This window comes from Choloepus didactylus, chromosome 10, assembly GCF_015220235.1.
Source record: "Choloepus didactylus isolate mChoDid1 chromosome 10, mChoDid1.pri, whole genome shotgun sequence".
Classification (NCBI taxonomy): Eukaryota; Metazoa; Chordata; class Mammalia; order Pilosa; family Megalonychidae; genus Choloepus; species Choloepus didactylus.
Window position 1 is genome coordinate 84,961,700 of NC_051316.1, and position 140,842 is coordinate 85,102,541.

The window sequence follows — 140,842 nt, forward strand, 5'->3', positions numbered from 1 at the left end:
CCCCCGCCCCCACTTATACATTATTTTTATTTGGTGTGCTTTATTGCTAGGGGAGAGAGGAGAGGAGAAATGCACTGTCACGGATGCCAACAATTCTTCCTCAAATCCTCCAAGCAGTCCTTCCCTTGGGGAGTTGTACCATAAAATTCTCATCATTACAGTTGTGCAATATCAAAATAACTTATATATGCATCAACAACAGTACACGTGCCCACGCCCAGTGAACCCAGGGTCATTGTTTCCACCTGATATCATCAGCATTTAAGTGCTAGGTGATGCGGTGACTGGATGAACTCTTAGAGGAAATGAGTATGGAAAGAAGAATGCAGAAAGCTGAGGACAAAAGCTTCAGGAAGAAGCCCACAGTTCAGAGGAGGAAGAGGAAGAAGATGCTGAGATGTATGGGTGACGAGGAGAATGAGCTGTCGCTGAGGCCGTGGTAAGAAGGAGGAGCTTAGTGCAATTTATCAACTGGAAACTTCACTGTGTTCCTCTTCATCTAACTCATTTATACAAATTTTACACTAGAGTATTCAATTCTATTCAAGTATTTATTGAGCTGCATACTAACTGTGGAGAGGGTCTAAAGGAAGTATGGAGTGGTGTTTAAATAATGTCTTAAACAAACATACAGGTATTTAAACATATCTCTATTATTACTGGAATGTTGTTAAATGGAAACAACAGACCATTTCTTTTGGCATTATTTTAGCCCTGTGATACCTTTTAAAAATAAAACTCATGTATTTTTTTCTTATTACAAAAGTAGTACATAATTATTGAAAATAGTTATCTAAAAAATGTCTAACCCATACCATCCCCAAGAAATAGCCATTCTTAAAATTTTGGTTTATACCATTCCGGGTTTGTACTATGTATATGTATGTGTTTATATTTTAAATGGAAGTGGGCTCATTTGATTCATTTTTCAACTGTCTGTTTTCATTTAATGATGTATGTTAAACAAGCTGGGATATCATAAATTTCTGAAACAATATTTAATAGGCTGTTTGGATTTTAATGTATGGGTAACAGAATTTAATTATCTAATGCCCAAATATTAGAAATGTAAATCTTCCCTAATTTTTCATTATTATAAGCAGTACTGTGATGACTATATTTGACTAAATCTATGATGACAATATTTGACTAAATCTATGATTGTTTTTAGCTAAATTCTGGAAGTGGAATTGCTATGTTAATTGCAAAAGTATTTTAAAAGCTTTTGATATTGAATACCACATTGCTCTCTGATATTGTACTGATTGCATTCCCACCAGCAATATATGAGAGTTCATTCCCTGCAAATTTGCTAGCATCAGGTATTATTATTTCTAAAATCATTTTTTATGGGTGAATAAATAGTCTGTCATTATTATTTCAATTTTAAACTCACTTTTAAAACTGTACATTTATTGGTGGCAAATACTTTTCTTTGAAGAAAAATTTATTTTTTTAAGGCAGCCAAAATTATTCTAAATTGGTTGAATGAAATGATCAAGCTGCATAATATTGTTTAAAATTTTTTTTAACTTTTTATTTTGAAATAGTTTCAAACTTACCGGACAATTACAAAAATAATTCAAACCCCATAGAGAGAACTCCCTACCTCCCTTCCCAGATACCCAGATCCACCAATTTTAATATTTTGCCACACTTGCGATATCATTCTATCTATCTATCTTTATCTATCTATCTATCTATCTATCTATCTATCTATCTATCTATCTTTACATCTATCTATCTATTATCTGTCTCTGTCTGTCTGTCGGTCTATCTGTCTATCTGTCTATCCATCTGTTTATCTATCCATTTTATGAACTCTTGGGTATAGATTGTATACAAAATATTCCTTGAACACTCAATACTGCCATGTACATTTTATAAAAACAAGGGTATTCACTATGTAACCATCTTAAAAGGAGTTATCGAGTTCAAGAAATTTACCATAGATATAAAGCTTACAGTCTGTCTATATTCCAAATTTTCATATGTCCCAATAATATCCCTTTGAGCCTTTTCTCCTCCCTTGCTAGATCCCATCCAAGATCTTGTATAGCTTTTAACTATCACTATCTCCTTAGTTGCTCTTTCTTTTTTTTAATTGTAGGAACATATATACAATGTAAACATTCCCATCTCAACTGCTTCCCAGCATACTATTCAATGGGTTTAATCACACTCATAATACTGAAGTACCTTCACCATCTTCTGTCACTAATACTTTCCTATCTCCACAAGCAGAATCCCTATACTATTATGCAATTATGCATTAACTTCCCATTCCCCCTGCCTCCCTTCCCTGGCAACCAGTACTCTAATTTCTTTCCCTATGAACTTGCATATTATCTGATATTTTCTTTATAGTTACCATGGGTCTTAAATTTAACATCCTAAATCTATAATAATTTCATTTGCTTTGATACCAACTTAACTTCAATAGTATATACAAACTATGTTCCTATGCCCCTCCATCCCCCCACCTTTATGTGGTTCTTGTCACAAAATACATGTTCATACATCATGAGTCTAAAACCATTGATTTATCATTACATTTTATTCATTGCCTTTAAAATCCTGTAGGAAGGGAAAAAATGGGGTTACCACCCAAAAATAAAATAGTTCTGGCATTTATATATGCCCATGTTATTATCTTCACTGGAGATCTTTATTTCTCCATGCAGCTTCAATCTATTGTCTATTGTCCTTTCCTTTCAACATGCAGAACTCTCTTTAACATCTCTTGTTGGGTCAGTCTAGTAGTGACAAACTCCCTCAGCTTTGTTTATCTGGGAATGTCTTGATCTCACCCTCATTTTTTTTTTTTTTTTTTACTTTTTTTTTGTTGTTAAATATAACATAAATACAGAACAGTGATAACTTTCAAAGTATGATTTAACAAGTAGTTAGCAAATTTCAAAGAATGTTGTGGGTGACAGTTCCACCATCTCCATTATTTCCTTCTAGCTATTCTAATACCCTTAATACCCTAACATCTATCTATCTATCTATCTATCTATCTATCTATCTATCTATCTTTACATAAAGATTCAGTATTTGTGATCCTTTGTTAAATCCTATCTTTTCTGTTGCTACCCTTTTCTCATTTAATCACTTTTTTGATCTTCAGGGATGTCTAGTGATGTCTAGGGATATCAGTGACCACTCTAACTTGTTCATATTGAAAAGGGGTGTCGACTTTATGGGGAAGGGGGATGCATCTGGTCAATGTTCTTGGAGAGGCTGTTGCCTCTGGGTTTTGGTACTTATCAGGCATAGGAACACTGGGGGATTTAAGTTTCTGAAAAGTAAACTTAGTGAGTGAAACTTTTATAGAATCTCAGATAGGGACCTAGGTATTTCAGGACTGCTGTTGATTAGGGCTTGGCATACTGTAGCCATTTGTCACCCTCATTTTTGAAAGATAGTTTGCCAGATATGGAATTCTTGGTTGACATTTTTTTGCTTTCAGTACTTTAAATATTTCATCCCACTGCCTTCTTGCCTCCACGGTTTCTGATGAGAATTTGGCACTTAATCTTATTGAGACTCTCCTGTATGTGACATGTTGCTTCTCTTTTCTGGCTTTCAGAATTCTCTCTTTATCTTTGGCATTTAGTGGTTTGATTATAACATGGTGTGGTGTAGGTCTATTTGGGTTCATCTTGTTTGGAGTTTGTTGAGCATCTTGGATATGTATAGTCATGTCTTTCATTATATGTGAGAAGTTTTAAGGCATTTATTTCTTGTATATTCTCTCTGCCCCTTTCTCTCTTTCTTCTCCTTCTGAGACTTCCACAATGTATATATTAATATGCTTGATGGTGTCCCCACAGGTTCCTTAGGCTCTGTTCACTTTTCTTCAGTTTTTCTTCATTCTGCCTCTCAGACTGAATGATTTCAATTGTTTTATCTTCAAGTTCTCTGATTATTTCTTCTGCTAGCTCCAACATGCTGTTGAACCCCTCTAGGGAACTGTGGTCTTCTGCTCTGTTTGGTCCCCTTTCATAATTTCTACTCTCTATTGAAATTCTCTTTGTGTTCACCTATCATTTTCCCAATTTCCTTTAGTTCTTTGAGCTTTGTTCATGTTTTCCTTCAGCTCTTTGAGCATATTTAGGACAATATTTTAAAAGTCTTGGTCTGGTGAGGGGGGCAAGATGGCGGCATAGAGAGGAGTGGAATTTAGTTAGTCCCCTGGAGCAACTAATAAACAAACAGGAACAACTAGTAAATAATCTGGAATAACTGCTAGGGGACAACCATGACTGTCCATACATCGTACACCAACCTGGATTGAGAGGAATGCCTGAGATTGCATCATAAAATCTGTAAGTAAAAACTGTGGAACTGCACTGGGAGCCCTCTTCCTCCATGGCAAGCTGGGCTGTAAAACCTTGCTGTAATAGAAAGCAGCACTCTCTGAGCAAGTAAATATAGCTCAGCCCAGCTCCAACTGGGGTTTTAATTAAAAAATGTGGACTGCTGAATACAAGCTACAACCCCCTAACAAGCAGACAGAGGCTTTTAGTGATGACTGACCTTAAAGAACCAGAAGACTCCTCTGTCCCAGGAGGAGGAGCCCAGAAGACCAGGTGTTACCTTTGGCTGATGGGTGAAACTGGGGGGCCATGGACTGGCTCTGAAAGGGGGCTTTCTATCCCTTTTTCTCTCTCTCAACCTGAGAAGCTCAGTGGAGAAAGCCTCAGCCATTTTCAGTTTGCAGTGCTCTGACACAGACAGGGGTGGAGATAGCAGAGTAAGAGAGACAAAGGAGCAATTCAAATGCAGATGATAACTCCCTAAGGGTGTATCTTCCCTAAGAGGAAGGAGGGGCAGCCCAGTCTTCCCTTCAGAACCAGACCCCAGAGCCTGGGGGAAAATAGCCAAAACAGAAACTAAAGGGACCATACCTCCTTAAACCAGTGGGGAGTGACATGCTGACAGGCACCACCTGCTGGGCAGGTTAGGAAAAGCACAGTGGCTAGAGACCTTACAGGAAAGACTATCAATCTCTAAGACACACCTGCAGGGAACCTTGAAACTGAATTTAACCCCATTCTGAGATCTGAACCTGTTCTGGTCTGGGAAAACCTGATTGGGGTAACCAATGTAACCAGATGCCTAGACAATGGAAAAGTACAATCAACACTAGAAAAACAAAGATATGGCCCAAAGGAACAAACTTACACCTCAATCAAGATACAGTTGAGATATTATTTCACTTTAATAAAGCAATCTATTAAAGACTTTCAAAGAAATATGCTAAATCAAATAAAAAACCAAATCAATGAGTTCAGGGGAGATATGGCAAAAGAGATGAAGGATATAAAGAACACAGTGGGCGAACATATGGTAGAAATCAAAAGTTTGAAAACAACCAGCAGAATCTATGGAAATGAAAGGCACAACACAAGAGATGAAAGGCACAATGGAGACATACAACAGCAGATTTCAGAGGCAGAAGAAAACACTCAGGAACTGGAGAACAAGACACCTGAAATCCTACACACAAAAGAACAGATAGGGAAAAGAATGGAAAAATATGAGCAACATCTCAGGGAATTGAATGACAACACGAAGCACATGAATGTACATATCACAGGTGTCCCAGAAGGAGAAGGGAAGGGAAAAGGGGAAGAAGCAATAATAGAGGAAATAATCAATGAGAATTTCCCATCTCTTATGAAAGACATAAAATTACAGATCCAAGAATCCCAGTGTACCCCAAACAGAATAGATCTGAATAGACCCACTCCAAGACACTTAATAATCAGATTATCAAATGTCAAAGACAAAGAGAGAATCCTGAAAGCAGCAAGGGAAAAGTGATCCATCACATACAAAGGAAGCTAGATAAGACTAGGTAAGGATTTCTCAGTAGATCCCATGGAGGCAAGAAGGAAGTGGTATAATATATTTAAGATACTGAAAGAGAAAAGCCACCAACCAAGAATCCTATATCCAGCAAAATTGTCCTCCAAATATGAAGGAGAGTTTAAAATATTCTCTGACAAACAGACAATGAGAGTGTTTGTGAACAAGATACCTATGCTACAGGAAATACTAAAGGGAGCACTACAGACAGATAGGAAAAGACAGGAGTGAAAGGTTTGGAACAATTTTGGGTGATGGTAGCACAGCAATGTAAATACACTGAACAAAGATGACTGTGAGTATGGTTGAAAGACGAAGATTTAGGAGCATATGGGACAACAGAAGGAAAGAGGAAAGATAAAGACTGGAACTGTATAACTCACTGAACTCTAAAGTGCTCAACTATTGTGATAAAGTGTACAAATATGTTTTTACATGAGGGAGAACAAATGAATGTCATCCTTGCAAGGTGTTAAAAATAGGGTGGTATTGGAGAAAAAAATACAATCAATTGAAACTAAAGACTATAGTTAATGCAACATTGTATTACACTTCCTTTAATGTAACAAAGGCCATATACCAAAGCTAAATGTCAAGAGGGGGATATAAGGGAGCTTTATAGGACTCTTGGCATTGGTGACGTTATCTGACTCTTTTATTCTACTTTAGTTTAATTCTATCTTTCCTTTCATTGCTTTTTAGCTATCATTTTTTTTCTTTCTTTTTCTTTTGTCTCTCTACCTTCTTTGACTCTTCCTTCTTCTTTGTGGAAGAAATGGAGATGTGCTTATATAGATAGTGGTGATGGTGGTGAATACATAAATACATGACTATACAGGGAACCATTGATCGTTTACTTAGGACGGAAAGTATGGTGGGTGAGCAAAACTGTCGTAAAAAAAAACAGGTTGATTAAGAAACCTTGAGAGCTCTATATTGAGTGAAATAAGTCAGACACATAAGGACAAATATTGCATGGTCTCACTGATATGACCTAATTATAATATGTAAATTCACAGACATGAAATACAAGTTACCAGGTTAAAGAGGTTAAAGAATGGGGAGCGGTTGTTTATTATGAGCAGAATGTTCAACTAGGTTGAACTTAAGTATTTGGAAATGGACAGAGGTGATGGTAGCACGTTATTGTGAGAATAACTAACAGTGCTGAATGGTGTGTGAATGTGGTGGAAAGGGGACGCTTAGAATCATGTATGTTACCAGAAGGAAAGTTGGAGGTTAAAAGATGGGAATGTATAAAATAGTGAATCTTGTGGTGAAGAACATCCATGATTAACTGTGTAAATATTAGAAATCTCTTTTATGAACTAGAACAAATGTATGACAGTGTAACTATAAGTTAATAATAAAGGGGTATATAGGGAAAATATACCTATTGCAAACTATGTACTACAGTTAGTAGTATTTTAACATTCTTTAATCAACAGTAACAAACGTACTATACCAATACTATGAGTCAATAATGGAGGGGGGTGGTTAGGGGTATGGGAGGAGTTGAGTTTTCTTTTTTTGTGTTTATTTCTTTTCTGGAGTAATGAAAATGTTCTAAAAATTGAAAAAAAAATTGTGGTGATGGATGCACAGCTGTATGATGGTACAGTGGGCAATTGATTGTACACTTTTGATCTTTGGATAATTGTATGGTATGTGAACAATCTCAATAAAATTAAATTAAAAAAAAAAGTTCTGGTCTGGTATGTCCCAGGTCTGGTCCTCCTGACTGATGGTTTCTAATGCTTTAATCTTCTCCTTTGCCTGGGCCATTGCTTGCTGTTTCTTAGTATGTTTCTTGACCTTTTATTGAAACATGGATTTTTAATGTGTTATCACTGTAATTTAGATGCTGAGGGTTCTGGTCCTTATGCCTGTATCCAGCTAGTGTTATGACAGAGTTTTTCTTGATTGCCAGGAGCTAATAACAACAACAAAACAACAGCAACAAAGAAACAGAAGATAAAAAAGAAAACACCTTTCCCAGTCTTTGCAGATTGACCTGTGGGGTGCTCTCCTTCAGGGCTTATTCATACAGTCATTTAGAGAATAGCTCCAGGTCAAAGTGGAGGGCCCTCTTTGGTTCTTTCTGCAAGTGTGTCTTGTCTTGGGCATGCTCATTTTGCCCTAGGAATTACAGTTCATTTACACAGTTAGGAATGTCCCCTCTTCCCTAGGAAAGAATTTCCTCACTGTCTCAGGCACTGCCTTGTGTGTCCTACAGCCAGCAATCCCTTGCCCCAGACAGTCACTGGACTGCTCTCCCGTAGCATTCTGTATCAGAGTTCTCTAAGCTGCCTTCTACATGCAGGGCAAGTTCTGGGACAGCAAGTCCTTCAGGCCACCACCAGACATTAGACCAGAAACACATTTTCCCAGTATGTGCAAGACGGTTACTCTGCTCCCTCCAGAATTGGGATCAGGGATCTACACTGGGAGTGTGGGCCTGCTCCATGCTGAGCCAGTGAGGGGTTGAGGACCGGTGAGCCAGGGTGCCAGGAGATCCTACTGCTTTTAAATAGCTTTTTTTTTTTTTTTTTTTTTTTTTTTTGGCATTTGCCCTGTTATTGCAATCTTTTAACTACTTTCTAGAACTTTGAGAAAAATGTTTCTGCCAGTTCTTGCTGGTTGTTCAAAGCTTCTGTGGGGGGACGGAGTCCTGAAGCGTCCCACTTCATCATCTTGAACCTGTAATGCTGTTTTTACTTGAATATAGATCTGATTCTGAAGTGGTCACATCCCAGTTCTGCAGTTCTGTCACTTATTAACTCTCAGGAGAGTTTAAAGCCTAGATTTGCAAGAAAAACATCAGGGTTGTTTTCTTATCCTCTTCTGAACCACAGATGGGTAACCTTCTTTGCACTTTTTGTTAGACAATTGAGTTCCTCTTGGTAGTTGAGGAGAGATGTTCTCAGCTGTCACTTGATGGGAGAGGTTGGCATCTCTTTGCCACCTCATTTTTCTCTCTCAGGGACCTAGCTGGTGTTTGAAGACAATGATTGGCTCATCTCACATGGAGTCTTTGCAATCATGTATATCACGCTTGTTGTTTTTATTTTTTATTTTCTATTTATTATTAGTTAAGTTCAGTTTTATTGAAATATATTCACATACCATACAATCATCCATGGTATACAATCAACTGTTCACAGTATGATCATATAGTTATGTGTTCATCACCACAATCTATTTCTGAACATTTTCCTTACATCAGAAAGAATTAGAACAAGAATAAAAAATAAAAGTGAAAAAAGAACACCCAAACCATCCCCCCATCCCACCCTATTTGTCATTTAGTTTTTATCCCCATTTTTCTACTCATCCGTCCATACACTAGATAAAGGGGGTGTGATCCACAAGGTTTTCACAATCACACTGTCACCCTTTGTAATCTACATTATTATACAATCATTTTCAGGAGTCCAGACTACTGGGTTGGAGTTTGGTAGTTTCAGGTATTTACTTCTAGCTATTCCAATACATTAAAACCTAAGAGGTGTTATCTATATAGTGCATAAGAATGTCCACCAGAGTGACCTCTCAACACCATTTGAAATCTCTCAGCCACTGAAACTATTTCGTCTCATTTTGCATCCCCCTTTTGGTCAAGAAGATACTCTCAGTCTCACGATGCCAGGTCCAGATTCATCCCCGGGAGTCATATCCTGCATTGCCAGGGAGATTTACACCCCTGGAAGTCGGGTCCCATGTAGGGGGGAGGGCCGTGAGTTCACCTGTCGAGGTGGCTCAGTTAGAGAGAGAGAGGGCCACATCTGAGCAACAAAGAGGTACTCAGGGGGAGACTCTTAGGCACCATTACATGCAAGTTTAGCCTCTCCTTTGCAGTGACGAGCTTCATAAGGGCAAGTCCCATGATCAAGGGCTCAGCACATCAGACTGCCAGTCCCAATGTTTGTGACAACATCAACACCAGTACAGGTGAGAAAGTCCAACACTTCTGCACCTTCCCCCAGCTCCTCAGGTCTGGGCAGGGAGGCTGTAAATATATTCTTTATTATCTGCCCAAATTACTTTGGGATGTGTCACTATTTCACTCTAGCCTATACTAACCTACCATATCTCACTTCCTATTCAAAGTTCCATATAATTGTGGTGTTTGAACAAACCGACTGTAGAGTTGCACTTTTTAGAAAATATAGATCCTGTACCAAATAGACATCTCTTCCCTTGGTCTCATATGGAAGTTGAAGTTTTAAAACACAGTCAGTTTCGACCTTTACCCTTTGGCCTGGTTTGCCCAGGTCTTAAACAGACCTGCTTCATTCATATCACTAATTGAAGTCTGGGCTCTTTTTCAGCATTTTTTTTAACAGTGGCTGTATGCACTAATACTGACATTCATATCTGCCGAACTCTAGCTCTGAGTTTCAGGTGTCTCAGAGATACGCATTGTTCCAGAGGCCAATCAGGTTATACACTAAGGGATCAGCATCTCAAAGTTTAGAGATAGGCATTACAATTCAGGAATAGAGTTAACTGCTGTAAGAGCTTACAATCTAGGGACTATTACAATAATTATGTCCACATTAGGCTATGTTCTAAGACTCAATTCTGAGTTTACACATTGTAGTTAGCCCATATTGGTGAGGCATTAAAGTGTTTGCTTTTATTTCTTGTGTACTTCACTCAAATACTGTGTACAGGATCCATTCACCTCGTTGTGTGTCTCACAGCTTCACTCCTTCTCATAGTTGCTCAGTGTTCCACTGTATGCATATACCACAGTACACCATTCCGTTCTTCAGTCAATGTACCCTTAGGTCATCTCAACCCTTTGCAAATCATGATTACTGCCTCCATGAACACCAGTTTGCAAATGTCCATTCATACCCCATAATGAGGTTGCAGGACCTTATGGTCCCCATATACTTAACTTTTTGTGGAACAACCACACTGACCTTCAGAAAGGCTACACCATTCTACCTGCTCATCAACAGTAGATAGGTACACCTCTCTCACCATGTTTTCTCCAACACTTTTACTCCTATATATATATTTTCCTACAATTTTATAGAGTTATAGTCACATACCATACATTTATCCACAGTGTACAATCAGTTGTTCATGGTATCATCATAAAGTTGTACATTTATCACCACAATCAGCACTTGAATATATTGATTACTACAAGAAAATTTGTTTTTTTTTTAGCAATAATAAAAAGAAAAATAACATGTCTTACAATACAATATAATAGTAAGGACAGCAAATAACAGCACTACCAAGAATCCCATATTCCTCCCTTATATCCCCCTCTCATATACATTTAGCACTGGCATATTGCCTTTGTTACATTTAATGGAGGTATATTACAATGTTACTGTTGACCATAGACTCCAGTTTGCTTTGATTATGTTTTTTCCCAAATACCATCCCTTTTTCAACTCTCTACATAGTTGACATTCATTTGCTTTCCCACATGCAAAAACATTTTTATATTTGTGTAATTAGTAATAGTCATTGGCCACTCCAGTTTTTGCCAAGTTATACAGTCCCAGTCTTTATCATCTATCTTTACCTCTGGTATCATACATTCTCCTATCCCACCTCTTTCAGCTTTACTCACAGACATCTTTGTTCAGTGTACTTACAATACCATGCTACCATCACACAGTATTATGCTATCTATTTCTGGATCTATACAATCAATCCTAAACATTCTGTAGTCCTTCAGCATCAACTGGCTGGTCTCTGCCCTCTTTCTATCTCCTGGTCACCTGTGTTGTCAGCTTTTAACTCCCAAAGTTTGTTCATTAATGTCTGTTCATATTAGTGAGACCATACAGAATCTGTCCTTTTGTTTCTGGCTAACTTCACTCAACATAATGTCCTCAAGGTTCATCCACATTATTACATGATCCATGTCTTTGTTCTGTCTTACAGCTGCATAATATTCCGTCATGTGTATATACCACAGTTTGTTTATCCACTCATCCATTGTTGGACATTTGGGCTGTTTCCATCTCTTGGCAATTGTGAATAATGCTGCAGTAAACATCAGTTTACAAATGTCTGTTTGTGTTTTAAGTTTCAGTTCCTCTGAGTATATACCTCACAATGGAATAGCTGGGTCATATGGCAAATCTATATTTAGTTTCCTGAGGAACCTCCACACTGTCTTCCAGAGTGGTTGCACCATTCTACATTCCCACCAACAATGAATAAGTGTGCCTCTTTCTCCACATCCTCTCCAGCACTTGTCATTTTCTGTCTTTTGGATAATGGCCATTCTGGTAGGTGTGAGATGATATCTCATCGTGGTTTTGATTTGCATTTCCTTAATAGCCAGTGAAGTTGAGCATTTTTTCATATGTTTTTGAGCCATTTGTATTTCCTCTTCAGAAAAATGTCTGTCCATGTCTTTTGCCCATTTTTTAATTGGATTGTTTGTCTTTCTGTTATTGAGATGCAGGATTCCTTTATATATTCGGGATATTAAACCCTTACCTGATATGTGGTTTCCAAATATCATCTCCCATTGTGTAGTTTGCCTTTTTACTTTTCTGACAAAGTCCTTTGATGTACAAAAGTGTCTAATTTTGAGGAGATACCATTTGTCTATTTGTTCTTTGGTTGCTTGTGCCTTAGGTGTGAGGTCTAAGAAACCACCTATCACAAGATCTTTAAGATATTGCCCTACATTTTCTTCTAAGAGTTTTATGGTCTTGGTGCTAATGTTTAGGTCTTTGATCCATTTTGAGTTAATTTTTGTATAAGATGTGAGATAAGGCATCCTCTTTCATTCTTTTGGAAACGGATATCCAGTTCTCCAAACACCATTTATTGAACAGGCTGATCTTTCCCAGTTGCTTTGGCTTCACTGCCTTGTCAAAGATCAGTTGTCCGTAGATGCGAGGGTCTACTTCTGAACACTCAATTCGATTCCATTGGTCAGTATATCTGTCCTTATGCCAGTACCATGCTGTTTTGAACACTGTAGCTTTGTAATATGCTTCAAAGTCAGGTAGTGTGAGACCTCCCACTTCATTCCTCTTTCTCAAGATATTTTTGGCTATTCGGGGCACCTTACCCTTCCAAATAAATTTAGTTATTGGTTTTTCTATTTCTGTAAAGTAAGTTGTTGGGATTTGAATTGGTATTGCATTGAATCTGTAAATCAGTTTAGGTAAAATTGCCATCTGAACTATATTTAGTCTTCCAATCCATAAGCATGGTATGTTCTTCTATATTTTTAGGTCTTGTTCAATTTCTTTTAGCAGTTTCTTATAGTTTTCTATGTAAAGGTCTTTTGTGTCCTTGGTTAAGTTTATTCCTAAATATTTGATTCTTTTGGTTGCTATTGTAAATGGGATTTTTTTCTTGATTTCCTCCTCTTGTTGCACATTACTTGTGTATAGGAACACTACAGATTTTTGGATGTTGATCTTGTAGCCTGCTACTTTGCTATATTCATTGACTAGTTCTAGTAGCTTTGCTGTAGATTTTTCTGGATTTCCTACATATAGAATCATGTCATCTGCAAATAGTGAAAGTTTTACTTCTTCCTCTCCAGTTTGGATGCCTTTTATTTCTTTTTCTTGCCTATTTGCTCTAGCTAGAACTTCCAGCACAATGTTGAATAACAATGGTGATAGTGGGCATCCCTGTCTTGTTCCTGATCTTAGAGGAAAAGCTTTCAGTCTCTCCCCATTGAGTGTGATGTTAGTCGTGGATTTTTCATATATTGCCTTTATCATATTGAAAAAGTTCCCTTCTATTCCTATCCTTTGAAGTGTTTTCATCAGGAAAGGATGTTGAATTTTGTCAAATGCCTTTTCTGCATCGATCAAGATGATCATGTGGTTCTTCTGCTTTGATTTATTGATGTGGTGTATTACATTAATTGATTTTCTTGTGTTGAACCAGCCTTGCATACCTGGAATAAATCCCACCTGGTCATGGTGTATAATTCTTTTAATGTGTTGCTGGATTCGATTTGTGAGTATTTTGTTGAGGATTTTTGTGTCTATATTCATTAAAGAAATTGGTCTATAATTTTCTTTTTGTGTAGTATGTTTGCCTGGCTTTGGTATTAGGGTGATGTTGGCATCATAGAAAGAGTTAGGTAGCTTTCCCTCTTCTTCAATTTTTTTGATGATTTTGAGCAGGATTGGTACTAATTCATTCTTGAATGCTTGGTAGAATTCACATGTGAAACCTTCTGGTCCTGGGCTTTTCCTTTTTGGCATCTTTTTGATGACTGACTCAATCTCTTTACTTGTGATTGGTTTGTTGAGGTCATCTATTTCTTCTTGAGCTAATGTTGGTTGTTTATGCTTTTCTAGGAAGTTGTACATTTCGTCTAAGTTGTCTAGCTTATTAGCATATAGTTGCTCGTAGTATCTTCTCATTATCTCCTTAATTTCTGCTGGGTTGGTAGTTATATTTCCTTTCCCATTTCTGATTGCATTTATTTGCATCTGCTCTCTCTTTTTTTTGTTAGTCTAGCCAGCAGTCCATCGATTTTATTGATTTTCTCAAAGAACCAACTTCTGGTTTTGTTGATTCTCTCTATTGTTTTCCTGTTCTCAATTGCATTTATTTCTGCTCTAATCTTTGTTATTTCTTCCATTCTGCTTGCTTTGGGGTTAGTTTGCTGTTCTTTCTCTAATTCCTCCAGGTGAACAGTTAACTCTTCAATTTTTGCTCTCTCTTCTCTTTTAATATAGGCATTTAGGGCAATAAATTTCCCTCTCAGCATTGCCTTTGCTGCATCCTATAAGTTTTGATATGTTGTGTTTTCATTGTCATTTGCCTCAAGGTATTTACTAATTTCTCTTGTAATTTCTTCCTTTACCCACTGGTTTTCTAAGAGGGTGTTGTTTAGCCTCCATATGTTTGTGAATTTTATGACTTTCTGCCTTTTATTTATTTCCAACTTCATTCCATTGTGGTCTTAGAAAGTGTTTTGTATAATATCAATATTTTTAAATTTGTTGACCCAACATGTGGTCTATTGTAGAGATTGTTCCATGAGCACTTGAGAAAAAAGTGTATCCTGCTTTGTTGGATGTAGTGTTCTATAAATGTCTGTCAAGTCTAGTTCATTTATCATACAATTCAACATTTCTGTTTCTTTAGTGATCCTCTGTCTAGATGTTCTATCCATTGGTGAGAGTGGTATATTGAAGTCTCCAACTATTATTGTAGAGGTATCTATTTCTCCTTTCAGTGATTGCAGTGTTTGCTTCATGAATTTTGGGGCATTCTGACTTGGTGCATAAATATTTATGATTGTTATGTTTTCTTGATGAATTTACCCTTTTATTAATATATAGTGTCCTTCTTTGTCTCTTTTAATTGTTTTACTTTTAAAGTCTAATTTGTCTGATATTAATATAGCTACTCCCGCTTTTTTCTTGTTGTTGTCTGCATGAAATATCTTTTTCCAACCTTTCACTTTCAGTCGATTTTTGTCCTTGTGTCTAAAGTGAGTTTCTTGTAGACAGCATATAGATGGGTCCTGTTTTTTAATCCATTCTGCCAGTCTGTGTCTTTTTATTGGGGAGTTTAATCCATTAACATTTAGTGTTATTACTGTAAGGGCAGTACTTTCTACTACCTTTTTTTTTTTTTTTTGGAATTTACATGTCATATCTTATTTTTTCCTCTCTCTCCTTTTACCTTTCCTGATAATCTTCATTTCTGCACTCTTCTCCAACTCTCCATCTCCTGTCTTTTCCTATCAGCCTGTAGCACTCCATTTAGTATTTCTTGTAGTGCTGGTCTCTTATTCACAAACTCTCTCAGTGTCTGTTTGTCTGAAAATGTTTTAATCTCTCATTTTTGAAGGAAAGTTTTGCTGGATGTAGAATTCCTGGTTGGCAGTTTTTCTCTTTCAGTATCTTAAATACATCATGTCACTGTCTTCTTGCCTCCATGGTTTCTGCGGAGAAATCTGTACATAGTCTTATCAACCTTCCCTTGTATGTGATGGATTGCTGTTCTCTTGCTGCTTTCAGAATCCTCTCTTTGTCTTTGACATTGGACAATCTGACCAGTAAGTGTCTTGGAGTAGGTCTATTGGGATCTATTCTATTTGGAGTACGTTGTACTTCTTGAATCTCTAATTTTCTATCTTTTATAAGAGTTGGGAAATTTTCAGTGAATATGTCTTCTATTACTCTTTCTGCCCCTTTTTCCCTCCCTTCTCCTTCAGGGATACTCATAACACATATATTTGTGCATTTCATGTTGTCACTCAGCTCCCTAAGACCCTGCTCATATTTTTTCCATTTTTTTCACCATCTGTTCTTTTGTGTGTATGAATTCGAATGACCTGTCTTCCAGTTCACTGATCCTTTCTTCTGCCTGTTCAAATCTACTGTTGTGTCCCTCCATTGTGTTTTTCATCTCCTCCATTGTGGCCTTCATTCTCATGAGTTCTGCCATTTTTTTTTTTAAGTTTATGAATTCTTCTTTATGGTCAGCCAGTGTCTTCTTTATATCCTTCAGCTCTTTTGCTATATCTTCCTTCATTTCATTGAATTTATTTAGCATTAATTGCCTCAACTCCGGTATCTCAGTTGAGCTATTAGTTTGTTCCTTTGGCTGGTCCATGTTTTCATGTTTCCTGGTATGGCTTGTTAACTTAAGTTGTCTAGGCATCTGATTTTCTTGATTAGTTTATTTTGGAGCTTGTTTTCTATCTTTTACCTAGGGGTTTTCTTGTTGGTTGGCTTTGTTCTCTGGCCTCTGTTACTCAGTTCAACTTATTCTAGACCTCTAACTTAGGTTCTATTTAGTTGATCAGAACTTTTCCCCTCTTGTTTTTTCTGTTTCTTGCTCTGCCTCTTTGTAGCCTTTTTGTGAGTGGGTCTCCTCAGATGTGGTCGACCCTAGTCAGATTTTCCCAGTCTAGTGAGGCCCAGGTCTCACTGGGAGGGTATGGAGTTCTCCTGAGAATGAGACCCTCCTATGAGGCCTTTAGAATTGGTGCTTTTCCTTTCCTGTCCAGCAGGTGGCACCTGCCAGCCTGCAGCTCCCCACCAGTGTAAGGAGGTATGGAGACTTTAGTTCTGCTGGTGACTCTGATCCTGTCAGGGGCATGGCTGACTGAAGCTGGAATCTGAATTCCAGCCCCTGGGGTCTGAGTTCCCAAAAGGAGGACTGCCAGTTGAACTGGACCTCCCTCCACTCTCCCAATCCTCAGACTCCAGTTGTCTCTCAGGGGCACTATTCCCTTCTCCCCTCTCCTCTTTGGGGTACCTCCAGCTAGATTCCTTGGTCAGCCTGAGTTGCCAATATAGAAAAGGGCGGAGACCTTCAGAAATTAATCCAGAACTCAAAGACTCTGTGGGTACTCTGTCTCCCCCCAAGGCCAGCCTAGTCCCTCAACCTGGGCCTTCCGATAGAAAATAACCACATGTTACTTTTAGATTAAAGAAAAATAGAAAAGAAAAACAAGAGAAAGAAAAAAAAAAGGAGTCCTGTTTAAAAGTCTTTCCCCAGCCTGGAACTTTTGTCAGTGTCAGAATAGAGCATTTAAAGATAAGCTTTGGGCTATTGTCTGATAATTACTCGCCAGCAGCTTCAGTTCCACCCCTGCCGGGGGCTATTGAAATGCAAAAAGATAAGGGATCTGTAAGAAGTCAGAAGGTACAAAATGTAGGGAAAAAAATGGCTTTTTTGGAGCCTGGGAATGGGTGCCCGCTTTTACGTGCCCCCACTTGTCGGAGCCCAGCCCTTCTTTAGCACCCCCAGCTCCCAAAATTAGTTAATTAATTTGTTAATTAATTCTGCAGTTGAGGCTGGGTTGAGCCCCCCTTCTTGCCCTTAGCAGATTGCTGTTTTTTGCTTTTTTTTTTCCCCTTTCAGGGAGCCAGCAGCAAGACAGTCTGTGAGATCTTGGTGGGGAGGGGCGCCTGGTCCGGGGAACTTATAATGTTCGCTGCGATCTCAGCTTTTCCTCCAATTCCAAACTTGCGTCCGATGTGTGACTGGTTACTGGAGACCCTGAAAACAATGTTTCATATAGTTCTTGGGTAATTGCCAGCTGCTCTACGGGAGAGACGAAATTGTGCACCTTACCACTCCGCCATCTTGCCCCACCCCTCGCTTGTTGTTTTTAGAGCCCTGTTGTCATCCAAATTTTTTGTTTTGTTTTTAAATTATCAGCCTCAGACCTGAAGGAAAAGTCAAAATCAGCCTTACAGTTTATCTTCTCTGGTGTTTTTCAAGATTTGCGTTGTGGAAATCAAAGTAATTGCTTCCATGACTTTATTCTTGGGCCAGAGGTCTACTCCAACCAATCTTAGCTTTGTTTTTGTAAGAAAGGAATAAGTTTAGCTTTCACATAGAGACAGCATGGAATAAGGGAAATGGAGGCAAAACCAGTTTAAACAAGCCCCAGACAAAGAGAAGAAAGAGAGAATCTGCCTGCTCCTTATATGGAAAAGTAACCATAGTTACTGGAATGTAAAGAGATATGAGGTAAAATCAGAGGCAGGAACTCACAGCAAAAAAAATTTTCTGGGATAGGCTGATCAGTTCAAAATCTCAATAATGAGCTAGTTGGCTCTCTTGGATAGTCTGTACAAATTAAAATCTCAAAAGATGAATTAGTTAGTGTTCTCGGATAAGCTGTAACCTCTGTAGTACCCAGTCAATGTGGAAACAGGGGAGGGACTTGTGAATTAGGAGTACGAGATTTAAAGATCGCCATTCTCTTCCTCTGGCGCGCCAGCCTACCACGTGTTTGGCTGGATGCCCTATCTTGCAAGATCGTAAATAAATTCTTTTCTCCTCCAGAACCTAGTGAGCGTTTATTCCCTTACAGGTACCGCTTTATTTCTGACAGTTTTTATGACGTTATACATGGAAATGTCTAAAATCATGTTTTGTTTTATTTATTTATTTATTTTTGTTACATATTTCTTATGAGATGTTCTAATCCTAACTCTTCTTCTTGAGATCTACTAATCTTGGAATCCACTTTCTGTAATACTTCATTATTATCTTTTTGTCCCAAATAACTGGTTTTTGGAAGAGCTCTGTTAGTGCTGATGTCATTCATCATTTTGCCCTCTGATATTTTTAATCTCCCTAGTGCAGCTACTATTGACATGTATTTTAATACTTTCTTGTTTATGATTAATATTATTTTGAAGTAAAATTTTTGAATAGGTGATACTTGCATACATTACAAAAAGTGAAAGTTTGAAGCTGTTTTTTTGTTTTGTTTTGTTTTGTTTTGTTTTATAAATGTGTGTGATTGGCTAGATTTTTTTTGTTGCAGTTTGTTTTGTTTTCTTCTTCACTACCACCATTTGTCCAAGAAATTCTCTTTTCTGTGAAGAACAAAGTGATAATTAAGATGCTTGTACTTAGCTGCTGAAGTTACTATTTTAGGATTCCTTAATAATAACAAACACAATCTCTACATTTAAAGAGGGCTCAAGAACTGTGCAGTGACACCACCAACTTGGAAGGGGGAAAGAGTAGAGTAATGTGCCAGTTTGAACGTATTATGTCTCCCAAATGCCATTATCTTTGATATAATCTTGTGTGGGCAGACCTATCAGTATTAATCAGATTACAAAATTAAAGAAGTGCCAAAAGATATATAATCAAAAAGCTCTCACCTGTCCCTTGGGTACCATCCAGAAAGGCAGTTGATGTTACCAGTTTCTAGTCCACCATCAACATTTTAAGGCATAATCAAATTTCTGTCCTCTTCTCTGAGGTTCATTAATTATTAATCATATTTACTGTGTAGCAGGGCATATCATGACATGATTTGAAGAATAAGTTGAATATACATAAGTGTATAAGCAATCAGAGGGATTGGATTAGAACATAGCATTTGGAAAACTGGTCTCTGGCATGGATTTCTGGGTGAATAACTGTCACTAGATGTCTGACCTATGCATTTGCTTTACCTGCTAATACCCATGCCCGCCTCCCACATTTACAGTGAACTGTCACCTTCCTGTTTGCTTTCTCTAACCCAAAGATTGTTAATTGGGGGTCTTATGGCTCCTTTGAGGGCTTCAGGGGATCTGAATTCCATGTGCCCCTGAAATGATATGCAAAATTTTGTGTATAGTGCATATACGTGCCTTTTTTTGTTTTGTTTTAATGGAGACAAAGCATCCATGGCTTTTATCCAATGTTCTATTCCTAGTCTGTCCCTGTCTTCTTTCTTTCTTCTACCTGGACCCTCATCTCCTGGTTCTTTCTCTCACTTAGAAGATGATCTTGTCTCCCAACTTAGGAATGTAGTTGAGCTCATTTCATATAAACTTCCTTTCACTTTAACCTATTGTAAAAGATGTTGAGCAGACCTTTTCCTTTTGCCCTGGAATTGGTGATTAGGGCCAAAAGTTGGAGACAAAGAAGCACTATGTACCACACATTCTAGAAAGGGTTGCCAATTAATGGAGTCAAACACACTCTCTGGGGCTACAAAGAAGTAGCAGAACTGGCCCTGCTATCTGCAACCATTAACCCAATTCACCACCCCCAGCCCCATTCCCAGCCTGTATAAGATACAGGATGACTCAAGGGAGGAAGTCTTGAGCCTAGTGGGAAGTACTTTCCTCTCCTCCACCCCCCCTCTCCCCCCAAACCAAACAAGATATTATCAAAAAGTATCACTCAAAAATTTTGGTGTGCCTATATGAAGGAGAGATTGATTTCTCTTTTGCTGTTTAGACAGTGGACTTGTTCAGCCCTGTGCCTATTTGAGAAGAAGAAATGCAGTTAGAGAGAGATGGAAGTACAGAGAGAGGGGTTAGCAGCAGAATAGCCTATATTCATTCTGTTTGTCTTAGCAAGGATATGTGAGTTTCCTGTGGTCAAAGCGGCACTGGGGACAATAGCTGATCTTGAGCCATCTTGCTGGTAACCCATGTAAGAGGTTGCCTGCTGGACAGAAGCTGAGAAGGGTTATAATAGATGACTTGAAGCAAGATTGTCTACATTAGAACACAACCTGGTGGTGAGGCCCTCAGGAGCTTCTAAAGAACTCACACAAGTGCCCCCAAAAGAGAGCCAGTATTTTGATGCCAGCCAAACAATGGGCTGGGCTGGCCTGTCATACATAGCCAGTAGAGGTTTGCTATAACTACTTTGCTAAATAAAGAGACAGTTGCTCCTTTCCTCCCTTCCCTCCTCCCTGTTTCCAACCCCTGAAGAGCTAGAACCCCAGAGAGCTAGAAGAAGAGAAAAAGAAGTGATAGAAGGGACCATACTCTCTTCCATTCTTCTGGTTCCTCAAGCAATGGCTCAAGCTTGGGCTGGGAGAGGGGAGATGTGTTCTGCATTGGACCCAGGTAGTTTTAAACCAGATTGGATTGTGTTTTTAAATAACCAAAAGGGAGTAGAGATTATGGAATTTGCCTATGGTGTTGTGAAGAGATGGGAAAGACATTTCTGATGGCACAGTTGAAGATTGAGGTTGCATGGGGAGTTATGTTTATATCCAACTGAGTTCAATACCCAACAGACAGGTTAAATTCATCTATTACTAAATCCATCCCATTGCCCCATCTTTCCTCCAATCTCAGAGGAAATATTGCTTTCCCTTTTAAAGTGAATCCCATCATCAGTACTCTTGTTCTTCGAATAAACAATTCTTTGCAAGGTGCAAAGATTAACAAGATATAAAATCTCTTCCCTCATAGAATACACTTTCTAGTGGGTTAGGTAGAAAGAAATAGCTACTTTAAAACAATGTATTAAGGGTTATGAAAAGTAGCCTGGGAAAGTCTCAGAAAAGAGTAGTTAATCAAAAGGCAAGGGAGGAGAAGACATTTCAGACTAGTGGAAAAGCCATGGGCATGGAATAATTGTGACCTACTTAGAGAACTGCGAGTAGTTCTGTATGTTTAGAAGGCAAAGGTGGTTGCAGAGGAGGCTGGAGAGGAAGAATGAAGCCAGATCCTGATGAGCTGAGGAGCTTATTCTCTAGCCTGTAGGTTAGTGGTTCTTAACAGCAGTGGTACTGCCCCTGAGAGGGCACTTTGGAAATTTGTGGGGGCATTTTAGGTTGCTATAATGATGGGAAATGGTTGCTCCTTGCATTTTAGTATTTGGGGGTTACTGATGTAGACTCTGCTATGTGAGAATGGTTCTACATAATTAAAGATATATTTTGTATTCCACAAGGGAAGGAATTTTATATTATTAATCATATCTCAACACTGGCAATACATTTTTAAAATACAGTTTTATTGAGATATATTCACATACCCTACAATCATCCACAGTGTACAATCAACTATTCACAGTACTATTCACATCATATAGCTGTGCATTCATCACCATAATCAACTTTTGAACATTTTCTTTACTCCGAATAAATAAATAAATAAATAAAAGTAAAGAAGAACACCTAAACATTCCATCCTCCCCATCCCACCCTAATTTTCATTTAGTTTTTGTCCCCATTTTTCTACTCATCTGTCCATACACAGGACAAAGGGAGTGTGAGCCATGAGGTTTTCACAATCACACAGTCACACCTGTAAGCTACATAGTTATGCTGTTGTCATCAAGAATCAAGGCTACCCGGTTGCAGTTCAACAGTTTCAGATATTTCCTTCTAGTTATTCCAATACACTAAAAACTAAAAAAGGATGTCTATATAGCGCATAACAATGCCCTCCAGAGTGACCTCTGGACTCCATTTGAAATCTCTCAGCCACTGAAACTGTTTAATTTCACTTCCCCCTTCTGGTCAAGAAGATTTTCTCTCAATTCTACCATACCATGTCCAGTCTCATCCCCAGGAGTCATGTCCCACGTTGCCAGGGAGATTTATATTCCTGGGAGTCAAGCCCCATGTAGGGGGGAGGGTAGTGAGTTCACCTGCCATGTGGGCTTAGAGAGAGAGAGGCCACGTCTGAGCAACAAAGAGGTTCTCTGGGGGAGACTCTTTGGCACAATTATAAGTAGGCTTAGCCTCTCTTTTGCAGCAACAAGCTTCACAAGGGCAAGCCCCAATATCGAGGGCTCATCCTACCAAACTGTCAGTCCTCAACTTTTTGAGAACACCATTAACAACCCAGGTGGGGAAGTTCAACATTTCTGCATTCTTCCCGAGTTCCCCAGGGGTCCCTGCAAATATATCCTCATTCTCTGCCCAAATTACTTTGGGATGTATTGGAATTTCACACTAACCTATACAAACCTACCAGATCTCACTTCCTATTCAAACTTCCATGTAATTATGGTGTTTGACTAAACTGACCGTACAAGATAAATTATTTAGTGTGCTACAGAAAATATAGATTGTGCACCAAATAAAATCTGTTCCCTTGGTCTCACACAGAAGTTGAATTTTTAAAACATAGTCAATATTGTCTTTTACCCTTTGGCCTGATTTGCCTTAGTCCTAACCAGGTCTGCTTTATTCATAGCTCTAATTGAGGTCTGAACTTTTTTTCAGCTTTTTTTAAATGCAATTTTATTGAGAAATATTCATATAACATACAATCATTCAAAGTGTACAATCAGTTGTTCACAGTATCATCATATAGTTGTGCCTTCATCACCACAATCAATCTTTGAACATTTTCTTTACTCCAAAAATTAAAATTAAAATAAAAAAGAATATCCAAAACATTCCATTCCCCTCCTTCCCCCTTTGTTCATTTACTTTGTTAAAAATACTGTCTTGTTGAGATATATTCACACACCCTGTAGTCATTCACAGTATACAATCAGTTGTTCATAGCACCATCATACGTTTGTGCATTCATCACCAGAATCAATTTTTGGACCTTTTCCTTACAACAAAATAAAAATAAAAGCAAAAAAGAACACCTACATCTTTCCATCCCCTCCATCCTACTCTATTCTTCATTTAATTTTTGGCCCCATTTTTCCACTCATCTGTCCATGCACTGGATAAAGGGAGCATGAGCCACAAGATTTTCACAGTTAAACAGTCACACTGTGCAAGCTACATAGTTATACAATTGTGTTCAAGAATCAGGGTCACTGGGTTGCAGTTCGACAGCTTCAAGTATTTCCCTCTAGCCATTCCAACGCACTAAAAACTAAAATGTGGTATCTATGTAGCACATAAGAATACCCTCCAGAGTGACCTCTCAACTCCATTTGAAATCTCTCAACCACTGGAACCTTATTTTGTTTCATCTCTCTTCCCCCTTTTGGTTAAGAAGATCCTCTCGATCCTACAGTGCTGGGTCCAGGCTCATCCCCTTTTTCAGCTTTTTAAACGGTTGCCATATGAGTTAATACTGATGTTCATAGCTGCCAAGCTCTAGCTCTGAGTTTCAGGTGTCACACAGATACCCAAAGTTCCAGAGACCGATCAGCTTATTCACAAAGAGCTCAGCATCTCAGAGTTTAGAGACAACCTTTACAACTCAGGAACAGATGTCACTGCTGTAAGAGCTTACAGTTTAGGGACCATTACAATAAGCATTCCCCTGATAAGCTGTGCTCTAAGATTCAATTCTGAGTTTACATATTAGTTAGTCCATATTAGTGAGGCATTATTATGTTTGTCTTTTTGTTTCTGGTGTATATCACTCAAAATGCTGTCCTCAAGATCCATTCACCTAGTTGTGTGTCTCACAACTTCATTCCTTCTTGCAGCTGCTCCATATTCTATTGTATACATACACCACAGTTCACCATTCTGTTCATCAGTCAATGTACCCTTGGACCATCTCCCTCCATTGCAAATCATGAGTACTAGCAATACATTTTAGATGTCAAATAAATGTCCTGAATTCTGCATGATTTTTTAATGGTTCACCAAACTTTGTGTAAAATGCCATATATAAATAAATCTGGTCTGTTATTACTTATTCTAACACTGGTGTTTAATCTAGTATCTACCTGCAATTCTATTCTTTTTGTAAGGAATGGATCTTCTTACTACTCATAAATCCTTACTTATTTATTCCTTATAAGTAGGTGCAAGCAGCTGAGTAACTTCCTTACATAGTCATGTGCAACCATTTATATACTGAAATACCTATTATTTTACTATAAGTTCCTGTCTTGTATTTCTCTTTTATATTACAGTTAGGGTATTTTATTGTTTTTTTTTTTTAATTTTGTGTATTGATAGGCTGTATTACCTATGAATTCCATTTTAGGTCAGTAAAAAGGCTGTTACAAAGTAATTATAGGAAAAGGGAGCTGCAGTTCTGAGTTGATTTAGTCTGTGTAGCCACTGATTTTCAAAGCAGTCTTTTGAACCTCAGAGCTCAAACTTTTTTGCTTATGAATTCCCTAAAATAACAATCATCCATTCCCCTCATGCAGTTTTCAGTTGAAATCTAACACTTATTTTCACATCTTTAAGTTTATTTAATAGGTGATTAGAAAACATTAATCATTTTATAAGTTGAAATAAGCTGAAGATTGACTGTAATCACAATATTTCATGATGAGTTGGTGAAACAGATTTTTAACTATCTTATTGAATAAAGCAATGCATCTAAAATGTTTTGGTGATCTGCAAAACTTTCTGGTTACTTTTTTTGTTGTTCTTTAAGTCAGATTATTGAAGTATAATTTATATTTGGTAAAATTCAACCTTTTTAGTGTACTCTAGTTACTTTTAAAACGAAATTGTCACTAATGTATTCTTTGGCTGTTCTGATTATTATAGAGAATCCAAATATGGGCTAAAACACCCCATTTCTAATGCCAAGATTTCCCCTTAACAGAAATGGGTACACAAGGGAGAAAACAGGAAGTCCCATTAAAGACACCTGGATTAATCTTTAAAAGTTTCCCTGGACCAGTATTTTGATTTATACTTTTGCTTGGTATCCTGGAAGTTTTTACATGGAAGAACAATTCGTCATAATCAGATTTGGCATGGGTGCGGAATATCCTCTTTTGTAAAGTGGGAGAAGGACTGTTGTGAGCATGGGCTCATTCTCAGTTTTAGGAAAGAGTACATAGGAAAGTTGAGGGTCTGGAAATGGATTCCTTTAAAACCATCTGTGTATATTCTATACCCCTTGGAAAGTTTTACTATACCCTGTTTGAAGGTTACTGCCCAGAGGGTCCCTGAAGGTGCCTCAGGGGCTCTCTCTGAGCAAAGGGTTGGGGTTTAAAGGCAGGGGTTACTGCTCGTTTCTGGGCCCACCACTGCTGCTTCATCAGGAATTCTTTTTTTCTCTCTGTTTTACTTTTAAAATTTTGTTTGAAGGAGGGCTTTTGCTGCTAAAAATAACAGTTTGAAAAACACAGCTTCCATGGGGAACCATTTAAGGATCTGAAGCAGGGAAGTGACATAATTAGGTTTTCTTTTCAGAAAGGACACTTTGGCATCTGAACACATTGTGGAGCATAGATTGGAGGGAGGTGAGACTGGTTCCTCTGGCCTTGTCACAGAGGCTGTTGAAAGAGTTCAAAGGAAAAATCATAAGACCTGGCAACTCTGGGCCCCATCCCAGAGGGGCAATGTCCACTTTCGATGGAGCTGGGCTTAACGCCCGGCCAGCCCCATGCAACTGCTGCTCACGTTTGCACTTGCCTATTGCAGTCTCTGCCTTTGACCCTTTCCTTTCCAGCCTGTAAATCCAGTCTGCCACCAAGTCATGCTTGGTTCTTCCTTCAAATTATCTCAGGTTTGTTTCTCTCTCCATTATTATTCCATCACCCTAGACTAGGCACTTACCATTTCATGCTTGGATTTCTCCAGGAGCCTCTTAACTGGTGTTCCGGTTTGCAGTCTGTCTGCCAACTACCAGCTACCCTTTCCATGACATTTCAACCATAAAAAAAGCATATAGAGACCAATAAAAAGAACACTGTGTGTTACCTGTCATCCAGTTGTGTCAAATCTTGCTTCAGATTCCTCCTCCTCTTTCTTCCCAATCTTCTCTAGGAAATTCTATGCAAAGCAGAAGATTAAAATAGTGACTAACATTTTCCATTCTATAGAAGCTGTTGTGATCAGGTTTCTTTTGCTTTATTTTTATGTGAGATACTTGTAAGTTTAACATTAAGGACTTAAAAGATAAGGAAACTTATACCATGTTTTCTCAGTGGAGAATTTTGTGAAGAAAGTGGAATTTTAAGTGGAGTGGGGCAGAAAATATAACAGAGAGTATTATGTTTGAGATTTTTTGCTATCCGAAGCTCCCAAGGCGTGGCAGCAAAGTACTGGGGTTGATGATAACGGTGAAAGATGGTAATAGGAACATTAGGAAGCAGAATATGTACCTGGGAAAACAGGCTAAGTGTGCGAGGCCAGTGGAGACCACTGGGACATTCCTGGAATCTTCACTGGGACTTCCTCACAGAGGGCTGGTCCAGGCCTGGATGGAGCAGACGGTTGCAATCTGGATTCCCCTGCAGCTTGGATCATCATGAAGATAAATGCATATGGTTTCTTCTCCTGACAATGCTTAAATTCCTCTCTTAGGAATTGCTGGCTTTCTATGAAGCTTTTTCCACTGACAAATTACTTCTCTGGACTGTCTTTTCACAAAGGCAATACTACTTCTTAGAGGATGATACCAATCCATCTTTTAGTACACATATCTATACAGGTAAGTTGGAATCTGGGATATGATTTTAAAATATTTTAAATTTAAAATAGTTTTAATCTAAAAAAGAAAGATATGTATGAATTGGCTCTTTAAATAATACAAGTAGCTCTTTGAATATTTGGATATTTATGAGAAAGTAAACTGGATCCAAGGTCTAGAACCATACTTCGTCCTGTATGTAAGGGCACGGGGCACCTGAACAGAAACGGTTTGACCTGTTTTCAGGATTCTGTCTCTTCCTTGCTGGGGCTAAAAGAAGTCATGCAGAATTTTAATAGACAATTTGCCTTCTGTGTGTTTCACTACTTTTCTCTTTTTATCCCACCTTCCCCTTACCCCTTATTGAAATGCATCATTTGAAATGGATCGTTTCTGCCTGATTTTTTCTTACTTTCCATGGCTGTTCTCTGCCCTCTGTTGGCAGGTTCTCTTGGACCTGTCTGTCTTGTGTGCAGGAGACAATCATATATACAGGCACACTTCAGAGATATTGCAGGTTTGGTTCCAGACCACTGCAATCAAGTGAATATCGCAATAAAGTAAGTCACATGAATTTTTTTATTTCCCAGTGCATGTAAAAGTTCTGTCTACCCAACACTACTATTAAGTGTGCAATAGCATTATGTCTAAAAAAAGTACATATCTTAATTTAAAATACTTTATTTATTGCTAAAAAATGCTAATCATCAACTGAGCCTTCAGTGAGCGAAATCTTTTGGCTGGTGGAGGGTCTTGCCCCAATATTAGTGGCTGCTATAGTAGAACTTCTTTAAAAATTGGTGTCAGTTCTCTCAAACCCTGCTGCTGTTTTTATCAAGTAAGTTTATGTAATAGTCTAAATCTTTTGCTGTCATTTCAACAGTGTTCACAGCATCTTCACCAGGAGTAGATTCCATTTCAAGAAACCACTTTCTTTGCTCATCTATAAGAAGCATCTCTTCATCCATTCAAATTTTCTCATGAGATTGCAGCAATTCAGTCACATCTTCAGGCTCCACTTCTATTTCTAGTTCTCTTGTATTTCTACCACACATGCAGTGACTTCCTCCACTGAAGTCTGAACCCTCAAAGTCATCCATGAGGGTTGGAATCAATCCAAACTCCAGTTAATGTTGATATTTTGATGTCCTACTATGAATTAGGAATGTTCTTAATGGCATCTAGAATGGTGAATCCCATCCAGCAGGTTTTCCATTGACTTTGCTCAGATTCATCAGTGGAATCACTATCTATGGCAGCTATAGCCTTATAAAATGTATTTATTAAATAATAAGACTTGGAAGTTAAAATGATTCCTTGATCCATGCGCTGTAGAATGGATGTTGTGTTAGCAGGCATGAAAACAACATACATCTCTTACATCTCCATCAGAACTCTTGGGTGACTAGGGGCATTGTCAATGAGCAGTAATATTTTGAAAGGAATCTTTTTTTCTGAGCAGTAGGTCTCAACAATGGGCTTAAAATATTCAGTAAACCATGTTGTAAACAGTTGTGCTGTCATCCAGGCTTTGTTGTCCATTTATAGAGCACAGGCAGAGTAGACTTAGCATAATTCTTAAGGGCCCTAGGATTTTTGGGATGGCAAATGAGCATTGGCTTCCACTTGAAGTCACTAGCAGAACTAGCACTTAATAAGAGAGTCAGCCTGTCCATTGAAGCTTTAAAGCCAGGCATTGACTTCACCTCTCTAGCTATGAAAGTCTTAAATGGCCTCTTCTTCCAATATAGGGCTGTTCCATTACACTGAAAATTTCTTGTTTAGTGTTGCCATCTTCATCAATTATCTTAGCTGGATCTTCTGGATAACTTGCTGCAGCTTCAACATCAACACTGGCTGCTTCACTTTGTACTTTTATGTTATGAAGATGGCTTCTTTCCTTAAACCTCATGAACCAATCTCTGCTAGCTTTAAACTTTTCTTCTGCAGCTTTGTGATGGTTGGGTTCATGTGTCAACTTGGCTAGGTGACCCAGCTGTCTGGTCAAGCGGGCACTGACCTGACGATTGCTGTGAGGATATTTGAGGCCAGTTAATAAACCAACGGGCTGGTTTGTTGGATCATCAGTCAATTGACTGCAGCTGACTGATGACTCATCAAGGGGCGTGCGTGCCTTCCACAATGAGAGAATGCAATTGGCTGGATTTGGTCCGGGTGATCAGTTGAAGGCTTATAAGCCAGACGGTTAGAGAACCTTCACTTCTTCTTCAGCTGCCCAGTGAAGCATTTCCTGGGGAGTTCGTCGAAGTTGCCAGTTCGTTTCCTGAGGAGTTCATCGAGCACATTCGTTGAAAATCCCAGTTCATTTCCTGAGGGGTTCGTCGAAGTTGTCAGTTCGTTTCCCGAGGAGTTCATCGGACATCTTCCTTGGAGTTGACAGTTTGTTACATCTCTCATTGATTCTGTCTCCCTAGAGAACCCTAACTAATACAAGCTTCCTCACCTCTCTCAGCCTTATAGAATTGAAGAGAGTTAGGGCCTTGCTCTGGATTAGGCTTTGGCTTAAAGGAATGTTGTGGCTGACTGGATCCTCTATCCAGACCACTAAAACTTTCTCCATATCAGCAATAAGGCTGTTTCACTTTCTTATCATGCATGTGTTCACTGAAGTAGCGCTTTTAATTTCTTTCAAGAACGCTTCCTTTGCATTCACAACTTGGCTAACTGTTTGGCACAAGAGGCCTAGCTTTTGGCCTATTTCGACTTTCAACATGCCTTCCTAAACTTAATCATTTCTAGTTTTTGATTTAAAATGAGAGATGTGTGACTCTTCCTTTCATTTGAATACTTAGAGGCCACTGTAGGGTTATTAATTGGACTAATTTCAACATTGTTGTGTCTCAGGGAACAGGGAGGCTTGAGAAGAGGGAGAGAGATTGGGGAATGGCCAGTCAGCAGAGCAGTCAGAACACACAAAGTTATCAATTAAGTTCACTGTCTTATATGGGTGCAGTTCATAGTGACCCAAAACAATTACAGTAGTAATATCAAAGATCACTGATCACAAATTACCATAACAGATATAATAATAATGAAAAATTTGAAATATTGTGAGAATCACAAAAATGTGACACAGAGACAAGAAGTGAGCTCATGCTGTTGGGAAAATGGCACCAATAGACTTGCTTGACACAGGGTTGCCACAAACCATTAATTTGCAAAAAAACACAATATACGGGAAGCAGAATAAAGTAGAGCACAATAAATGAGACACTCCTGTGGCCAAAGCCTTTCTCAAGCAGTCAAGCAGTCAAGTCAAGCAGAGAGAAACTGGAAAGCATTTTATTTCTCTGGAATCCTATAGCCTTGGAGGCATGCTCTAGTTTAGAGCAAACTTGAGGATCCAGATTTAGTTGTGAAGTCTTTAGCGCTGAACTGGTGGTTGGTTTTGGGTCACAGGAGCCTAACACGGAGAAGATTAGAAATGGTGGTCTCAGAATTCAGCCAGGGTCTTGAGGTCCCTTTAGCCTGAATGTGACTGGGGTTAGGATTTCTTTCCACTAAGGAACAGAGCAGTTTGGAAACTACAGCAGCTTCTAGAAGCTAGCCAATTTGATGTTCAGCAACTTGGATCTGGACCAGAAATAAGCTGACTCCTTCCCAGGAAAGATTATATAGGGACTGTCTACGGAGTAGGAAGAGGTCAAACCGACCCTACAGAGCGAAGATTGGACCCTGGCTGGGTGCTGCTCAGGCGAGAAAAATACATAGATTTCCAAGGCTTTGTATGGGTTTCAGTGGGGCCACCATATACTGGCAAAATCATGTTGTCTGTATCAACAAGAGCAGTGATAACACTTGGATAATTGGAATATACAGATAATCAAAGATCTCTTTTATCTAATATTTTCAGCCTCCCCACCCCAAATGAAAAAATTGAAAACCTTTCAGTGGATGCTAATAAGAAACTACATTAAGTGATTTCACTTTCCTCTCCCTGACCTTTTTCATTTTCTAGTTTCAGTGGCCAGTTGGAAGAAAGAGGGAACGGGCAAATGCTTGAAAGTTTAGTCATGAACATAATGAAGAGTTGTCCTTAATATTCAAAATAATGACATAACATACACTTGAACTTGTCTGGGACTCTGGATAACAGTGTTGACTGGTCCTCGCTGGGGACTGCAGGTGTTCCGGAAAGCCTTGTCTGGGTCTTAGGTGGCCATTACACTCTAAGCACGGGGCTTTATACTGTAAGTTCCATGAGTCAGAAGAATACCTGTAAAGAGCCCCACCTTAGAGATCAGGAAACCTGGTTCTAGTCTCTGCTCTGCTCTTAAAAGGTCAGGTATTATTTGGTTGACCCTCTGTCTATGTTAGAGCCATGTCTTTTTCAGGTTGTTCCGTCACCCATTTGGCTGTTCCATCCTTCTTTTTCTTGGCCAGATAGGACAAAATCCCTTTTCACTGTCTTACAGCATCAGGAGCCTGGAACTAGAGTTACCATCCCACCATTTTAGAGGGAGCTGTCCTAAGGGTTCCATTTCTACTAGCTTCGGGGACTTGCCTTTGTCTTCTGAGCTCTAGAGATTCTTATGGTATGCTCCTCAAAGGTAAGGGCTGTATCAGTCAGTTTTCTTTGTATTCACCCCTACAGCATGTGCAAGGCAGCCAGTGTTCAATAACTAAATATCCGACCTAAGAATAAAATGGCTTTGTCCTTAATTTCCCCCAGAAGCCACTAGGTGGCACCTTCATCTCAGAGAACCCACACCCCTCCTCTCTCCCGACCTCCCCCCTGCCCCCCCTCCCGACGTACTCAAGCTCTCTTAGCTTCTTGGCACTGTGATTTTGGGAAGTGGCTTGAAGGGGGAGAGAAACTATAGCTCTCTGCAGGGAGAGGAGAGTGGGTTTACGTGCGTCTCCTTTGACAGTTTGAGAAAAACTCCCGGAGGTTCCATAACAATCCCTCCCAATAGCCATAAATAGCATCCCTCACAAGCTGTTCCTCCAGAAATGGGGTAGCTGAGGTGGGCTTTCTAGGTTGGACACTTGGGAGAGGGGCGGAACCCATAGGGAGTGCAGTGGGCTTCCATTGCTGGGGGAACATTCTGCTGGGTCAGTCTATAAGCTTTTGTCAGGTGCTAGCTTGTGCTATGCAGGAAGACAAAAGAAAGAAAAGGCTGATCCTGGGCTCCTGCCCTGGAGCAGATGGTGTGTGAAACCGGGTGGGCTGTGTGGTGGGCCTCTGAGGACCTGGGGAGGGCACAGGAGGGGGTGTGGAGACAGGAAGACGCAGGTTGGAGGGTTGAGACTCAAGGAAGAAGGAGACTCAAGGACTTCATAAGGACTCATGAGAAAAATCTAAAGGCCAAGGGGTCTTTCTTCCAGTGAGGTGCAAGTCTTACCCATAGAGTGGGTGGTTCCCAGCAACTGGAAGGGTGGTATGGCTTACTGGGTGAAAGACTAGTGAAGATACCCAATATTTGGGGATTCCTGACTGTTTTCTGGAGACTGGAGTGTGTGAGGGATTCAGGGGAGTTAAGAGAGGGGACCCTAAGGAGAGCGGGTTAGGCGAGGGGGAAAAGAGAGGCCCTGGGGTCGTCGGAATGTGCCAGATGAGAAGAGAGCGAAGAGAGCGGCGAGGTGGACCAGGGGCTTGGGGGGCTTGGGGGACACAGGGGCAGGCCCTCAGAGTGCGGAGACGCCCTTGTGCCGAGTCGCAGTGTTCTCCCTGGGCGGGGGGCGGATTGAGAGCTGGGAGGTCCCCGGGCGCCGGGGTGGGGGGCGGGGGGGAGACAGCAGGCGCCGGCGGGTGGGGCCGGGAGGGCGAGGAGGAGGGGCCGAGGGGGCGGGGGCGGGCGCGGGCGGCCTGCCCGGGGAGTCACACTCGGCCGCCGCCGCCGGCGCAGCGAGCGGAGACGGTCCGGGCCGAGGCGACCTGACCCGGACGGGCGGCGCGCGCGGGGGCCCCGGCGGGGGGCGGGAGGAAGCGGCGGGCAGCGCCGGCCGCCCGGGCCCTGGAGAAGCGGAGCGGAGAGGAGCTGGGACACGGGCGGGGCCGCCGCAGCTCCGGATGGGACCGGCGCCCGGGGCCCGTTAGTCCAAGCAGGAGCTTCAGGAGAAGCCTTCACGGGGAGACTCACCCCTGCCTTTCCCTCCCCTCCCTCCGGCCCAGGCCTCGCTTCGCTCCCCGCAGGCCCATGGTCCCAGTCCTTCCGCCGCGCGGGCACCCTTCCACCTTACCCCGGTGGTCCTGTTTTTCTCAGCTCCCTGCCCTCTTGCCCCTCCTGTCCCCTTCAGCTGTGAGGCCCCCCAGGCCGTTCCTTTGTGCCAGCCTGCCCCCACCCCCACCCTCTCCCAGTCTCCCCTTTGCCTTCTCAGCTTTAGATTCATGAGGCCACTTCACCTCTCGCTGGTCCCATCCCAGCCGCAGGCCCCCTTGGTCCCTCCCTCCTCCTGCCACCCCACTCTTAGTCCTCAGTCTTTGCCCTAGGCTGCTAGACCCACTCCTTACCCATGCCCAAGGCTCCCTCCCGTCTCTTCCCACTCTCCCCAGTACCCTGCACTTTCTGCATCCCCACTGACTTAGCTTATCCTTACTTCTCTTCCTGGCCCTCTTTCCAGGTTCCAGGCTGGGGGGTGACCGTGCCTCCCCGGTAGGCCTCAGTGGCCCCAGGTTCTGGGGGGCGTGGGGCTGCTGCTTCATCCCCATGGCACTGCCGTCACTCCTGCTGCTGGTGGCAGCCCTGGCAGGTGGGGTGCGTCCTCCCGGGGTGCGGAACCTGACGCTGGCGGTGGTGCTGCCGGAACACAACCTGAGCTATGCCTGGGCCTGGCCCCGTGTGGGTCCTGCTGTGGCACTAGCTGTGGAGACGCTGGGCCAGGCACTGCCTGTGGACCTGCGGTTTGTCAGCTCTGAAATGGATGGTGCCTGCTCTGAGTACCTGGCACCTCTGCGCACTGTGGACCTCAAGCTGTACCATGACCCCGACCTGCTTCTGGGCCCCGGTTGCGTGTACCCCGCTGCCTCGGTGGCCCGCTTTGCCTCACATTGGCATCTTCCCCTGCTGACTGCGGGCGCTGTGGCCTCTGGTTTTGCGGCTAAGAATGAGCATTATCGTACCCTGGTTCGCACTGGCCCCTCTGCTCTCAAGCTGGGTGAGTTTGTAGTGACACTACATGGGCACTTCAATTGGACGGCCCGTGCTGCCTTGCTGTATCTGGATGCTCGCACAGATGACCGGCCTCACTACTTCACCATCGAGGGCGTCTTTGAGGCCCTGCAGGGCAGCAACCTCAGTGTGCAGCACCAGGTGTATGCCCGTGAGCCAGGGGGCCCTGAACAGGCCACCCACTTCATCCGGGCCAACGGGCGCAGTGAGTGTGGCCCGGGCCCTCTGAGGGGCAGGGGAGGGGGTGCCCTGGAGCTTGGCACTGGGAAACTGCATGGAGATGGGCACCGAGGAGCTGAGTATGGTAGTTGGGGTCAAGCAGCACATGTGGACAGAGCCCCTGTGAGAGGGCTCAGGCATTCTGAGGGGTGCTTATGGACTTCGTAGGCAGATGTAAACGAGGAATAAGAGATGAGGGCTGAAGCTTGTATCAGGGGACAATGTGGGATTTGGGAGAGATTGAGTTTGGGGAGTGATGTGAGTGCCCTGGAATAGCGATTGTGGTTAATGGCCCCTTTGATGTGTGTGCCTGTCTGTGAGCAGAGACTTCCCTAGCCTGGGCACCAAGATCCTTGGCAGCATAAAAATTGTGATGATGCCCAAATGGGCTTGGGGGCTGAGCAGATTTGGTTGGGAAAGACAGAGAGAATTCTGAGCAGTCGGGCCTTTGAGCCTAGGGACAGCAGGGAAAGTGGGGGTGGCAGTGGGGAGGGATGGGTGGTGAGCAGCAGGCAAGGCTTGCGGAGGAGGAGGGGCTGGAGGGTGACAGCTCCCTTCCTCTGGGATCTGGAGTCAGGCTCTGACCTTCTGCCAGATGGTCCATATGGCCCCAGGGTACTGAGGACCTAGACCTGCAAGGGGGAGGGATGGGGAGCATCTGCTGGACTGATGGCTGGGGTGCTGCTCCTTTTCCAGCTGAAGATAGAAATGCAGATGATCCGGAGAGGGGGCTGTTTGGGGGACCTGGATACCTTCTCAGGGTTCTCCTCTGTCATGTGCCTGTTCCCAGTTGTGTATATCTGCGGCCCTCTGGAGATGCTGCATGAGATCCTGCTTCAGGCCCAGAGGGAGAACCTGACCAATGGGGATTATGTCTTCTTTTACCTGGATGTCTTTGGGGAGAGTCTCCGCGCAGGCCCCACACGCTCTACAGGCCGGCCCTGGCAGGACAATCGCACCCGGGAGCAGGCCCAGGCCCTCCGAGAGGCCTTTCAGGTATCATTTGAGCCATACCTGACAGAGGAAGGGGATGAGGTGCTTCATTGGTGATTTTCTGTCTCTCACAAGACCCCTACATAAACCCTAGGAAAAGGACAGGAATTCTGAGCTCAGGAGGGAAATGAACAGAGGCTTTCCAAGTCTGGTATCACTCTTCCTTACTTCCCCATCTTCGCAACTCATTCAGTGTATCTGCCAAGACTGACTGGCTATCTCCCAGAATCCCAGAAACTGGATTTCCTAAATGCCGGTAGTAGGTTCTTCTGTGGGAGAGAAAAGTTCAGGAAAAGATGTGGTCCCAGTCCCTGGGAGGGCTTCCACCGTTCTGGAGAGACGAGGCATAATTGCGGCACAGTTAGATGGAAGTACTAGAAAGGATATGATTATGGGCCCTGGAACAGTCACTAAGGACTTGAGTGGTTCGGAGGAGGAAGAGTCAATATGGGCTGGGTTTAGGGAAGGCTTTATAAGGGAAGCAAAACTCTATTGTGACTTTAAAGACAGAGGTCATATTCATAGAGTGGGAGAGGGAATTCAGGCAGCCTGAGCAAAGAGCAAAAGATAGGAATGGATATATCGGAGGGACCAAAAAGATACTTAACCTGACAAAGAAGAAGCGTTCATTTGAAGCAGATGCAGAAAATAATGTTGCAAGGCTATATAATCAGATTAAGGAGAGCTCTGATACTAAAATTAAGGTGCTTGGACTTTGGATTTGGGATCCTTGAAGTTTTTCTGTAAAGGTGAATATAGTGACAGAATTCAGGCTGGATTACATGAGGACGAGACTAGAGGCAGTGAGACCAACTGTAGTAGGTTGGAAAGGAGTGATGTGACAAGGGCTTGAACTAGGGTAATAATGGTAGGAATGGAAAGAAATGGATTTCAGAAAGAATTTGTAGGGAAAATTCACATGACTCTGCTCATGTCACCCGTCTGCTCAAAACATCCAAATTCTTATTTCCTACAGAATAAAGTGCTGACACCTTACCACAAAATTTAAGACCTTCTACAGCCTGGTCCCAATCTACTTTTTCAGTCTTACTTCCTAGTGCCCCTCATCTGAGTACTTCAGCCCACTAGACCTCTCTCATTTCCCTCGGCCCCTAGCTCTTTCCACATGCCTTTGTGCTCTTGTCTCCTGTCTGAATGTGCTGAATTCTCTCACCCCAGGTCTCTACCTTTCAAAATCATACCCATGAGGCTTTCCCTTATTCTCCCACCAATTTTTCACTAGCTTATTTACCTAAGTGTTTCTTATTTATTTATCCATACCCCTCCTTTTTCCAAAAAGGATTTGAGGTGGCTTGTGAGGTGACTTTAAAGTCCTTTCAACCCCGAGATGCTCTCATTCTAATAGATGTAATAAGGGCTGGACTTGGGTGTCCATTCTTCTCCAGTGAGTAAGGTTTTATGTGGCTGTGATTATATAGTTGGTTGTGACTGACTAGTGTGTGTCCGAGTGTGAATGACGTATCTGTTTACGTGCCTGAGTATGAGTCTGTGACTGTCACACTTGAACACAGGCAGTGGCAGGGCAGGTTTTGTTTATGCTATAATTGTTGCGTAAAACAACTTTCTCACCTTTGTCTGCCTGGATTGTGCTTGCATAATCCAGAGGACTCAGACCAGTTATTTTCCCTTCTAGGAAACAATCCCTGAATCCCCAGGTTGGACTGAGTTTCCTACTCTTGTGCTTAACTCTGTCTATCATGGAACTTACCATATTAACCAGTCAATATTTGATCCATTCATTGATTGATTTGGAGATTGACTCATTCACCTTTTATGTCCCAGTTACTGAGCTAGGTCCTGGTATGTAGTAGAGAACAACAAATGTGGTCCTGCCTTTTTGGAACATACATTTAGTGGAACAGACAGATAATATGCAAATAAGCAAATAAATACAAATTTTGGGACAAATTATGGCAAGTGCTACTTAAAAAGAGAGAATAGAAAGGTATGAGAAGAAAATAACGAGGGTATTGTCCTTTAGCTGGTGCAGTTAAGGAAGGTCTCTGTGACTCTCAGGTGGGAGAACTCCACAGCCTTCTAGGTTGTATTCTTTTGGAGGAAGGAACAACTCTCTTTTTTTGTGTGAGAATTCCTGCCAGTCAAGGCTCCCCAGTACTTGGGGTAGGGGAAGTAGGGAGTTAGTTAGCTAACAATCATTTATATCAACTAACCCTCAGTTCTCCCACTCACTTTAGGCATTATTCAGATCGAAAAACAAAGGGAGATTTTGCTACCACACAAGAGATCAAGAAAATGGGAACTAGGAAGGCAAGAATCTGCTGAAGGGAAATCCAAGGGTCTGGGGTGAGGTGAGGGAAAGGGGGTGACAAGGTGTCTTCTGGCAAAAGTACTGTCATTCTTTTCCAACGCTGACTCAGAGCAGGGGTGAGGGAAGTTAGGTGGTCCTCTCTGGCAGAGCCCTTCCCCCAGAGATACCTGTACCTCTGGGGTCTGGGTACCTCCAGGCCATCCTGGAGAAGGTGGCAGTAGGGGTGGGGGGGCCTTGACCAAATGTTTAGAGCTTTTTTGCTCAAGGAAAAGATTCCAGCTCGTGCTGGATACTAGCTTTGGTGGAGAGGGCTCTCAAATTAAGTATGTTGTTATGACTTTTCTCCCCGATTAACCCATAAGCTGCTTGAGGGCGGTGATCATGTTCATCTTTGTAGTCCATGTGCCCAGCACATAGTAGGTATTTCATACATATTTGTTGAATAATTAAGAGGTGTGTTGGGGAGAGGAGGGACAAGACTAAGAATTCGTCTAGACAGTAATAGAGCTGGCAGGCACTGTAAACCAAGATGATCAACCAGGATAGAGAAGAATAAGCAGATGCAGTGGAACTATATCAACAAATGACCAGGCTCTAAGGATTCAGAGCCCAAGCTGGGCGATCGAGGACTAGAGGGTCAGAAACCCAGGCAGAGGTCACAACGGAGGTGACTAGCATGGGACCGGTTACAGTCTGGAAACACCGGCAGCCAGAATTGAAGCTGAGCACTGAACAAGAGCTGTTTAAGGCAGAATCTCTTCGCAGAGATCGTTTTTTGTCAGTTTTGGCCACTGTTGACAGCCCTCCTCGCACTGCGGAGCTGCAGGTCTCAATGGGGGTGGGCCCTCGGTGGTTCCTGCTGGTGCACATGTCCTAGGAGCATGCCTGGCTTCCCGGCTGGCCACCCATGGGGAAACCCATAATTATTGGCAGCTTTTACTTTTTTTTCTTTTTTTTTTTTTTAATTTTCACCTAGGATCCACCCTTGAAAGGGGACACAACTACTTACCTTCACCTTCTTTTCTTTAGCCCCTGAGTAAGCACAGAAACTCTTCGGAGGTTTTTTCTTTTTCTTTTTCTTTTTTTCTTTTTGTTATTTTAGTTGCTAGTAACCACAGCAAAACAGAGTGTAGTATAGCAGTTTTCAAAGTATGGTCTCAGGATCCTGGAGGGGTCCCTGAAATCCCTTTAGGGGGACCACGAGGTCAAAGCTATTTTAAAAATAATACTGAGATGTTATTTGCTTTTGTCACTTGTTCCTCTGTGATTGTACGATGGAGTTTTCCAGAGGCTACATGACGTATGATGATGTCATTGCTCTGGCAGCTGGGGAAGGTGGACTTGTGTAGTGCTGTGTTTTCAAAATCTGCCAGTTTTAATTTCTAATATGGTAAATACCTATAGGTATAATCTATGTAAACAAAAGCTCTTTGGGGTCCTCAATAATCTTTAAGAGTATAAAGGGGACCTGAGATCAAAAAGTTTGATATTGCTAGTCTAGCAAACACACCTAGAGAATTAATGTTAAGAAAGCATTATCTTCAGCCTTTATTGAAATATTTATCGTGTTACATCTGATTTTTTTCCAGTTTTCTTACTGACTTTATATATTGTCTGACTTTATATATATGTCCTACTCTTCTATTTTTCTTTTCTTTTTGGAACAGGTATTATTGGATGAATCCCTTCTGACCTATCCTTAGTCTCCCCCCATATTTTTATTTTGCCTGAAAGTGGAAGAGTTAGGAGTAGGTAATCAAGCACCCGGTGCTTTGTAAGATTAATTACATCTTGAACCAAACCCCAGTCTAGTATAATGGATGCATATTAGAAATTAACTTCATTATTTCCTGCCGGGAATGAACTGATACATAGTAGATGATGTATGGCATGTTTAGTATTTCTATGGTCTACATGTACTTTCTATGATGGAAGTTAGCAAAACTGGTAGATAGATTTTAATCTATCATTTCACAAAGTCACAATTCACAAAATGTAATTAACTGAAGCCTTTCCTTGAAGTTGTGATGCCAATTTCCTGCCCAAAGCAGAGGGTGGTCTCAGAGACAGTGTGGGCTGAAGCAGGGGCAGGGGCAGGGGCAGGGGCTGGTAGTCCATCAGCTAAGGCAGGGAAGAGGTGTGAGGGTCCTGGGGACCAGGCAGGGCACTTTGGTGAGGGACACTGCCCTGTGTGCTGGTGAAATGTGTGCATGCTGAGATCTCACGTGTGATTTGTTTATTATGAAATGTGTGTGGGTGTATGACTGTCTCTGTGACGCATGCCTGTTATATCGTAACGTGTAGAACCACTCGAGATTGCCGCACAGTGCTGCTTATGGTAGGTGTTCCACACACGTTGAACAAATGAACTCACAGCTTTTTCAGATGGAATCAGTGTCTCCTAGTATTTCCCTCAGTTGTCACAGGGCCTGAAATCTCTTTAATTCACTGGATTGAGGCACTGTGCTCAAGTGGCCCAAATGAAAAAATAAACATTTTACTGACAGCATCAACAGCAGTTAACACCTTATAGAGGGATTGTTAATCAGTATTGTCCATGGTAGTGAACACGTACCTAGTGAGGATGCAACAGGGAAGCTGTGAGAGCTGTGAGAGCCGCAGTAGCCTGCCAGGAAGGCCTAAGTAGTGGTAGGGGCTTCAGGAAGATGATGGGCTGGGTTTGGGGGATGGGGTTGACTTCACCTATTTTCCAGACTCCACCTTCCCAGAACCAACCATATTGATCGCTCATGGAGGAATGCCATACCCTCTCCCCAGATGTATTACACACACATACACACACACACAGAGTTCAGCAAAGTATCTTTTCAGCCTTCAAACTCACTCATGTATTCTTTTACCTCAAGTTTCCCCATCCTGCCTCATTTCATCCTCTAATGTCCATCTGGAATCCTGCTAACTCTCCCCCATGTGCCATTGGTACAGACGGTATTGGTGATCACATACCGAGAACCCCCAAATCCTGAGTATCAGGAATTCCAGCATCGTCTGCTGATGAGAGCCCGGGAAGATTTTGGTGTGGAGTTGGCCCCCTCCCTGGTAAGTAGATCTCTCTCTCCCTGAGAGTCAGGCCAGGTTTTGAGGAAGGAAGGGGTCCTCACCCTAACTAAGCATCAAGCCTTGGCCCTGGAGCAAGCCCCACTTTGGGGGCTGTCCCTTTCCATCCAGAATGTTTCCTTCTTCCCTAGGGACCAGTCAGGTAGGGATGGCACCTTAGGAGTGAGAGGAGGGAAGGAAGCAAACCAGAATAGAGAAGAAGTAGAAGGATACCCCAGGGATGGGAAAGGGGTCTGGGGAAAGGGCTTCTCAGGATATTTGGAGAGCACTGCTCAAGTTGCCATCCCCAGATGAACCTCATTGCTGGTTGCTTCTATGATGGGATCCTGCTATATGCTGAAGTCCTGAATGAGACATTACAGGAAGGAGGTACCCGGGAAGATGGACTCCGAATTGTGGAGAAGATGCAGGGACGAAGATACCACGGTAATGAAGAGGGTCAGGTGGAGGCTGGAGGGCTGATATCAGGCTCAGGAGGGGAATGGGGAGAGGAAGATACAGATACCAGGATCAGGAGGGCGAGTTAGTTGGGGTCAGAGACTGTGGCAGAGGTAGACACATATCAAGAAGGGAGGTGGGTAGGGGTCAGACTCTGAGGTAATTGGAGGAATTGAGGGGAGAGAAGAGAGGCGTAAGGTAGATCTCAAAGAAAGGGGTACTCTTTTCTATCTTAGGTGTAACTGGACTGGTTGTTATGGACAAGAACAATGACCGAGAGACTGATTTTGTCCTGTGGGCCATGGGAGACCTGGATTCTGGGGACTTTCAGGTGATGGGGGAGGAGGCAGGAGAGAGAGTGTGGGCCTTGCAAAAGCCAGCTTCCAAGGTTCGATGGGGAGAGAAACAAAGTCACTAGAGGCAGGGACTTATTTTCTCTGCTGGAGCTGCATCCTGGGTGGGTGGTAGGTTGGGGAGAAAAGCAGCAAAATAGCTAAGTCTGGGGAGGAGGTTGGTGTGAGGTGGCCTGTGGGCCTAGTTCTCTCCCTCCTCACAGCCTGCAGCCCACTACTCAGGAGCTGAGAAGCAGATCTGGTGGACAGGACGGCCTATTCCCTGGGTGAAGGGGGCTCCCCCCTTGGACAATCCCCCCTGTGCCTTTGACCTGGACGACCCGTCCTGTGATAAAAGTGGGTGTGTGCAGGGACTGGGAGCAATCTTCCTTCCTTTACTTTCCATTTCTTGCCTCCACCCTAACATCCCCACTCTTACTGTATTTTTACCTCTGCTACTTTTACATCCCTCCCTCCTTACTATTTTCCCCTAAGAAATCTGTTTATTCCCTGTACTCTAAGCATCACCACCCTCCCCATTCTTAAAACTCCACACACAGTCTTTCTCAGGGCCTGTCTCTCCCCTTCAGCTCCACTTTCCACTCTGGCGATTGTGGCTCTGGGCACGGGAATCACCTTCATCATGTTTGGTGTTTCCAGCTTCCTCATTTTCCGGTGAGTTCTGAGCTTTCCACTGACTGACTCCCTCCCCTCCCCATTGCTATACAGGCTTCTGGCTGAGGGCCGGTGGTCCCTGTAACCTGGGGTAGCGGTAGCAGGCCTCTTAATTTAGTGGTTGTCTCTTAGCTCTAACAACATCATCCTTCTGCCTTTCTCCTAGTTGTCTTAGCCAAGGTGTTTTTTGTTCAGTTTTCAGTTCCAGTCTGATTACACTAACTGGTGATTTTGAGTGGGGTTAAGTTCAAAGGTGAATTTTCCATGGTTGTTACCATTTTAAGAAGGAACTTTTACCATCAACCTCTGTGTTTGGAAATGAGCATAGGGCATGTGTCAGGTATGCAGAAAATGCATCTTTATTGTTCAGTCCTCTCTCTTGGTTGTAACCACTGCTGCTTCAGGAGTTGCAGGGAAGCTCCTGTAACTCCAGTGCTGGCCTGTGGGGTGGCAGGATTGGGCTTGCCAGTCAACTGAGATGTGCAGTCCTTACAGAAAACTCATGCTGGAGAAGGAGCTGGCTAGCATGTTGTGGCGCATTCGCTGGGAAGAACTGCAATTTGGCAATTCGGAGCGTTATCATAAAGGGGCAGGCAGTCGCCTCACGTTGTCACTGGTGAGCCCTTGTCTCAGCTGTCCCTCTGTCTCCCTCTGAGTTCCTGTCCTTTCTTATCCTGGACCTTCCCCAGCACATTGGCCTGTAATGATAGTCCCTGCATTGCCACCATCATCTAATGTTCCTTTCATCCTTCCACCTCCATGTTGCCCTTGGCCCCAGCGGGGATCCAGTTACGGCTCGCTCATGACAGCCCATGGGAAATACCAGATCTTTGCCAACACCGGTCACTTCAAGGTGAACAGTCATCTGCTTATTCTGGTCCCCACCATTTCATCCTGCCTCATCCCCATCTGCTACCTCTGCCCATGAACCTCTGTCCCTCATCCCCACTCCTCTCTGTGCCCAGCTGAGCTCCTGGATGTGCCCACAGTTCTTCAGTATTCCCTAGCATCCAGAAACTCCTTGTGATATTAATTTTACTTTTCCTCCTTCACTCCCACCGCCAGGGAAATGTTGTCGCCATCAAACACGTGAATAAGAAGCGCATTGAGCTGACCCGACAGGTTCTCTTTGAACTCAAACATGTAGGTACCAGAGCATGGGCTGAGGACAAAGGGTAAATAGGCACAGGGAAGAAGAAAGGGGAAGAATTTGGAATATGAAAATTAGCTAAAAAGCTTATTTATAAAAGATTTTAAATTGTAGGTGCAACGAAGAGAAAGGTCTTCTCATGTAGTGGCAGGTTTTTGTATCTAATTTTTAGCTCCTTTCTATCTCTTTTTCTTTCCATTGTGTTTTTCTGCTAGATGAGAGATGTTCAGTTCAACCATCTTACTCACTTCATTGGTGCCTGCATAGATCCCCCCAACATTTGCATCATCACTGAGTATTGTCCTCGTGGGAGCTTACAAGTGAGGGACTGGTGGAGGAGACTGTGGGGTGGGGTGGGGTAGGGGATAGGCCCAAAGTTACATTGACTCTATGCCAGGTGATAGCTAGTGGGACCAGGACAGTCACATTCTCTATTCTGTGTCACTTACCAGGATATTTTGGAAAATGACAGCATCAACTTGGACTGGATGTTTCGTTACTCACTTATTAATGACCTTGTTAAGGTGAGTCTTCCCTACTCCTTCTTAAGAACTTATCCACTTTAAAATGCCTGCATTTTTCCATCTTTGCTTAAGGTTTCTCTCCATCTACTCCTCTGACAATCCCATTCTCTCCATTTCCCCTGATTCCTATGACTGAGTAATAATGGGTAAACAAAAGATCTGGGGTTTATAATTGGGTGTAATGATTTTTATCTGACTTGGGGAGTTCTATACCTGTAAAGCATTTTTGTCTTATAGCCCTAGATATCTCAGAACTCTCTCCATAATCTTTTTCACCTCCAAGAACATATATTAAAACTCCTCAATAGGGAAAAGATGAGTGGGGTCTCCAAACATATTTATATCCTATTTTTTTTCTCATCATTTTGCTCTCTGAACAATATTTGGCATATCCGCTCCTTTGTTCAGAAAAACTGAAAAAAGAACATTTACTAGTAAAACTAGGAGGAAAATTACACTAAACCCTTGGTAACTTCTGATAGAACATATTAGGTTTCAGTTATTTTCAAGTGACTCACAGTTTCATGAATTTGCTAAGGCATAATTTGAACCTTGCATGAGTTGGACAAATGTTTAGAAGCAAGTATTGTAGCCTAGTGAGCAAGCCTAGTGGAATCACCTCATGTAACCACCTGAAGCTGGCTTTGATTTCTCTGCTTAATTCTCATGAAGTTATTTAAAAAAATACTTTTTTGAGGGTGAAAGTTTGCCATCAAACGAGAGACAAAATGTTAGGTAAAAGGCATGTTATAAGAAAAACATGACACTTGACAGAGAAATTATTTAATGAAAAAGTGATTTAGAACAAAGCTTGAAACCTAATCATTTATGGGTTCATACATTTGGAGATTCCCAAAGGCTTTGTCGATATCAAAGTTTTACTGTATAAAAAAGAATTCAGACACTAGAGTTATGAATTGCTTAGGTTCAGAGCTAAACATTTACAGAGACGTTTTAGGTTAACGTATAGAATGCTGTATCCTTTTTCTGTCCCACCTGAACTGACTCGGGTGGGCTCCCAGGATTTCATTTTTGAGAAGCACCACTCTGCCCTCTTGGGACCTGACTTTTAGTCCTTCACAGGCATAGATTTTCTCCTCTCTGGCCTATAGGGCCAAGAGTTTCAGGTTTCTGCATTGGCTTGGCAGCTGTCTCCTTCTTTTGTTCGTTTTTCAGATTTTTCTAATTTACTAGTTTGTCCACTTTCTCTCTGGCTCAGCATCCCCTCTAGTCAGTCATATTCCTCCTCCACCCTGACCTGCCTGCCTACACATGGTAATGCATTAGTGTTTACAACTGGTCCTTCTTTCTTGGTGCATCTAACTTTTATTGATACCCAGGTCTCACGCCATGTTTTTCTAACTAGTGGTCATGCATTTGAGGCCACCATGGGTAGTATATCATTCTCGGAGTTCACCCTCACAGTTAGTTCTCTTCCCTTCTCTATCCAGAAGACAGACTGTCCTTTCAGGGGTAATAACCGATAGTTCCCCTCGTCCCTCCTCCTAAGTATTTCTCCTGGTGCCTGTATACAGTTTATGGTACCAAGGAGGGATGACTCTTCTGTCTGCCTGCTTCCTTGAGTAGAAATCATGCAAAGGATGCCTTCCAAAATCAGCATATTGTTTTTATGGTCCCAAGATGTTTAGACAGCTAGCCCACTCCCCTGCCATGGAGAGGGGGTATCCCCATCGAGATAGGATCCAAACCCGTGACTTGATCTGTATCCTGCAGGGCATGGCCTTTCTCCACAACAGCATTATTGCATCCCATGGGAGTCTCAAGTCCTCCAACTGTGTGGTGGATAGTCGCTTTGTGCTCAAAATCACAGACTATGGCCTGGCCAGCTTCCGATCAACTGCTGAGCCTGATGACAGCCACGCCCTCTATGCCAGTGAGGCCCTTCCCCCACCACCCACTTTTTATACTGCTTCTCTGACCCTGATCATCTCCACCTCGGGAAGGTGGGAGAGGGATATGGGGTGTTAGTATCATGGGAAACATTATGGGGATGAGCCTGGTTGGGCATGGGGGAGTCCTATTTTGGGGACTTGGCCAGCCTGTTCCTTCTTTTCAGAGAAGTTGTGGACTGCCCCCGAAGTGCTCGGTGGGAACCCCTTACCAACCACAGGCATGCAGAAGGCTGATGTCTATAGCTTTGGGATCATCTTACAAGAGATAGCACTTCGCAGTGGTCCTTTCTACTTGGAGGGCCTGGACCTCAGCCCCAAAGGTGACAGTCAATCCACTACCCACAGCCTCTTCTACCTGAGGGGCCCTGTCCTTCATCCAAACAATTTATCACCCTCAGAGATTGTCCAGAAGGTCCGAAATGGTCAGCGGCCCTATTTCCGGCCAAGCATTGACAGAACCCAACTGAACGAAGAGCTAGTTTTGCTGATGGAGCGGTGTTGGGCCCAGGACCCAGCTGAACGGCCAGACTTCGGACAAATTAAGGGCTTCATTCGTCGCTTTAACAAGTGAGAGGGCACGAAGGGACAGGGGTTCCCCAGGCACAGAAGCCTCATCAGTATGGGAGGATGAGGTGGGACTGGTGGGTTCAGACGGTGGGTTGGGGAGGAAGTCCTGGGAGTCCTGGTAATTGTGGAGCAGGTACCATATCTTGGCCTCCCCCCCCCCCCAGAGAGGGTGGCACCAGCATATTGGACAACCTCCTGCTGCGCATGGAGCAGTATGCCAATAACCTGGAGAAGTTGGTGGAGGAACGCACACAGGCCTATCTGGAGGAGAAACGCAAGGCTGAGGCTCTGCTCTACCAAATTCTACCCCAGTGAGACCTTTGACCTCTTCCTGAGTTTTCCTTTGGGATTTGCTCTGCTAGGTTCTGCCTTATTGACCTCCTGAGAAGTCACTTTCCAACCCTTAGAACCCTGCTTTGTTATTCTATCTTCCCACGGTGAGCCCTTCTGGCTATAGACTCATTCTGTCTCCAAATGAGCTGTGCTGCCTTCTGTCTTTCTATCCCTTTTCCTTAGGAAAAAACTGCTCTACCATGTCCTTGCTCCAGCAAGTATATGTAAAAGTCCTAAATAGAGGCACATGGCCCCCATCCTCCTGGGATCCCCTCCCAACTTCCATCACTTATTTCGCCCTAGACCATGTCTTCCCAGACACCTTTCTTCTCCACCAAGCTCAGCTTTCACATTAGCACTCATTCTTGCTACAGCCATATACTCCTTTCTGAGTTAGGTTCAAATTTCTCCTTTGCTTCCTAGTTCAGTGGCAGAGCAGCTAAAACGGGGAGAGACTGTACAGGCTGAGGCCTTTGACAGTGTCACCATCTACTTCAGTGACATTGTTGGCTTCACAGCCTTGTCGGCGGAGAGCACCCCCATGCAGGTGAGAGCCATGGGTGAGAGGTAGGGAGTGGGATAGGGACCTGGGGAGCTTCATTGGCACATAGGGGTTCCTTGATAATAGGGAGTTTGTTCTGGAGTTCCCGTATCTTGTTAGGGCTTGTGGGTTGAGACTTCTTAGAAAGTTGGGCACAAGTCTCAGGCCCTCTACTTTCCCATCCCTGTCAGGTGGTGACACTTCTTAATGACCTGTATACCTGCTTTGATGCCATAATTGACAACTTTGACGTCTACAAGGTGAGAACTGAGGCTACCCTTTTATTGAGACCTCTTTAAAACCCTATCTCCCTTTACCACACACACCTTTCCCACTTCAGGATGAGTTTTCTCTCTGGCATCCTAGTGCTCTTTGTAGATAAAACTGGTGCTGGTGCTATAACTGTACACTCCAGTCTAATTTTTTGTGAATCCTTAGGCTTCCCTGATCAGAACCATAACTACCCAAGGTTTAGCCCCTAACTGCTTCTTCTTTGCTCCAGGGGTATAAAGACAACCTTCCCATTTTTCCTCTTTCTCCAGCCCTCTCCAGATGTGGAAGAATCATACAAGATGTGGGTACAGAAAGATTCATTGGGGTGAGGGGCAGGTTATGAAAAAACTGCTATAAAGTTTTTGGTGAAGTCATCGAGTTGGCAGAGGGTGGACTTCATTGTGCTTTGCAGTAAAAATGGTCTAGATCTGAATACGGGTTTTGTAATTAACTGTGTGGCCTTGGGCAAGTAATGGAATCTCCTTGAGCCTCTGTTGTTTTATCTGTGAGATGGGAATAATAGCTTTGTAATGGCAGATAATATCCTTTCCTCTCCCTTCCCTTTGGACTTACTCTACCATCTCTGTTACTACTGTAACAAAGAACTCCATGAACTCTTTACCCAGATTCACCAGTTGTTTATATTTTCCTCAGTTTACTTTGTTTTTAAAATCAACCTATCTTCCTCTCTTCCTCCTTTCCATCCATTTTCTGAACTATTCGAGAATAAGTTCCAGATATAGTGGCCCTTTATCTCTAAATACTTGAGTGTGTACGTCCTAAAAACAAGGACATTCTCTTACATAGCTACAGTACAATGAACAAAATCAAGTGCCTGCTTTCTTCCCCTTTCACAGTTTGAGCTGTCTGAGGCCCATTTCACAAGGCCTGCTTTACCTTCTCACAGCACTCTGTCCTCTTTGGTTTAGCCGTTTTCTTGCATCCTGACAGCAGAGCGTATTTGTCCTTGTCCTGTTGCAGACCAGGAATCCACTCATTTAGCAAACATTTACAAACTATTCACAAGGTGCTGGGGTGGAGAGGGATTTCAATCTCAGGATCATGGCACTCATTTTCTGGCCTCCCATGCTATCAGGATGATTCGTAGTGGTGTCCAGCTTGTCTCCTTCTATTCTTCCCCATTCCCACTGATACAGATAGTGATGACCTCTTAATCCCCTTTCCAATCAGGTGGAGACGATTGGAGATGCCTACATGGTTGTATCTGGCCTGCCAGGTCGAAATGGTCAACGCCATGCCCCAGAAATTGCTCGGATGGCCCTAGCATTACTGGATGCAGTTTCTTCCTTCCGTATCCGCCACCGACCCCATGACCAGCTGAGGCTACGCATAGGGGTCCATACTGGTAAGGTTGCCTCTACCCCCAGCCCTAGTCTCCACCTTTCCCAGGCTCTCCCAACCTGTTTGCTTCTAATAGGGCCAGTCTGTGCTGGGGTTGTTGGCCTGAAGATGCCCCGCTATTGTCTTTTTGGAGACACGGTGAATACTGCTTCTCGAATGGAATCCAGTGGTCAAGGTGAGACATTAGCCCTCAACTCCAGCCTCAACTTCAATTTTGCCCCTTTGTTTTCAGAGTCCCTTCTGATTTCTCAGCTTGGGAGAATACAGTTCCTAACTGCCCCTGCCCTTGGGTGAAGTAGGGAGTGGGAAGTGGGTATTTTAGTTCCTGTGAAAGTGCTTTGGGGACACTGAGAGCCTCCTGAGAGGTGGTTGGTTGGGTAAAGCTCCCTCCAATGCCACCCCTGCTTCTGTTGCCTTTTCTTTGACTTTTCTTCCCACCATCCCCCCATCCCTTGCCAGCCTTGAAGATCCATGTTTCCTCTACCACCAAGGATGCCCTGGATGAGCTAGGGTGCTTCCAGCTAGAGCTTCGGGGAGATGTGGAGATGAAGGTGATGGCAGGCCATGGGGAGAGGGTAATGGAAAGGGAGGATAAAAGTGATTATGGGGATTATGGGGGAAGAGAGTAAAATAAAGGGACTATCACAGAAGAATTTAAATTATCTCTGCTCTCCCACTTTCAGGGAAAAGGAAAGATGCGAACTTACTGGCTCCTAGGAGAGCGGAAAGGACCTGCTGGACTCCTGTAAACCCCACTTCTTCCCAAAACAGTCTCCTATTGCCGGTATCTGGGTGGGCAGTGGCCACTGTCTCTCCACATACCAGAAATGGACATTGTTATATGAGATGGGAACCAATGTGCACAAAAAACCTACCTTAGTCAGGAGGCTGTTGCCCTTTGCAGCTCAGTATTGTACATATACCTGCCCGTCTCTGGCCTGGCCCCCTTCCTCCCCATCTTCTGTAAATATCTGTATCTAAATCAGAATATTTTGGCCAAATATAAAACAACAAAAAAAGTCATGGCACCACAGTCTGGGGTAGAGACAACTACAATGAAAGGAGGATACAGGGTATGGACACGGTGAGTCTCACAGAATCACTGAATTAGCAGTATCGGGATGAGGGATGGTCTTTTATGTCAAGTCTACTCACCAAGTACAGGTAGAATTAACTTCTTCCCCATCTCACCAGTACAGACAGAAACAGATTCCATATTCCATACCATCACCCCCTTACCACACTCTCTACCGCCCTGCCCTCCTCCCTGACAGGCAAGGGAAGCTATTTCTTATAATGAATGGGGGTAATCCTCAGGTTCATAGGGCAAAGGCTGCCCCAGGGATAAGGGCACTGGTGTTGTGAAGGTGCAGTTCCTCCGGAATGGTGTATCCAGTGTCTTGATATTACTGACACCCTGAAGGAATGCCAAAATGAGGAATGAGGACAGATCCTGCCCTGCCCCACAGCCCCCACTTCCACCAAGCCAGACAGAACAGCCTCTTCCCCCTCTTTCTTTTCTCCCACCCCCAACACCCAGTCACCCTCATGTACCGGTAGCTGTGGTGCCCTCTGTATCCAGAAGGTTTCAGGCTGTTCCTGACAGTAGTCATGAGGCTGTGAGGAAGAGATACTGCATAACCCTTCACCTGCAGGGCCTCTCTCAACCTCTGGGCCTCTGTTTCCCACACCCCATCTGATCACAGCTATGCATGTAGGGTGAAATGGGTTCTCACCTTTGTGGGGGCAGGAGGCCCTGCTTGCACCAGCTCCATTCGGTAGTCATGGTGTGTCACCGATTTGACCTCAAAAAGCTTCTTTGTGGGTTCCTGTTCTCTCTGTACCTCTTTACTATATAGCCCTATGAGAAGTCAAGGCCATTCTCTCCCAGTTTTTGTCTCTTCCCTCCCCTTTCCCCTTTTCCCAGCCTCTCACCAGATCTGGTGGTGCAGGAGCATCTCCAGCCTGGCTTCGCGCTTCCCTGTAGAAGGGTAGGGAGTGAACAGAGTGGGAGACTGGTTAAGAAGTAGGCTTAGAAGAAACAAATTTGAGATAAAGGAAAATCTTGTTTTTCGGCCCTTAAACCCACTGAACAATCCGCAGTCCCACCAAAAGTTCCTTCCTCTCTTTTTTTCTCTGATTAATGGACTCATTCTGTCCCTCTTGCTCATGCTTCACACCTCGAAGTGGCTGGCAGAGGCTTCCTGGGGACTGGTATGAATCCTTCTGGGTGGTGCTGGTGGGCATGGGTGACTGTGGCTGCAGGGTCAGCAGTCCCTGGTGTCCATGTCGGAAGAAGTAACTCTCAGAGGCATCCTGCATGCTTGGAACTTGATCCAGGTGGTTGGTGGCTCTCTGTGGACCCCAAGTTGAGTGACCAAGATGTCCCTTCTGGTACACACCCTCACCATGAACTTTCCCCAGGAAATTTGGGGCAGCATCAAGAAAAGGGAACAGGCCAAAACCTTATTACCTCCTCCTCCCAGTTGTAGAGTAGGCACTGGCCCCGTGGCAATGCTTCACAGAGCACTTTACATTTCCCTTCAACCTCTGGGGGCTTCCATAGGCCTCGTGCACCAGGTTCTGGAACTTGCAAAAATTTCCAGGATGGTGGTTTCAGAGGATCCCAGTTGCTGTGGTCATTCCAGGTGGCATAATCAGGGGCCAGATCTGCCCCGAGGCTTCTGAACCTTGGAACAGCGTAGGAGCTGAGCTCAGGGCCAGAGCCTGGACAAGGCCCAGAGTCAGCGACAGGACTAGGGCCAGTGTCAGGGCCAGAGCCATGGCCAGGAACTGGACCAGAGCTATGGCCAGAAACCGGACCAGAGCCATGGCCAGGAACTGGACTAGGGCTAGAGCCAGGAATAGGACTGGAGCTAGAGCCAGGAACAGGACCAGAGGTAGAGCCAGGAACAGGGACAGAGCTAGAGGTAAGGTCGGTTGTGGTACAAGGGTCCTCAGCAATACAGGAAACATAGACGGGCTCAAAGCCATGACTCTCATAGCCTATCCTTTGGGTAAAGCTGGATTCAGAGGAGGGTTCCCCTGGACGACTGAGGTCAGAGGAGGCCTGGGTGAGACGGCTGGACTGAGAGTAGGGCCCTGGTGTCTTTGTAGAGAATGCAGCTGCTTTGGCGGTGGAGGCGGCTGCAGCAGCTGATGCCGCTGTTGCAGCCGCTGCAGTTGCTGCGGCTGTCAGGGCAGACCTAGCACCGCCATCTGAAGAAGGAAACTGTTCCGAAGTGGACCCCAGGTCTCCGGAGCTGGGCTGTACGTCTAAAGACCTGAAAGAAAGGGAAGCCGTTAAGGTTGTCAAAAAGCACAGCCGAGGAAGTCAGCAAACCTTCTTTGACCCCTTACGCCTGCAGCCAGAGCTGCGGCTCTCACCGCGTCTCCGTTTCGTCGGTAGATGGGTTAGTCTCCATCTTCAGACACCAGCTACCAGGTTGTCATAGAGACGGCAAATAATTCCCGGAGACTGCGCAGACTGGAACCTGGCGGACGTGGAGCGTGGGAGTGGAAGCAAGCCCTCTGCGGGGCGGAAGTCTTAAACCTGGCGCGGTCTGGGAAGTCCGCGTTTCCCTTCTGATTCCATTCCGCCTCAGCCCGGTTTTTAAGGTTCCGCTGGCCTAAGGCGTCGCTTTCCAAACCCAAGGATGATCCTTTGTGGCTTTCTAAGGGTAGTTAGTTCCTTATGGGGATATGTTGGAGACTTGCATAGAGCTGTGCAATCAGAGGCAAAGCCTACTTGGTGTGTTTGTGGAGGGGCAAAAGTAGCTTTCCCTTCATTCATTCTTAAAAGTTTGGGGAGTGTTTTCAAAATTTTTAAGGATGAAAATACAGATGATAGTGTAAATGCAAAACAGTGAGATGTGTTGTAGTCGAAGGGTAGCAGCTGTTTTGGCTGTAATTGTTTCTCCAATAAAAGGCATAGGCCCCTTACATTGACACCTCCTCCCCCTTACTCCTCAGCTCCCCTTAGAACCTGGCTTGGCCTCTGAATAAGGGCCAGGATTGGGCAAGCCTTATCCCTGGAATCCAGTCTCTCCCTACTCAATTCGGCCTCATTCCTACTGCTATTTTTCTAGAAGCTTGAACCAGGGTGTACCATTAGTCATCAGAACTCATGGATCTGCAGTCAGCTGCTTCTCTGAACACAAGCTGGGCCTCCTTAGTGTCTCTCACTCAAGGGGGATCATAGCCCTGAATTGGTTTTCTTTCCTCTTTGTGGTATTATCTTTATATATTCAAGACAGGGATTCAAAGTTGGATGAGAGCATGTTTATTAGCAACACAGGGTCCCTTTTCCTCCTCCCCATCCAAGCATCCAGGCCTGGGGTTCTTGGTGAGTTGGTTAGTTCAACCTGGAGGCCACCCGAGCTGTCGGCCCCCAAGTATGTGAATGTGCAGGTGATACACAGATTGTGCGCCCAGCTTCCCATCGTTGATCACTGAAATGGAGCTTAGAGTTAGGGGATCAAGATCATGGAAAAGGCAAAAGACTGAAGATCATATTAAGGGGTAGGTTCAACACATATGTGAAGATCTCAAGGGTCAAAAATCACTCACCAAGTCGGTATCCATCTCCCAGGCCCTCAGCTTTTGCTGTCTTCTTGGCCACAAGGAGTAGGTGTCCTAGAAGCTACAGGGAGAAGGGAAGCAGGTGACATAATTCACAGGGAGCAAAACCTCTAGCTGAGTCCAGTGCCTCTCTCCCCACAAACTCAGGCCCTCTTCTTCCCACCTGCTTGTCCTCCTCTTCAGCCTGGCTAATTCGAGGAATGGGCTTCTTAGGAATGACCAGGAAGTGCACAGGAGCCTGAGGGGCCACATCACGGAACACAAGACACTGGGGATAGGAACAAGGACATATCATAGGCAGTGACAAGCCAGAGGCCACTGCATTACTTCCAACGGCATGATGGTAACTTTGAGGGGTTGCCTATGAAATTCCTGGGGGAGGCTGGAGCCCAAGGGCACCCCACCTGCTGGTCCTCATATAGAATGTCAGCTGGGAGACTTCGGTCCAGGATCCGGGAGAAGATGGTTGGGGCTGCTTCCCCAGGAGCTGCCTGCTGGGCCTTGGCCACTTCATTCCCATTAGTCACACCAGCAGCTCCTCGGACCTGAAGGTGGGTCAGACAGACCAAAGGAAGGGAGTTGGTACTATTCTCTTATGTACTCAGTCAGGGATGGCAGAAGCTGGATTCTGATAGTCATTAACCTCATCCTTCTAAGAACCTATTAGTGATTCCCACCCAAGGGAGAAGGTCCTGAATTTTAGAGCAGTAGCAGCAGAGGGTAGGGCCAGATGGTTTGGGCTTGGTTAGGAAACAGGCAATATTACAACTGAGGATTCAGCAAAACAATTGATTCCTGCTCCTGTCTAGGGTATCTAGCACTGTTCAACAGAAAGGATCCAGAATGAGAGCTTAGAGACTTAGTCCTATTTCCTATTTTACCCTTGAATTACCTCTGATAAACCCCTTCCTGTCTCTGGGCTTCAAATGTAAAATAAAGGAGTGGTTTGCATCTCTCTCTCTCACTTTTTTTTCTTCTTCACCATCTCTTAAGACTACTTGGAGTGTTTTTCATTTACTCTCATCTTATTAACAAGTTCCCTCCATTTCTCTCCTTGTTTTTCTGATTTTTAAACCTTGTCACTTGTTTTATTCAGGTTTTAATGCAACTGCCTTGCTTGACACAAAGTTATCCCTCGTCTGCGTGTCACACCTGCCCTCTTAAAGTGGACTGCAAATCCAGTCCCCGAGTCAGTGGAAGGAAAAGTTCAGTTAAGTGAACTGGACTCCCTCATCCCCAAAGGATTGTGGGGTAAAGGAAGTTCCAGTTGTCCAGGGACTCGGAGGCTTGATGAAGCCAATGCGTCGTCTTGGGAGTGGTGAAGGAATGGGATGAATTAAAACTTCTTTGACCCCCCTGAGTCGATCTGGAAAGGGGGAGGATGAGAGGTTAACTCTAAGTGCTTATTAGAAGGCTAGGAGCCAGAGTGGGGTAAAAGACTGGCTCCGAGAAGTGAAAGCTCATTTCCTGCAGGGGACACTGAGGAGGTTGCCCGGAGCTAGCGCCTGTTAAACTGGGCTCCAGGCAGGGAGAGGACGCCGCGTCGCTGCAGTGAACCTGCCTCGACCTCGGCGCCCGGGTCTGCGCAGGATGTCAGTCAGGTTCTGTTCGCTTCTCCCGCAGCGAGACTTTCGCGGAGGCTGCCGTGGCTACCTCAGCTCACAGCCTAGAGCCGGAGCCTCCGCAGAGGCAGCGGCCACGATAGAGAGCTCAGGCTCCGACCCCGCGAGGCCACAAGGCTGCGCGCACCTTCGGGAGCCGGGGAGGATCGCGGACCCGGGTCACGGAGAGCGCCAGAGCCCGCGGGACACCCTCCCCGCGGCCACTTCTCACCTGCACCCCCCGCGACCCCGCGGCAGCCACGGCCCTGCGCGCCAAGCGCAACCCAGCCACCAACGCCACGGCCGCCGCCATCTTCCCCTCAGCCGCAGGCACTTTTCACGCAGGCCCGCACTTAGGCTCCGCGGCCGGTCGGAGGTGGAGCTCTCGACGCCACGGCCTGACTGGGACCGTCAGGGGAGCGGATGAGGAGCGGCCATTGGTTCCGCCAGCGGCAGGAGCCAGCCCCGCCATCCCATTGGGTGGCGCTTCCAGGCGCCACGTGCCGCCCAGGGTGGGCTCGGCATGTGTTTTAAGCTTAGAGGGTGGCACTATTCACCACGCTGGCCCGGCCGCCACTTTAGAGGCGGGTTCTTTTCATCCTATTGGCCTCCGCCAACTCAGGAGTGATTTTTTTCTTACACCACTGGCTTCGTCTTCTGGTGGAGAAGGTTCTTTTTCCATTGAATCCCCTAACTAGTTTCGCTATGATTTTTCACTACATTGGAAGGATTAGGAGATTTAGAGGTGGGATTTTCTCCCAATTGGATCTGATACATAACTTTGGCACCGCTTTGGTTTGCGACTCGCACACCCCACCGCGGGGGGGGGGGGAGGGAGGCGGGGCTCGGTCACCTGCAGCACAAGGCTCCAAAATTTTTTATAGACCCTTTCACCGCATTGGCCAGGAGGAGGAGGGCGGGGTTCTGAGGGCACTCGGCGCTTATTGGCTCCGGGGAACCACCGCTAACTCCTGACGTCTAATGCCGTGGAGTCGCGGAAGAAAGAGGGCGGGTGCTGGACGCAGGATGCGCGGGGCTAGAGGTGAACTGGAACCGGCTCCTTCGCCCCTCCCCCCCACAACTGGTGGAGTCGCTGTCCTGAACCGTATTAGTCAAATACGAGCGTTTTCCACAAAGGGGAATTTCAGCTTCTTGAGCACTTCGGGCATTTTAACTTATTCTCTAATGGGAAATCCGCCGTAATGTTCTTGTTAACACATTCACTCCACAGATTAAGGATTCTACGGTTTTTCAGAGCAGCTTTTGCATGTTTTACGGGGGAGGAGTATGTCCTATCCTTCCAGCACTACCAATAAGCAAAGGAGTATATGCAATGTTCTTTCCTAACCGGAAAAGGTACGTGACACGGTTAGCTCGGTGTCTGCCTAATCAGTGAATCGGATTCAAACGACGAGGGAAATGCGTCATGGTTAGGTCAGAAGCATATTTCGCTCTCCTGGAATATGTATTTTTGACATAAGAAACATCGTGTCAAAAATGCTAATAGACTTAGACACCACAGAAGTTTTAGTATGACGTTAAAAAGATAGGATATGAAGGTGTTGGGGATTGATTTAGGTGATGAATGTACAACTATGTAATGGTACTGTAAACAATCGAAAGTACGATTTGTTTTGTATGACTGCGTGGTATGTGAATATATCTCAATAAAATGAAGATTAAAAAAATAAAAATAAAAAGATAGGATAAGCCATCACTGTATCTTTAGGTGTTTTAGCACATAGCACATGTAGGTGCTCAGTAGTTGCTCAATATTTGTTTTCCCTGCATTTCCTTTCATAATATACAATACATATGATCAGATGTGTTGCATATTATATTTATTTTCTTAGTCTAACACTTACCAGTTTTCTATATTATTGAATAGTATATTTAAATATAGTTTGTGATGGCTGCATAATTTTTCCTTGAATGAGTTTATCAAAGTTTATCATCCTATTATTAGTTGAATTTGAATGTTTATATGGTGCTAATTACATATAACCATGAGGAGGAGCTCTTTACTTCTGGAGAGAGTACAATCTCTTTTTACATAGCTATATTATTATAGAAAGTCCTTTCCTCTCCAAAGTGCAAACCTTTGACCCTGTGATTTCCCCCAGGGGGCCTAGTAGTACAGGCTTCATTTCTTCCCTTGGAAGAATAAATGGCCTCCCTAAATGTGAGGAAATGTAGATCAGCCTCTTGTCTGTGCCCCAGAGGTCACAGTTCTCTATGGTGTCTCCAGGACAGTAGGAGCCCCTAGAGCTGCTGTAAAGAAGAGCAGGAGATAAGAGGAGTTGGGATCTAGGAAGAGGAAGGAAAACAGCGGGGAGTAGTAGGTAACTACAGAGCATGTTGAAACTGGTTATTTTTTTGTGTTCTCATAGAGAGCAGGCAACACAGTGAATGTTATTTTGTTTTACCGATCCAGAGACCAAGCCTAGAGAAGCAAGAGACTTTCCTAGGGTCACAGAGCCCAGGAGTGTCAGAATCTCTTACTCTTCGTAAGAGTTATCTATGGATCTCCTGGTCACTCCTGCACGTGCTCTGATTCTGGCCCATGGTCTTCTATTCTCTAAGCCCTTGTCATCACCTACAGCTCCCTTCATTTGAAAGCTGCCACGCTCTGCAGGCTCTGATCACTGTCTCCTATACTTCCATTTCTCCCACTACATCTGCTACTGACTTCCTTTTTTTCAATCTGTCATTTGTTTCCTGATTTCACTTTCCTTCCCTTTCTGCATGGTCAGCTCCCTCCACATTCTCAGGCCCTGTTCTTTTGCCTTATTTTCCCTATCATCCTCCTTGACACCATCCCACCACAGCTCATTAATCTAAATATTTTGGTTCTCTGCTCCTCTGACTAGGTTCCTGATTCCAGCCCTAGCTGAATCTTCAACCACCCCATCAGGTTTTCTCACATTAGCCTTCCCAAATCTTCGCCTCACTCTTCCTGCCTCCTATATTCCACTCATCCCTCTCCTCCCCCACCAGCAACTAACCTTGTCTCCTACTTCACAGGGGATAGAAAAGCAATCAGAGGGAAACTTCCACAAGATCCTGTTCCCTGAAGCTCCCTGAGGCTCCCATCCTTTCTTCCTCTTGGCCTTAGGAAGCTGTGTTTCTCCTGTCCAGAGGGAATCTCTTCACCTCTGCCTTGATCTCATCTCCTCTCTCCATCTCTGGGATCTCATTCCATCAGACATCTCTCCTCTCTCTTCTGCATCCTTCAAGGTCTTTTTCTCTACTGCCCCCTTCCTCTCATTCTATAAAGTTTTTTCCTTCCTATAAAAATGCTTGATTCTACACCTCCCTCTGGATACTACCTGACTTTTCTTCTGATCTTTTCATCCAAGCTTCTTGAAGAGGCTCCTTCACACTCACTGGTGTTTGGTTTCTATCTCCATGGTACCACTGACACTGCATCTCTGAAGTCCCAAAGACCTTCTAATTGCAAAACCCAATGATTTTCAGTCTTTTTCTTACCGGAGCCCCCAGCTGCACCCGACATTACTGACCACTCTATGCGTGAATCTCCCTCCCCTCCTTTGCTTTCTTGAAACCATTCTTTTCCTTCTGATGTTAGAGCCAGCAGCTTGAATGTGGGCATGCCAGAGGCAGATGGCTAAATCCAGCCTCTATTCTGTCTGGTGCATTCTCCCGCCCCCAATAGTTGCTGACCCCGCGGTCCCAGGTTGTCTATCCCTTGGCTGGGATCTAACAGTCCCATATAGAACGAGGTCAAATTCCAGTGGCTTCCCCTTTATTGCTGACCTAGGCCAGACTCACAAAGGCTTGCGCCAGGTGTTGACAGTGTATGACCCTGGAGGAGGGAAGAGTAGAGGTGAAAGGGTCAGATATGGGGGTCAGATGTGGGGCCAGGCTGGAGGCTGTATGGGCCAGGGAGTCCAGGGGGCCCAGGTAAGGAGCTGGGACCGCCAGAGGGCCTTTGGTTCTCTAGGGCCTTGATGTCAGAGTTGCTGAGGATGGCTTGTCCGAGGGCAGACATCTCTGCAAAAGGCACATAGTCTGCTCCTGGGGGTGGAAACCAGTGCAGGTATGGAGTACTGGGGTGGGGTGGGGGGGTGAGGTGGTCCTGGAGGGACTGCTGAAGATAGGAGCACCTTCCTGCCTGGCCTTCTGACTACAGACCCTAGAATGACCCCTGCCCCAAGTTGCTCCCTCACCATAAGGCCTCCCTCCTCGTCGCCGTGTCTCCTCGGTCTCGAAGAAAGTCTCGTGTTCCTCCCAGCGTGGGTCACAGGCCACACAGAGGAAATTAGACTCAAAGCAGCTGCAGCAACAGCCTGGAACAAGAAAAATATAGGAAATTGGGGTATCCCCATCGGTTGACTGTGTTCTCATCCCTTCCCCACCAACCACAAGCCCAAGTCTCTCCTACCAGCTCCCCATCCTCACCTCTAAACCATTTGCATTCGTATCACCCATGCCCACCCCACCCCCCAAATGCCCCTTGCCCTAGAAGATACCATGGTGCCTGCAGGGGTGGGACCCGGTGGCTATGTGGTCTTCATGTCTATGTTGGCAGCGGCATTGGGCCCTCCAGGCCTGGGGATCAAAGGTGGCCCGTCGCTTGAGCCAGAACTCACCCACCTCCTCTGGGCGTGATGGGATAAAGCAGAACATGAGGCAGCGACACTGGCCCATACAGCAGGGTACGGATATGTCTGTGGGAATGCAGATGGGTGGTAGGATTGAACCAGCCTTCTTATGACAATCTCTTCCTCCACACCAGCTCTCTCTCTCTCTCTCTCTCTCTCTCTCTCTCTCTCTCTCTCTCTCTCTCTCTCTGTCCCCCACCCTCCCTCCCCACCACCTCTCATCATCCCAAGATATGGAAGAGTACAGTTATCCCTCCACACCTGACAGGGGCTGGTCAGTTCTTCCTTACCTGAGATGATCTGGTGCTCCCTCAGCAAGTGTCCACAAAAGCACTTGGATTCATCCCCAATACGGAAACAGTCCCACAGGTAATGGGGGCAGCGCCAGCCAATGTGGAGACCTGGAGTGTGGAGGGGTTGGGTGATAAGGAAAAGTAGGAAGGAAAACTATCTTAACCTCCTCTGAGGTGTTCTTTTCTATCTTCTGAAGGGCCTTATCATTCCCCCCAGATTTACTCATCTCCCTGACAAGTCCTCAACCTCTATCCCCTTAGATTTTTTTCCCTCAAGGTTTTTCATTGCCCCAAATGTCTTTATTTTCCTTCCCACCCTGGGATCTACTCTATCTCTGTCAGCCTTTCAGAGATGACTTAAGAGAGTCTTCAGTTTCTGAGCAAGAAGATTATAAATTAAATTTTGTTTGAAGATGAACACGAATCTCACCCGAGTTCTGTGTGACTGTGTGGGGTCTCATATTCTCTCCTACCCACATCAGAGCCCAGCTTTGTTTCATTGAAATGTCTAAGGTGAGGAAAAGGGGAGATGATTGGCTGAGTGTAGAGTAGATGATGGGGATTGGCTCCTAAGGACCACAACTACTGAAGGGACTGAAGAGGAGGAGGAAGTTAGGCAGCCCTGGTGCCAGGAGGTAGGAGGAGGGCTTCTTCTCACTTTTGCAGGTTGGCACCTTCATATTTCCCTTCTGTTTTATTGGTATTATTGAACTAATGCCTTTCATGAACCTGAGAAGGGCTGCCTGTGGTTCTCCAAGGGTCAGGAGAAAGGGGTAAGGTCAGAAGTCAAGGGTGGTGAAGACCAAACTAGATAAGCTCATGAGGCCAAAATTGATCTGAAACCACCTGGTTTCATGGCCAATCACACCACGAGGCAAGAGTGGTGCTACATAGAACTAGACAGTACTTCCCACTCAGATTTTCCTGTCCTCCATGAGAGCTCAGAGTACCCCAACTTCTAGCCAGTAATTGTATGAGTCCCCATGGAGTGGGACTGTTAGCTCTAGATTCTTATTCCTACTCAGTAGGCTCAACTGAAATGTCACCTCCACCAGAAGGTTGCCCCTAACTTCCCTGTCTAAGGGTCCATTCTCTTGCCCCCCCCCCCCTTTTTTAGCTCCTTGTGCTATTCCTATCACAGTACAATGCATTACAATGGACGGTTCACTTGTATTCCCATTAGACCTTGAGTTCCTCAAGGGAAGGGTCTGTCTTTTCATCTGTATTTCTAGTTCTAGCACAGAGCCTGGCACAAAATAGGGGCTCAGAGAATATAGACTGCCTGATGATTCAGTCAATAAGCAGAGGCAGTTCTTTCAGGAGAGAAGAGAGCCCAGTATTCCAGGGATCTTTGGAGGCAGAATCCTGATATTCCATAGGAAGACAAAAGAGACTTGGTATCCTCTAGTTTTTGACTCTGGTCAGGGCCACAATCCATAATTCTGTGCCTGATTGTCAGAATAGGTTTTCTTATCTTACCCATGGTCTCTCAGGATCAAAAGCCCAGCTAGATGTGGCTTTTGGCTTTCCTGCCTCTGAATTACAGAGAAAGCCCATAGCATCAGTGCCCTGTGACATCCAGGGAGACTTGATTGGGTAGGCAGGATATAGACAGAGTCACAATGGGGGTGGGTGGGGACTAGGATTCCACTAGAGGAACTCTGAACTCTGTCCAAAGTAGTAGAACACATTGGATGTGTGGGTGAAGTGCAGAGGTGAACAAGGATCAGTGTCTATAGATGCATAGGAAGCATGGCCTGTTATGGGTGGACATGGACTAGGAGGGGAAGGAGACATTATCTGGGATGCCATTTGGAGTCTGCACAGCAGAGTCCAACTCCATATTGCATAACCATATTAGCACTGATAACATCTCTTTGGGCTTGGAATGTCTCCATACAACAATTTACATGAAAGAAGTCTCCAGGCCAAACCTCTCTCCTGAGCCTCAGACTCATACAGCCAGCTGTCTACTAGATTCTCCCACAAACATGTTCCACTTAAGTGTGTTATGTCCAACAGTTCCCTCCAACCCTGGCCCTTGTTCTTTGTTTACCCAACAAATACTTATCAATCAGCATCTACCCTACTTTAGACATTCAGTTAATGGCACCCCCATCTAATCAGTTACTCAAGCCAAAAATCTAGGTTCCATTGTATGCATTTCCCCCTCTCTTGTCCTACACATCCAATAGTCAGTTTTATCTTCTTAGTATTTCTTGAGACTGTCCACTTCTCTCTGTCTCTACCCATCTACTTCTTTCCTGGATTATCCTACTGTCTATCCTCCTGTAGAGTGAGCCTTCAAACACGAATCTGTTCATGTTGTTCCTGTGTAAAACCTCTTAGTAACTCTCAGTTGCCCTCAAGGTATAATTCCAACTCTTAGCTTGGCACCCCAATGCCTGCACAATTCTGCCCTTCCAGGGCTGAGCTGGGCTACTTGCCCCAACACTCTCTGCATCAGGCATGCTGCATTGCTTAGATTCATACTCTGAATTCATACTGTGAATTCATGCCCTGTCATTTCTCACCTTCTCCATTCTTCACCTAGCCCCTTCTCCTTCTTCGTCTTACAACTTTCATCTGAGAAATCATCTCTTCCAAGGCTTACTCCCTGAGCTCCTGATATTGGGTGACCCTTTTCTCTGCTTGTGCAGGACACTGGGTTGAGCTTTATCCTAACAATTAGAATGAACTAGAATTGTCCTTTAACTTATAGGTGTGTCTTATTAGAGTCTAAATTATTTAAGAGATTTTTTGGTCTTTGAAACCCCCTCCCTCCCTCACACAGCTAGTTCAATGCCTGGCACATAGGTGGTGCTCAATAAATGCTTGTTGATTGAATAAAAGGAAAGCTTATGTTACATTGATATTTCTCTACACATTACACATTTTGTTAAGGAGTCCTGACTCAGTTCTGAGTTTTAAGACCCCTAGTATTAGAAGAGGACCCCAGATATCTTTGTTCAGGTTTGAACAACACTTGAATTTCTGCATAAAACTGCCTGTTTAAACAGAAAAACAAAGACCCTCATTCAGAAGAAGGAACGCAGTGGCCTTCAAGAGTGGGGAGTAGATAGGAGGTTCTGAGAGAATGAGGGGACTGAGCAGCTCCTGCATTTGCAAGAATAAGTAAGAGTGACAGAAGATGTTAAAACACGCAAATAAAGCCATCTCAATGTCTGAATTAAGACTGAGAAACAAATGAGATTACTATCACTTTCTTGTCCAGATATGGATGATGGAATGTCCCTGCATGGGAATGGGGAAAGTCAATTTTATGGAGGACAGATAAGGATAAACAAATTACCTACATTGTCCAGTTGTCTTTTTATCTCAAGCCTAACTAGTTTAAACATAGCTCTATTCCTATCATATGGGGAAAGGAAGTATGAAAGACCAAAATAAATGGAATGATATCCAATGAATTCAGATTAGAAACCCCAGAATCCTCGTAACAGGTCAGGGTGGTCCTCTTACTGAAGGTAATCCCTATAGGTATGGAGTTTGGTAACACTGGTACACATGCTCACACACAGGATGGCATGTGTTTATATAGTTCATGTTTGCACACTCTTTACAAATAGGCTTACGTATGCAGAGCATGCTACAAATAGGACTGTCAGAAGTACTGGTTCTGGGCTGAGAATTAACAGGGCTAGAAGACATGGCTTCTTTCTGATGCAACTGAAAGCTGTTGAATACCCAGGTTGACCATGGGCTTGGCATGCAGGGCTAATCACCTTTTAATGGTGTTCCACCAAGGGGACCAAGGCCTTTGGCCATGCCAGAGCAACAAGTTCCTTGGAGACTGTCTAAAGTACTGAGCCATCTCGACCTCAGGATCTGTTTGGTATGGCTATTGGGTTCCTATAGCTGGGACTGGCCAGGGGCCTTTCTGTATTTAACACCTTTGGGTTCAGCCATCTCTCTATCATGGCTTTATAGGAATATCCCTGCTTTCTGTCTGTATCTACAATGCAGTTCTTGGCCTACCTGCATGGTCCCCTCCCAATTCTGGGCAGGTGGCATGTTTCCAGAAGGGGCAGTTATCCATTGAATGGGCAGGTCCCCAGATCCTATTGGGTTGGGGGATGCCCATGGGCCTGCCCCAGGCTTCTGCAAGACTGCCTGGGCTCACCTGTCTGGATGGCATTTAGGGCTGCATCCTTCTCCCATTGGAAAAGATGATTCACCCGAGGACTAAACTGCTCTCTGTGCATTGTCTTAGCTACTGCCACCAGCTCTGTCTGCTTAGTAGGGGCCACTGGGCGGACCGTGTAACCTGGGTAGGAAGGGGTTGAGTAAACAGAGAGAAGTGAGAAGGCCCTAAGAGAAGGGGCCATGTCAAAGAGTAACCCAATCCCCTTCTTCTGGGGCAGGTCAAGGGCAGGTCAAAGGCAGGTGCAATTACGGCTATCTGCTCTCTTCCCCTTCTTCTTGCCCAGCTGCTGTCCAGGTTGGGATGTGTGAACGGTGCTGCCACTGGCGTTTGCCCCCTCCTCGTCCTCTTCTGCCTCTTCCCTCTGATTTGCAGATGTGTCCGTGAGAACCTGGGTCGAAAGGCCTGAAAGGGAGTTCTTTTGAAGGATGTCATATTCAAAGTCCTCCAGAGTGAATCTCCTTGTTTGAAGGGGTGTGTTGTAGGAAGACTCAGAGGAGAGGTCATCAGAGGAAGACACAGAGATGTCTTCTGCTGGTGAGGAACTAAAAGTAAGGTATTTCTCTGGGGACTTAGAGATATGAGTCTCCACAGGGGCCTCAGAAATGGGGGCCTCCAAAGGGGTCTCATGGATGGAATGTTCTAAAGGAGTCTCAGAAATGGAAGGCTCCAAAGGGGACTCAGAGGCATGAGTCTTTAAAGTGGTCTCAGAACTGGAGGGTACCAAAGGAGATTCAGCTGTAAGGGGTTCTAAAGGGGTCTGAGAGATGGAGTGTTCTAAATGGGTCTCAGAGATGGGAGACTCCAAAGGGGACTCAGAGGTGTGGGTCTCTAAAGGCGTCTGAGAAAAGGAGTGTTCTAAACGGGTCTCAGAGATGGGAGGCTCCAAAGGGGACTCAGAAGTGTGGGTCTCTAAAGGGGTCTGAGGAAAGGAGTGTTCTAAACGGGTCTGAGAGATGGGAGGCTCCAAAGGGGACTCAGAGGTGTGGGTCTCTAAAGGGGTCTGAGAGATGGAGTGTTCTAAACGGGTCTGAGAGATGGGAGGCTCCAAAGGGGACTCAGAGGTGTGGGTCTCTAAAGGGGCCTCAGAGATGGAGTGTTCTAAATGGGTTTCATAGATGAGAGGCTCCAAAGGGGACTCAGAGGTGTGGGTCTCTAAAGGGGCCTCAGAGATGGAGTGTTCTAAACGGTTCTCAGAGATGGGAGGCTCTAAAGGGGACTCAGAGGTGTGGGTCTCTAAAGGGGTTTCAGAGACGGAAGGCTCCAACGGGATTTCAGACACAGGGGGCTCCTTTAAGTCCTCAGCAGAGGGGTCCTTTGAAGAGGGGTGCTTCTCGGCATCCATGGTGGCATAAGTCTCCTCTGTGACCTTGTCTGCTTCCATCTAGTGGTAGAATAGGGTACAAACTTTATTAGGTTAGGATTGGAGGGTCTGCAAGTCAGGGCAGAGCATGGGGTTCACACAGGGTTGTGGAATTTGGATAAGGTGCTCAGTAGGCCTGAGATACAAGATGAGCTCTGGTCCTCAGGGTGTGATGTCGGGAGGTTCACCCATGTGCCTAGACCCCATGCGGCATGCTGGAATTTAAAGATTGAAAGACTGCAGCAGTCAGAGTCCCATCAGTAGATGGTAGCAGAGGACCATGCCCTAGTATGGAATCTGAACACAGCAACTGTGCTAGTCCAAGAGCAGTATCCTAGGCTGTGGAACTCCAGGGACTTGGACTACTAGGACAAAGTGGGGAAGAGCTACAAGGAGGTTGGTTCCAGAGAGTGTGGGAGGATGTCATGATGCCTGAGGTAGGGCCCTGTCACAGTCTGGTTTTGTCTTGGGGACCACACACAAACTTCCTGATGATATCATTCATGATCAAGGTTTTAACTACCTCCATCTGTATACTGATGACTCCTAAATCCATCCTTCCGGCCCGGACCTCTTTAGTTTCCCTTATTTCACATTTATATCCCAACTGCCTGTGGGATATTTCTAATTGGATAGGAACCAAGAATTGTATTTCTTATCTTATAAATATCCCCCAAATCCATTCTCTCCTCTCTCTTCCCTCCAGTTTTGTTCAAGTCCCCATCATCTTCTGCCTGGATTGTGTCATAACTTTGCTCTCTCCCTTTCCTCAGCATATTAATCCATTAATCCATTCTTTCACTAGTTTCTGTAATTTACACTTTCATGAAGAGCCTAATCTTACACTTTTATTCAGGCATTGTGCTAGGCACTGGACTCAGGTGAAAGAGTCTGGAAAGAGAGGTTAACCAACAATGACAATAGGAATGTGCTGGGGTTATCCTGGAAGGATGTCCAAAAGAGGTTAGTTCTCTTTAATGATCCAACTGAAATCTTTCAAAAATGCAAACTCAACCCTGGCATTCCTCTGCATACAAAAATTCAGTGACTTAGCCTAAAGGATTGAGTCCAAATTTCTTGGCATGACATTCATGCCTGTCATCATTTACAACACTGCCCAAGGATTCCTGTTATCACACTCCCTGCTCCCTACTTTCCCCCATGCTCCAGAGATACTAGATATATCACTTTTTAAATGCACCAGAGCCTTCCCGAAGGGCAAGTTTGCGAAGGGGAGTAGGGGAGAGAGGTAGGATGACAGGGAGGAAGATGACCAAAGCTTCAGCAGGAGGAAAAAGGAGCCTGAGGGTGGAGAACCAGGTGGAGAGGAGGGGGAAAGACAACAGAGGAGGGAACTGGACAGAGAAACGTAGTGGAAGGGGAGGATAAGGATGGGAAATAGAGACTGTGAGGAAGTTGGATTGAGGAGTGGGGGAGGGAGAGAAGGTGTTAGGAGGGGAATGGGATGCGGGCTTGGGGGAGGGGCTTATGGAGAAACGACGTACCTCTGGGCTTTGGTTTGGATGCTACAAGTTCTCGGGAAGGAGGAAGTGTTGGTCCCGAAGAGGGAAGGCTCTTGGTTGTGAATCAGCTCCCGCTGCAGGTGCCGAGTGGTGAGAGGCCTTGCCTGCAGTCTAGGATTTGGGGAGGATACCTAGGAGCTCTGGTTTGATCTGGGGAAGGGTGGGAAAGGTCTGATCTGGGGAAGGGTGGGGAAGGGGAGGGAAAAGGGGGTCTAGGGCAGGTGGGGGGGGCGGTGGTGGTGTGTGTGTGCTTTACTGAAGCCTCTGGAATCCATGCCGGGAGAGGAGGATCCGTCACCAGGGCAACCAGAACGCCCAGTGGTCTCCATGTCTACAGCAGTCTGGTCATCTCCTCAGTGGGAGAGGTCTCCTGAGGAGAGTGCATTGGACTCGGAGGAGACGAGCCCATAGAGTTCACTTCTGAAAATGCGGACTTTACAGGATTTCTGTGAGACTGTCTCTGGGTAGGATTTGTGGCTATCTGTGGGGAGGTCTGTGAGACATCCGGGTTTGTGAAGGCCTTAGCGTTCCTATGAGACATCTATCGGGACGTCAACAGGGGATCTGCTGATCTGAGGGGGCATCCGGGCTCTGTGATTGGGGTGAGAAAAGCAGAGGCTCAGGTAGCTGGGACTGGGGCGGGGTCTGTCCTAGGAACCCAGCCGGACCGAGTTAGAGACCAATCAGCTCCTGCAGCGGGGCGGGCTTTACTGAGAAAGACCAATCGAACTGGCAGGGGGGCGGAGCGACATATGACGTCAGGCAGAGGCCGCCGCCGCGGGGCCTGGTTATCGCCGGTCCATCGCAGCCCGGAGTCACCCAGGCCTGAACTCCCACCTAGGTCTTCCGCCCGGCCCCAGCCGTCCGGATCCCGGCGCCGGGCCCGCGAGAACGCCGGAGACCATCCCCCCCCGGGGATGGGGAGCGGAGCCGCGGGTCAGCTCTGCGAGCGCCCCGCGCTGGCCTGCCCGGCCCCGTCCCCGCCCCGGGCCATGGCCCAGCCCTTGTCCCGTCCCCTCATCCTATCCCGATCGGGGCCTCGGTCCCCGGCCCCGCCCTCGCCCCGCTTCCCAAATCAGTCCCAGTCCGGGCCTGGGTCCCCGCGAATGCAAAGGGCTGCGTCTCAACTCAGGCTCCCCCTCCAGTCCCAGTCCCAGTCCTTGCCCCTGGCCTGGCCCCTGTCCCCGCCCCTGCCGGTGTTCCACCCCTTCTCACACATCCCAGCCCAGCCACATTCCCAAGGTTTGCTTAAGCCCCTGATTCAACTCCTGCCCTTGCTCCAGGCTCCATCACAGCCCCTGCTTCCATCCCATCCTCTGCCCTTGTTCAAGCCCCAGTGCCCAGCTCAGCCCAACCCATCACCTCAGCGTTTGCCCTCATCCCTGTGTTTACCCAAGTATCTCCAGCTCTCCCGCCCCCTCTCTCATACCCTGCCCCTCTCCCAGCCTCGCCACAAGTCTGGGCTCCACCTGCCGCCAGCCCTGTTGCTGCTGTTGCTGTTCTCTGTCCTTGGCCCAGGGGCTGGTGAGTGCAGAAGCAGGAAAGGTTGAGACGGATTGGGTTCTGGTCAGGAGGGGTGAATAGAGGGATTCAGGAGAGGTGGGACCTGGAGAACTAGATCTTTGGGGAAGAAGTGGGGAGAAGAAATTGGGATGAGAGAAGTCTTACACAACTGAGAGGAATTGGGAGGGTCAAGAGAGTGATAGCTGTGGGCCTTGAGGCTCAGCTCTGCCAATGTTTCCTTTCCCAGTGTTCTTCCTGACCCCACCTTGACTCTTGCTTTCCCAAGGAAGTCTCAAGGACTTTGCTCCTGCCCTCAAAGTTTGAAGGGGGAGACATGGTCCCACACTACAGAGTCCTGAGTGGGAAGATACAGCCCAATATAGAAATAATAGGTATGCATCAAAACACAGTTAAGAAAGCAGTCTTGAAGATAACATGTAGCAAACAGAAGAACATGGGTTAGTCGCCATTTAATGCCGTTTCTTCTTGTAATGAGCCTTGATTTGCCTGAGAGAAAGTCCTGACATGTTTAGAGCTGTTTGGAATCTCAGAAGCCTTTTTACAGATGGGGAAACTGAGGCTCAGCAAGGGCTCAATTTGTCTAAGGTCACACAGCTTGTAAATGGCAATGCTGTGGCTAGAAAAGGGTTTCCTAATTCCTATCCCTTGCTAGTATTTTTTTTTTTCACTGCAAAATACACTTAATAGGAAAAAAGACCCAAATGGGGAATTGCTTAAAGCACAACTTCTCCTTTACCCTGTGTGCCCACAAGGGGGCTTCATTCGCAAACTTTCCTCATTTGCCAGGTGTCAGTCAGCCTGGGGCCATGGTCTGGTGAGGTGACGGGGATAGAGGAGAGATCCGACTTCTTAATGGGTGGGATGTGGGGGTAAGAGGTGATCCTGGCCTAGGGGATGCACCATAAAGAGGGCCCCATCATAAGGAGATGACTGTGGTTTCATGCCCTGCCCCCCCCGCCACCTCTGGATGGCACCCTAGATAGGATGGAGATGTGCCTGAGGGAGTCTTTGGTGCTGGAGGGAGGGTTTCAGTGAGCTGCAGGGTACTGGCTCAGTGTACAAGCTTGAGGAGATCACTGCATGCCAAAGTCATGGACCCTGCAGAGATGTTCAAGCTCTATGTGTATACTCACTGGTATCTGGGCACTTAGATGTATGTGTGTGTGTGTGTATGTGTGTGTGTGTGTGTGTAACTGAGGGATCAATGGGAATGCTGGGCATGTGCGGTGTGTGTGCATGCTTGTGTGTTGGTAAGTGTATACATGTGTGTTGTGTGGCGTGCATGTGACCCTGTGTGTTCTATGAGTGTTATTGTGTGAGGGGAGGATGTATGTTGTGGTCCATGCATGTTCCCCTTCAACTCTTTCTGTTCCTCATGTGGACACATCACAAGAGTATCACCTTCGGAAGTGGATAATTCTTTGGTTGGAGGCAGTGTTTGATGCCTCCTGCAACATATTTCGGTAATCCATCCACCCCAGCCAGTCTTCTTGTAAGGAGCCATGGGGGGCTCAATATTGATTATTATTGCTTTGGACACTCAGAAAAGGCAGTAGCCAGGTCATTTTTTTCAGTTTGGGAGAGGGTGGTCCATGCCATAGGGGCCAGTGCATAGCTTCCATTCCTGCCATTATGGTTACTTTGTTCATGAGCCCACTCAGCAAGCACTAGGCTGGCTAGGGGAGGAGGGTGACTGATAGCTACAGAGCTGTACAAAGCTGGATGGTGTGGATAGAAACACCATTGCCCAGAAGCACATTCAGGTGCTCTGGGGAGAGTTGTAATGAAGTTGGAAAAAAGCACTGGACAGGTCCATCTGCAGGCAGGACTACCCTTAGTGCCTTTAATGGTCATCACTGTCTTGACCACTGTGGCCTTGCATGCAGGGGTGCTCTGTGACCTAGTGGTAATGATGAACTTTGCCTGAGTAGAGAGACTGGCAGTATCACAGAACCATCGTAGCACAGGGCTGCACATAGTCACTCCTAATACAGGTTTATTATTGGCTTCAATCTCATCTCAGGAATGAAAGTTAACTCCTGGTACTCCTGGTTTCATCCCTGATCCTTGGGTCTTCTCCTTGGGCTTAACTGACTCCAGTTGCATAAAACTGAGGCATGCCTTACCATTCCAGGAAGAGAGTGTGTGTGTGTGTGTTTCAGATGGTGGTAAAGAATCACCCTAACTCCATCCTGGAAGTACTGGGGCATCCAGGACAGGTTCATCCGGCTAGGCCCTTGCTGTGTTTCCTCTGGGACGTGGCTCTGGTAGGCCCTGTTACAACCTCAAAGCAAAGATGGAGTCAGTGGGGGCTGTGGACGCTTTCCCAGGAATCTGCCCTCAGAACTTCTTCTAGCTTCCTCCCTGCATTCCCAGCTGCTGCTCACTCCTTTTCCCCACCACCCTATCCTGTGACCTCTGCAGGCCCTAGCAACTTTGGGGGTGGATCAGCTACTTCCTCAATTCTCCAGGCCATACCATATTTATTTGCAACACAGGACTCTTTGTATTTGTCTATCCATGTTTTCCGAAGGTCACTTTTCACCATCAAGTCTCTGAGGGTCTGCTTTGGAAGACTGGCTAACATCTCTTCTGTCTAACCATAGCAGTGGCTGATCAGATGACCCAACCCTGTACTAGCTTTGAGGATGAACAGCCCAGCCCTTCCTTAACCTCAGCAGAGGATGCTTCAGAGCCCTGATTTCTAATAACAGTACTGTTCAGGCCCCCAGAAGCTATAGGCCTTCTGCCTCCCAGTTGTCACAGCCGGGGGTCTTAAGCAACCTGTCTTTCCCATTGGTTGGCTCCATTTCCCTTCATCCCTCTTGGACATGTCTCCACAATGCTGCTCTGTGAACTTCCCAGCCTGGGAGTGTCTCACCTTGCAAGGCGGCATGTCTTCCTTGTTGACAGCTGAGATGGATTGTGTGGTCTGAACTGGACAGACTAGTCCTTGGGCATAACCACCCTTTGAGGATGAGCACAGGCAAATCTAGGGCCAAGGGCCTCCATCTATTCAGGACGGCTCTCTGGGGGTGTGGGGGTGAGGGGTGTGTGTGTGTGTGTGTGTGTGTGTGTGACTCTGGGATTTCTCCAGTTCAGCAGGGCCAACCTTACCCAGTGTTGCTTTTTTCAGCAGCCTCCCTTTCCCATATGCCTCTTCCTCTGTTATTTCAAATACTTTACTTTTGGAATTATTTCTCCCATCTCCAGAGAGGGAGATTGTCAGACTAGGTAAGCTCTGCGGGTATTTCCTGCCTGGCTGAAAACTCCCCCTCCCAGGGTCTCCGTAAACCCTGGCCCCTACTCTGTCTTGAAGCTGCTTGAGTTCTCCACATTCTCAACTGTCTTCTCTAAGGTTGGTCTTAAATTTCCAGAGCAGTCAGAATCTCTGAGAGGTCTTGCCTGCCTTTTGGGGCCTTCTCCTACCCAGCTGAGCTACTGAGTTATTTTCACTGCTACAGCAGTCCCATTTGTGATGTTTGCCTGGGCCAGCTGTTGACACCAGGCTTTCCTGCTCACCTTGGCTCTGCTCCTGACAACCATAATCAGGTATCATGGCATTTCAATTAGAGAAGACCACTTCCTGCCACTCTCCCTCCCCCCAGCTTGCCCAGAATATGCCCAAATGGTTTGAGATCCCACTGGGTCAACAGTTTATCGCCTCACTGGGCGTTCCCCTGGGGGAAACGCCTCCCTGGCTGCTCATTCTGAACCCTGGAGAGCTTGATGCCTCACCTTCCCTCCTCTCCTGGAGGCCCTCATGGTGGCCTCCGAGCTACTGTCCCTGCCTCTGCCACCCAAGCAGGCCCCTTACAGCCTCACCACACTTCCCCTCCCTACTGCTTCCTGAACCAGCACAAAGACAGCTCTTGTGATGCATCTGAGGATTTTTACTGCTTCTAACCACGGGGGAACAGAAAGGGGAAGAAAGTAAACAGGGAAGTTACACAGTTCTATGCTGACTCCCAAGCCCCACAGGTGGAGTTCCAGCTTGCTCAGCAGCTTAAGAGCCAACGCCAACATGCGCGCGCGCACGCGCACACACACACACACCTTTCATACTTCTGTTTTGTTGGGCTTGGTAAGAGGAGAACAATGGCTCCTAAGTGTGGGGCAGCTGTGGGGTAATATGATGAATCCTGATTTTTGGATTTGGCCAGGTTTGAATACTAGCTTTGAGCCTCAGTTTCCTTAGCTGTAAAAATAAGTTGCTTTTATAAAATCATTGTAAGGATTAAACCAGATGATGACTGGGGCAGCACCAGACCCAGTTCCTGGCTTGGAGAATTGCATTTGTTGAGTTGATGCTATTGATGAGGTTTGGGGTAACGGAAGACTGATCTGTCTGCCTGTTGTATAACAGAAATACCCTCTGGTCCTATTCTGCTCCTTTCTGTTTCTCCTGCTCCCCAGGAGGCCTTTTCCTGACTGATTACTCCACCTGCTCACCCCGCAAGCTGAGTTCTTTCCGCTCCTTTGCCAGCACCGAGCTCTTCCACTTCCATGTTCCCGAGGACACGTTTCTGGCTGTTTGGAACCTCATCATTTTCAAGGAGCAAGGGGGAACCTTTGGGGACCACTGTCCAGACCAAAGTGTGACTGTGTGAGTGTCTGAGTTAACCTCGTGACCCCCACTTCCAACCCCAGATTGGTTTCCAAACTGAAGTGTGATTTTATGAGTATCTAAACGGACCTCCTGTCTTGACCCCTGACCCTTGTCTAGAGTGAAGTGTGACTGAGTGAGGGCCATAACTTCTGTCCCCTGACCATTTTCCTGACTGCTAAATGACTGTGTAAGTTTGTGAGATGACCGTTTGCCCCTTATAACTGACCTTTAACCTGGAACCACTTTGTTGTGTATGTCGTGGTGGGGAATCAACTTGTTTTACTGGTGATGAGTGACGGTTCTCCTTTTTTTTCCCCACTTCCCATTCCCCACCCCATTGCCTGCTTTCCTCCTTTCCTAATTCTGGTCCCCCAGGTATTTCCGGTCCGGGGCACCCCCTGTCATCAATCCCCTGCACACACACTTCCCAGGGGACACGGCTGTGCCTGGGGTTTTCTCACTGACCCTCAGCTGGACACTGCCCAACCGTACCTCAGGCATCTTTAACGTCAGCAGCCCCTTACCTGGGGACTGGTTCTTGGCTGCCCACCTTCCCCAGGCCCATGGCCACATCTCTGTCAAGGTGGGTTGATGCTGCCCAGGGTAGGAGGGCTAGAAATGCTTCTCCATCCCTGCTGAATTCCCCCCAGAGGCTACCTGGCATACCAGTCTTGTGCCAAGGTGGGCAACAGCACAAGGGTGGCTAGGGTGGGGGCACAGCTGGAGGTTATCAGTCATCTGGTTGGGCCAGAGACACTGATCAGTGGGATGCAATTTGGGGGCCTTAGGAGGAGACGAAGTTACAGGTGAGCTGAAAGAAAAATCAAGAGTCTGGAATCAGTCACAGACACTAGCACTGGGAAGCACGTGCTGTTTCCTACTGGAAGATGCAGGGGTGAATCAGGGTAAGCAGAAACCAGCCAGGGACTGGTTAAATGCTGCTGCACCAACCTAGGACTGGTCTTGTTCTACATGTTGATTGGTTATAGCCCTGAAGACTCTCTCCGGATGCAGCCGTCTTTAGTTCATCTGGGTGAATACATTCCTCTCCTATCATAATTCAGTCAGTTTCCCACACCCCATGGAAGACCATAAGGAATCACTCTGGGACAGGCAAGCCCTTTCCTGTTAAAAAGAGGCTTTGGGCAGCTGGTGTCTATCCTGTTGCCTCTCTTTCCTCTGCGTATCGGCACTGATTTCATAGAGCAGAGGTTGTTAAATACTGAAGGGTAGGTTCACAGGTCAGGATGCTTCTCCATTCTGGCTTGGAGGGGAAGGACATGCTACAATGTTTTCCTGACACTTGCAGCTGATGGGGAAGCCAGACTTCCTCCACACAGTAAGGGAATCTGTAGGTTTCCTACTCCTGTCCATTGGAGGAGAGGGAGGGTGTGACGAGCTGACCATTATTGGAGTGGGATGGCCACATATATAGAGCCAGTGGTAAGGGTGAAGGACTGGGCATGAACAGATGAGGATTTAAAGAACAGGGCACTGAATAACAAGAAAGCTAGTGGGATTTGGTCATTGAGAATTCAGAGGGGCATAAATTCCCAATCAGGTGAAGATTTGACTTCGGTATATCTCTCTAGGCTGAGCTCCTCAAGGGCAGGGACTGGGTGACTGTGTCAGAGTTACCCTCCTCCTCCTGCTGTAGCCCAGCATTCAGAGAAGGTGTTAATAATGCTCTTGAATAAGCTGAGAATCACACAGGAACAAGTATACTGGCACTGCTGTTGTCAGAGATGTGTTCCATGTATTGGTTAGTTTGTCATAGGGCATCTCAATGCCTCAGTGATAGGCCTGGTTTTTCCTGAGAGTAACATACAAGATAACTCCCTGCCATGGCCTGGAAGCAATCTGGGTTAGAGCATGTTGTGAGCTTGCCTAGAAGGTTCTAGGTAGGCCTTGAATTACTTCAAAACTAAAGGTTCTTTTATTAGGAGGTATGTCTTCACAGGCCTTTGGCCAAATCTCAAAGAGCTTATCCTTGATCCCAAATCTGACCTTTGACATTTTTAGACAGGAAAAATCTTTCTGAGGTCCTGCATCAGTTGCCCAAAATTATATTCAGGGTGGGAAGGAAGAACTTAGGGCCTAGACTTGGGGTAGGAGTATGGGAGCTGAGACTGGTTGAGAAATGTCAAAGCTGCTCATGGCTTCCAGACTGTGACAATGGGTAATTAAGGATAGCAGATGAGAGAAAGGTTTACCAGAACCCAAAGGATGATTCAAAGCGCTATACCAAAGGCAGCCAAACAGATGAAAAAGAACCAGGCCAGACACGCCCATTTGCATCTAGATACAGCAAGTGGGGTCTGGGGGACTTGGTACTGCAAACTGGAGTTCTAGCCAGGAGTGCGGCGGAACCCTACTGAGGAGAAGGCATAGTTACACCTTGCCCATGGGTGACAACAGGTCAGTCTGGCCTGTCTTAGAGGTTGGCTGGGCATGGGTCTTCTGTGTGATGTCTCTAAGAACTTGATTACCTTCTGGAATCTTAAGTGAGCCTTTAAGAGTTTCAAAGCTTTTTAGATCCTTATTAATTCCCTAGACTGAAGCCCCTGGGTGGATTGTCCAGAGTATACCTCCGGGGCTTCATTTTCTGTACATGATTCCTCCTTGTATCGTGGTACTGACTTCCTGTGAGGCTTGGCCAAAAGTAGGAAGTTATGTAAGCTGTGTGGGTTGGAGACTCTGGATTCAGGTTCAAGGTTATCCTTGGGTGGGGCCTGAAGAGTCCCAGAGATAAGAAGGCAGTGCTGTTTCTGGGACCCTCCTCAGTTTGGGGATGAGCTCAGGCCTCCCTTTGGCCCTCATCTTTGAGAACATACTCTGTGCCAGGCCTTGGGTTGGGTGATGGAGATACAGAGTAAAATAAGAGATATGTTAGAGAGAAACAGGAATTATTTTAGGAGAACAGAGGAGAAGTGGCTGTAGTAGTATGCTGGAGGTAGTGAGAGGAAACTTAGAGAGGTCTGATGTTGAGAAGTCAGGAAAAGGCATTCCAGGTGGTAGGAGAAACATGCGCCAAAGCTTAGAAGTGAGAACTGAAGTGGTACAATGTGGCTTGGGTGTTGGGTGGCTGAGGGAACTGGAGGGGTTAGCAGAGATCAGATCATGAAGGGTGCTTGCAAATTTGAACTTTATCTTGAAGATGAAAGGATGCCTTGAAAGATTGTGAATGGAGAAGTAACTTATTCAGTTCAGGCCACTCTCCTGAGCTCTAGTACCCACACTTCTGCTAGATTCTGTTCTATATCATTCACCACTGTATAAGGTGAATATACCAGCATAGGGCCTGGTACACAATGGGGCTTTGGCAAATTTTTGTTGCCCTTCTGTCACCTTCTCAAGCTCATAGTGTCCAAAACTGATCTCATCTTCTCCTTTCCATGTCCCTTTCTTCCTATCAACCCCTTCTGTCCATCTCCTTGCCTTTCCTGTCTTGGAGCATGTGTTCTTCCTAAGGTGCTCAGCTGCCAGCCTGCCCTGAGGGCCTTAGCCTTTGGAGTTTGGGTACCAACTGGCATCCAGATGGCTCAAGAAGGGAATGTTCTCACAAATGTCTGGGGCACAAGTGCTCTTCAAATGCTTCCTCTTCCCAGGTCCAAGATTTGAAAGGAAATAACAAGCAGGTAAAATAATGGAACGATAAGCAAAGCTAAGAAGCAGATTGTACAGCAAGAAAGGATTCTGTTGAATCCACCGACAAGGACCATGTATGGTTCGATCTCTTAACTGAGGTGTTTAAAATCTGCTAACAGTGCTCCTTCTTCTCTTGTTCCTCCTAAATTATTTTGTTTATATTTCGAATAGGTAATATATACACCTGGTACAACATTCAAAAGATATAAAAGGCCAGACCGTAAAAAGTAAGTCTTCCTTTTCCAGTACCCAATTCCCCTCCGTAGAGTTAAATAGTAACTAGCTGTTAACCAGTTTCATATATTACTCTTTCCTTCTTGAAACACTTTCTCTTCTTGGCCTTTGTGACTCTACACAACTATCCTTGTTTTCCTCTGACTTCACTGACCATTCCTTCTCTCTCTCCTTTCCTGGCTTCTCCTCTGCTTGAACTATGTGTTATAGTGCTTCAGTGTTTGATCCTGGAATAACTCCTTTTTATTTCTGTATTCTCTTCCTATTTGTCTCCAGCACAATAGTTTTTAGCACCATATATAAATTAATGCTTTCCAAGTGTATTGTTAGTTCTAATTTCTCTGTATTTCAGGCTTTATTTCCATCTGCTTACTTTTCATTTCCAGTTGAATTCATAATAAGTGTCTTAAACTTAGCATGTACAAATCAAAACAAAACCAAAAGTAAAAAAAAAAACAAAAACAAAACTCCTTGATTCTCATTTCATTTCTCCCAGACGAAGCCTCTTCTTTCTCTAGTCTTCCTCATGTCAGTAAATGACACCAACCATTCACCAATTGTTCAAACCCACATTTAGGTATCACCTTTGATTCCTCTTTTTCCCTCATTCCCCCATCACCAATCCATCAACAAAAAGTCTTGTGACTCTACCTCTAAAACATACCCTGAATGTATCTACTTCTCTCCATTTTCACTCTTAGCATACCTCCCCTCCGCTTTCTCCTGTACTACCACAGTAACCTCCTAAATGGTCTCCCTGCCTCTACTCTTGCTCCTTGCAGTCTATCCATCACTCTTTTAGTTCTATGTTGATTGGTGCTAACTGATTGTGGGCCAGGGGCTGGGCTGGCTGTGCTGTTCCCATTTTGAAGGCCAAATATCTTTCAGAATCTTCAGTCTATCAGCCCCACTGGCTTCTCTACTCAGGCCTCTCTGAAGAAACCCAGCCCACCTGTACTAGGATGTTCTAGGAATCCATCCACTTTCCTTCAGACTGTTTCCTACTCTACTTTTTACTCTTGGCTCTCCTGGTTTCTTAAGCTTCCTTGCCTTAGCTCTGTTCCTTCCATGACTGCTGATATTAGTTTAGCTCATTAACAGGGGCTCGGTTTGGACTCTCTCACTTGGCTTCTATCCTTGGCATCTCTTGAGGTTCTGACTTCTGGTGCACTTTCTCTGGTCCCATGATGGTTGGGTGACAGGAACCACATTTCTATACCTTCCCTGATCCTCGCTAATTAAACCCTCCCTTCCACATTAAGGCAGGGGCATTGGAGTACATTTTAACCAAGCGGTCATGTACACAGATCCATTAGTTAAACCAACAGCAAGCAAAATGTGGAGCAAAGTACTTCTTCCCCCTGGACTGTCGGGCAAGGAAATAGGCCACCTCCTGAGTATGAGCCCCCACCCTTGGGGTGGGGATTCCTGCCCTAGGAGGTGGAGTTGATGAAATGGATTGTGAGACTATTTCTGGTCCTTAGGGTTTAACACCAGAGATGAGGGACATCTGCCTTAATATCAGAGGTGGAGATCTCTGAGCAACTGCACAGGTTCAGGAGCTCTCTGGAGGAACCCTCTTTTTGACATCTATTCTTTAACTCAACCTATTTTTTTTTGCACCTAGAATGTGCCAGGTGGTGTGCTAGGCATTGGGGATGCAATGATGCAAAAGGCACTGAAAAATTCCAGCATAGGGTAATGAGATCTTCTATACCGGCATCCATCAAGACCTCCTTCCAGCCTGTGGAGGTTTTGCTGGAAGTCAGTGCTTTGACTGGCTTCTTCCATGGCACGGAACTCAGTAAGATGTCAGGGCATGGAACTTTTATCCTAAGGCAGGGCTTACAGTTATGTCCTAGTCAGAGTAAACATGTGGTGAATATTGGCCTCTAGTTTATTGGGCCAGCACAAGGCCATTGTTCAGAAGGTCAGAGAAACCCAATTAGGAGCCCTCTGCTACCTGAACTGTTAGGTTTGGATATATACAAATGCTGCAGAAGAGGAACAGTAATACATGAGACTGTGCTCCCTCAAGAGAAGAGTCTAGGGATTTTATCCAGGAGAAGAGAAATTGGGAAGATGTGGTTGTTCTCTGCCAGTAATAGAAGAAATGCAGCCTAAGGCAGAGGGAACAGGGGTATCTGTGGGTCCCTGAGGGCAGAGGAGTGAGAGGGGAATCAAAGACAAGTTTTGGCTTTATAAAGTTCAGAGCTGCCCCTAAGCTGGATTTGATTCATTTATTAATTCATTTATTCAGCAAACATTCATCAGTGAGTTGTGCACTCTAGGCTAGGCCCTGTGTCTGGGGAAACAATAATAAAATAAGACAAGGTTCCTGTTCTCAAGTTGCTTATAGTCTGGAGGTTGCCTTGGAGGTAATGAGTGTTCTTTCACTGGGGGTGTTTGGGCAGAGGCTGGACAAGCACTTGAGAGGGAGCAGTGTGTGGAATTAAGGAAATTAAAGCTTCAGATTGGTAGTATTATGGGGGAAGAGGTTGGACTGGAGACCTTTCCAGAACTTTCTAACCCAAAAAGAGTCACTGTTCTAAGTTCTGGAGAGTCTAGTGGAGGGACTGGGGTGGTTTGAGATTACGGTTATGTGGCGCTGGCCAGGAATGGTCAGGAGGAGGGGCAAGCAGGGCTTGTCAGAAGGGCCCCGGTTTACGTCCCAAACCCTCAGCCAGAGCTGAGGATCACAGCAGATCCTGCAGTCCCAGGTAGGACAGAGGTGGAGATTGGAAATGACTATTCAGGCAGGAAGGACCCAGAGCTTAGAGAGCTCCTGCCCCGGGAGCAGGAGACCAGAGGAGGCTTCTCTATTGCTCCTCCAGCAAGTTCTGTTTGCCTTGGTTAGGTAGCAGCCCTGCTGTCTCTCTCCAACCTGTCACCCCTGCTTTTGTCTCAGGGTCTCCAGGATGAGTGTCAGTACCTCCTTCAGCCGCAGCTGATTGTCCGGCGTTTGCTGGATGTTGCTGTGCTGGTTCCTGGCCGCCCCTCAGAGCAAACCCTCTCCCCCCACAATCGCTCAGCCCTGTACAAGTAAGTAGAATACCCCTCCCACCCCAAACCTGGGCCTCCCTCTTCCTTCTCCTCCTCTGGCCTCAAACAGGGAGCAGTGTTCTCTCTTGGCTTCTCAGCCTTCCTGCCTGTTTCTGCTCTCCCTCCTACCGACGTGGACAGAGTTCCCTGGGAAGGCTGGATCCCTGCCTCCCTCTCTCCCAGCTTAGAGAGGAAGACCCCAAAAGGCCTCCTGTTCCTGTGTCCCCCATCCCCTCCTTGCCCCCTTCTTCCTGGTGTTTTCCTCAATCTCATGTCCCTCTTACCTCTCTGCTCCCTGTTCTTTCTTACCCCCAACCTCCCCTCTGCCCAGGGTCTTTGTGCCCAGCTTCACTTACAGAGTTTCAGCACAGCTGGTGTGTGTGGGGGGCCGTGGGACACCTGCTTGCCCTCTGACACTGCGCCTACGTCCCAAAGCACCACCCCTGCACAATTCAAGCTCTGTGGCCTGTGGTGGTGCCTCACCATGCCAGCTGGAGCTGGCACTGCCCCCCTGGGGGCACTGGGTCTACGTGCGTGTGGAGACACCATCCCGGGGCCTTGGCAGGACCATTCGCTTCCAGCTGTGTGTGAGATTGCAAGGTCAGAACCCCCACATCTGTCCCTGCAGCCCAGCCTGGGCAGACATCTTTGGATGGTGGTGTTCATTGGCTTGCTACCGTGTTCCTACAATCTCCTCAGCCCCACCCAGGCACCTTCAGATTCACTGAAGCCCTCCAACTGGGAGCTCTAAGTCATTGAAGCCCTTCAAGTCACTTTTGTGCCTGACTTGGCTTATTCTCTTTTATTTAATCTCTCTTTTGGTTTCCTTGGGTAGGCAGGGACAGCCAGGACTTCTGGGCCATGGTCTTTGCCAAAGCCTGTGCAAGTCCCTGAGAGGGCCAGCCTTAGTTATCTGTCTCTATGGTGTCTTCCCTGCCCTTGGAGAGGGACAGATGACTCAATTCCCTCTAACCTGACATTCCATTAGTTGTGACCACTAGGAAACCCTTGGACCCCAGTATATGCCCTTTGCCAAGGGGGATATGATTCCAGTCCTCACCACCCCACCCCCCACCCCCAGCCTTTGCTAAATTCTCTCGGGCCCAGATCTGGTTTATGGTGGGGTTTCAGGGCTGTGAGGGCTCTGGGCCCTAGCTCTGGTTTCCTCTGCCCCACAGAGTGCCCTCAGCCCAGCCTGTCCCGGGCCCTGGTCCCGGCAGCGGCCATGAACATGCCCCAGTCACTGGGCAACCAGCCACTGCTCCCAGAGTCACCATCCCTCGGGGCCTCTGTGGAGGGGCCTGGGGCCACATCCCCACCTGAGCACTGCTGGCCTGTGCGCCCGACGCTGCGCAACGAGCTGGACACCTTCTCCGTCCACTTCTACATCTTCTTTGGACCCAGCGTGGCCCTACCCCCAGAGCGCCCAGCTGTGTTTGCCTTGAGGCTGCTGCCAGTGCTGGACAGTGGGGGTGTCTTCAGCCTGGAGCTTCAGCTCAATGCGGTACTCTTTGTGGAGAGGGGGGAGGTCGCCTTATGGAGGAACTTGAAGGGGAATGTGTCAGGGGTGTGGGGGCCCTTACCTCCTTCAGGAAGCCTTTCCAGGTTGCCTCCACTCCAGCCCATGATTAGGAACCATGTCTTTCCCCAGTTCTGGTCAACAAATTTGCTCTGAGTATTGACTGCCAGGAATGGGCTAAGTCAGCCAGAGTAACTCTGTTTTTCCAGTTTTGTAGGCTAACCTGCCATTCCCTAAGGGCCTCTTTTCTATGGCAGTTGTCCACTTTCTTCTTGCACACCTCCTGTGATGGGGAGTGCACCACTTCCTGAGGCTATGCAGTCCAGGTTTGGACAGCTCTGAGTACTAAAGGCTTTCCTAACATTCTGTCAAAACCTGCTCCTATGAATTTTTACCCACTGATCTTTGTTTTGCCCCATGAGCCATTTCCAGTAAATCTATCCCTGTCCCCTTTTAGGAACCCATCAGCACTGACCTTCCAAAAGCTGAGGAACCTGAATGTCTTAGGCCATAGCTCTGGGGCCCTGGTTTTCAGGCCTTCCCGTTCTCTGCTCTGGACTCTGCACTTCTGTTTGCCATCGTGTCCTTGACATCAGTGGTCCTAGGGTGGCAGGCAATGGGATGTAACACTTGTGCAGCCTGAGTTCAAGTTACCTCATGCAGCTTCTGCATCACACCGTGGGGTTACCTGGGGCTTGTGGTGTACTAAGTTCCCTGGGCCTTTTCCCTTTATTTCCTTTTTATTTCTTCAAAATAAATGTATAAATTTACTTTTTTTTAAATTTTGGAAGTAATATAAACACATATGAACACTTTGGGAAATAGAGGAAAGTATCCCATAACACAACTGCTTAGCTTTTTGGTATGTATCCTCCCAGTCCTTTCTCATATTAATTTCTTTGTCTAGTTTTAATCAAGGGGCATACACAATTTGGTGCCTCGAGCCTGTTCATGAGAACTGCTGCCAAGTTCCGTCTTTGTATTTTTGCAGGGAATTATTGAACCTGAATGTAAGAATTTATGTCCATCCCTGGGGCATTGCCTAACATTGGTTTGGGCCTTCTCTGCTTTGTGTAAAATTCACATACTTGAAAAGCCAGCCTTCTTGTACTTAGCCACTGTTGTTAGCATTGAATGGGACCAGGCTGAGGGCAGAGCCCTGTGTCATGCCACTAGAGACCTTCTGCAGCTTGGTATTGATCCAATAATTTATTAGCTGTTTCCCAGCCAGAGATCCTTCTAACTCTACTCTCTTCTGGCTCTGGGGGCAGGGACCACTTCTCCATCAGCAGTCCTGAGGCCTGGTCTGTGGCTTGATGTGGCCTTTTATGGGACATAGCTCAGAACTTTCTAGTGGTCCTGCTAGTCAGGGCAGAACTGGTTCTTATTTTCATACTCAAATTCTTTCTGATCCCATTCTGGCTAAGACTATATGTACTTTGTGTCTGCTTATTGCCATGCATCTGTGCAGGGACAGTGAGAATTTTTAAATTTAATTTGCCATTTTAACCATCTTAAGTGATATTAATTAATTTACATTGTTGTGCTACCATCACCATCCATTTTCAAAAATTTTTCATCATCCAAAATAGAAACTCCACAGCCATTAAAAGCAATAACTACCAATTCCCCCTCTCCCCAGCCCCTGGTACCCTCTAATCTACTTTCTGTCTCTGAATTTGCTTATTCTAGATATTTCATATAAGTGGAATCATATAATATTTGCCTTTTTTGTGTCTGGCTTATTTTACTTAGCATAATGTTTTCAAGTTTCTTCCATGTTGTAGCATGTATCAGAGCTTCATTCCTTTTTATGTCTGAATAATATTCCACTGTATGGATATACTACATTTTGTTTATTCATCATCTGTCGATGGACACTTGGGTTGTTTCCACCTATTGGCTATTGTGAATAATGCTGCTTTGAACATTTGTGTACAGGTATCTGTTTGTGTTCCTACTTTCAATCTTTTGGGGTATATACCTAGGAGTGGAATTGCCTGGTCAGATGGTAATTCTATATTTAACATTCAGAGTAACTGTCAAAGCGTTTTCCACAGTGGCTGCACCATTTTACATTCCCACTAGCAATACATGAGGGTTCCTATTTCTCCACATCCTTGCCAGCACCTGTTATTTCCCACCTTCTTAGTAATGGCCATCCTGGTGAGTGTGAACTGGTGTCTCACTGTGGTTGACAGTGGAATTTTAATTTGATTTTGATTTGATTTGACCTTGAAACTGTAGTGGGTGAGTCAGAGTCCAGCCCCACCCATACTTGTTCTTCCTCAGCATCTGATAGTAGAAGCCAAGCTCCAGTGCAGCCCCTCCCCCACTCCCTGGCCGCATTCTTGTCCATTCGTTCTAACGGGCATCTGCTTCCATTCCACCCACCTGCGTGCTCTGAAGCTTGCTCAAACCTCAGGCAGCCTGTTGTATTTATTCTGAAAGGTATATTGATATATCTACTCTGATAGGTAGGCTATCTTTCCCTCCAAATATTCTGAATTTTTTCCTTGGATCAAGAATTTTTTTCCTTGGGTCAGAGAACTGCATACCTAGATGGCCTTTTCTTTTTGGTCCTCTCCTAGAAAGACTTTCTCTAAATAATATGTTGCCATAGTGTCCTGGGCTCACATTCAGCAAAGTTATAAGCAAATTGTATAAACTCATGCTCATGTTTGGGGACAGGGTGCATGACAGCACATGGTGCTTCTTCATGAGAACTCCCCTGAGAACCACCCCTTTGGTTTCTGTGCTTCTCCTGAGCCATTGATTAACTTTTATCTTATGCACTCACAAATCAGATAACTCATTCTGTTTCCTTCTTTGCTTTGGTTGCTTGGAAGGTTATTATCAAATGTATGGCCCACCCTTAGGACAGACTTTATTTTCCTACTCTGAGTTTTCAATTTCCTTCATGCATTTATCTTATCCTGTTATATGTATTCAGTAAGTGGTCTCAAATCCTTTTTAAATGGGGTGAGTTTATGGCATCCTGTTACCTTTATTCTTGTGGTCAACCCCTTACTTTATTCCTGTGGATATCTGATTACATTTAATCCCAGCCAGGTTGCTATGTATAATTCCTCGGATATTGTTACCACTGTTTATTACCTGGGTTAATTCCACTTGAGGAAGAGTGCGTTTCTTTACATGCCTGCCTGAAAAGCTTACATTACTTTTTTTTTTAAACTTTATACAAAAAATTTTAAAAAGAAAGCCTTTCAAGCAAAACAAAGGAATAAGAAAAACAAATAAACTAAAATAATTACATTGCTTCCAACATATTTTTACCATACCCCATGAAAATTAACAAACTATAGTCATTCCTGAGCATTCCCATATCATTAAGATTACCCTCAATATCTTATCTGTTCTTATTAGATTATCGTTCCCCCTTCACTAGTTGCTGTCCATCTCTAGGCCCCTACATTCTACAATATAAAACACTTATCTTACATTTTTCACTGAGTTCACATTAGTGGTAACATACTATCTCTCTCTCTCTCTCTCTCTTTGTATCTGGCTTATTTCACTCAGCATTACTTACATTACTTTTGTTCACTAGTTTCTACATCCAGCAACAGTCCCCCCCTCCCCCCACTCCCAACAAGCTAAATAGGACTGAAATAGAGGCTCTCTTCCCTCTTGTACGGACAGAATTTAAACAATTAAACAATTCTGCCCAAAGAGAAGAGTCTGAAATGGCCCTTGCTGTTTCATCAGTCTTTCAAAGCCTTTCTGATGTGGAGGAACTGATGTTTGTTTCAGAGTTTTTCTGCTCTAAGAATGGAAAGAAAGAGAGGTTGGTGTGAAGGGCACCTGGAGGAATGGCATGTCCAGGGAGGGCCGGGTGGTGTTTCTGGGGAGGGGTTAACAGGTGTAGGGGTCTGGCGGTGGTGGCAGCAGGACCAGGGGGTTATGGCAGCTTCATCTCTATACCTGTTCTTCCCAGAGCTCCCTGCGACAAGAAAATGTGACAGTGTTCGGATGCCTGACTCACGAGGTGCCCTTGAGCTTGGGGGACGCAGCATTGACCTGTTCCAAAGGTAGGAGTGAAGAATGGGGGAAGGAGAGGAGGCTGGAAGTCCTGCTCAGGGGATGGTACGGAGGAAGGGCGGGCTAGGGTCTCTGGAAGTGGGGCAGGTGGATGAGGGTTCTTTGTGTCCTTCTCTGTCTTCTCTCCCCCAGAGTCCCTAGCTGGCTTCCTCCTCTCCGTTAGTGCCACCTCCAGAGTGGCCAGGCTGCGAATCCCGTTCCCCCAGACCGGGACCTGGTTCCTGACCCTCCACTCCCTGTGCGGGTTGGGGCCTCGGTGAGCGGCTTGGGCAGGGCAGGGCGGGTCGCAGAGGGAGCGGCCCTGGCCCCAGGTGACGGCAAGTGTGTGCGCAGGTTCGTGAGGTGCCGGAACGCGACCGCCGAGGTGCGACTGCGCACCTTCCTGTCCCCGTGCGTGGATGACTGCGGGCCCTACGGCCAGTGCAAACTGCTGCGCACGCACAACTACCTGTACGCGGCCTGCGAGTGCAAGGCCGGTGAGCGGGCGGGCGAGGCAGCCGGCTGCGGTGGGCTTCTGGGCTCCCGGGGGGTGAGGTGAGGGTGGCGGCCCGGAAAGGGGTGGACGTCTGTGCGTGTGTGTGTGTGTGTGTGCGTGTGTGTGTGTGTGTTGGGGGGGTGTCAGCCTGAATTGGGGGCGGCACTGGGAGGGGTATGGAGAGAATGGGAGGGCAGAGCCAGGGTGAGGCCACCATTCGCTGCCGGTGGCCTAAGGTTTGGCAAGAGGCTGTGAGCCTATGTGTCTGCTGAACCCATGGCTGCCTTCTGTCCCCTTCCACCCTGTGCCCTCCCCACCCGCAGGGTGGCGGGGCTGGGGCTGCACTGACAGTGCAGATGCACTCACCTATGGATTCCAGCTGCTGTCCACACTGCTCCTCTGCCTGAGCAACCTCATGTTTTTGCCACCTGTGGTCCTGGCCATTCGGAGTCGATATGTTCTGGAGGCTGCTGTGTACACCTTCACCATGTTCTTCTCCACGGTATGCGGTGGTATCTGTCTTCACCGTGCCCTTATTCTTGGTGGCGAGTGAGGGCCTACATTGCCACCGGGTTCTCCACAGGTGTGGGGATGTCTACATCTTCATAGTACAGGATGTGAAGGCCTTTCACTATGTCTTCTACCACTGTGCTTCCCACCCTTCATATCATGGCATGCATGGAAAATGATGGCAGCTGGGGGTAAATGGACAAGGCTGTTTGCAGTTTAAGAGAATAAGCTGGAGGGCTTCATCTGCTGTCTACCCTGAGAGCTGAGGGACCCTTACCTGAACCCACTGGCTGGGAAGCTCTGTTCTACAGTATGGAGTTTTGTCTACACCTTCACCATGTTTTTCTCCTTTGTATGGTGGGGTGGAGGTGGGTGGGCGCGAGGGGAGGAAGGAAGTCTACATTTTGACCCACATCTCTGCATGGGATAGCTATGCTGTACTGGGGACTTCTACGTCTTTGGCATGTTCTTTCTTATTGTATGAAAGGCTGTTTCTTTGTTCAGTTGCCATGGCCTCCCTGGAGTCTCGTGGGAAATTTTGTGAGACAGAGGGGATCTCTATAATTGGGTAATTTATAGAACAACTTGGTTTTCAGAATTGTAAGAAACTTTACAGACTCAACTATGTCCTCAGGCATCATGGGAAGTGGCAGTGTGATATAAAATCCCAGCTCAAAGAAGTATATTTTGATGAAAGTTAATATAGGTTAAAATCCCTCCACTCCCATTACAGAATCCATATAATCCCTTCCCAGTTTTTTTCCATGCCTCCATAATCAGCAAAGTTCATATTATAAGCAAGCATCACAGATACTATTAAGAAAGCTAGAGGAGTGAGTCTGCTAATGTGACTTTAACCCAATTTTTCCTGAGATGCTGCATCCAGAGGTATTTTTATCTCATCTCTGGACTTTTGCCCTCTTGTGACATATAGTACCTGCCCAGGAGCATTACAAAAATCTTAGATGAACCCATACTTTCCTCACATCTTGGCAACAAGGGTGCCACAAAAAACCAATATGTAAACAAAAACAAAAACAAAAAACCAATATGTACCTCCTGGTATCCAGTATTAATAGATCAGGCATATGTACAAATTCCAATAATTCTACTTATCATTTAGGAGAAGAGGGGGGTAAACGTCCTGAAAGATGTGATCCTCCTGGATGTTCATCAAAGATGAGGAAGAGTAGGCTGTAATCATGCTGTGTAGGCCCTGTGAGCTGCCTGAGAGGAACATACCCTAATTCTGCTTGACTGGCCCCTTTTTAGGCCTGTTCCAACAGTGCCTCATTCTATTTTTGTGTTAGACACTGTTTCTCTTTTTTTATTGCCAGATGCCCTTTATAATGTAGCTCACAAAATCCTCTAGCAACAGCTGTTCTGTCAGCTCATTCTGGGCTACATGCAAATCTAATGTGATTCACAATTAGTAAGAGTATCTAAGTGGAACACATGGAATTTCCTGAGCCTGGAGCATGTTGGGAGAGCATATTCATTAGTGTAAACTTATTTCATTCTTCAGCAATCTCCACATAAGGACTCTTTGGTCACATTGCAGTTACCAGGATGCTCTAGATGATAAATCTTTTCCCCTGAGTCCAAATCCAGCACATCTTTTACCTGGGAGTAATGCAGCAGTTCCTATCCAAGGCATAGGAATGGACAGTAGGTCTGCTTTTCAGTTTATAGATGTAAAATGTGTTTAAAGAAAAACAAAAATAAAAACAAGCCACAAACCTAGCATTTGATTTTGTATCATAGCCAAGCAATTCGGAAAATGATAACAGCAAACTAACATCTCCTGAATACTTGCTGTGTAGCAGGCGTTGTGCTAATTTAATCCTCATGATAGCACTATAATAATGGATAGGTACTTTTATTATTGTCATCCCTTTTTGCAGGTGAGGACAGGTTAAGGACTTTGCCTAACATATAAGGTGACTGGTAGAGTCTAGATTCTCACTCGGCCTGACTCCAGGTCCCTTACATATAATCACTGAGTTATACTGCTTCCTGGTACAACCCAACCTGACTTCAGTTTCTCAGAAGTCCTGTAGTATATATAGAAATTCATGACCTCAGTTTAGCAGTTTTTCCCAAATTCTTAAAAGCTAAGAATAGCCAATCAAAAGATCAAAAAATATAACCAAACAAATAGAAGAAATCATCAGGGAAAATATATCAAACCTTGCAATTGTACAACTCTAACCCATACAGTTCAAGCCACACATCCTTCCCAGTGCTGCTTGGGTCCTCACAATCAAATCCCCCGAGACGCTGACAAAGCTGACATCCTGGCACCGGGTTGCCTGTCTGGCTGACATCCAGGCTGCAGACACCCCTTCTCATTACCTTTTCTGTTCCCCAAACCATCACAAGTAATCCTCAGTGGCTCTTGGCAAAATCCCATAACTGTTTCCAAGAGAAAATGGAAGCAGAAAACAGAAAATAAGGGAATGGGAACAAGTTCCAGTATACCTTGAGTGCAAATATCCCAATATTTGCCTGGATTTAATATATTTGCTTTCCAGTTTTACATTCTGTGGTACCCGGATACCTCATCTTGGAGAACTAGATGAAGTAAATAGTTACACTATAAAAATGTAAAATCCCACAGAAAATACTAATTTAGTATAATTTTCTCAAATTAGGATCATAAGTAAACATTCAAAGCTGAGGAAGGTATCAGATTAGATTAGAATTAAATTAACAGAAGCCAGTTAATTTTTCTCCCAAATGTTTCTGGATCAGTTATACCAATATTTTTATTGCTACTGACAAAAGGAATATAAACTGTTCAATATAAAGATTATTTGATGGAACAACAACTCTTTCATACATCAGTTTTAATTTAGCCCTACCTTTATAGATTTTCTACAACTTGAAAGTCAGATGCGGGACAAGTGCATGGCTAAACCTGAAATGGAAAATAAATGCCTTAAAATAAAATCCAATCATAAGGCAGCATTGGATAATTCAGGTGACCTGTAGTACTTATACATAGTCTTGGAGGCACAGAATATCAATGTCCTATGGCTAAAATAGAAAAAAGAAATGAAACATCGATTCATTTAAGAACCAAATTGACTCAATTGGCCCATACAAGAGAAAGAAGATTGAAAATAAACACATCTCTTAGGCATATTCAAACATTCTAATTAATGTGTGGACCCATAAGAAAAGTCAATTTCCCGATAAGAACTCATTTTCTTAATTCAACAATATAGTAAGAGGGAACCATGTCCCCAAACAAATAAGACATTTCAAAAGCTTGGGACACTCACTTTAAACATGATCATTCCAAGGTGGTCTTTTCCTGCAGGGACAAAATTCTTTACCGCCAAAGTGAAGGAAAGACAGTAGTTTAAGTCTTGCAGCTTAAATGTAAAGAAATCAAACCCAGAGTTTCCCAATGCCAATTTGTCTCTAGGTTTTCTTTTTCTTTTTTTCTTTTTTGATCTCCTAACTTATCCCTGCCCTTTTTTATATACCCTTCTCCCTTCTTCTGTTGAAGTTATAGTTTTTGCAATTTGAATGACTGGATAAAACTTTCAACAGGCTCAACAGAAACATTAGCAATTCTTTTTCATCTTTTTGTCTCCAGAGCCTGAACGTTTAAGTCTCCTATCCTATGGCTGGCAGCTTTGCATCTGGGTTGGATTCCGTCAGTTTTCACAGCAAACCTGCTCCAGTTTCTCACCTGCTTTTCCCGACAGGCGCAATGCTGTTTGCTTATGGTTGGGGCATCATGGTTTGTGGTATGAGACTGGGATCTAGCACCTATTTTCTGAATTCTTCCTGATGTCATCTCCACCTTCTTGTTCTCAGCTCAAAAAGGAGACGAGGTTCTCCTATTTCCATTCTTCCCACAAGTTACAGAGATCCTGTTGTCACCAGTGAGCAAATGACTTGTGGTATTGCTCAGCTCTCTTTCCTCAGATGTGGACCCAGTGTCCCTACCCTCTGTCCACAGACCAAGGATATGTCCCTGGAGGGCCTGGAAACCTGCTCCACCAATGCAAAACGTAGGGGCTGCCTTTTAATAGAATGATAAACTCACTTGACTGAAGATAGTGCCTCAACAGTCCCTTCTGCCAATGATGGAACCAACCTTTGGATGTCATATCACTTGCCCCAGTTTCAGTTCAGCCTTATGTATTTCAGTCCAACCCTGGCAACTACCCCAACTACCCTTCACAAATAAGAGTGCAGGATGCCAGAGGCCATGATAGCATTGTCCGGAGAAGCAGAGGGGTTGGAACCATAGGCCAGTGGGGGCTGACAGCAGAACCTAATTTGTTGCTTAATTAGGGTGCCCAGTATAGCTCAATCTACTTCTACCTATGTTCCCTGCATCCCCTTTGAACCTCCTCAATATCCTATCCTTGACTATGTTCTCCACAGTGTAGGCTGAGTGGACACTGTCCCTCCCCGCGTTCTTCTCTGTGGTATGAAGTGCCGTGCTCTTCTCCACCGTCTTAGGGACTTTTTCTTACTGTGCCCCCCATGGGAGGGGATGAAGAGGGCCAGTTAGGTGAGTCCTGAGGGTGAAGTATACCTTGAAGTCTGAGCTATCAGGGGAAACTGGGACATGCAGGGGGAGGCTTGAGGTCTGAGATGGCCAAGAGGTCAGAGTTAGGCTCCAGAGCTTGGGTCAGGGATGATGATGGAAGGTGGGGCCCATAGTGAGCAAGAGGAGACAGGAAAGGGAGTGACTTCAGCTTGAGAGTTCTGTCCCTGTTGGCCTGGCACTCTCCACAGCACAGTCCAGAAGCAGGAAGATTAGTACCAGGGTCAGGGCTGCCAGATATCCCGGCTTACTAGACAGACCAGATCTCCCCACCACATTCTTCTTAGTCATGTCCCAAGTCTGCTCATCTGACCTCTGCTTGTCTGACAGCAGCACACCACCCCTATGGCCCTTTCCTCCAGTTTCAGTAGACTTGGACCTCTGCACCAAGTTTTCTTATGCCTGTCATTTCTTTTTCCAGTTCTACCATGCCTGTGACCAGCCGGGCATTGTGGTTTTCTGCATCATGGACTACGATGTGCTGCAGTTTTGTGATTTCCTGGGCTCCCTAATGTCCGTGTGGGTCACTGTCATTGCCATGGCCCGTTTGCAGCCTGTAGTCAAGCAGGTCAGTCCAGAGTGGGCCCTGGGGGGTAACCATAGTCAAAGTCATCTTGAAATCCACTCGCAGCCTCTCCCAGGGAGCACTGGCGAATGCCTCTCCCTGTCCTGGCCCAGCCCCTGGTGTGCTGTCACCCACTCTAGCCCAGTCTCTAGAGTCCTCTTTCTCTAGGTACTGTATTTGCTGGGGGCTATGCTGCTTTCCATGGCTCTGCAGCTGGACCGGCATGGACTCTGGAACTTGCTTGGACCCAGTCTCTTCGCCTTGGGGATCTTGGCCACAGCCTGGGTAAGGCGGTGGGGAGGGCTATGGTGGTCTCGGTAGGACCTGGGTGCAGGCTGGGTTTGGACCCTGTAATCTTCACTGGGCAGTCTCATGGAGCTCACTCAAGTTCTGGCAGGTGTCTTCAGGTCACAACCAGGGCTCAGGGGACAAGCCTGAGAGTGACTGGCTCTGGTTTGGGTTCCAGGGCCTTATATTCCTGAGCCCCACTTCTCTGCCTCTCTCCCCAGACAGTACGCAGTGTCCGCCGCCGACACTGCTACCCTCCCACGTGGCGCCGCTGGCTTTTCTACCTGTGCCCAGGCAGCCTTATTGCGGGCAGTGCCATCCTCCTCTATGCTTTTGTGGAGACCCAGGACAACTACTTCTACATTCATAGCATTTGGCATATGCTCATTGCTGGCAGTGTGGGCTTCTTGCTGCCCCCTCGTGCCAAGACTGACCATCGGGTGCCATCTGGAGCCCGTGCCCGGGGCTGTGGTTACCAGCTGTGCATCAATGAGCAGGAAGAGCTGGGCCTTGTTGGCCCAGGAGGGGCCGCTGTCAGCAGCATCTGTGCCAGCTGAGAGGAGCTTTGTGCCTGGCTCTTTGGGAACATGAACCCTTCCCAGGGGCAGAGAGACCTTCCTGGAGTTCTTCCTGGGAGCTGGGGCCCTCCTGGTGCCAGGAGACAAGCTGTATTTCTTGAGGACATGGAGTTTTAAGGACATGGAATTCTTTTAGGGACCTGGAGCCCTTTCAAAGGATATGGAGCACTTTCCTGAGGGCTTGGAGTTCTCCTGCATCCATGGAGTCCTGCTGGACTGGAGCCTATGCAGGCACACAGAGCCCGGCAGGAGCCCCTCCTAGAGATATGGAGCCCACCTGAAGACATGGATTCCTTTCCAGGGAGACAGTGCCTTCTCAGGAGCATGGTGTTATTTCTGAGAAAGTGTAGTCCATTTTTGGTAAACTGTGTCTCCAGATCCTCCCGGCAGCTCGGCAGCTCTGGCCTTAGGCTTTCTTCCCAGAGGCAGCATCTGGGCTGTGCCTTGCTAGGGAGGAGGACTGCAGGACAGATGGGGCTGGGGCCGGGGTGGCTGGTATCCCCAGTCCATGCAGGTGGACTCTGGTGTGTCTCCAATGAAGTATTTGCTGGTTCTGTGTTGCCCTTTTTCCTGGGGCCAGGGATGAGGGGAGGGGAAGGAGAGGGACCCTGAGGAAATCAGCAGGGGTGATGGGAGCCCAGCTTGGGTGAATGCAGGAGCCAGGCTCATCCCTCCCATCTCGTCCCCACATACATTCCCAAATACTCCCTAATGCCTGCTGTTCCCAGCCCTGGGCTAGGTTTGTGGGAGCCCTACTGCAGGAGCTGGAGTAGGAAGAAGGTGTGTGTGTCCAGATGATTTAAATCAGTGAGACAGACCTCCCTCATGAAGCCCACAACAAGAAGAGAAGGAAGCTGAGGTACCTGGTGAAGCAGGTACAAATCTCAGATATGCATTATCATGAGTGTAACATTTCTATTTTGAACCCCCACTCTGATGCCAGAAATGTAATCTTTTGTTAATTCAGGATTTCTTCTCTTTCCATAAGGGTCACAGCAGAGTTCTGAGGGTCTTACATAATGCCACAAGGCTGGGAGTGTTCTCTCTGGTCACAGCGTCCCTGTTGCGTCCATCTCCTGAGGACAGATGGGGCTGTGGCTGGGTGGCTGGTATCCCCAGTCCATGCAGGTGGACTCTGGTGTGTCTCCAATGAAGTATTTGCTGGTTCTGTGTTGCCCTTTTTCCTGGGGCCAGTGATGAGGGGAGGGGAAGAACCAGGCAGTGGTCCAAGCAGGTCGTGCTGCAGGGTTCTTGTTTCTACCTGCATAACCGTTCAGTCCCAGGCTCTCTCCACCACTTCGGTGCCACCTGTGAAGCCCTGTGAAGTGGTCTAAGGCTGTGGCTATCTATCCCAACACACCTTGAAGTCATTTCTACTCTGGAACCCTTCCTGGATTTGACTCGACCAGCAAGGCATGGGTTGTCCCAGATTTTAAATCCTGCACTTCTATCCAGGGTCTTGTCCCCTTGCCAGGACTTGGCCTCTTCCTCTGGGACCCTTTGGTGCCAGCGCACTCATCGCCTCCCCCCTCCTTGCCCTCTCTGTCCCTGGCTCGGAATCTTCTGTTAATCTGGAGGTGAGGAAGCCTTAGTCTTACCTGCTGCTGTTCTCCCAAATCTTTTGTCTGTGCCTCAAGTCTTTTCTGTTTCCTTTAGGGCCTAGGCTTTTGAAGCTCAAAAGCCAGGAAAAGATCCCTTTGTTCTCTGCTCTCTGCAATCATGTTTCTTCTTCGGGGCACTGAGCAGAGATTGCTGTGGGCAGCTTTTTGGTGAGGAGGACCAAGGGGATGTGGGCTGTGTCTGTTCCTATATCAGAAACACTGTCCCATCACACTAGAGCTGGATTCAGGTCAGAGTCAGCAGACTACAGAGGCACTGAGAAGGGAGACAGAGTTGGGACAGACCCCACCCAGCTAGGGGGATCAGAAGGGCTTTCCTGAAGAGGATGGTTTGAATGAGGGTTAAATGAGTTTGCATAATGCCAAGATGTAGGAAGTGTTTTCTCTAGTTGCCAGTGTCCCTACTGCATCTATCTCCTGAGATTTCCATCATTCCCTCTGGTCCCCAGTCAGGAAAGCACTTAGAACACTTAGAATAGTGCCTAGTCTAATCCATGGGTTCTAAACCTTGCTAAAGGCAAGGTGTGTTTGGACAAGGGGAGGGATTAGCAAGGAGGAGACGCAGAGGAAGGAAAGACTGGTATTTACTCAGGGAACTGTGACTAGTTCAGTGTGCCTGGGCCCGGAGTGTGTGGGGCAGGGCATGGAGGAGGAGGAGTGAGGATGTGGAGTCAGCAGCCAGTGCTGAAGTGGACATACAGGCAGGGGTCTGGTTTTTATCCTATGGGAAATTGGAGGGATTTCAGCAGAAGAATAGCATGATCAGATTGGTGTTTTGATTTGGGGGAGAGTTTAGAGGATAGAAGTGCAGTGACACAGCTGTTGCAATATTTGAGAGAGATGGTAGGGGATTCTTAATGCAGTCGCAGTGGGAAGGAGGGGGCTGGTTTAAGAGCTATTAGTAGGTGGACTCTGTAGGACTTAGTGACTGATTGGATGTGTGGGGCGGTGGGGAGTGAGAGGAAGTCAGTGATGACTGCCATGTTTCTACATTGGCAACTCAAGGTAGGTGGTGCCATTCCCTGAGATTGTGGCACAACTTTAATGGGGGAATGATGAGTTCAGTTTGGGGCATTTTGAATTTTAGGTGCCTGTAGATAGAATTCCTGGAAAGAGGGGACCAGCAGTAAGACAGATCTAGGCATAGCAGCTGAAAAACCTGGTTCAAGCCTGGGGATCCTTGTTGTCTCCTGGCTTGTCTCCGTGGAGAGCATAAGATCCAAACATTCTGTCCTTTCTTTGAATCCAGGGCTGTCACAGCAGATGCTGCTGGTCCCACACCTGCAATTGCTTGGAGCATCTTCAGCACCACAGGGCTCAATCCCCAGATGGTAAGGGTGTGAGGGCTTCTGAGTGACAGTTCAATTCTGTAAACCTTCTGTGGGGAAGGCTTACAAGGGAGTTACAGAGATAAGCTGAATCTGGTTGAATCCTGCCCTTAAGAAGCTTACATGTGGTGAAACATGTTTCATAGTAGGCAGAATAGGATAGGTTCTGTGTGAAAGTTTCCAACAAAATACTGTAGAATGTAAAGAGAACAGTTTCAAAGGGCACAGGGAAAGGATGCATTAAAGAGATGGTTTTGAAAATCCATCTAAGCTGGCTTTGAAAAATAGTCCTAGATCCTCTCAGAGAATAGCATGAGCACAGCCATGGAGGTGGGACAGAACGGATAATGTACTAAGGGGAAATGGCCCACGTGAAGGGGCTAGTGGAGAGTAAGGCTGAAGAGGCAGCCATTCTGGATGGTCTTGAGGACTCCGCTGAAGAATTTAGAATTAACCCTGTGGTGATGGGGAGCCATCAAAGGTTCTTGATCAGAAGAATGATGCATCAGTCAGTGTTTGACCAAAGTAACAGAATCACTGTGAATGATATAGGAGATTTATTATAGAGACTAGACGTCATGCAATTGTGGGAACAGTTGGAGAAGTCTGTGTAAAGCTGTTACCTCTGCATTTGGTGTAGGGTCTGAAACTGCTATAGGTCAGCTGGGTAGGCAGTCAGGGAGGAGAGCTGAGTGTGAAGTGGGGGAGAGTAAGGACAAACTAGAACTTATGAGGACTGGAACCTGTGTTGGTCTCTCACTGCCTTCAGTCTCAGTGACACTGAGGATCTGCAGGGGAAGCTGGTGTTCTTTGCCATGGCACTGCATTTGGTCCAGGACTCAGAACAGCTGAAGGAGGAGATCAGGTGAGAAGTGGAGGGGCTGTGGGCCTGGCTTCTGCCCCACACTAACAAGATGAGCTAAAAGACTGGTGGCAACGTGTGCTCCCACAGTGTCTGGTGCCCTACACTGACATGAGTGTAAAAAACACTTGCTGCTTCACTTTCACCTTCTAAAGCTCATGCAAATTTCTCTTATAGTCAATCCTAACCCAGGATCATACAGAGAAGGGAATTCTGGGAAACAAGTTCTGACCTCATTAGGTTGACAGTACAAAGGCACCACAGAGAACTAACCAGAGTTTTCTTGGGAAGATTAACCTGGCAGCAGCCCATGGAGGAGGAATGATCAGGGAAAAGGAAGCCAAATCTCTAGTAGCTCATGGGTTGACTCTGTAGGATGGTATGGTAGTCATTAGGCTATTCCCAAATATCTCAGTTCTTTCTCACCTTTGTTGTTGATGTGGCCATGGGACTTACATTGGCCAATGAAATGTAAGTGTAAGTAACATATATCACTTGGGGGGGGGGGGGCTCTTAGAATTGGTGCATGCTTTGTCACTCTCTCATTTCCTTTTGTCATGGTGATCAACAGTGTTCCAGGTGGTAGCTGCTTTGTTATCCTGAGTCCCAGAGGGATGAAGAGCAGAGCAGAATCCCTAGCATGTGCTAATGGACCTGCAGCATGAGTGAGAAACAAACCCTTATGGTTTTAAGCCACTGAAATTCTAAGGTCATTACCACAGCATAACTTAGCCTCTCTTGACTGATAGAAATGGAGAGCAGCAGTAAAAGTGGAACGTTTTCCTGTAGAGGAGATCTCCACCCAGGAGAGCTATCACAGCAGCTTTCACCTCTGCATTCCTCAGGCTGTAGATGATGGGGTTCAGCGAGGGTGTCACAACTCCATAGAACAATGCAATAATCTTATCCAGGTAGAAGTTGTTGGCCTTGGGCTTGAAGTACATGAAGGAGATGGTCCCATAGAAAATCACCACCACCATGAGGTGGGCAGAGCAGGTGGAGAAAGCTTTGTACCAGCCTGCAGCAGAGGGTACCCTAAGGATGGTAGCAAGGATAAAAATATAGGAGAGGCAGATGAGCAGGAGTGGGGTCAGTGTCAGGACAGCTGTGGCCATCATTAAGACCAGCACAATGAGGGAGATGTCCCCACAGGCCAGTTTCAGCACCGCCAAGATCTCACAGAAGAAGTGGTTGATGACATTGTGGCCACAGAAGGGGAGGCGCCAGACAAGGATGGAATGCAGCAGCGAGATGATGAAGCCTGTCCCCCAGCTCAGCACTGCCATCCACATGCACGTCTGCCCACTCATGAGCTCTGGATACCTAAGCGGCTGGCAGATAGCCATGTATTGGTCATATGCCATCATGGCCAGGAGCAGGCATTCTGTGGTACCCAGCGCTAGGGTCAGGAACATCTGCAGGGTGCAGCCAGGAAAGGAGATGGTCCTTTGGGCTCCCAGGAGGTTGACCAGCATGAGGGGCACGAAAGAAGATGTGCCACAGATGTCTATGAGGGAGAGGTTGCTGAGGAAGAAGTACATGGGGCTGTGCAGGTGGGGGTCCAGCAGGTTCAGCAGTATGAGGAGGGAGTTCCCCAGCACATTCATGGAGTAGACGCCCAGGCAAAGCCCAAACAGGACGATCTCTAGGTTACGGTGCTCATAGAGCCCAAGCAGGACATATTCTGTCACAGCCGTCTGATTTGTCCCATCCATCTTAGTCTTCTTCCTTTTCCGTCTGGACCATATAGGTTTTGGAAAAAGCTCTGACTCGAAACCTGGGTGTGTGGCCTGGGGCAGGTCGGCCCCTCTCTGGAATTTAATTTCACTGGCTATATGATGAGAGAGTTGGATTCCAGTACTGTAAGCCAGTCCTCTCAGCTCTGCAGTTCTACTGATGCAGCTTGGGGGAGGAGGCAGCACATTCCAGTCCCCTAGGCTCCTCTCTCTCCTCCCCAGGTGGGCTCAGAGGAGACTACAGAGTGTGATTCATGTTTGACATGCTCCTTTGGAATCTAGACTTCTTGACCATTCAAAGGAAGCACCTTTTCTAGGTTATGACTTCAGATGGCTGAATTATGCCCCTAGTATTTCAGATCCATTCGGTCAGTAGATATTTATTGAATGTCTATTCTGTGCTAGGTTTTATTTTAGGTACTGGGGCTACAGCATTAAGAAAAATAAGTGGACGAAAAGATGCCCCCTCTTTCCTGAGTTAAGTGAGATGAGCTCTCACATGTAGGTTGGTAATGGATGATGCTTACCTAGTATTCCTTTGGGCTATAAAGGTTGAACGTTCCAGTTCCACAGGATGTAGACCTGATTTCTGGTCATCTCTCCTCAAGGAATCACAGATGATCCATTGATTCTTAAAAGGACATACAAGAACATCCATATCCCAATAGAGCTAGTGGTCACAGGATTTAATCTTCGTCATGAAAGCCAAGTAACTCACTTCGTGGCCTCCATGTTGCTTTTTAAGATAAGCGATATTGATGAAGATGACACAAGAAGGAAAAACCAGATGCTAATTTGGCAGAAGTATTGTCAGTCACTGACTAAGTTTTTAAAGGGAGGAGTGAGAAGAGGCTTCAGTTTTCTGCCAGGTATCCTCCATCGATGTTCTGAATGTGACTCACTAACTCCTTGGGAAGGGCCGGCACCAGGTATTTGCAAGAGAGAACCAAGTGTGCCCAAGGCACAGCAATCTTATTAGAATAGGAAAGCTGTCTCATGGCTCAGGTACCCCTGGTCTAAAGGGGAAAAAGGAGCTGATTGTGAACATTTATTGTTCAGAGGAATCCCCCACCTCTCTCCCTTCCATCCTGGATTGACTGTGAGGTTATTGTCCTGTGAGTGTTTTATGCTTTTTGGTCGGTCCTTCTTTGGGGATGGACTTTTTTTTTTTTCTCATTCATCCTGATTAATTGCCTCTACCATCTGTAGGTGCCAAAGGACTCACCCCTTCTTGAATAAATTATGCATTCTTTTAGTTCTACAGCTTTGTCCCTTTATAAGCATGTCCTTCCTGTCCTCCATTGGGGGCATGCCAGCTTATTTTTCAGAGCCCACCTCCTGTCACCTCCTTTCTTCTCCCTCCTGCCCCTTGCAGAGTTTTCTGCTTCCTTCTTGTGCTGCCACAGCCCTATGGCCACCCTTCTGGGCTACGTATGGTGTGTGGTACACCTGTCTCCTCTACTTTACCTTGAGAGCAAGACTCTGTCTTCCTCCTTTCAGCAGCCCATACGGTGAGTCCTGCCAAGTGCAGTCACTCAACAGGTACTGACTGCCTGATTGGAAAGCTCAGCTTTACATCCCAGCTTCAGCACTAACTAGCTGTGTAAAATTCACCAACTCACTTGGCCTCTCTGAGTCTCTCTTTCCTCCTCTGAAGAATGGGGATGCTGTGTAATTCAGATGAGATAGTCACAGAGGTGCTTGTAAGCTGCCTTGGGTGGTGTAATAACATGATGTTGAGGCTCCAGTTGGAAGACTCGATCTTCAACCAGTGGGCACCCGGTGGGTCTGGGCTCACCATCCCACAGACAACAGCTCCAGCATCTCTCATGGCCCCCTCTCTCCCCAGAGCATAGTTTGGTTTCCCTCCATCATCCTGAAACAAAGTGATTATTAAGGGACAGTTTCTGGAATATACAGGGGCAGTTGATTAATTTGGATCACCAACTGATCTTAAATCTTATCCATGTGAACATTTAAAGGTAGGGTTTCTCTTGCTAAGGTTTGGCAGGAAGGTAACTAATTGCCCCAGTGTGATGGCTCATTCATTTATTTATTCATTCAACAAATAATTGTTGAGCACCTACTCTGTGCTGGTCCTGTGCTAAGTGCTGAGAATACAGTGGACAGATGTGGCTTCTGCCCTCACGGAGTTTACAATAATTCACTCACTCTCTCGGTGACGTTGGACATGCACCTTCCTCTCTCTGGACTTTGGAGACCTCTGAGGCTCGTCCTAGGTCCAATTCTCTTTAAGGCTGAGATATAAAGCAAAATAATACCTGAAATCTGGAAAGAATTGTGAGGGCTTGGTCTTTACTGGGGGGTGTGGTTATAAAAAGACCTATATTAGTCTCAAATTCTGACACAAGAGTGTAACTTCTATTTTGAGCCCTTCCTCCCTTGTCAATTCAGGATTTCTTCTATTTCCACAAGGATCACAGCCGAGTTCTGAGGGTCTTACATAATGCCACGAGGCTGGGAGTGTTCTCTCTGGTCACAGTGTCCCTGTTGCGTCCATCTCCTGAGATTCCCATCACTCCATCTGGCCCCCAGGCAGTGGTCCAGGCAGGTAGTGCTGCAGGGTTCTTGTTTACAACTGCATAACCATTTTCAGTCCCAGGCTCTCTCCACCACTTCTGTGCCACCTGTGAAGCCCTGTGAAGTGGTCTAAGGCTGTGGCTATCTATCCCAACACACCTTGAAGCCATTTCTTTTCTGGACCCCTTCCTAGATTTGACTCGACTAGCAAGGCATGGGTTGTCCTAGATTTTAACTCCTGCGCCTCTATCCAGGGTCTTGTCCCCTTGCCGGGACTTGGCCCCTCCCTCTGGGACCTTTTGGTGCCAGTGCGCTCATCGCCTCCCCCCTCCTCACCCTCCCTGTCCCTGGCTCAGGGAATCTTCTATTAATCTGGAGGTGAGGAAGCCTTAGTCTTACCTGCTGCTGTTCTCCCAAATCTTTTGTCTGTGCCTCAAGTCTTTTCTGTTTCCTTTAGAGCCTAGGCTTTTGAAGCTCAAAAGCCAGGAAAAGATCCCTTTGTTCTCTGCTCTCTGCAATCATGTTTCTTCCTTGGGGCACTGAGCAGATTGTTGTGGGCAGCTTTTTGGCGAGAAGGACCAAGGGGATGTGGGCTGTGTCTGATCCTATATCAGAAACACTGTCCCATCACACTAGAGCTGTATTCAGGTCAGAGTCAGCAGACTATAGAGGGATTGAGAAGGGAGACAGAGTTGGGACAGACCCCTCCCGGCTAGGGGGATCAGAAAGGGCCTTCTGGAAGTGGTGTAAAGCAAAATAATACCTGAAATCTGGAGAGAAGAATTATAAAGGCTTTTTAGTGGGGTGTTGTTATAGAAAGACCTGTATTAGTCTCAAAGTCCAACACTGGACACAAGTGTGGGGTGTTTTCAAGGAGGTGAGGGTGGGAAACCATCTGGCTATGCACTTCTCTTCCTCACCCTTGTCTCTAACAAAAAGACCAAGAGGGAAAGGCAGAAGCATTTGAGGTCTTTCGAGATCAGGCTGTAGGCTGCCCTCCTGCTGCTCCTTCCACTACATCCTTCCATGCAGGTCTACTCCAGCCTCACCAGACAGCTACCCATGGTTTGGACAAACCCTGCACACTCCTGTCTCATCCCTCTTCTCCTGCTATTTCCTCAGGCTGCAACAGCCTTTCTCTTCCCCTCATCCTTCAAGACTCAGCAGGTACTCCACCTTTTTTCTGTGCAGGTTTCTCAGGTGTCTCTGCAGAACTGACCGTTCTGATGACATTGATACTCACACAGCCATTTAGCACAGACTGATTTCCTTCTGCCTTGCTTTAGGGTTGGTTTGTTATATAGATTTCTCTGACTAGCCTTTAGCTACTGAAGACAAAGGACTGTGTCCGATTTATCACTGTCACCTTCCAGTGCCCTGCACTCATGAGTGATTGCCATTTGAATTGCACTGATTGTTTATTGAGATCCAGCGCGATTCTGTCCAAAGTCCTGATCCCAAATGCCTTACCTTGAGATCACCACCCCCATACACACACACCAACAGAATGATGCAGCCACTGTGGCTGCTAGAGAAGAACTTTGGGGGGCCAGCCTCTTACCTGCGCTAACAGCTGCTTTTTCTACAGAGCTAAATCAGGAGAGTGGTGGGTTTCCTCACAACTCACTAGGCTGATCATAACACATTCATGGAAATTAGAACTCAGGCTACAGGCTTTTGGCTCCGAAGAAATGTCTGTACCTAGAAAACACCATTCTCTTGGGTTACGAACAGCTTTGACTGCCAACATGGCACAGGGTGGGACATCAGGGAACAGCTCTTTTCCCTTGGTGTGCCAGTCAGGATGGGCTAGATTTTGCTGCATTAACATCCAGCCCCACAATCTCAGGGTCTTAAAATGACAAAGATTTCTTTCTTTCTCATGCTGTGGGTCCTCTGTGGATTTTCTGGGGGTTCTGCTCCATGTCATCCTCTAGCTGACTGAGGCTCCACTGTCAACGTCGCCAGTGACTATGGCAGGGGAAGGGCACACTGAACATCAGGCACCAGCAGTTAAATCCTCCGGCCCGAAAGTGACGTATGTTACCTCTGCCGACAACCCACTGGCCATGTGTAATCCTAGCACATGCTCAGAAGGAGGAGAACCAGCACTATGGCTGAGCAGCATGAATGTCCTCTGCATTTGGGTGTGATGGCATTTCACAACACACTCAGCTTTTCTAGCAGCAACCAGCCTGTGGCACATACACTCACTGTCATGGAAAATCAGATTCATGGAGTGATAGGACTTTGAGTGTCTCTGAAAATAATGGTCTGACTTCACTCTCCCAGTTTTACAGTCCTGAGAGTAGGGTGAGGCCATGGAATGAGCCCTGGACTGGGAGTGAGGGGACCCAGGTCCGAGTCTTGCTTTTGTTTCTAATCTGCAAAGTGACTTTGGTCAAGTTTTTCCTTCATTGAAATGGAGACATTCAATTACATGATCTCTGGTACTCTGTAACCCTGGAAACAGTTCTTCACATCTTTCTAGCAACTTCCAATCCTGAGGTCTGACAGACCCAGGGTTACTTTGTGAGTGAGGTAAATATTAAACGTCAATTTCACTGGCTGCTAAATCAAGCTTTAACCATTTCATATTATTTTAGGCTCCACAAATTATTTTGAAAGACTGGGATAGGGTGGGGAGATAGCAAGAAGAAAACTTCTGTCACAGTGTGCTTGGTATCTGGAATTCCTGCTTGGCCACACCCTTGCTGTGTTGTAGTGGAGTTGAGTGTGGGCTTGGAGTCAGACTGACCAGGGTTCAAGTCCCCTCCCTGCCACTTGCTAACAATTTTCTCACTTTGGTTTCCTTACCTGTAATGTGGAGCTTATAGTATTTCCTCATAGGGTTATTTTGAGGGTTCAGTGAAGTAATGCTTGTAAAGCTCTTAGCACAGGGCTGGGCAAACGGTGAGTATTCAGTACGTGGCAGCTGTTACTATTATTATCTGTTTGTCTCCTCCCTCAAGTCAATATTCTGTTTTTTAAATGTTTAAAAATTTCATGAGAATAATCAACATGCTTGCTAGAGGAATTCTCTTTACCTCCTTCCTGTTGGCCCAGTGGCATAAGTACATGCAGAGAGTTGGGGCTGGCTGCCAGGTGAGCTGAGAGGTGGTCTGAGAAGGGAGTGCTGAGTTCATTACCAGCAGGCCTGCTGTGCTGGGATGGGTCTGCCCGACAGGCCCTGAGGACCAGCCTCCTGGTCCCCTGCCACATAGCTCACTTGCTCTCAGGGACCTTAAAGTCCCTGCCCAATTTAAAGTTTGAATTCTGCAACTACACGAAGTTGAGGATTTGGCAGCTATGGGGCCCGGACTTCAGAGACTCTGGGTTCCTTGCTAAGTCCCAGGAGGGCCCTGGCTGGGATGAGAATCTGGACAGAGATCAGAAGACTGGGTCTCGTTCCAGTCCCCTCCACTGTGAAGCCACAGGCTCCAGTGACTTCCATTCCTGGGCCTGGTTGTCTAAGGTTGGGAAGTGGATGAGAAAGACCTTGCCTGTCTCCTTCCAGGATTGCTGTGCAGACCTTGGTGCCTAAGCGCTTAAAGAAAGTAAATTGTAAAGTGTGAGGCTCTGAGCACTTGTGAGGGACTTTAATCAGCCAGGGATTTAAACAGGCACATGAGCTTTTGCAGATTTCTTTTTCCTTACTTTTTTTTTCTTTTTTGTTTTCTTCGTTTTTTTTTAACAATGTAAACTAATAACTTGACACAGTTTAGGGACTGAAAAATGGCCTTAAATCAAGTAGCAGAAGCTGCAAATTCCCACTTTATGCTGATTTGTCTTTTGGAATTTTTATCAAGAATGCAGGTCAAAGCAAACAATTGGAAGATTGATATCACTTTTTTTCTAACAGCACTTAGAACTGTGCCCTCCTGCTACCCGATGGGTACCCTAAACCCAAAATGTCTACAACAAGTTCATTATAATCTCCTCCCCGCCCTGCAGCTAGCTTCTCCCACGGTCCCCATCTAGGATCTCAGCGGGTGGTACTGCTATCCCCCAAACAAGTTGGAAACCTGGGCATCAACCCCCAGTCCTCTGTCTCCCTCATCCACTTCTATATCATATGTGCATCTCAAATATTTCTCAGCTCCATCCTCTCCCCTCTGCTGCCTGGGTCTCCCCTCTCCCACTCCCCCAAGCCCCATCGTGTGCCTGGATTACTGCAAAAGCTTCCTCGCTTCCCTTTCCCAGTCTGGAGCCCTTCTCATCTATCTTCTGCCCTGGAGCTGGGTGATTTTCCATTTCTTGAAAATGAATAAGATCATTTTGAAAGTTTGAAGTCATGTTCATTTTAGGAGAATTAGAAAATATGGAAAAGAATAACAAAGAAAACAATGCTTGTCTGTACCCCATCACCCAGAGGAAACAACTTATTTAATATTTTGTCATAGTTTTCCAGAATTTTCTTTGTATATACTTACTCAAAATATCCATAAGAAAAATACTTTAAAAAAACGAAATTGGGATCATACTGAATACAATGTTCTGTGTTCTACTTTTTTTTTTTTACTAATTATATTGTGAGAATTTCCCATTATCAAATATTCCTTGAAAAAATAAGATTTCCAATGACTGCGTCACATTCTATTGTTGGACTCTACCAGGATTTAGTTAAATGTTCTTCTATGGTTAGACTTTTAGATTATTACAATTTTTGTTACCCTAAATAATGTTGTGATTAATATCCTTTTACATATCCTTATACATAAATCTTTGACTGCACCTCTGATTATTTTCTTAGGTTAATTCCTAGCTGTGCTGGTTTTGGGTCAAAGGGTCTGGAACATTTTAAGGCTTTGATTCATATTTGCAGCCTACTTTCCAGGAAGCTCAGATCAACTTATTCCCATTCCCGCTAGCAGGGTGTGGCATTGCCTACTTCACCCACCTTAGCTGATAATAGGCATTATATTAAAAACAAAAACAAACCACCCTGCCAATTTCATTCATGAAGAACGGCACTTAATCAGCAATCTTTCTAAAAATCAAATCTGAAGATAAACCCCCTCTGCCCAGTGGATGAAGTCCAAACTCCCTGTCATGGCATTCGAGGCCTATCTGACAGCCTTGGCTCCGGCTGGGTCAGAGAGGCTTGTGTGTCTCTTTCTGCTCAGGCTGTGAATTGTGAAGAGCGGGCTGTGTTTCTCTCCTCACTGCCCTTGGTGTGCTGTGCTGGGCCTCTTTTTGATCAACAGAGCAAGAGCAAGCAGAAGTAGGTCCCAAGAGGAGAACCAAGGGCTCGTTCAGGGGCTGTGCAACCTGCAGCCAGGAAGCAGAAGAGCTGGGCAGCTGTCGAACTCCAAGCTCAGCTCTCCCATCACACAGATGGTGCCAATGAGGCCAGAAGGGGCCAGGGAGCGGAAATGCTATGACTGGGGCCCTCTGGGTCCATTTCCACTGTGTGTTCACGGATTTCTCAGAAATGAAGGCTGGGAAGAGGCTGAGCACCAGGAAAGGGCAGCTACAGCAGGATCCCAGGGTGTGGGGTGAGCAAGGGTAGATCAAGTCCCAAAGGCCAGGTGAGGCCTGGATGCCAGGCAGGGGGACACTGGAAGCAGCTGCTGCTGCTGCTTAGGGGGTCCGAGGGCTCCAGGACCCAGGCTGCTCTGGATTATTGGTATCCTGGTGACTGGACAAGCTTGGGAATCTTAAACTCTGGACTTATTACTGCCTCTGCTGTCACTTCCTGGGAGGCTAGGCCATGCTTGTCATCTGTGCACTCCAATTCCAGCTCTGCTCAGATTTGGGAAGGACTCCAGGGTCTGCCATTATCATCCTACATTGAAGTGTTTATTTGTTCAAGACACGTGAGCAGGGCCTGAAGTTGGGTAGGCTGGACCTTGGGGCAGAACAGAATCGGAAATTCCCTACTCTTGGACTAATACTGAGAATAAAGCAGGAGGAGCACAGTGAGAGGACCAAAGCCTGTAGGCTTCCTGGTGGAGGTGACATTTGAACTGGGCCTTAAAGATCAGGCAGTACTTCTATTTGTGGAGTTTTGGGTGTTGCCCTGTGGGAAAAGCCCAAGAAAGGCATAGAGCTGGATAGTACAGGGGAATTTTAAGGCATACAATTGGCTGGTCTGTGTGGATGTGAGGAGGGAGGGTGACTGCAGGGCAGAGGGCTGGGAAGCCAGCCCTGGAGGACTGGGAATGCCCCATGAGAGAGTTTACAGTTTATCCTGAAAGCAGTGGGGAGCTATTTATGGGTTCCAATCAGGAGAGTGACCCAATCACATGGGCTTTTCAAAAAGATCCCTCTGGATGGCCCATGGGGGAGAGAGGGGAAGGAGGAATAAGACTGAAGTCCTGAGCAGCCGGGAGGCTGGTGTCAGGTCCAGGGGGCGATGTTGAGAGCTGGCTTAGTGGGTGGGAGATGGTGGTGCAGTAGAATGAGCATTTGTGAGCTCTTTCTGTGGCAGGTTCAGTGGGACTTGGTGCTGCCTCTTGGGGAAACTTCTGGGATGAAGATACCAAACTAATAGCCTTGCATCCCATCCCATCCTCACTGCAGGCCCATGGTGGCCTCACCTGCTAATCTGGGACCTGTGCCCTTGCTGAGCCCTGCTCTGCCTCACCTGGAGGTCTGGCTCCTGCCCCACACCTTCCTGGTGGCCTCCTTCACCTCCTTGTTCCTCAGACTATAGATGACAGGGTTCAGCATGGGTGTGACCACAGCGTAGAGGATCGTGAAGACCTCATCAGAGATGTGGGCCTCCTTGCTCTGGGGCTTCATGTATGTGGAGATGACGGTGCCATAGAAGAGCAGCACCACAGCCAGGTGTGCCGAGCAGGTGGAGAAGGCTTTGCGGCGCCCAGCAGCGGAGGGCACCCTCAGAATGGTGGCCAGGATAAGAGTGTAGGACAGGCAGATGAGGGCCAGGGGCACAGGCAGCAGCAGAATGCTGCCCACCAGCAGGAAGGCCTCGCTGACCGACGTGTCACCGCAGGCCAGCTTCAGCACTTCCAGAATCTCGCAGGTGAAGTGGCTGACCACGTGGTGGCCACAAAAGGGCAACCTCATGGTGATGACGGTTTCAGTCACTGACTTGAGGAGGCAGAGGGCCCAGGCGGCTCCCACCAGAAGCAGGCAGAGCCGGCGGCTCATGAGCACCGGGTACCTGAGGGGACAGCAAATGGCCAGGTAGCGATCGTAGGCCATGATGGCGAGCAGCAGGCACTCTGTGGAGCCCGTCGACAGGCTCAGGCACATCTGGATTGCGCAGCCAATAAAGGAGATGGTCTTCTGGGTCGACAGGAAGTGGACCAGCATCAGGGGCACAAAGGTGGACGTGTAGCAGATGTCCAGGATGGAGAGGTTGCCCAGGAAGAAGTACATGGGCTTGTGCAGGTGGACGTCCAGCACACTGACCACCACAATGGCCGTGTTCCCCAGCAGGGTCACCAGGTACATGGCTGAGCAGAGAGGGAAGAGAAGGCTCTCAAGGGCTGGGTAGCCCAAGAAGCCTTTCAGAAAGAACTCGGAAAGAATTCCTGTCCTATTGACCGGCTCCATGCTGCAGGGTTCTGGAGAGACGCACAGCTGGGATGGAGGGAAAGAGGATGCAGTGTCCTGGGAAGCCCACTGAGCCTCTTCTGGGAGGAGGCAGAGTGCTGGGTTCTTTTCCAGCTCTGCTACTCTCTGTGTGACTTCAGGCAATCCTCTTCCCGCTCTGGGCCTCAATTTATCCATCTGAAAAATAAGGATTGTTTTAGATCAGAAATTCCTGAAGAGAATGTCAATGTGAAATGTTATAGGCAATCTGAAAAATCAATTTGAGGCAAGACTGGATCACTCAGAAGTAAATATAACTCTTGACTGCAGGACTTTTCAGAGCCTTTAATATGCAAATGTGATTCTCGACTCACCCAAAGCAGGGTAGAGGATGCTGTGCTCCCCAAAATTATTGGACCATGTCTCCTCCTTTCACAGAATATCCATTAACCTACTGGTGGTAAGTGCTCTAAGAACACAGTTTGGGATCAGAGGTGCTCAAACTTTAGTATGCACCATAATGACCTGCAGAGTTTGTTACAACACAGAATGCTAGGCCCCACCTCCAGAGTTTCTGACTCAGTGGGTCTGGGCGATGAGGATGCTGCTGGCCCCGTACGATACCTGGGGAACCACTGGGCTCGGTGCTCTCTCAGGGTTTGACCCTGTTCCCACTGTTGGCAATGCCCCTTTCCTTTGTCTCTCAGTCTACAGAAACCTGACTTGCATCTTCAGGCCAGCTCTGGTCTCCATGAAGTATACATCATGCTTCATATTGGAGTGCCTGCTGGCCTCTGAGCCTGTCCGTGGGTTTATCCACTTGTCCTCTCACAGGTTTGGCTTCATCAGCTACTGCATGTGCATCAAACCTTCAGAATCTGCCTTCATCATGGGCTTTCTACCTAAGTTGATGGGCCTCTTGGTCCAGCCCCAAACCTCCTGTTTTCTGCGGGCCTGAGCTCGGACTGCCTTGCCTTCACGAACTCCTGGGGCATTGGAAAGTGCCCAGAGGGGTCTACTTGTGCAGTGGGGAAACTGAGGTCACACAGTGGGTCTCTGGCAAGGTGAGTCTGGGATCCAGTCTTCCCAACAGTGTGACATCTACACCACACTCAGGACAGATGTTTCCTTCCACCAAGTCCCTAAGTGCTGATTCTTTTACTGCACTAGGTGGCCATCTTTCTCCTGCATTTTCCCACAGTCCTCTCACTAGCTAAGGAACACGATTCAGCCTTTCCTTACTGGTTCGGGGCACCTAGCACGGTGCCAATAATCCTGTGACAAGCAACGCCAGTGCATGGCCCTGGGCTGAGCACCAGTTCTTGCCATCACCTCACCCACCTCAGACTGTTTCCATCTTTTATTCCTCACTCCTTTATTCATTCCAGAATCAAGAAGTTATCAAGGACCTACTACATGCCAGGCATTGTGCAAATAGGGAGCAAATAGGGACAGATGCCCACAGTCCACTGACTCAAGCCCTTCCCAGGCAGAAACCCCATCCACTCTTCCATGCCTAGCCTCACTCTGCTTCTATTTGCATCTTCTAGTGACAGGAGGCTCATTACTCCCATAGACAGACTTTTCTTCCTTTTTTTTCTGTTAGGCCACACAGAGGGTCACAAAAGCCTTCTGAGATAGAGACCTGGAGAGGCTGAAGGTCTCCGCACCTATCAGGGTTCCAGGCAAAGCAGCCCCTTTACCCACTCTTTCCTCTCACACAGACTCAGCTTTACTCATGAGGCCCTACCTCAGGAATTTAGGGTCATGTCTGCAGCAAAGAGAGCTCTAGCCTAGTCCTTGGGCTCTAGAGGGAAGGTCTTGCCTTGGCTTGACTGTGTCTAGAGGCACCATGGGTTGGGTAAAGGGTGAGCTGTGAGCTCCATCCAAGTCTTGGCTGGGAAACTCTGAGCCTGAGTCCCTGGGAAGGCGTCTCCATTTAGCAGAGCATCAACAGCAGCCGGCACTGCACCTGGGGCTGGGGTGGGGCATAGAGCTGACATTGTGCTCTCCCTGCCGCCTCAGGGGCTGCTTCAGCTTCTTCTTTGCACGGTCCCACATACTATGATTTTTTTCCCTAAGAAAACATCATAGCCATTCACTATCTGTTGAAATGTACACACACCCCATGAGGGCATATACATGTGTACCCACATATGTGTGCATGCACAAACACCTGCTCGACACCCAGGCACACGTGTACATGCTTCTGATTTTACATGGCACATGCAGTCTTGTGTGTGTTCATGTATGACCATTCACATGCATCATGTACCAGATATTCACTCTTGGTCTCTCTCTCACCCACATACAGACACACACAGACACAGCACACACACACACACACACACACCTGGCACCTACAACAGTAATGCAGACCCTTGGCCAGGACATCAGTGGACCAGGCAGGACTGCTCTCTGGGAGGAAGTGTGCAGAGACCATGGCCAAGCAGGTGCCGTGGAGGGTATCTCTAGAGAAGGAGCAGCCTTGAGGGCAGGGAGCAAACCCTGTCCAGGATAAAGGAGACTCAGAGCAGGGTCAAGGCAACCAAACAAGCTCGGTGCCTTGTCTCCTTCCCAGCTTGAGGGTCAAGGATCTGAGACTCCCTGCTCTGCCCTCTGTCCTTCAGCTAGGGAAGAGGGGAGGGGGAAAAATGTGACTGGATGCTGTGGATCTCTGGTTTTCAAAACAGGGCCAGGAAGTTTTGTCTGCACAGCCCACAATGTCCTTCCTGTCTTTGCTTCTTCCCTTACCAAATCCTACCTAAAAACCAGTTCAAAGCCTACCCCCTCCAGGGAGCCTTCCTTTATGTTCTCCTGGGCCAAACTGAGCCCTCTCTCCTTTGTACTCCCATGGCCCTGTGTTTGCACCTCTGGGATGAAGCTCAACTCTCTCACTCACTCCTTGCCCATTCCCCACCCTTGCCAGCCCACAGAGATGCCACTTCCCTTCCTCTCCATCCCCAGGCTCTGAAGGCCGAGCTGAGCCCCCAGCCCAGCCACAGCCAGCCTCTCTCTCTGTATTGCTGGGGTTAAAGCACACTGGGAATGAGCAGCTGCTGCCAAACACAGGCTCTTCCCAGCCTGGATGGCACTTTTGAGAGCAGGGAAAGGTCTTACAGATCTGCTACATGGGGAAACAGACCCAGAGAGGAGAGGGGGCTTGCCCATATCATCCAGTGAGTTAAAGGGGCAAGCCAAGGCCCCAGTCATCTCCCAGGGCTCCTGACTCCCAGCCCAGTCTCCTTCCTCTGCCCCTACATCCTCATGTCGCATTATTTACCTTCAGATTCTTCTGGTTTCATGTCCTTAGCAACCTGGAGGATGTTTCAGAGGACTTGAGACCAAGGACTCTCTCCTCTGGCTGTAGCTAGAGGAACACAGGTCAAAGAAGCAGGCCTCCTCTATGCAGGGACTCCCAGTGGGCAGGACCCCGGTTTTCACACTGGCCCACCTTTTGAAACAGTGAAAACATGCCTAGACTTTTGTGGAGTTCAGTGAAGTGTTTGCAGTTTGGTAGCATTCAGTGGGGCTTTTGGAATTTGGTGGAATTATGGAAAGCACTTAGAATTCAATGGTGTTCTCTGAAGTGCATCAGATTTGTTAGAATTAGGAAATTCTAGTGGCTCAAGGCTAAATGGAGCATCAGATAGTTTGCTGTGGGCAGCTGGGCATCTCCGATCTGGGCAGCTCCCAGATACATCCTGACCGACAGCCTCCCAGGGAGCAGACAGACCAAACGGAAGAGGTGCCTTTCAAAGCTCCCCATGTGCCAAGGGACTAAGCAACCCCTGAGGCAATTTAGAGAGAGGAGAGGAAATGTGCCCAGCTTAGAAACTTTGGGGTGCTTCAGGGATGTTGTCCCAAAGACCCAATTACACAGAGTCTGGTTTAGAAATCTTAATTGGTGTGGAAAAATTGGAGAAAGTGGTGCAGGGCCAGGGATTCACCCTCACAGACCAATTCCCAATCAGTGCTGTCCCAGGAATGTCTATACAATGGATGGATAGATGGATGGATGGATGGGCAGATGGATGAATGAATAGATGGACAACTTAATGAATGCATATGCAATTTTCAACCAATAACTTTAAAAATAAATGAATAAATGAGTAAACAAATGATAGGCAGAGTTGCTTTCGAGGTGAGGAGTTAAGAGGTCTTGGTTCAATTTTCCTAGGGATCCTAAGAAAGTGCAAAATCCGGAGAGTGAAAAAGGGGAGTGAACTGGATGAAAAAAGACAATTAGAATTACAGAAGGTCAGAGCAGGAAAGTCCTTAAAAGCCATCTTGACAAATGCTCCTTGTATAGACGGGCCGAGAGAGGAGAAGGTGCTAGCACAGTGTCACTTAGGGAGGCAGAAGTATGGCCTTGGGGTTTGCTGTATGACACTGATTACCCACAGTTGAATCATATCTTCCTCAGTCAATGCAAAGCAGTCCTGCCCCGGTCAGTTAATGATCAGGTTCCTTTAATCTCCACCTGGCTCCTCTTCTCTGCACTCAAAACATCTGTCTTGGTGTTTCCTCCTTCGGGTTGCTTCCAGTTCCGAGTCCGTGACTCTGCAGGCTTAATCCAACAGTGTCATTTCATTTTGCAACTGATTATTGTTAGAATTTTATTTAACTGTTTTAAAATTACAAGTAATTTATTAACTTTTAATTTATTTATACAAATAATACATATAGAACATTCCTGTAAAAATTTTAAAGAATACAGAAGTATAGTGTAAAAAAGCAACTTTTCCTTTTCAAGGTCCCTAACACCCTCCCCAAAGGTAACCATTTGTGGTTTGCTTAGTAGGCTCTTGATGGTGCCTTTTGAAGTACAAATGTTTTCAATTTTGATTATATCCAATTTCTTTTTTCTTTGGTTACTTGTGCTTTGGTGTCATATGTAAGAAACTGTTACCTAATCAAAGGTCACAAAATTTATTTGCATGTTTTCTTCCAAGGGTTTTATAGTTTTAACTCATATTTAGATTTTAATACATTTTTATTTAAGTTTTTGTGTATGGTGTGAGGAAAAGGTACAACTTCATTCTTTTCAGATGACTATCCAGTTTCCCAGCCCCAGTTGTTGAAAAGACTTACTATATTTTCCCACTAAATTGTATTGACACCTTTGTTAAAAATCAATTGACTCTAAATGTGAAGGTTTATCTCTGGATTCTCAATTCTAGTCTGCTAATCTATATGTCTATCCTTATGCCAGTACCACGCAGTTTTGATTACTATTGCTTTGTAGGAAATTTTGAAATCAGGAAGTGTGAGTCCTCTAACTTTGTTCTTTCTTTTTTTTTAAAGATTGCTTTGGATATTCTGTGTCTCTTGAGTTTCCATATGAATTTCAGGATCAGCTTGTCAGTTTCTGTAAAGAAGTCTTCTGGAATAGAGACTTTGCTAGGGATTGCATTTGTAGATTATTTGGGAAGTATTCCTATCCTAACAATATTGACTTCCATGAACGTGGGATGTCTTTCCATTCATTTAGATGGTCTTTAATTTCTTTCAACAATGTTTTGTAGTTTTCAAAGTATAGGTTTTGTATTTTTTGTTAAACTTATTCCTGAGCATTTTGTTTTTTTTCATGCTGTTGTAAGTGGAACTGTGTTCTAAGTGAATTTTCAGATTGTTCATTGCAAGTGTATAGAAATACAATTGATTTTGTATATTGATCTTGTATCCTGCAACCTTGCTGAACTTTTATTAGTTCTAATAAGTTTTTGATGGATTCCTAAGGATTTTCTATACACAAGATCATGTTATCTGCAAAAAGAGATAGTTGTACTTCTTCTCCAATCTGGATGCCTTTTTATCACATTTTCTTGCCTAATTGTCCCAAAAGAAACTCTATGATAGTGTTGAACTGAAATGGTGAGAGTAGATATCTTTTTCTTGTTCCTGATATTAGTGGGAAAGCTTTTGGTCTTTCACCATTAAGTATAATGTTAACTATGGGTTTTCATAGAGAGATGCCTTTTATCAGGCTGAAGAAGTTTCCTTCTATTTCTGGTTTGTTGAATGTTTTTTGTTTTTTTGTTTTTTATCATGAAGGGGTGTTGAAGTTGGTCAATTGATTTTTTTTTGTATAAAGTTTTTTTTCCTTTTAGCATAAATTGCCCCACAAACTGAATCCAATTAAATTTGGGTAGGGGCAGTTTTTTTTAAATTCAGTTTTATTGAGAGATATTCACATACCATGCAGTCATCCATGGTGTACATTCAACTGTTCACAGTACCATCATATAGTTGTGCACTTATCACCCCAGTCTATTTTTTGAACATTTTCCTTATGCCAGAAAAAGTAAAAATAAGAGTAAAAAATAAAAGTTAAGAAGAACACCCAAATCATCCCTGCCACTCTATTTTTCACTTAGTTTTTTTCCCCCATTTTTCTACTCATCCATCCATACACTGGATAAAGGGAGTGTGAGTCACAAGGCTTTCACAATCATACTCTCACCCCTTGTAAGCTACATTGTTACACAAATGTCTTTAAGAGTCAAGGCTACCGGGTTGCAGATATTTACTTCTAGCTATTCCAATACATTAAAACCTAAAAAGGGTTATCTATATAGCGCATATGAATGCCCACTAAAGTGACCTCTCAACTCCATTGGAAATCTCCCAGCCACTGAAACTTTATTTTCTTTCATTTCACATTCCCCTTTTAGTCAAGAAGATGTTCTCAATCCCATGATGTTGGGTCCAGATTCATCCTCGGGTGTCATATCCTGCATTGCCAGGGAGATTTACACCCAGGTAGGGGCAGTTTTTGAAGCCAGACTTTGAGGTTTGTTCTGACTTCAGGAGGGCTCTTCTTAGCTGTTTCTTTACATGGTTCTTTCTGGTAAACTACCTGGCTTATGATTTAGCTTATTGTTCTCATAGAGTTACCAGCTTCCTCTTAATTGCATACCACCAAAATCTCCACTGTTTTCAAGAAAGTTCTCTTATAAATTTTGTTCTGCATTTATTTTAGATTAATGGAATATTTCTTATAATTTTTGTCTGCTTTATTGGCATACTAGCTATGTTTTACATTTCAGTGGTTGTTTTAGATTGAACTTGTCACAGTCTACCTTTAATTAATATTCTACCCCTTCATGTATAGTATATGAACCAAACAACAGTATATTTCCATTTCTCTTCTTCTGAGCTTTAAGCCATTGTTGTTTTACATTTACTTTCACAGATGTTATAAATCCCAGAGTACATTGTTATTTTGTTTCAAACAGTCAATTATGTTTTAAAGAAGTTTCAAAAATTAGAGAAAAATGTTTATGTTTATGCACATATTTATCATTTCCAGGGCTCTTTGTGTAGATCTAGATTTTCTTCTGGTATCATTTTTCTTCCACCTGAAGCATTTCTTTTAACATTCTTGTAAGCCTGATCTTCTAGTGATAAATTCTCCCAACTTTCGTGTGTCTGAAAATATTTTTAGTTTGTCTTCATTTCTGAGAGATATGTTTGCTGAGTACAGAATTCTAAACTGACAGTTTTTTTTTTTTTTTCTTTTTAGTTATATACATGTTCAATAATTTGGGGTAGTCAATTTTATCTTTTTCTTAGTCTCTTGCTTCATATCCCTATGGTTATAATTACATTCTCCTTTCTATATTTTCTTCTAATTCTTTTAAAGTTTTGTTTTAAAATTTAACTCATTTTATCTGGATTTAATTAATTTATTCTTGCATTGTGTTAGGTAAGATAAGCTTATTTACTTGCCTAGTAAAATAAATTTACATTTATTGTAAAGCTCATCCTTTCTTTTACTGGTCAAAAATACCATTTTTATCATGTACTAATTTTTAATGAGTCTTTTCCTAGATCACACTATTATGTTTTAAAGAAATTTTATCTTCTCTTCCTGTCCTTAAGCCACACTATGTTAATTACCATAGCTTTATATTGTCTACTGATAACTGGTAGGGCAAATCCCCTTTTACTGGCCTTTTCTGATAAATTCTCTTTCTTTTCTTTTCTTTTCTTTTTTTTTTTTTTTGGCAATTCTTGCACATTTTCTTTTCCAGATAAATTTTATAGTTAGTCTGTCAAATTTCATTAAAATTCTTCTGAGATTTTTTCCTTTAATTTATTGATTAATTTGAGACAGAATTGACATCTTTATAAAGTAACGTTTTTTCACCTAGGAACATTGTGTTTCCATTAAACTAAGTCTTTTACTATGTCATGCTCATAAGTTTCCTCTTAATCTGTTCGTGAAGTAATTTTCATCAATATATTTTTTTTCTCTAAATTTTAACTCTTCGTGTATTTCTGGGATAAACCACCCTCTCCTCATGACGCTTTATTCTGGTGATAGCTTCCCGTTGATTTGAGGTGAGCTGACTTGCTCCAGCTCCTGGGCTCCCTCTGGTGGGCATCAGGCCGTTCTTCACTACATTTGGGGATGGGGCTTGGAACAGCTGTGAGCCCTGGACTCCCAGCCCCAGGCCAGGGCAGATCACTGTAGTAGCCGGATCACAGATTTATAAATGTGGTCGACATAAAATCTGCACACTCCTGTTACGTGGCCTATTCTCCTGCCTTCTAGAGCTCTGATAGTTTTTCACTGCTTGGAGACACTGAGGTAAGAGAACATCTCTGTTAAAAGGATCTACTCTCAGAATCCAGTAGTCCATTTACGGATATATATATACCCTTTTCTCTAAGGTTTATAATTATCTTTGCCATTTTCCATAAGAGTGAATCTTCAAATGTAGTTTCACTTTTATGAATATGGATGGATTTCCATAGTGATAAACTTAAAAATCAGGAAACTGTGTTCCACATTTGATCCAGGAAGTAGGACCTCGAGTCCCTGGCACCAGCCCAGTTTGGAGACTCAACGTTTGTTTGGAGATCTTCCTGAAAAGATGTAGAAGATAGAACTTGTGTATGTTTAACCAAAAATAAATTCTTAACAGCATGAAAAACAAGAGAAGGTGCCAACAAGCAGAACAGAAATGTCGAGGAATTCCTGAAAAATTATAAGCAAGTGATACTGGATTGTAGGAGGAAACTGCAGCCAATCAAAGTAAGGAGGAGCTTCCTGTATTGAGGGGCGTGGTTCTGAGAAGTTCTCAGCTCAGAGGCGACAGGAGCAGGAGGAGGAGGGGCCGGAGGCCGCCATCAGGGTGACTGGTTAGGGACCCGAATTTGCAGCGAGTGGTCATATTGAGGCAGTGGACATTAGAGATATCTCTCTTCAAGGTGAGTCAGTGATTGCCAGTGCTTGAACCAGACACTTAGAGAAGATCCTAGAGGAACGGGGAGCTGCCCGCCTAGATGGTACACTCCCAGCAACACTTCTGGTCCCTTAATCATAATTCCTGGAGACGGTAAATGGAAACCACATCCACAGACAGATCAGCAAGGAATCTTAAATAAGGAGATGAGACTACTACCAAGAATAAATGCACACTTAAGGAAAACCACCATCATAAAAGAGAAAAAAACAAACCCAACAAAGAGGAATTGATGTTCAAGGAAACAGTAAACAGAAGATTTTGAAAGAAGTGTGATTAAGATGAGAGAGACAAGAATGAATTTTCATCCATGGAAAAATAACAAGCCAATAAGAAAAAAAAAGCCAATTAGAGATTCTGTGGATTGCTAAAATAAAACAAACGGGAAACAAAACAACCCCCCCCCCCCAAAAAAAAACAACAAAAACTCACAAAAACTGCTGTGGATTAGCTGTGTATGAATGGATACATTTGAAGAACAGATTATCAAGCCAGAGGGTCAACTTGAAGAATATTCCCAGAAGGCAGTGCAAAAAGGCAAAGATACGGAAAGAAATATCAAATGATATGAAGGATGGACCCAGTATTTCTTCAGCTTTGATAACAGGAACACCAGATGGATAGAATGGAAAGAAGGAGGGAGAGGGAAGACATCCTATCTATCTATCTATCTATCTATCTATCTATCTATCTATCTAATCTATCCCATCTATCCCATCTATCTATGCCTATTTTGGCAGAAGAAAATTGAGCAGGGCTGAAGGAATATGTTACTCTTCAGATTGAAAGTGTCTACCAAACATGTTGAAGGGAAAAAACAAATCCACTCACATCTAGACACATTTCAGGGTTCCACTGATAGAAAATTCCCAAAGTCCTCCAGAGAGATGAAAAAAATTTCTTACAAGGATCAAGAATCATATCAACTTTAGACTTCTCATATATCCACTTGGATCTCTATTAGGCATTGAAACTTAACTTTTCAAAACTAAACTGCCTCCCTGCTCACTCTCCCCCCATTCTCCATCTTTCCCACATCTCAGGGTAAATTTCCAGTGAAAAATCCTAGTAGTCATACTTACCTCTCTTTCCTTACAAACCCAGTCACCCCATTGACAAGTCCTATTGACTCCATCAGGAAATCATAACCTAAATCTGCCTGTTTTTCTCCATTTTCACTACTACCACCTAATCCAACCCTGTATCAGCTCTCCCAGACCACCTGATTCGTGGTGATCATCTCCTTCCACTCCATCCCTTGTTTAACCCTCCTCTACTCTCTTGGTTGCTCTTCTCTCTCGAACAAGCCAAGCCTGTTCTTGTCTGACTTTTTTGTGCTTTTTGTTCTTTCTGCTTGGAACACTCCTGTACCCCCACCCACCCCTAACTCCAGGTCTTCACATAGCTAACTCTTCATTCATATCTCATCTCAAAAGTCAGCACCTCAGAAAAGTTTCTCGATATCATTTTTTTATATGCATAACCAATTTCCCCAGTAGATTTGTTGAAAGCCTCATCTCTTTCCCAACAAGTTGCAATGCCAGCTCTGTCATAAATCAAATTTTCTTGTATGTGTGGGTCTTTTTTGAGTTCAGTCTGGTCGGCTATTTGTCTATCCTTGCAGCAATGCTGCACTATCTTAATTAGTGTAATTTTAGAATAATTCTTAATATCTGGTAAGGCAAACCCCCCCCCACTTTGTTATTCTCCTTCATAAGTGACTTGATGATTTCATATACATTTTAGAATCGCTTGACAAGTTCTAAAAAAAAAAAAAGGAAACGGAATTTTGATTGGAAGTGTATTGAATATATAAATCAGTTTGGGGATAATTGATATCTATGATATTGAATTTTTCACTCTATATCACTCCATTTATTTTGATTTTCTTCCAATGTATTTCAATAAATTAAAAGAATTTTCTTGATAATGACTGGGCACATTGTGCTGGTTTGAATGTATTATGTCCCCCAAAATGCCATTATCTTTGATGTAATTTTGTGTGGGCAGATGTATCAGTGTTCTTTAGATTGTAATTCTTTGAATGTTTCTGTGGAGATGCGCCCCACCAACTGTGGGTGATGACTCTGGATAATTTCCATGGAGGTGTTACCTCACCCGGTGGGTCTAAATTAAATCACTGGAGCAATATAAATGAGCTGACAAACAGAAGGAACTCAGTGCAGCTGAGAGTGACATTTTGAAGAGGAGCTATAGCCAAGAGGGACACTTTGAAGATTGCACAGAAGCTGAGAGAGTAGCTGTAGATAAGAGACAGTTTGAAGATGGCTGTTGAAAGCAGACTCTTGCTCCAGAGAAGCTAAGAGAGGGCAAACATCCCACGAGCAACTAAGAGTGACATTTTTGAGGAACTGCAGCCTAGAGAGGAACATCCTGAGAGAAAGCCATTTTGGACCCAGAATTTTGGAGCAGATGCCAGCAACGTGCCTTCCCAGCTAACAAAGGTTTTCCGGACACCATTGGCCATCCTCCAGTGAAGGTGCCCAATTGTTGATGACTTACCTTGGACACTTTATGGCCTTAAAACTGTAACTTTGTAACCAAATAAAGCCCTTTTATAAAAGCCAATCCATTTCTGGTGTTTTGCATCCCAGCAGCATTAGCAAGCTAGAACACACATCTTTTATCTTTGGAGTTTATCTAAGTTCTTTTATATATTTTAATCTTATTGTAAATAGTGTCATTTTTAGAAATTACATTTTCACTATTTATTGTTACATTGTTATGCAATTAATTTTTATTGCTTTTGAGACTAGGAATATTATTATACTGTTTTACTAATTGCAATAGTTTATCTGTAGTTTGTTTTGGGTTTTCTTACTAGACAATCATATTACCTGCAAATATTAATAGTTTTATTTCTTCTTTTTCAACCCTTATTCTCATACCCTTATTTCAACCAACCCTTCTGCTCATGTCACCTTGTCACCTAGATCCCCTCCCTGGGCACACTAATGATACCAGTTGTGGTGGTTTGAAGCTGTATATACACTAAGAAAACATGTTCTTAAATCTAACTCATTTCTGTGGGTATAAACCCATTGTAAGTAGGATTAGGTTACTTCAGTTAAGGTGTGACCCACTTGAACCAGGATGGGTCTTAATCCTATTACTGATCTATATAAGCAGAATGAAATTCAGACAAAGAGAGACATAAAGCCATGAAATGAGAAACTGAAATCAATGCAACCCACAAGAGAAGAGAGACCAGCACATGCCACCACGTGCCTTGCCATGTGGCAGAGGAGCCAAGGATCACCCACAGCTCGTCTTCGGGAAGAAAGCATCATACTGATAATGACTTAATTTGGATATTCTTCCAGCCTGAAAACTGTGAGCGAATAAATTCCCATTGTTTAACCCAACCAATTTCATGGTATTTGCTTCGAGCAGCCTAGGAAACTAAAACACCAGTCATCAGAGATATTCTATGCATATTTAAGTATATATGTATATGTGTGTGTGTGTGTGTATCCTTTATTTTTACCCAAATGGAAACATAGTATATGTACTGTTCTTCATTTGATTTTCATTAAGAATTTTAAAATCATGAAAGGATGTTGAATTTTATCCAATAGTTTTTCAGCATCTGTTGGAAAAAAGGAGAAAAAGGACTTTCTCCTTTTTTTCTGTTAATATGGTAAATTACATTAACTGACCTTCTAATGGTAAATAAACCTTATATTACTGAAATAAATCCAGCTCTGTCATGATGGATAATGTTTTGGATTTAGTTTGCTAATATGTTTTTAGGATTCTTAAGTTGAATCATCCCACAATTTTTCTTTTACAGGTTTTGGTATCATTTGGTATTATTTTACCAATCAACAATTACAATGCTGGCTTATAATTTTTTATATACTGCAAAAGTTTGTGCAGATTGGTATTATTTGGATCAAGAGTTTATTTTATGGGAAGATTTTAACTACTGATTTAAGTTTTCTATATTTCACAATCAGTTTAGGCAAATTACATATTTTTAGAACTTTCTCTACTTCATCTAGTTCTACAAATTTATTTATAATATCTTTTTCTCATTTTTGTAACAGTTTTATTGATGTATAATTCACATACCATACAATCCACCCATTTAAAGTGCACAATTCAGTGGTTTTTAGTATATTTACAGTCATGTAACCATCACCACAGTCAATATCACAACATTTTCATCACCTCAAAAGAAACCCTGTACACATTAGCAGTAAACCACCTCCCCCCAATCTCCCTCCATTCCCCTAAGTCCTAAGCAACCAAAAATCTATTTTCTGTCTCTATAAATTTGCCTGTTCTGGACATTCCATTTAGATGGAATCATACACTGTCTGGTCTTTTGTTACTGGCTTCTTTCACTTCACATGTTTTCAAGGTTCATTCATGAAGTAGCATGTATCAATATTTCTTCATTTAATTGCCAAGCAATATTCCATTGTAATGGTGTACCACATTTTGTTTATCCATTCATCAGCTGATGGTCATCTGGGTTGTTCCACCTTTTGGCTTTGTGAATAATGCTGCTGTGAACATCTGTGTACAAATTTTTTCTGTGGATCTATGTTTTCGTATCTCTTGGATATGTACTCAGGAGTGCAATTGTGGTCATATGGTAACCCTATGGTCATATGTTTTCTTTTGAGGAACTGCCAGGGTGCTTTCAAAACAGCTGTACCGTTTTCATTCCCATCAGCAGTGTGAGAGGACTCTGATTTTTCCACATCCTTGCATCACATTATTATCTGACTTTTTGATTATAGCTATCCTAGTGGGTATCCAGTGCTATTTTGGGGTTTTGATTTGCTTTTCTTTGATTATTAATGAGTTTGAATATCTCTTCATGAGCTTGTTGGCCATTTGCGTACATTCTTTGGAGAAATGCCTTTTCCAATCCTTTGCCCATTTAAAAATTGGGTTATTTGTCCTTTTATTGTTCATTGTAAGAGTGCTTTATATGTTCTCAACACTAGCCCCTTATCAGATATATAATTTGTGAATAGTTTCTACCATTCCATGGACTGTTTTTTCACTTACTTGGTGGTGTCTTTGAAGCACGAAAGTTTTTAAATTTTGATGAAGTCCAAGTTATCTATTTTTTCTTTGGTTGCTTGTACTTTTGGCATCATGTTTAAGAATCCATTGTCAATCCAAAGATTACAAAGATTTATTCCTAAGTTTTATTTTAAGAGTTTTATAGGTTTAGCTCTTACACATAGGCCTTTGAGGCATTTTGAATTAATTTTTGCATGTAAGGGTAAGGTCTACCTTGAGTTTTGCATGGTCCACCCAGTGTTTCAACATGAGTTGTTGAACAGACCACTTTTTCTCCATTGAATGTTATTTGCACTCTAGTCAAAATTCAATTCATGGGCTTATTTCTGGACTCTCAATTTTATTCCATTGATCTACATCTCTATCCTTATGCCAGTATCACACTGTCTCAATTACTTTACCTTTGTGTTAAGTTTTGAAATTAGGATGTGTGAGTCCTCTGAATTTGTTCTTTTTTAAAAAAGGATTGTTTTCTGGGTGTCTTGAATTTCCAAATGAATTTTAAGATCAACTTGTCAATTTCTACAAAGATGTCAGCTGGGATTCTTATAGAGATTGCATTGACTGTGTAGATAATTTGGGGGGGAGGGATAGTGGCATCTCAACAATATTAATTCTTCTGATACATGAACAGGGATGTACTTATTTCCTTAGATCTTCTTTAATTATTTTCAATATTTTGTAGTTTTCAGAGTATAAGTTTTACATTTCTTTTGTTAAATCTATTCCTAAATATTTAATTTTTGTTGCTATTATAAATGGAATTGTTTTCTTCATTTAATTTTATGATTTTTTTATTGCAATTGTATAGAAACACAATAGAATTTTGCATTTTGATCTGATATCCTGTAATCTTACTAAGCTCTTTTAATCTTATGGTTTTGAGTGGATCCCTTAGAATTTTCTATATTCAAGATCATGTCATCTGTGAATAGAAATAGTTTTACTTTTTCTGTTCCAATCCAAATGCCTTTTATTTCATTTATTGCCTAATTGCTTTGTATAGAACCTTCAGGACAATGTTGAATAGAAGTTGTATGAGTGGACATCTTGTCTTGTTCCTGACCTTGGGGAAAGCATCTAGTATTTCCCCAGTAAGAATGATGTTAGCTGTGGGTTTTTTTTTTTTTTTTTTTTTTTTGTAGACACCCTTTATCAGGTTGAGAAAGTCCCCTCCTATTCCTAGTGTGTTGAGTGTTGTTATTATAAATTGGTGTTGGATTTTTTCAAATTGTCTTTCTGTCTATTGAGATGATTGTGTAATTTTTGTTTTTTATCTGTCGATATGGTGTAGTAAATTAATTTATTTTTGGATGTTAAACCAACTTTGCAATCCTGGAATAAATTCCACTTAGTCATAGGGTATAATTCTTTTTTTTTTTCCATTTGCTGGATTCAGTTAGCTGGTATTTTGTTGAGGATTTTTGTGTCTATATTCATAAGAGTTATTGGTCTGTAGTTTTCTTGTGATGTCTTTGTCTGGTTTTGGTATCAGGGTAATACTAGTCTTATAGAAGAGTTGGGAAGTATTCCCTTATCTTCTATTTTTTGAAGAGTTTGTGAAGAGTTTGTGAAGAGTTAGTATTAATCCTTCTTTAAATGTTTGGTAGAAGTCATCTAGGCTTGAGATTTTCTTTGTGGATAGTTTTTTTGATCATTACTTCAATCTCTTTAATTGTTTAAAGGTCTATTGAGAATTTTTTTTTTTTTGGTATCATAAACTTTATTTGCAAATTATCTGTTTATATATCCACATGTTATTCACCATTTTTATGTATATATACATACATTAATAATATAGAGTTAATACACAATCTTCTCTTCTATATTTTTCCATTAACATTAAGAATTATTTTCTGTTTGACCCCAGTTATAGTAAATTTAAGAGTTGAACAAAAATTCCAGAAACTGGTCAATATAATAGACATTTCAGTAACAATTCTTATTTCATATGTATTTGTGATAATCTATTGACAAATAGTTAACGTTTGCATATTACTTGTTACAAAATTCTGCATTTGACATTTCCGCATCACACAATCCTATGTATTTATGTTAATTTTTAAAACAATAGGTCATTAGGCAATATTCTCAAGTCCTGGTTGAATTATGTTGTGATAAAGAGAAAGAGGCCACATCTGAGCAACAAAAGAGGTCCTCTAGGTGTGACTCTTAGGCATAATTATTAGTAGGCTTAGCTTTTCCTTTGCAGGAATAAGTTTCATAAGGGCAACCGCCATGCTCAAGGGCTTGACTTACTAAATTGGGATTCCCTAATGCTTGCAGGAATATCAGGAATTCCCTGGATGAAGAGGTTTAATATTTCCACATTTTTCCTCAGTCCCTCAAGGGGACTTTGCAAATACTTTGTTTTTTTTCTGCCCAGAGTACTCTGGGGTCATCAGGGTATCATATTAACCTGTACAGAATAACAAGAGCTCATTCCCAATTCTAAGTTCCATGTAACCATGTTGTTTCAATAGACTGAACATACAGATTATATTAGAAAGTATGCTACAGAGAATATAAATTCTGTACCACATAAACATCTCTTAAATAACAGTCAAAACTCAGGAACAGATGTGATTTTCACAAGAGCTTATAATCTACCAACCTTTACAACCAGCCTCGTGGAACATTCCACACTCCTGCATCATCCATGGCCCAACCTCTGTCCACATTCTATCCCCTGGTACATATACTTTTTTTTTTTTTTAATCATCATTTTATTGAGATATATTCACATACCACGCAGTCATACAAAACAAATTGTGGTACATATACTTTTAAATTCAATTCTCAGCATTTGCTCATTATAGTACTTTTATATTGGTGGGGCCTTACAATATTTGTCCTATTGATTCTGGCTTATTTCACTCAACCTAATGTCCTCAGGGCTCATTCACCTAATTGCATGCCTCACATTCATTCCTTCTTGCAGCCAGTCAGTATTCCATTGTATGTACATACCACAGTTCACCCTTCTCCATGTACCCTTAAGCTGCCTCCATCCATTGCAAGTTGTGAATACTGCTGCCGTAAGCACCAGTGTGTAAATGTCCATTTGTGTCCCTGCTTTCAGTTCTTCCAACAGTATACCAAACGACGGGGTTGCAACCCTATGCTTAGCCTCCCCTGGAGCCACCACACTGCCCTCCAGAGGGGCTGCACCATTCTATATACACTAAGTGAATAGGTATATCTCTCTTCACATCTTCTCCAGCACTTGTGTCTTTCTGTTTAAATAGTTTTATTCGCACACCATGCAATCCATACTGAGTGACCAATCAATAACTCCAGTATACTATCATGTAAGTATGCTTTCACCACCACAATCTATATGAGAACAATTCCATTTCTGATATTTCTTCTCTTTCTTCAATTTGGCATTTCCAGGGCTCTTCTCCAGTCTATAGTGTTTCAAACAGTTCAGAATTGTCCCTTTTTTTATATTGAAAACTATGAAAAGTCTATTTTCTCCCATGGAGAGCAGATGACCAATGATCTCCAGCATCACATCTGTACATCTGTATACAGCTTTCTCTGGTATGGGGCAAACAGGGCCCACTCTTTCTGAGTGACATCTACAGCTGCTCCATTGAAGGTCACTGACTCCAGAACCAGTTAGATATGAAAAGTCAATGGAGGGAATTCTTTGAGGAGGCTGTCACTATCCTCTGTGGCTCAGAGCTTCTTTCCTGTGTGGATAAAACACCATTTGAAGGATGAACTCCCATTTTATGCAGCTGATAACTCCTCAATCCCTTCCAGAGGCAGGAGCAACCATTGCACATGACTTTGGCTGAGGAGGAGAAGGGGAATTGAGCCAGGCAGAGCACAGAATCTCTATGGAGATTTTATATTTCTTTTTGAATCGGTTTCAATTGTGCCTTTCTAGGAATTTGTCCATTTCATCTAATTTATTGTGGTTGATTGAATTATGTACCCTAATTCAGACATGCTATTACTCTTTATTTTATTTTATTATTGTTATTTTTAATTCAGTTTTATTGAGATTGTTCACATACCATACAATCATCCAAAGTGCACAGTCAATTGCCCATGGTACCATCATACAGCTGTGCATCCATCACCACAATTAATTTTTTTTCAAATTTTAGAACATTTTCATTACTTCAGAAAATGATTAAAAACAAAAAAGAAAACTCAAATCTTCCCATACCCCTAACCACACTCTATTATTGACTCATAGTATTGGTATAGTAAATTTGTTACTGCTGATGAAAGAATGTTAAAATACTACTAACTGTAGTACATAATTTGCCATAGGTATATTTTCCCCTATATACCCCTCCATTATTAATTTCTAGTTATAGTGTCATACATTTGTTCTAGTTCATGAGGGAGATTTCTAATGTTTGTACAGTTAATCATGGACATTGTCCACCACATGATTCCCTGTCTTATACATTCCCATCTTTTAACCTCCAACTTTCCTTCTGGTGAAATACGTGACTCTAAGCTTCCCCTTTCCCCCACATTGACGCACCATTTAGCACTGTTGGTTACTCTCACAATAACATGCTACCATCACCTCTGTCTATTTCCAAACACTTAAGTTCAACCTAGTTAAACATTCTGCTCATAACAAGCAACCACTCCCCATTCTTTTGCCTTGTTCTATATCCTGGTAACTTATATTTCATGTCTTTACATATTATAAATAGTTGATATCAGTGAGTCCATACAATAGTTGTCCTTTTGTGTCTGACATTTCACTCAATATAGTGCCCTCAAGTTTTCTCCATCAACTCATTTTTTTTTTAAAGATGGCTTTGTTCACTCACCATACATTCTGTCCCAGGTAAACAACTGATGGTTCCCTGTATAATCACGTATTTATGTATTCACCACCATCACCACTATCTATATAAGGACATCTCCATTTCTTATACAAAGAAGGAGGAAGAGTCAAAGAAGGTAGAGTGACAAAAGAAAAAGAAAAAAAAAAAAAAAGAAAAAAATTGACAGTTAAAAAGCAACACAAGGAAAGATAGAATTAAATAAAGTAGAATAAAAGAGTCAGACAACATCACCAATGCCAAGAGTCCTGTATCCCTCCCTCATGTCCCCCTCTTATAGGCATTTAGCTTTGGTATTGCCTTTGTTACATTAAAGGAAGCATAATACAATGTTTCTGTAACCATAGTCTCTAGTTTGCATTGATTGTATTTTTTTCCCCAATAGCACCTCGTTTTTAACACCTTGCAAGGTTGACATTCATTTGTTCTCTCTTATATAAAAACATATTTGTACAATTTATCACAATTGTTGAGCACTCTATGTTTCACCAAGTTATACAGTCCCAGTCTACATCTTTCCTCTTTCCTTCTGGTGTCCCACATACTCCTAACCTTCCTCTTTCAACCATACTCGCTAGTCATCTTTGTTGAGTGTACTTACATTGTTGTGCTATCGTCACCCAAAATTGTGTTCCAAACCTCTCACTCCTGTCTTTTCGTATCTGTCTGTAGTGCTCCCTTTAGTATTTCCTGTAGAGCAGGTATCTTGTTCACAAACACTCTCATGGTCTGTTTGTCAGAGAATATTTTGAACTCTCCCTCATATTTGAAGGACAGTTTTGTCAGATATAGGATTCTTGGTTGGTGGTTTTTCTTTCAGTATCTTAAATATATCACACCACTTTCTTCTTGCCACCATGGTTTCTACTGAGAAATCCACACATGGTCTTATCAAGCTTCCTTTGTATGTGATGCATTGCTTTTCTCTTACTGCTTTCAGGATTCTTTCTTTGTCTTTGATGTTTGATAATCTGATTATTAAGTGTCTTGGTGTAGGTCTACTCAGATCTATTCTGTTTGGGGTATGCTGCGCTTCTTGGATCTGTAATTTTATGTCTTTCATAAGAGATGGGAAATTTTCATTAATTCTTTTCTCTATTATTGCTTCTGCCCCTTTTCCCTTCTCTTCTCCTTCTGGGACACCCATTACACATACATTCATGTGCTTCATGTTGTCATTCAATTGCCTGAGATGTTGCTCATATTTTTCCATTCTTTTCCCTAACTGTTCTTTTGTGTGTTGGATTTCAGGTGTCCTGTTCAGTTCCTGGATGTTTTCTTCTGCCTCTTGAAATCTGCTGTTTTATGTCTCCTTTGTGTTTTTCATCTCCTGTGTTGTGCCTTTTATTTCCGTAGATTCTGCCAGTTGTTTTCTCAAACTTTCAATTGCTTCCTTATATTCATCCGGTGTTTTCTTTATATACTTCATCTCTTTTGCCATATCTTCCCTGAACTCATTGACTTGGCTTTTGAATTGATTTATAATATTTATTTGAAAATCTTTAATTGATTTTTTCATTAAAGTGAAATAATATCTCAACTACATCTCAATTGAGGTGTAAGTTTGTTCATTTGACTGGGCCATATCTTCATTTTTCCTAGTGTAATTTGTGGTTTTCTGTTGTCTATGCATCTGGTTTCCTTGGTGCCTGTCAGCCTGTGGCTCCCTATTGGTGTAAAGAGGTGTGGTCCCTTTAGTTCTCAGCTTAGGTTGTTTCTGTTTTGGCTGTTTTCCCCCAGGCCCTGGGGTCTGAGTTCTGAAGGGAGGGGAGGCACTAGAGCTGGGCCCCACCTCCTTCCTCTTACAGAAGATATATCCCCTAGGGAGTTATCCTCTGCATTTGAATTACTCCTTTGTCTCTCTGACTTTGCTAACTCCACCCTTGTCTGGGTCAGAATGCTGTGAATTGAAAATGGCTGAGGCTTTCTCCACTGAGCCACTCAGGTTGAGTGAGAGAAAAAGATAAAGAAAGCCTCTTTTCAGAGCCATTCTATGGACTCCCAGTTTTCCCCATTGGTCAGAGAGAGTACCTGGTCTTCTGGGCTCCCTTTCCTGGGGCACAAGCATTTCTGGCTCTCTAAGGTCAGTCATCTCTAAAAGCCTCTCTATGTTTTTTTAATTAATTTTTTTTCCATCAGCCCCACCTCCTCTTCACTGGGAGCAACCTCGGGGTACTTTGCTGCTTATTAGGGGTTTGTCCATGTTTGTAGCTTGTATTCATCAGTCCACATTTGTTAACTAAAGCCCCAGTTGGAGGTAGGCTGAGCTATATTCGCTTGCTCTGGGAATGCTGCTTTCTCCCACAGTGAGGTCTTGCAGCTCAGCCTGCCATGGGGGGAGGGGGCTCCTGGTACAGTTCTGCAGTTTTTATGCTGTGACCTCAGCCATTCCGCCTTTTCCAGGCTGGTGTACGATGTGTGGACAGTCACGGTTGTCCCCAGCAGTTGTTCCAGATTATTAACTAGTTGTTCCTGGTTGTTTGTTAGTTGTTCTGGGGAACCAACTAAATTCCATACCTCTCTATGCTGCCATCTTGCCCCTCCTCCCATGCTGTTACTCTTAACCCACATTCCGGTGGGTGTGAACTCATTGTAAATAGGATCTCTTGAAATGTTATTTTAAATTAAGGTGTGGTCCTACTGAATGAGGTTGTGTCTTAATGTGGATTCCTGGAGGCCTTATTAAGTAAAGAAACCAGAAGCCAGAATGAGAGAAATTCACAGGGAGGAACTGGAAGCTAGAAACCAGTGGAAGCCAGAATAGAAAGGAGAGGACATTGTCATATGGTGCAAGGCAGGGATACAAGCTAAGAAACCTCAAGGATTGCTGGAACCCAGTGCCAAAATGTCACAGACTTTGGGGAGGAAGTATCACTTTGCTGACAACTTGATTTTGGACTTCTCCTTGCCTCAAAACCTGAGCCAATAAATTTCCATTGTTTAAGTCAACGCATTGTGTGGTATTTGTCATAGCAGTTCAGGAAAATTAAGACAGTTTTCTAATTTGTTGGCTTAAAATTGTTCATAGTATTCTTTTATAATCCTTTTATTTCTGTAAAGTCACTAGTAATGTCCCATTTTAAATTTCTGCTTCTAGAAATTTGAGTCTTCTCTCTATTTTTCTTAGTCAGTCTACCTAAAACCTTGTCAATTTTGTTGATCTTTTCAAAGAACCAACATCTGATTTTGTTGATTTTCTCTGTTTTTCTAATATCTATTTCATTAATTTCCACTCTAATCTCTATTATTTCCTTCCTTTTGCTTGCTAGAAGTCCTTTTTATTAGCTTTTAATAAAAATAACATCTAGTGATATCCTCTTTTCATTCCTAAATTTTTTGTGCTTTCCCTTTTTTTGCTTCTTTAGAGATCTTGTCAGAGCTTCCTTAATTGTATTTGTCTTTTTGAAGAATCAACTTTTAGCTTTGTTGACTGCTCTTATTTTAATTATTTCCTTTCTTTTACTTTCTTTGTGTTTATTCTGTGGGTGTTTCCCTCAATTTCTACATGCATTAAATTTCAGACATTTTTCCCCATAATAATAAATGCTCTTTTCATTTATTCCACAGGATTTGATATTTACTATATTTGTTTCTGTCTGGTTTTCAATAATTTATAATTTCCATTATTTCTGCTGGTTATTTTAGAAGTGTATGTCTTAATTTCCAAATGGAGGATTCCCCTCCCCCCCGCAATTTATATTTTTGTTGTATTTTCTTCTAGATTTATATTTATTGGATAGAAGACACCAATATCTTCAAGAAGAGGAAAAAATTCAGGATAGTTGTAGCTCTGAGCCACAAACTTGGAACATTTATGTCACAATGTGGCAAAAACAAAATTCCCTGAAATAGCAATTCATGCAAGAGATGATTAAGGTTTGAGAGTTCTTGGTCCTGTGGTGACAGTTCTGAAGAATCTGGTTGTGACTGGTAGAGGCTATCTCATGGCTATACACAACTGGTGTTCTTTGATGATTATGGAGTCTTTATTATTGATTCTTGATTATGTTCATAAAAATACCAGTGTATGTAACTTCTAGACAAATTTGGTAAACACAGGTTACTTACTTCCAGTGAATGTTATCCATAGAGCATGTTTTGTACCTTCTCTTCGCCAGTGGGAGCCTCCAGCAAACCACTTGTGACAGTCAATGAAATGATTGCCACGATGATAGAAAACAATGTGGTGACCCACTCTGGGGCAAGCTGGGAAGGGATGCACCTCCAGTCTTGTCCACGGGTGGTTTGACACTGCTGTAAAAGGCCCGCAGTGAGTGCTCCTGGGACTCTCCGGTGTGGATCCAGTCGGGGTTGGAGATTCTGGCAATGGTGAAGGCATGAGGGGTGGGAAAGAGGTGTCCTTAGGGTGTCTCACACTGTTGCTTCATGGGGACCAGCAAGTGCTGCATGGCCCAGACACAAATGTAGGTTTTACATGTATATTTAAATTTAGTTTCATTGGGATATATTCACATACCATACAATCATCTATGGTGTACAATCAACTGTTCATAGTATCATCATATAGTTGTGTATTCATCACCCCAATCTATTTTGGAGCATTTTCCTTACACCAGAAAGAATAAAAATAAGAGTAAACAATAAAAGTAAAAAAGAACACCCAAATCATCCCCCTGTTCTAGTTTGCTAATGCTGCCGGAATGCAAAACACCAGAGATGGATTGGCTTTTATAAAAGGGGGTTTATCTGGTTACACAGTTACAGTCTTAAGGCCATAAAGTGTCCAGGGTAACACATCAGCAATTGGGTACCTTCACTGGAGGATGGACAGTGGTGTCCGGAAAACCTCTGTTAGCTGGGAAGGCACATGGCTGGTGTCTGCTCTAAAGTTTTGGTTTCAAAATGGCTTTCTCCCAGGACGTTCCTCTCTAGGCTGCAGTTCCTCAAAAATGTCACTCTTAGTTGCTCTTGGGGTGTTTGTCCTCTCTTAGCTTCTCCATAGCAAGAGTCTGCTTTCAACGGCCATCTTCAAACTGTCTCTCATCTGCAGCTACTCTCTCAGCTTCTGTGCATCTTCAAAGTGTCCCTCTTGGCTGTGGCAAGCTTGTTCCCTCTGCTGAGTTTATATAGTGCTCTAATAAACTAATCAAGGCCCACGCTGAATGGGTGAAGCCACACCTCTATGGAAATCATCCAATCAAGGTTATCACCCACAGTTAGGTAGGGCATATCTCCATGGAAACACGCAAAGAACTACAATCTAATCAATACTAATATGTCTGCCCACACAAGGTTACATCAAAGATAATGGCATTTTGGGGAACATAATACATTCAAACTGGCACACACCCCCCATCCCACCCTATTTTTCATTTAGTTTTTGTTCCCATTTTTATACTCATCCATCCATATACTGGATAAAGGGAGCATGATCCACAAGCTTTTCACAATCATACTGTCACCCCTTGTAAACTACATTGCTATACAATCATCTTCAAGAGTCAAGGCTGCTAGGTTGCAGTTTGATAGTTTCAGGTATTTCCTTCTAGCTATTCCAATACACTAAAACCTAAAAAGGGATATCTATATAGTGCATAAAAATGCCCACCAGAGTGGCCTCTCAACTCCATTTGAAATGTTTTAGCCACTGAAACTTCCCCTTTTTGGTCAAGAAGATGTTCTCAATCCCATGATGCCGGGTCCAGGCTCATCCTCGGAGGTCACAATCTGTGTTGCCAGGGAGATTTACACCCCTGGGAGTCAGGTCCCATGTAGGAGGGAGGGCAGTGAGTTCACCTGCCAAGTTGGCTTAGCTAGAGAGAGAGGCCACATCTGAGCAACAAAGAGGTACTCTGGGGGAGACTCTTAGGTGCAATTATAAGTAGGCTTAGCCTCTCCTCTGCATAAGGGCAAGCCCCAAGATAGAGGGCTCCCAAATGCAGGTTTTTAAGTTACCCTTTTGATTTTTAAAATAGACTTCGACTTGATTGATTTAATTTCATTGTGGTGAGGGAACGTGATCTCTATGACATCCATCCTTTAAAATTTGTTGAGATTTGCTTTATGACCTACTCTGGCCATTTTCTAGGAATATTCTCTGTATGCTTGAAAATATCTTCTCTGTTGAGGGCACTGTTTCTATATGTCATTTCATGAAGCTTTGTAATTATCTTGTTCGAATCTAAATCCTTACTGATTTTTTGTCTGCTTGATCTGTCAGTTACTTAAAGATATTTGCTAGAATCTTTTTCTTCATTGTGGATTTGTCAGATTCTGCTTATAGTTCTATCAATTTTTGCTTTATATATTTTGAGGCTGTGCTGTTAGATGCATACAAGAGTAGAATTGATGTATCTTCCTGGTGAAACTTACTTTTATATTATTAATAAAATTATACCACCTTATTTATTTATTGTGGTTAGCATTTGCCTGACATATCTTTTTCTATCCTCTTGCTGTCATCCTTTCTGCAACCTTAGGTTTTAGACTTTTCTAGTAAGCAGAGAATAGCTAAAAAAAAAAAAAAAATAAATTTAAACATAAATGTGAGTTGGAAGAGACAGGAATGAGGCCTGAGATGCCACCTTCAAAGCTCCAGTGACCAGGAGGCTCAAGACACCAGGCACTGAGACAGGAACCCAGTCTCCAAACCTCCCACCTTGCAACTGTCCTTGACATTAATCCCTTTCTTCTGCAGGGAACTCATTTCACGAGCCAAGCCCTTCCACCCGGGCGACTCCCCTCAGAATGTCAGACTCAAACATGTCCCAACTTTACAATAAAGCCTTTTTCACATAATTTCCTCCTCCAGCTGCCTCCCTACTGCTCTCCTCCCCTTCCCTGATATGTTTGTTAGAAAGTTATTCCTGCTTGTTTCACCACTCAGTTGCTCAATTCACATACATAGGAGTTATACTTAGCTTCTCCTTCTCTTTCATTCTCCTCTTCAAATAAGTCAGAAAGTCCTCTTAATTTCCGTCTCAGAAATCGTTTTTAAATCTTTTCTATTTGCTCTTCCCCCTGCAATCGCCATGGTACAAGCGCTCAACATCTCTTGCCTGGTTCTCTACGCCTTCCTCTAGGCAGGCATTTCTGATCCTTCACAAGTTGGCAGCGATCCTCCCTCCTCTGAGTCCTTATGACCCTGACTGTTCCTCAACCAAGGCCCTCTGGGGATTTGCTGAGGTTTGGGGCTTCCAAGTTTTTCAGCCCAGGTCACCAGGGACATCCATCCACACCCAAGTTCCCATAGCACCAGCTCCTGAGGTTCGACCAGAGGGATGACTCATCTCCCCTGGGTGCCGGGGCCAGGACTGCTCTGTTCCTGTGACAGCTTAGGGCCTGATGCTGGCGGCTGGTGCCCTGGGCCCTAGGGACAGCCTCTCAGAAAGCCAATTAGGCTGAACTACTTGAACCTGCAGTTGGCAGTCTTCATAATTAGACAGGCTTCCTGCTGGGAGCCAAACACTTGGGTGTCCCCAGCTGTCCCAGGGCATTTTACCTTACCCTTAATGAGGCACGGAATTGGATTATGTGACTCAGTATCCTGAAAGTTCCTGGTTCCTTCCTCCATAGAAATAATGGTGCTGGCCCAGGATGGGTGGAGTATGGGCTGGGAGTTCACATCCAGACACAGAAACAGGTATGTCATCCTCCCTCTACTTCTGGGTTTCTCAACATATACACTCCTGGTGTTTGGGACAGGACAGTTCTCCCTCCTGTGGGACTGTCCCATGCATTGCAGGATGCTTACCATCCATGGCTCCTGCACATCCCTAGTCATTCAATCAAACCCTATCATCTCCACGTATTTCCAAAAGTTCTCTAGGTGGGTGATTCTGCTCCATGTCTAACTCAAAAGGCACCAAGTAAAAGCAGGGAAGTCACCAAGATTCCAGTGTTTGTACTCTTTAAGCCTCAAGTGCAATGGGAGTTATCTGAGCTTTGCTTTCTAGGTCTGTCTTGGCTTGTCCACAAGACCTAGACCTTCAGCTCTCTGAGGGCAGTGACTGCGTTTGATCCATCTCTGCCTCCCCTAGCACAGGGCTTGGACCAGATCAGGTGTGAGCAAGCAAGTGAACAGGAACGATGGTGACTGGATGCTCTAGAGCACTGCAGTCCAGGGGAAATATAATGCAAGCCATGTATGTTATTTAAAATTTTCCTAGAAGCCATGTTCAAATAGCAAAACAAACAGGTGTTATTAATTTCAGTCATACGTTTCATTTAAGCTAAATATCAAAAAACATTGTATTTCAACCTGTAAACCAGATAAAAATTACTAAAGAAATATTTTACATTCTTTTGTGTCTTAAATCTTTGATATATGGAGTGTGCATTGTGCTTCCAGAACATCTCAACTCAAGCTAGACACATTTCAAGTGCTCAATAGCCCCATTTGGCCAGTGGCCACTGTATTGGGGGGCAGCACTGGAAAAACTCTATTTGTCTACTTCCTCCAGCCTCCCACCCCATCCATTGTGTACTTTTTTCCTCCAACATTTTTGTGTGTGTGAAAAATTCTAAAATAGAAAAATTGAAAGAATTGCACAGTAAAATAGGCACATCCTTAACACCTAATTTCTACAATTGTTAACCATTTGTTATATATGCCTTATCACATATTGACCCATCTATCCAACCATCTATCCACCCATCAAACCATGTTATTTTTTGATATTGTGTGTGTGGCTAGAAAGTCACTCAAGAAATTATTGACTCTTTAAACATTGCTCCATAAAGGCCTAATCTGGAGTTTTTAAAATTTTCAGGGCAAAAGTCCTTGAAAGCTCTTCCCTTTTCCTTTCCATTATTTTCTCCTGTTCCTGTCCTCATTTTCCTCTCTTGTGGCTTCTCAGAGACGTGGCTTCTCTTTCCAATTAGAGGGCAAGCTTTCCGAGGGGAGGTATCGTGCGCTGTTCAGTCACATCTCCGCAGCCTAGCACAGTGTAGCGGTGGTTTAGGGATAGGCTTTGGGGCCAGGCAGGCCTGGGCTTGCTTCTGGCTCTGCCACTTACTAGCTGTGCAACCCAGAGCCAGTTTTTGTACTCTTTAATCCTCATATGCAATGGGAGGCTAACGCTTCCCTCTTGGTTTTGTTTTAAGGTTTAAATGAGATAAGTTTGCAAAGTACAATTATAAAAATAGTAGGTGGGGGAGGAAAGGGAAAGGAGTTTATGGCTTACGAATGACCCTCTAATTGGGCTTTCCCAGGGCCTTGTGCACACTTAGGTCCCAGAATTTTGCCCTGTGCCTTGAAATCATTTATTTTTTTGTCTGTCTCCTGTGCAAGGAAGAGAGCCCCTGAGGGCAAGGCTGACTCTTTGTTCTCCCCTGCCTCAGCACCAAACACTGGGCCTGCTTCAATAGATGTTAGTTAAATGAATGAATATATTTCTAAGTGTCACAATTATCTTTAGATGATGGTTTCAGAAAACTAAAGAGGCTTGGAAAATCAGAGAGGAAAGAATCTTAGACTTCACAGATTTAATCGTTTTCTTCACTCTTTCCATCTTTCTGCAGAAGGGGAAACAAGCCCAAGAAGGTTTATTGTGTTCACCTGCATTCCCGTCTACCAGCCCATCCTGGGGAGATGGGGGGAAGCAGCCCCATTGGATCAACCAGCTCCCACACATCTCTGAAGACAGCCAATCTGGGAAACTTCCACTTTTGGGCATTTTTAATCTGACCCCATTGAGTTTATGATTCTGGGGATCAGTGAGTGACATGGCCTGCTGGCTAGGATTCAGACCTATTCTATTTGGGTCTGTGTGGTTTCCGAATATTTTTTCTACAGATGCCATAACTTTTGCTTTCATTGTTACACAAGTAATACATGTTCACTGTTGCGAATTTTTAAAAAGTAGAACTATCCAAATAAAAATCAATCACCTGAAACCCCACCACTCAGAGAGAAGCGCTGTTAAGGTTGCATTGTATAGCTGTGCAGACTTTTGTCTATGCATGTGTTTACATTTGTAACAGGAACCTTCCTGACACTAACCATCCTGCATGTACAAATGAGGTCACATTTTCGTGACTACCCAGATTTTGTAGACCATAGTCCTTATCCGAATAACTTCAGTGTCTCAGTTTACCGTTCTCTATCCCCAGTCTATGGCAGAGTCTCTTCATTTGTTTTTGGAGGTGCTGCCTCACATATTTCACTTCTTTCCTCTTTCCTCTCTCTCTTTCCTCCTTCCCAGCATCCTTCGGGGCCAGAAGGGACCAGGCTTTCCCCTGCCCTGGACATCATGGCCACCAGCTACCTTGGAGTTTCAGACCTCTGCCACTCGGTTGCCACGTGTGGAGTGGGATAACTTTCTACCTTATGGGAGAACCCCATGGGCTGAGTCCTTCAGCTTGGTTGTGATTCAGTATGCTGGAAAGGGGAGAAAAAAATAATTTACAAAATCCTCTCAGGAAAATGGCTTGGATTACAAGGCAAAGACCTATTTTGAATGTCAGCAGGGCAATATCAACTCCTTCTTTTCTTTGCATTCTTTCTATTCAAATTTATCTCCAGATGGATGCCCTGGACCACACAGGAAGATGCTCATATGTTTAGAAAGGCAAAGTGGAAAAGCACGTCGATACTTTTCAAACTACTACCTCTACCGCATATAACACAGTCGGTGTCCGCTGGGGTTTAGCCTGTACTTAGAATGTGAGCTCTTGCCATTCAGAGGCGTGGTGGGTCACTCCCATTATTCTGGTCTTTCTTCATGGTAAAATGAAGTTTTGTGTTTTTTTTTCATATTGGTCTCCCGCAACTTCTGTTAAGTTTATTCCTAGAAATTTTATATTTTTGTTGCCAATTTTAGTGATATATTTATTCTATTGTGTTTTTGAATTATGGCTATTATATAATAATAGTAATGCAATCAGGAAAGTCCTTGATTTTTTTGGTATTTTTATTTTTCAATTAACTTTTTTTTTTTTTTACTAAACTCTTACTAGATTCAGTAGTTTTCCAGCATATTCTTTGAAGTTTTCTAGGTATGCAATCATATCATCTCCAATATTTATGCCTCTTATTTTATGCTCTTGTTTAATTGTACCAGACCAAGTAACAGTGATGGGAGTAAGCATTCTCATCTTGTTCCTGGGTTTTAATTGGAATGCCTTTGTTTTTTCACCATTAATCATATTTGCTACTGGTTTGAGATTTTCCCCTTTCGGTCACGTTACGAGAATATCCTAGTACATGACTATGTTTTTGTTAATTGATAGTATTTATCAGGAATACACAGTGACTTTTATCAAATGTCTATTAGCCATCTATTGAGATGATATATGGTTTTCCTTTTTTTACCTGTTTATATAATTAATTTCAACAACAGATGTTTAAGACTATCAAACCACTCCTTACATTCCTAGAATAAACTTTACCTGTTTATGGAGTATTATTCGCTCAATGTTCTGCTAGGGATATACACATATGTTATATATTTTTTAGAATTTTGAGATTTATTTATAGTGTTTTGGTGCTACGGTTGTCAGGTTTTGGAATCAAGGTTATGGTAGTTTTATAAAATAAATTACATAGCCTAAAATATGGGAAGATTTCTTTCTCTATGCTTCGAAACAGTTTAAAGAGTTCCTGTTGTTCATAGGATTTTTTTCTTTTTCTCTTTAACGTTAAAATTTCACCTGGATATACTGATAGTCTGGGCCTCTTTAAATAGTTTGCCTAGTACTCAGTGTGCCTTTTCATCTAAAGACTTACTTTTCAGGTCAGGAAATTTTCTTTATTTCTTTAATGATTGTTTCTCTGTGTGCTCTGTTCTCTACTTCTAGGATGTCTATTATATAAGTATAAATGATTTCCAGGATCTGCCTTTTCTTTCTCCCTGTCCCCCCCACCCCTCTCTATTTTAATCTCTTCTTTTTTCTGAGTTATGGGGAAGGTTCTCAAAGCAGTCTTTCCTGATTTGGTTTTCTGTAATATCTATTCTTTTGTGTGTGGCTTTCACTGAATTTGAAAATTATGTTTTTTTAAATCATAAAGTAAAATGTCCTGTTTGGCACATTTTCACATATTTATATATGGATTGATCTTTTGAATCTTATTTAGAATATAAATTGGGGATTTTTAAATGGTTGAATTCTGGTAACCCTGGTAATAAGGATAGAATACCTAATATCTTTTCATACAATTAGTAATATTTCACTATTTGCTCATCTCTACAGAATGACATAGATCTATGTTAGGGATTGGAATTTGAAATGAAAGATTATGTGGATCATTTTCAAGCATGTTGGCTCCAGGCAATGGAGAAAGAAAGAAAAATGATGCCCACTTATGATTTAGCTTTCTAGATTGCAAGGGCCAGTTGGCCATGGACGGGGCAAGGAGAGCTCCTGAGCAGAGAGAAAAGTTGGCTGCCGTGCTGGTGGCCCAGAGTTAGCTGGATGAGTGTCCCCCTTCTCTAACTGGCATGAGCGCCATGTTAGGAACCTGCTGGCCGATGTCCCTGCTTTTCTGTTCAAACCAAAAGATGGGCTGAGCCTTGACCCACTGCTCTGCAAGCAGACACTGGCACTCAGCTTGTTTCCTGCTGTGCCCACCTCACCCTTGCTCCTTGCCCTGGCTGGGGCATGTTGTCCCCTACTTCCCAGGATTGCCCTTTCTCAGTCAGTACATCCGTCAGTCTGGTTCCATTTACACTATAGCTTGTAAAATTCCTTTAATTTTCTGGGCCAGTAATGTGACTCTACGGAATAGAGTATGGAATAGTATTTTCCCATGTTTACATCTTTGGTCATTGCAGTGGGAATTTAGGAGGGAGGGGTGCTAAATGCATGGGCTCAAATTATAATCTGTAAACAGCAATGAAGACATTGTAACTTTAGACAGGTGGCTTGGGGAGTGGGTCAGAACATGAAACATTTATTTACCATGTTACCACTAGGTGGTGCCACTGATTAGTGAAAACGCGACTGCTATTGCTGGACAACCAAGAACCACCTGCAGCTGCTACAAGCACAAGTTTGTGAGCCCGGAACTTGTATGTACTTGTGCATATATGCATGAGTGTGTGTGCACACAATTATTTGTGCATGACTTTTTCCACAGAGCAATGTTGGTTTACAAGTGTACATGTGTGACTCTGGGTACCCTGTAAAATATGACTGTAAAGCTAAATGATACAAACACTGAA

General features: G+C 44.4%; 7 protein-coding genes across 23 annotated transcripts; 2 read left to right on the forward strand and 5 right to left on the reverse strand.

The window, feature by feature from the left end:
* Positions 1-27,849: 27,849 nt before the first annotated feature.
* NPR2 (natriuretic peptide receptor 2) lies at positions 27,850-51,513 on the forward strand. Of its 4 annotated transcripts, XM_037851319.1 has the most exons (24): positions 27,850-27,943; positions 31,820-31,954; positions 33,969-34,721; positions 35,526-35,731; positions 40,965-41,078; positions 41,387-41,522; positions 41,771-41,865; positions 42,091-42,223; positions 42,457-42,541; positions 43,037-43,157; positions 43,320-43,394; positions 43,607-43,684; positions 43,907-44,011; positions 44,144-44,215; positions 45,950-46,109; positions 46,293-46,448; positions 46,527-46,695; positions 46,860-47,006; positions 47,452-47,575; positions 47,761-47,829; positions 49,034-49,208; positions 49,281-49,379; positions 49,664-49,755; positions 49,888-51,512. In XM_037851319.1, exons 2-24 carry the CDS (start codon positions 31,942-31,944, stop codon positions 49,951-49,953), a joined length of 3,243 nt encoding a protein of 1,080 aa, XP_037707247.1. In that variant the 5' UTR covers positions 27,850-27,943; positions 31,820-31,941; the 3' UTR covers positions 49,954-51,512. The 4 variants fall into 4 exon arrangements, with proteins under 4 accessions (XP_037707247.1, XP_037707248.1, XP_037707249.1 ...); XM_037851321.1 differs by lacking the exon at positions 27,850-27,943 and having other exon boundaries at positions 30,160-31,954; positions 34,446-34,721; positions 49,888-51,508; XM_037851320.1 differs by lacking the exons at positions 27,850-27,943; positions 43,320-43,394 and having other exon boundaries at positions 30,158-31,954; positions 49,888-51,513.
* Positions 45,051-53,347, reverse strand: SPAG8 (sperm associated antigen 8). 3 transcript variants are annotated; one of them, XM_037851325.1, is made up of 7 exons: positions 52,592-53,347; positions 51,678-52,488; positions 51,385-51,559; positions 51,140-51,185; positions 50,941-51,055; positions 50,759-50,821; positions 45,051-50,621 (listed from the first exon to the last, which is right to left on the reverse strand). In XM_037851325.1, exons 1-7 carry the CDS (start codon positions 52,627-52,629, stop codon positions 50,496-50,498), a joined length of 1,374 nt encoding a protein of 457 aa, XP_037707253.1. In that variant the 5' UTR covers positions 52,630-53,347; the 3' UTR covers positions 45,051-50,495. The 3 variants fall into 3 exon arrangements, with proteins under 3 accessions (XP_037707253.1, XP_037707254.1, XP_037707252.1); XM_037851326.1 differs by lacking the exon at positions 50,759-50,821; XM_037851324.1 differs by having other exon boundaries at positions 45,051-50,821.
* A 116-nt stretch (positions 53,348-53,463) lies between these two features.
* Positions 53,464-55,834, reverse strand: HINT2 (histidine triad nucleotide binding protein 2). The gene is made up of 5 exons (XM_037851334.1): positions 55,619-55,834; positions 54,190-54,330; positions 53,949-54,053; positions 53,774-53,846; positions 53,464-53,655 (listed from the first exon to the last, which is right to left on the reverse strand). Exons 1-5 carry the CDS (start codon positions 55,697-55,699, stop codon positions 53,564-53,566), a joined length of 492 nt encoding a protein of 163 aa, XP_037707262.1. The 5' UTR covers positions 55,700-55,834; the 3' UTR covers positions 53,464-53,563.
* A 3,348-nt stretch (positions 55,835-59,182) lies between these two features.
* On the reverse strand, positions 59,183-67,543 carry FAM221B (family with sequence similarity 221 member B). Of its 2 annotated transcripts, none has more exons than XM_037798136.1 (7): positions 67,338-67,543; positions 64,722-65,853; positions 64,449-64,592; positions 60,302-60,412; positions 59,880-60,077; positions 59,577-59,696; positions 59,183-59,400 (listed from the first exon to the last, which is right to left on the reverse strand). In XM_037798136.1, the coding sequence occupies exons 2-7, from the start codon at positions 65,851-65,853 to the stop codon at positions 59,243-59,245; spliced, it is 1,863 nt and encodes a 620-aa protein (XP_037654064.1). In that variant the 5' UTR covers positions 67,338-67,543; the 3' UTR covers positions 59,183-59,242. The 2 variants fall into 2 exon arrangements, with proteins under 2 accessions (XP_037654064.1, XP_037654063.1); XM_037798135.1 differs by having other exon boundaries at positions 59,183-59,424.
* Positions 67,544-68,122: 579 nt separating this feature from the next.
* On the forward strand, positions 68,123-93,536 carry TMEM8B (transmembrane protein 8B). Of its 11 annotated transcripts, XM_037798127.1 has the most exons (14): positions 68,123-68,291; positions 68,801-68,879; positions 73,366-73,485; positions 73,864-74,071; positions 80,279-80,412; positions 80,744-81,012; positions 81,591-81,916; positions 85,890-85,983; positions 86,126-86,249; positions 86,327-86,469; positions 86,792-86,970; positions 91,973-92,119; positions 92,285-92,401; positions 92,630-93,536. In XM_037798127.1, exons 1-14 carry the CDS (start codon positions 68,273-68,275, stop codon positions 92,993-92,995), a joined length of 2,325 nt encoding a protein of 774 aa, XP_037654055.1. In that variant the 5' UTR covers positions 68,123-68,272; the 3' UTR covers positions 92,996-93,536. The 11 variants fall into 11 exon arrangements, with proteins under 11 accessions (XP_037654055.1, XP_037654056.1, XP_037654053.1 ...); XM_037798128.1 differs by lacking the exon at positions 68,801-68,879 and having other exon boundaries at positions 73,296-73,485; XM_037798125.1 differs by lacking the exon at positions 68,123-68,291 and having other exon boundaries at positions 68,301-68,879; positions 73,296-73,485; positions 92,626-93,536.
* A 3,920-nt stretch (positions 93,537-97,456) lies between these two features.
* On the reverse strand, positions 97,457-98,658 carry LOC119505268 (olfactory receptor 13C7-like). Its single transcript, XM_037797918.1, has one exon. The coding sequence runs from the start codon at positions 98,504-98,506 to the stop codon at positions 97,520-97,522; it is 987 nt and encodes a 328-aa protein (XP_037653846.1). The 5' UTR covers positions 98,507-98,658; the 3' UTR covers positions 97,457-97,519.
* An 8,995-nt stretch (positions 98,659-107,653) lies between these two features.
* Positions 107,654-108,595, reverse strand: LOC119545265 (olfactory receptor 13J1-like). The gene has a single exon (XM_037850784.1). It carries the CDS (start codon positions 108,593-108,595, stop codon positions 107,654-107,656), a length of 942 nt encoding a protein of 313 aa, XP_037706712.1.
* Positions 108,596-140,842: the final 32,247 nt, after the last annotated feature.

Excerpts from the sequence above, each read along its gene's own strand:
- NPR2 (XM_037851319.1), top strand. Across the intron at positions 44,012-44,143 it reads GTCCTCGTGGGAGCTTACAA|GATATTTTGGAAAATGACAG; the intron begins GTGAGGGACTGG and ends GTCACTTACCAG. Across the intron at positions 46,110-46,292 it reads CAGCCACGCCCTCTATGCCA|AGAAGTTGTGGACTGCCCCC; the intron begins GTGAGGCCCTTC and ends CCTTCTTTTCAG.
- SPAG8 (XM_037851324.1), bottom strand. The coding sequence starts at position 52,629 with ATGGAGACTAACCCATCTACCGACGAAACGGAGACGCG. Across the intron at positions 52,489-52,591 it reads ACCGACGAAACGGAGACGCG|GTCTTTAGACGTACAGCCCA; the intron begins GTGAGAGCCGCA and ends CCTTTCTTTCAG. Across the intron at positions 51,056-51,139 it reads CTCCTGCACCACCAGATCTG|TAAAGAGGTACAGAGAGAAC; the intron begins GTGAGAGGCTGG and ends AGGGCTATATAG.
- HINT2 (XM_037851334.1), bottom strand. The coding sequence starts at position 55,699 with ATGGCGGCGGCCGTGGCGTTGGTGGCTGGGTTGCGCTTGGCGCGCAGG. Across the intron at positions 53,847-53,948 it reads CTGAAGAGGAGGACAAGCAG|CTTCTAGGACACCTACTCCT; the intron begins GTGGGAAGAAGA and ends TTCTCCCTGTAG. Across the intron at positions 53,656-53,773 it reads GGGAGATGGATACCGACTTG|TGATCAACGATGGGAAGCTG; the intron begins GTGAGTGATTTT and ends GCTCCATTTCAG.
- FAM221B (XM_037798135.1), bottom strand. The coding sequence starts at position 65,853 with ATGGAAGCAGACAAGGTCACAGAGGAGACTTATGCCACCATGGATGCC. Across the intron at positions 64,593-64,721 it reads GGGGAAGAGAGCAGATAGCC|GTTACACGGTCCGCCCAGTG; the intron begins GTAATTGCACCT and ends CTTCCTACCCAG. Across the intron at positions 59,425-59,576 it reads ACGAGGAGGGAGGCCTTATG|GAGCAGACTATGTGCCTTTT; the intron begins GTGAGGGAGCAA and ends TTCCACCCCCAG.
- TMEM8B (XM_037798124.1), top strand. The coding sequence starts at position 68,348 with ATGGCCCAGCCCTTGTCCCGTCCCCTCATCCTATCCCGATCGGGGCCT. Across the intron at positions 74,072-80,278 it reads ATGGCCACATCTCTGTCAAG|GGTCTCCAGGATGAGTGTCA; the intron begins GTGGGTTGATGC and ends CTTTTGTCTCAG. Across the intron at positions 81,917-85,889 it reads TGGAGCTTCAGCTCAATGCG|AGCTCCCTGCGACAAGAAAA; the intron begins GTACTCTTTGTG and ends TGTTCTTCCCAG.
- LOC119505268 (XM_037797918.1), bottom strand. The coding sequence starts at position 98,506 with ATGGATGGGACAAATCAGACGGCTGTGACAGAATATGTCCTGCTTGGG.
- LOC119545265 (XM_037850784.1), bottom strand. The coding sequence starts at position 108,595 with ATGGAGCCGGTCAATAGGACAGGAATTCTTTCCGAGTTCTTTCTGAAA.